General features: G+C 38.8%; 10 protein-coding genes and 1 long non-coding RNA gene across 17 annotated transcripts; 6 read left to right on the top strand and 5 right to left on the bottom strand.

Moving 5' to 3' along the window:
* Positions 1-3,607: 3,607 nt before the first annotated feature.
* LOC116196697 (thionin-like protein 2) lies at positions 3,608-4,577 on the bottom strand. The gene is made up of 2 exons (XM_031526557.1): positions 4,016-4,577; positions 3,608-3,852 (listed from the first exon to the last, which is right to left on the bottom strand). Exons 1-2 carry the CDS (start codon positions 4,320-4,322, stop codon positions 3,794-3,796), a joined length of 366 nt encoding a protein of 121 aa, XP_031382417.1. The 5' UTR covers positions 4,323-4,577; the 3' UTR covers positions 3,608-3,793.
* A 14,179-nt stretch (positions 4,578-18,756) lies between these two features.
* LOC116192075 (thionin-like protein 2) lies at positions 18,757-19,513 on the bottom strand. The gene is made up of 2 exons (XM_031520497.1): positions 19,122-19,513; positions 18,757-18,958 (listed from the first exon to the last, which is right to left on the bottom strand). The coding sequence occupies exons 1-2, from the start codon at positions 19,426-19,428 to the stop codon at positions 18,900-18,902; spliced, it is 366 nt and encodes a 121-aa protein (XP_031376357.1). The 5' UTR covers positions 19,429-19,513; the 3' UTR covers positions 18,757-18,899.
* A 7,315-nt stretch (positions 19,514-26,828) lies between these two features.
* Positions 26,829-29,707, top strand: LOC116193276 (EKC/KEOPS complex subunit bud32). 2 transcript variants are annotated; one of them, XM_031522094.1, is made up of 8 exons: positions 26,848-26,983; positions 27,102-27,206; positions 27,441-27,542; positions 27,695-27,808; positions 28,266-28,544; positions 28,949-29,062; positions 29,221-29,293; positions 29,403-29,707. In XM_031522094.1, exons 3-8 carry the CDS (start codon positions 27,474-27,476, stop codon positions 29,438-29,440), a joined length of 687 nt encoding a protein of 228 aa, XP_031377954.1. In that variant the 5' UTR covers positions 26,848-26,983; positions 27,102-27,206; positions 27,441-27,473; the 3' UTR covers positions 29,441-29,707. The 2 variants fall into 2 exon arrangements, with proteins under 2 accessions (XP_031377953.1, XP_031377954.1); XM_031522093.1 differs by lacking the exon at positions 27,102-27,206 and having other exon boundaries at positions 26,829-26,983.
* Positions 29,708-30,991: 1,284 nt separating this feature from the next.
* LOC116194354 (serine/threonine-protein kinase Aurora-2-like) lies at positions 30,992-34,711 on the top strand. Of its 2 annotated transcripts, none has more exons than XM_031523162.1 (9): positions 30,992-31,128; positions 31,839-31,955; positions 32,776-32,922; positions 33,023-33,118; positions 33,309-33,404; positions 33,515-33,611; positions 33,806-33,923; positions 34,107-34,179; positions 34,305-34,711. In XM_031523162.1, exons 1-9 carry the CDS (start codon positions 31,087-31,089, stop codon positions 34,404-34,406), a joined length of 888 nt encoding a protein of 295 aa, XP_031379022.1. In that variant the 5' UTR covers positions 30,992-31,086; the 3' UTR covers positions 34,407-34,711. The 2 variants fall into 2 exon arrangements, with proteins under 2 accessions (XP_031379022.1, XP_031379014.1); XM_031523154.1 differs by having other exon boundaries at positions 31,065-31,188.
* A 436-nt stretch (positions 34,712-35,147) lies between these two features.
* On the top strand, positions 35,148-37,082 carry LOC116194363. The gene is made up of 2 exons (XM_031523175.1): positions 35,148-35,399; positions 35,904-37,082. The coding sequence occupies exon 2, from the start codon at positions 36,355-36,357 to the stop codon at positions 36,961-36,963; it is 609 nt and encodes a 202-aa protein (XP_031379035.1). The 5' UTR covers positions 35,148-35,399; positions 35,904-36,354; the 3' UTR covers positions 36,964-37,082.
* Positions 37,083-43,596: 6,514 nt separating this feature from the next.
* LOC116195876 lies at positions 43,597-48,030 on the top strand. Of its 4 annotated transcripts, none has more exons than XR_004154723.1 (4): positions 43,597-43,783; positions 44,670-44,728; positions 45,042-46,899; positions 47,137-48,030. It is a non-coding gene; the product is annotated as an uncharacterized LOC116195876 (long non-coding RNA). The 4 variants fall into 4 exon arrangements; XR_004154720.1 differs by having other exon boundaries at positions 45,042-45,882; positions 45,980-48,023; XR_004154721.1 differs by having other exon boundaries at positions 43,598-43,783; positions 45,042-45,580; positions 45,657-48,023.
* Positions 48,031-48,315: 285 nt separating this feature from the next.
* LOC116195861 (ATP-dependent 6-phosphofructokinase 6-like) lies at positions 48,316-54,961 on the bottom strand. 2 transcript variants are annotated; one of them, XM_031525256.1, is made up of 14 exons: positions 54,753-54,961; positions 54,534-54,653; positions 53,055-53,101; positions 52,895-52,934; positions 52,575-52,637; positions 52,358-52,495; positions 51,570-51,728; positions 51,403-51,456; positions 50,886-50,954; positions 50,656-50,785; positions 50,283-50,548; positions 49,942-49,990; positions 49,698-49,852; positions 48,316-48,708 (listed from the first exon to the last, which is right to left on the bottom strand). In XM_031525256.1, the coding sequence occupies exons 2-14, from the start codon at positions 54,636-54,638 to the stop codon at positions 48,487-48,489; spliced, it is 1,497 nt and encodes a 498-aa protein (XP_031381116.1). In that variant the 5' UTR covers positions 54,639-54,653; positions 54,753-54,961; the 3' UTR covers positions 48,316-48,486. The 2 variants fall into 2 exon arrangements, with proteins under 2 accessions (XP_031381116.1, XP_031381107.1); XM_031525247.1 differs by having other exon boundaries at positions 54,534-54,673.
* Positions 54,962-59,432: 4,471 nt separating this feature from the next.
* On the top strand, positions 59,433-62,908 carry LOC116192789 (derlin-1). Its single transcript, XM_031521433.1, has 7 exons — positions 59,433-59,601; positions 60,293-60,428; positions 60,928-61,001; positions 61,241-61,334; positions 61,481-61,609; positions 61,716-61,876; positions 62,541-62,908. The coding sequence occupies exons 1-7, from the start codon at positions 59,585-59,587 to the stop codon at positions 62,656-62,658; spliced, it is 729 nt and encodes a 242-aa protein (XP_031377293.1). The 5' UTR covers positions 59,433-59,584; the 3' UTR covers positions 62,659-62,908.
* Positions 62,909-72,898: 9,990 nt separating this feature from the next.
* Positions 72,899-75,269, top strand: LOC116199999 (profilin-1). Its single transcript, XM_031530639.1, has 3 exons — positions 72,899-73,288; positions 73,926-74,063; positions 74,679-75,269. Exons 1-3 carry the CDS (start codon positions 73,166-73,168, stop codon positions 74,811-74,813), a joined length of 396 nt encoding a protein of 131 aa, XP_031386499.1. The 5' UTR covers positions 72,899-73,165; the 3' UTR covers positions 74,814-75,269.
* A 7,278-nt stretch (positions 75,270-82,547) lies between these two features.
* LOC116199992 (endoribonuclease YBEY, chloroplastic) lies at positions 82,548-87,369 on the bottom strand. Its single transcript, XM_031530626.1, has 12 exons — positions 86,961-87,369; positions 86,610-86,861; positions 86,354-86,449; positions 85,727-85,904; positions 85,487-85,555; positions 85,303-85,403; positions 85,003-85,095; positions 84,822-84,893; positions 84,400-84,519; positions 84,271-84,321; positions 83,618-83,806; positions 82,548-83,122 (listed from the first exon to the last, which is right to left on the bottom strand). The coding sequence occupies exons 1-12, from the start codon at positions 87,309-87,311 to the stop codon at positions 82,955-82,957; spliced, it is 1,740 nt and encodes a 579-aa protein (XP_031386486.1). The 5' UTR covers positions 87,312-87,369; the 3' UTR covers positions 82,548-82,954.
* A 7,886-nt stretch (positions 87,370-95,255) lies between these two features.
* Positions 95,256-104,077, bottom strand: LOC116189004 (multisubstrate pseudouridine synthase 7). Its single transcript, XM_031518489.1, has 21 exons — positions 103,687-104,077; positions 103,340-103,418; positions 103,052-103,258; positions 102,555-102,766; positions 101,995-102,067; positions 101,656-101,712; positions 101,162-101,241; positions 101,006-101,068; positions 100,827-100,914; positions 100,478-100,580; positions 99,388-99,491; positions 99,058-99,131; positions 98,844-98,908; positions 98,522-98,697; positions 97,399-97,466; positions 97,195-97,255; positions 96,883-96,920; positions 96,709-96,777; positions 96,281-96,566; positions 96,010-96,130; positions 95,256-95,745 (listed from the first exon to the last, which is right to left on the bottom strand). The coding sequence occupies exons 1-20, from the start codon at positions 103,758-103,760 to the stop codon at positions 96,089-96,091; spliced, it is 2,019 nt and encodes a 672-aa protein (XP_031374349.1). The 5' UTR covers positions 103,761-104,077; the 3' UTR covers positions 95,256-95,745; positions 96,010-96,088.
* Positions 104,078-143,653: the final 39,576 nt, after the last annotated feature.

The following is a 143,653-nucleotide window of genomic DNA, read 5'->3' on the forward strand; positions in this document are numbered from 1 at the left end:
TGTGATGAGAGCATTCCACATGAGTATCCGTTCTAGTTGCCACCGACCCCAATTGGAGGGTTGGTGGCTGCCAGCAGGGCCCTCACCGCAAAAATTGAAAGAACTCTAATTTGTCGTTATTTCAATTCTAGCAATAGGGGCCCTGACGACGGCCATCACACCTGGCGGAACTGCAATCTTGATTTTAATTAGTTTTTCATAAATTAAAAATTTTTAATTGGCTTAATGGGCCCCACTAATTTTGGATGGAGTTTGAAAATTGAAATTCGTTAAAAGTTTTTGGTGGCAAAGTCAAGTGAATGTTCCAATCGAGAATTTAGTACTGAAAAATGAATTTAGGATAATTCTTATGTCACACCAATCAATCATGTGTTTGAGTGGATTTTTGCTAAATATGCAAAGATAATGGCTAAAAGCAACCCTGGACAAGTTTCAAGAGGGTTTACTTTCGACCAAGACTTGCCTCTCACTTTCCAGCAGACGCGAGAGGAGTTCATTGCACGGCTCGAGCGAGTGACCCAAGCCCTCGAGAGTTCTGGTGGAATAAGAAGACACCTATGGTTGCAGAGAGATTATCGCCCAAAGGGAATCCTAATTTTCAACGGAAGCTTGAGTACCGAGGAATTCTTAGCGTGGATTTCGGATGTGGACCGATTCTTCGACTACTACGGCATTCCCGATGATGGAAGCCGAGTTGATCGTGTTGTTTATCGCTTAAAAGATAAAGCTTCTACTTGGTGGCGCGGGTTATAAAGAAATCATATTGTAGTTGGAAAGAATCCGATTGGAGGCGCATGAAACGACTTTTGAAGGATAGACTCTTGCCATTAGAGTGTGAGCAACAGTTGTTTGAGCCTTCAAGTAATCTTCCGGAAACTGGCCTTCCTCTTGAACAAGGAAAGACAAATCTTGGTGATATGAAGATTATTGATGTTGTGATAGAAGATGAAAAAGTGCAGGTTGAAGACACAACTTCCAAGAGGGATAACCAAACAAAAGAGGAAGAAGACGTGGAGTCGATGAACCAGACTATGCAGGAGCGAGATACACATGTCTCAGTTATGAACGATTTATCTTTTGAGGAGAATATTTTGGAGGTACTAATTTCAAACTCCACAGAGCAAGTTCTGATTGAACCCACTTTAAATTCACCCCAAGTGGAACTTCAAGATGAAATTGCCATTGAAGATTTGTTGATGGTGCTTCATCCAATCGAGGCAAAATTTGCCAAAGCATATACGACTCCACCAAGGAAGCAACAGTTCAGACAGGCGAATTTGATGAATATTTGAATGAAATTGCCTAGAACGTTTCTTCTATTTTCTTATCTAAACAAGTCCCTTGTTTAGTGGCGAAAACCCCGATTCTTATCGTTCTTCCTTGAGCGTGGTGAATCAACCTAACTTTTCTTACTCGTGGCGAGTCATCTTATCGAATGAGTTTTGTTGGTTCTACCCTCCACCATTCTTTCTTACCCAGTTCTGGTTCGTGAGCTTATCATTTGGTATCAGAGCGAAGGTTAAGTTCTTGTTGGCCGATTGAAACACATGAGGGAGTGTACACACAAGTGTTTAGTAAGGAATCATTTTGGAAAACGCAATGGATGAGGAAAACGTCCATGAGGTTTTGAGGGGACTCACACTCAACCAAGCCCAGTTCCTTGGATTCCAGCAGGGGCAAGAAGAACTTTCTGTACGGCTGGATAAATTGACCCAAGTTGGTGAGTGACTGGCCTTGGCACGTGCTGCTCCACCATGTGCACATCGAGTTCCCAAACGGAATGTTCAAGTGGAAGATGAAGTTGACCGGGAGGATGAACTTCCTGAAGAAGAAGAGCAGCTGGTTCCACGACGGGAGCAAAGGAGTGTCGGTAACAACCTCAATCTGAAGATTCAGCAATTCAAAGGCACGAGTTCCCCTGAAGAGTACCTCGAGTGGGTCCTGCGCATTGATAAAGTGTTTGAATACTATGAGTACTCCGAAGCCCAGAAGTGTCAGCTTGCGGCCCTCGAGTTCACCGATTATGCGAATCTTTGGTGGGAAAACATAAAAGCATAACGAAGGAGAGATGGCGAGAATGAGATTCGTAGTTGGTGGGAGATGAAGAGACTTTGATGACTATTTGAATGAAATTGCCTAGAACGTTTCCTCTATTTTTCTTATTTAAACAAGTCTTGTTTAGTGGCGAAAATCCCGATTTTTATTGTTCATCCTTGAGCGTGGCGAATCAACCCGACTTTTCTTACTCGTGGCGAGTCATCTTATTGAGTGAGTTTTGTTGGTTCTACCCTCCACCTTTCTTTCTTATCAAGTTCTGGTTCTTGAGCTTATCATTTGATTGAGGTTGCCGTAACATTTCATTTTCTCCAAAAGTAATATGACATTTCTATTACTGAAAAGAAAAAGAGACTACTTAAATTGGTGAAATAAAAGGACATACTAATGTCGCAAATAAAAAGAGACTATTTTTAAATTGGTGACCAATTGCAATAGGTTTTTATACTTCAATTGTTGAAATAATAGGACATACTTATATCTCAAATAAAAAGAGACTACTTAAATTGGTAAAATAATAAGACATACTAATGTTGCAAATAAAAGGAGACTATCTAAATTAGTGACCAATCGCAACAAGTTTTTATAAATAAACAAATAAATTGTTATAAAAAAGGGTACGGCACTTGCATGTGGGAAAACCCATTCTACTAAAGGGAAATATTTCAATTTAAAAAAAAATCATGATTGCAATATAATTATCTTAAATAGCCCAGGTAATTTTAAGTGGGATAAGAAATTTATTAAAAGTATGAGAAGGTTATGGCCAAGTTAGCCCAATCGAGAATTAACCTCAGTTAATAGGTTAATATAATGATGTGTTTCACCGAAGAAAAAAATTAGGACATTTCTAACGTCACAATAATTTGTTAATAGATTGACGTAACTTTGTGTTTCACCAAAAAAAATTAAAATGTTTTCAATGTTACAAATAAAAAGAAACTATTTAAATAAAGAAATTATAAAAATATACCGAATTTAAAATTATATAAAAAAAAGAGGTCCTGCTTGCTGGCGGACAAATCCATACTCGATTCCCATCATGCAAGATGGAACGAGTTTTAATTATATCTCCCGCCTGCAGGTGGGCAAACCCACCGTACTCGCTTCCATCATGCATTATGAGCACTCTCGAGAGAGGCTAGGTATCCAATAAGGTTCACGGGTCAGCTATACATGATTGACGATGAACATGTCTCAGGCCACACCATCTCTTCCGTTAATTATTTGGCCGCCCGACAAATATATTTTGCGGTCCCCACATCGATTAAATCAAAATCATATTTAAGGTTATCAATTGCAGAAATATTCAGCTGGCCTGATTTGGATCTTTATCGCTACCCCCCACTTAGAAGGGAAACCCGTGACACTCAAATATGTTCCATTCTGTTCTATTCTGCTTAATGTAATTATCTATGGCCGCACGGCCCTTCGGGTTTGCCCTCCTGTTACGATATTATCGACAAGCGCTGGACAATCACACCTCGTACTGTATAGATCATTGATTTCTGCATGCGCACTATTATGTGAACTTGCAGATACAAAATTAAGATACCGAGAACATTCATGTAGAAGATTAAGAAAGTACATTAATATTCAAACTCGAACAACTTTGGTTTTTCTTTCTTTTTCCATTGTCCGAATAGAAATTGAATTTATTTAGTGCAAACATATAGAGATATATGGAGCATTTCTTCCAGAGCAGCTATATATATAGCTTGGTGAAGAAGATGATCAATCAGTGGTTGGAGCACATCCCTGAGCAAGACTCCACACAGCCACCCACTTCCTTTTCACCTATAACACAAAAATACACATCCATTAGGAAAATAAATAAACTCGTACGAGCCGCATGTAATATGTCTATGGATCGGGAATTACCGCTCTCCGGTTGAATAAGCTCTATCAAAGTGTACGAGACGAGGAAATTAAGCATATTGAAATGGGAGAGAGTTATTACCGGGATTGGTTTTGGTGCTGAGGTTAGTGCACAGGGATGTGGAGCACCCGAGCTTGCAGAAGTAATCGGTGTCAACGCTGAGGGCACTGGCCGGCGAGGGGGAAGCCGAATGGACAAGACAATCCTTCAGGCACTGGAAAGCGCACTTGAAGGCGGTCTCCCCAGGCTTGATGACACAGAGGACGAAGCAGGACTTGTAGCAACTCGGGAAACTGGCCATGGACTGGTGAGCCCCCATTAACAGGCCCAACACCACACACACCATAGCAAGTGATGATGGCTTCACTGATGATCCTCTCCTCTCCATTGCTAATTCTCTAGACGATTGGAAATTGACTCTGTGAAATTGACTTTGTTCTTCTGAGTGTGAGAGTGATGGGCGGAGCAAGTGAACAAGCCCTAGATATATGTGTGGGTCGGTGTGTATGTATTACATGTGTATATATGGGATAAAAGCTCATACTTTACTTACTGTGAATGTGTTTATCATAATTTGACAATGAAATTAATGCTTTGTGTTAAAATGGTAAAGATTTGCTAAATAAAGTTGTAATTTCAGTAATTAGAGCAATGCAATTGGTAGAAATTTAAGAGAGAGAATGATATTACAATCTATTTAATTAAGATAATACAGATAACCATTTTCCCAGAAAAAAACTAAGGAAATATTTCACTCGTGAAATATATATATATATATATATTTATATATATGTAAATGAATATAACAAAATACTATTCTTAAATATAATCACATTAGAAACTTATAATTATTTAACTTAAAAATAGAATTTCTAAGAGTTATATGAACAAACTTTAATAAAACACGTCCAAAAGTACCAAAGAATAATGATAAAATTGAGTAATTTGATCTGATATAATTTGATAACATATTTTTTAATAAAATTAAACAATTGACTCAAACGATATAATGCTAGGCATTGTGAGTCCATGCATATTTTTTTTTGTTCTTTTGTAATTAAGTTAATCACATTGCACTCATAGTAGCACTATCATGTATATGTTTTTAAAATAAAATTTTGTACATAAATTACTAGTTCTCCTTGCAATATTATTTGTATTGACAGCAAAAGAGGGGATTCAATTTCACTTCAACCTGATTAAATTTTATAGAATATCCCAGTGTTATTAAAATCGGACCGGACGCTGAACCGGTCGAGGTATAGGTTCACGAGGTTTATGGGTCCAATCGGGGGTTCGATGGGTCGGACTGTACGTCTAATTAAATAATAAATAATGCATATAAAATTAAGAAAGGTTATGATATATTAAATATATACACAATAATTCAAATAATTGAAATAATGAATGAAAGAATTTTTTTATGGAAGTTATTTTTTCCTTTGTTATGCTTAAAGAGATAAAGAATGATCAAAAGGAGCAAAATGTGGCTGTTGCCTAATGGCTAATAGGTTAGTTAGGGAGGTTTGAGGTCTTTGGTTCAAGTCTCCATGCATACAATTTAATTTTTTAATAAAAAGAAATCCATAGAACCGGTCGGTTGGTATGGGTTCAGTAAAAAATCGTTCGGTTTAATGGGATCCCCGATCTAAAGGTGCAATTTCAGTTTTCCAGAGAACCTGACCGGACAGGGTGCCGGTTTCCGATCGGACTGGCTGGTTCGGTCCGGTTCTAATAACAAAGGAATATCCAACTACATCTATAACTATATTATTATAATATAAATCGAGTAACTTTTTCTGATTTTAATATAAATTCAAATGGTTATCTGATTGGCACTAATTAATACATATATTAAACACGGTCCTAAATAAAACATAAATATGCTCTAAACGATAGAAGTCTAAAGTAAAATATGAAATATTAATTTAAAGAAATGGATTCAAGTACATTTCTTTTCTAGGAAGCATATTCGAACGAATAAAATTAGGAAAAGTAGGGCCAACAGAGATCTCGTCTGGGGCGGTGGTGATAGAATAGAGTTAGGAAGAAGAGCAGTGTTGGCACACATTCAACTGCCACCACTGCAAGTGAGATTGCTGGCCAACTTAGAGTCCAACAACTGTTCAATACTACCCCTTCTCTTCTTTTCTCTCTCTTCGAAGAGAGAAAGAAACAATCACCATCGCCCTAGGCAACTTCGTTGGAGGCCTTGCTCTTCTATCTTCGGCCATTTTTTTTTCTTTGATTTTTAAATTTGTATTTCTAAAATAAAAAATATTTTTAAAATAAGCAAAGCCTTATAAGAACATTTTATGCACGTAATTTGATGGGTTATTCAATAATGTTAAATGTATGGCCTTAAGTAAAATAAACTCAAAAGTTATGGTCCAAATTAGTAATTGTGTCATAAGTCAAAGGTCTGGTAAAAGCAATCAATTGGGGCAACGTGCATTGTTTTAGCAAATGGGTTAAGTGTCTTTTCCTCAAATCTCAAGTGAGATAATTGCATTTTACCTATTTAATTTCTTGCAGTGTTTTGCTTTTAAAAACTTTCAAAAAAAATTCGTCAAAAGTAAATATGTTTTATATGATTTTATTTCTCATATTTATAATTTTTTTTCTAAGGAAATGCCTAAACTAATCTACCATCGCTCCCATTAATCCTAGTTACGCTTGGTTTGGGAGTGCTAATGGTGATATAAATGTGTTGAAATATAATTCTAAAAAAATAAATATTGATTTCAATAAGTTAAAGAGTTGTAGGAGGTAAATATTTAAAATTGTTGAAGTTAAAATTAATACTTAAAAAGAGAATAAGCATAAACAATTTTTATAAGCACTTATTAACTCGCTGGAGAAAATCACTTTTCTAACTGCAGAAATGAACCAAACAGTTAGGGATTGATTTTTGGACCCGACTCCTTATGGGTCGCGAAGGCTCGCGAAGCCCACAATGGGGCGAAGCTTGATTTGGCCCTGGTGATATGGAAGCTACTCAGGCAACAAGCATGGTGGGATTTATTTCCTAATTGATCGAGGTATAACATTTGGCGAATATATCGAGAATTCCATGAAATAAGGTAATAGATACACTTGTGATCAATTATAAATATCGAGCTATGCCTACAGTTTACAATTTAGATGTTATTTGCTCTCATAAGAACCCTTGTTGACTTGAGCGTTAGAGAGGAAAATTGGGCCACTACCCTAATCTTTCCTTTTTGCGGGTTAATTGAGAACACGAGGATTGCACGTGGATTCAACCCAAATCACAGGTTCGTAACATTGACGTAATACAATGCTCTCATTCTTTGAGGGAGAAAAGAGAATGTCCAAGATCAACAGCATCCTTCGAAATGTATCATCGTAAATTCTGTTAAGAATGATGATTAACTTTTCCATCAAATATCATAATACAAATCTCTTCAATATATATAAACTAAAGTCATGCTTACTCGTGAATACATGCTCATAGATTTCTTATTAACCTTAGGTTGAGCTCTAACCCTTTTCAACTGTTTGGTAACACTTGTCCCATATTTCCTCTTAGCTAGTATCGATACCCCCATTTATGGACTCTTCAAAGCTGGCTCGGGTTTATGAGACGTCTTCAAAACGGATCCATCTACATAATTCAAATAATAAGATTAACAAAAACCATATCAAAAACTTAAGTATATGTCGTGCATACTTCCTTACAGTTCTCTTCGGCCACAGTTGCTACAGCCTAATTTTGTCATATACTTTTAACGATATTTTCCTCATGAAAACCTTCATCTTCTTGGTGAATATGGTTCTCCCCAACAACATTAGGAAGTTCGTTCCCTATATCATCCAACCTATCCTCTTGACCATGAGTGTCAACCTTTTCTCCGTGACTCGCAACCTCAACTTCCTCCATGTCCGGTGCTTCTTCCATTTTATCATTCATTATCATCTCTCTAATACCAACCAATCTAGATGTATTCATTTCTTTAATCTCATGAATACTGCTCTCTCTCATCTGCTTCATCCAATTTGAAAATGCTGCTCTCAACTGCTTAATTTCATCCATAACTTATCCTTTCATTTCATAAATTGAAGCTGTTGTATTTGACATTTTCGACTTCATCTATTGTATATCTCCCTCAATACTCTCAAGCCTCTCATTGATGGACTAAAACAAAGAACATTGTCTGCATATGAATGCTATAATAAATAAACTACAGTTAAAAATCAACTTAATATATTTAGAATAGTTAATTACCCCATTATATTGCTCCTCATCACCGCTTGGTGCCTTCGATTGGCCATAAAGAGTAACCTACCAAATCAACGTCATACTGATCACACAATACAAATTTCTTTCTATGCTACAATAAGAACAATTTATATGAGACTTACACTTTTCTCATCGACACCATCCATCTTCTTAATTATGTTGAGGAGTTAGATAATATCACTCTTCCCCTAGTATTGAAGAAGTAGTAGGGTTTGTTTATTAAGCGAGACCACCAGCAATCCCAACCTAATATTGTCCACATACAATAACTAAAAAGCAATTCAGATGTTCATCTTCAATTAAAATACTTCTAAATTGCACAAATATATATACAATATTCAATTTCATAAAAGTTTTACATACCAACAAGAGAAATACACAACCGGTGATCCATTTCTAATTGACTTTCTTCAAATTTGTCACACCCTCATCAAGCTTCTCCAATACTAGTTTTGCACAATTACATGATCTTATCTTATCCACATCTACTATGCTATACAAATATTCCTTTGAAATTTTTGCGTTTGTAGTAGGATAACGAAGGGTCTTCGTAATCAAAAGTGCAATCATACATTTAAAATTATCATCTACCTAGACATTAAGATCTACCAATTGTTTCTCTAAATCATTAAACTTAATTATTCCTAATCCCTGTGTGTCCCTTACTATCGGTAACATTTCATGCTCACTCCTCTTACGTGGAACATTTGGTCCTCTCCTATCAAGACCCAACAATTTCTCAACATCTTATATGTAACAACTTTGTGTAACTCGTGAATAATTAGCTTCCTATTATCAAAGTCATAGATAGCATTTCAACAGGAAGATGCATAATTGTTGTTGCAGCTGCATGCAAGGAATATGCAATAAACTCCCAAATCCTACATCAACAACAACCATCTTTTTTTTCTTATCAAATTTGCTAAACATGGTCGCCACTTGTTCGAGGGTGCATTGCGTTTTCAATGAAACCAACGCATAATAAGATAAGATAACACCTTATACAACAAAAATAAAATTTACTCATAAATCATGAATTTATATGTCGTTGCATCATTATACATACATTTTCTCCGCTATCGGGACGGTCAATTACTTTCAGAGCATCTTCAACCGCTATACACTTCATTTACAACACATTTCGTTTGCTTTCCCATTAATGTTCCCTATGTACTACAATTACACTATCATTATCAACGCTAAAAAGGAGAAACAAGAAGTAAGAAAAAAAAGTCAATCCTTAAATAAAAATATAACTACACTAAATCGATGCCACTTTTTCAAACATTACAGAAAATTTAAAATTTAATTGCACTTCACCTAAATTTAATTCATTACCACCATTTCTAGCATTTCAAAATAATCCAATTATAACCAAAACAAAAACTTCAAAAATGAGATCTAACAATAAAATTAATTAATTTACCATTAATACTACCAAGTCAAGAACATCAATCTGTCCAAAATTTTCCATAAAAAATAATAATAAAATCATTTCAAATCAACCTCCCCTACAAGACTATCTCCAAAGCAACCAGAAACAACCTACCACGTTCAAATTATTTTTCATTTTTATTCTAACATCAGTTTTCATTAAAGGAATCATAATATTCTTTGAAATGAGATATTTTAATTAAGATAACAACTAAACTTCTATATTTGACATTCTAACTCCAAGTCAACAAAATAGAATATTAAATCCTTATCGACTCATTCATAAAATTTCACATCAATATTTAATTAGACATTTGCAGCATAATCCCCTAACTCATAGCAACTTATTCAACAAAAAGAATAACCTTCCATTCTCGGAATCCAATTATCATTGTTTTTTCAAAACTAACATAATAATATGAAAATGATAAGGTCTTCATTCATAATAATTTTATAGATATATATTCCTATTCAACTTGGACTTTTCGTCACAGTCGAAACAATTAAATTCATTTAATATATTAATAAAATTCACACTACTATAAACTCTAAATAGTCATGTGCATGTCATCATTCACTTTAACATAAATCCTCCTCATTATATCCCTTCATTACACTTTAATTTCTAAAATATTGATATTGTACTAACAATTGACTCTTCACATCAATATATGATGTGTTAATTCAATCAAAATAAACTTAAAGATAAAAATAAATCAACCATTCATAGTCATATTCCTCCCCAACATTAGCTCACAGACTAAATAAATAATTAAAATTTATTTCCTAACATTACCAAATTAGCACTAGAGTAACTTCCACAATGAGTACAATTTCCTTAAGATAAGTCCTCTCATTATATCCCAACTTTCTATAAAATGACTACACAAATGACTATTCAACTCTTCACCACGATAGTAGTTATCTATTCTATTTATAAAAATGTTACATTCACAACCAAAACAATAATATCTCCAACTACATAACTTTAAGTCAAATTGTGCTCATTTGGAATATTTTCTCATTATACTTAATTTATACAATGACAATATCCACACATCCATAAATCCCACGTTGCTCTAAATTAACTTTCTATTTAACAAATAAATTTCAACTTCTACAAACCAATATTTATGTACAACAAAACATAATCTTTAACCTAAAATAAAATTCTCTTTAACAAATTAGATTACCAATTTTAGTAGAACATTTTGCGGCATTTTCAGCAAGGACTAATTAATCTATTCCTTAAACCTTAAAATCTCCCACAAATTTAAATCCCTAAAATCCCTAAACACCACAACCAAATCCATATTCATTCAAAACGTCATATTCAACAATCCAACTTTATGAAATGATGTTTTCCTCCAAAGAAACTTTAAGTAATGTTCATTTCATCATTTGAATTAATTTTTATCCAACCATAATTATTTTCTTCGAGGTATAATATATGAATATAAGTGGAGAGTGAAATCTCGATAAAATAAGTTCATCGTTTTTAATTATATTCCTCCATATTTTTGTTGACACTAAAAACTTGCACTGTACGCTTTAGTTGTTTTGGGAAGCATGCCAAGTATTTGGCTCTTTCCTTAGAATAAGTAGGACTATATAATCCTGTACAATAGTAAGTTTTAGGGGACGACTCGATCAATCAACAACTCTATTTAATCACTTGTTCAGTTACTTTACTTTTATATGTACTTTTATTTTTCAAGGAAGAGCTTCGTGCCTACCGACTGCACCTTTATCTTTCTCACGGAAGAGTTTCTAACCTACCGTTCCTCTACACCTGAAAATCTAAAGTCCTTAACCTTCTGGACAAGGCAAAAAATAGTGGAAAGAATCCAAGAGGCTATTTCCTCGAGCCTCGTCGAGCATCAATATCGACAAGTTTGATCCAAACCCGACAGCCAGTCCTGCAGAGCTACGAGCCTGTGGTACTACGCACTGACTAGAGGAGGACTGTCGGTGTTGTTCGACAGATCTTACACTTGGGAGACAACATCCCTAGCACGCCTAGGTGATTCCGTGGCATCTTCACGTCACGAACTAATCCACCAACCAGGAAGGGAAGCGTGGCTGTAAGATTTTGCAGCAAATAACGTTTTCTGGTACGCCCGGTGAGACCCACAGTGTAGAGGAAGAATGGAGCAACAATAGGAGAACGTACAGGAGAAGCAAGTTTTGCCATAGGCCACTAAAAATCCACCGTGGCTGCACCAGCATGTCCGTAACGTTAATGAACTCATGGACGATGAGGAAGTGGAAGGAGATCCACTCCAACGCTTGGTAAGATACTTTGCTGATACTCTAGCTACAATGCAAGAATCGGCTAGCCGTTTCCAAAACATGTGCGGTGAAATTGACAATTTTAGTAAAAGGATAAATGTTGAAGTTCAAACTGTAGAGCACAGTTCTCGACAATTAGAGGCCTTAATTGAGGCTAATCCTCAACATAATAGGCATTGGAATCAAGCAATCAGACAAGCCCAAGTCATGGATCAAAGGCCTGTAGAACCTCGGCCTGTGCCAAGAGAGGAGGTAGCGCAAAACTTTCAGGCCGATAACTTGGGGGCTAATCCTCAGCCGGACAGGTTCCCCTTCATAGGCCACTTGGCCAGCCAATCCAACCTAATCCACCTATCCCGCCAATTCCAACTGCAGCGCCAGAGTCACCATAGCCGATCTAACCTAATCCACCTATCTGGCAGCAATGCAAGAATCGGCTCGCCGTTTCCAAAACATGCGCGGTGAAATTGACAATTTTAGTGAAAGGATAAATGTTGAAGTTTAAACTGTAGAGCATAGTTCTCGACAATTAGGGGCCTTAATTGAGGCTAATCCTCAACATAATAGGTATTGGAATCAAGCAATCAGACAAGCCCAAGTCGTGGATCAAAAGCCTGTAGAACCTCGGCCTGTGCCAAGAGAGAAGGTAGCGCAAAACTTTCAGCTTGGGGGCTCAGCTGGACAGGTTCCCCTTCATAGGCCACCTGGCCAGCCGATCCAACCTAATCCACCTATCCCGCCAATTCCAACTGCAGCGCCAGAGTCACCACAGGCTTTTAGGCTAGTGGCACCACCAAATCCACTGCTACTGGCCAGAGATATGAATAGGCTAGCACAAGCATACCAGCCGGTCGATAGGAGAGTTCTACAAGATGTCATTCAGGACATGTATGGGTCGATATTACGGCAGTTGATTGGCCAGTCTATAGTATCCCGTTTGATTTTGTAATCAAGTTTTTTAAATTTTAATTATAACTTTTAACTCTACTCACTACATAATAAAAATCAACAACACAATTATTATTTTTCCCTTTTTCTTCAATTTTTAAACCATTTAATTCAATTTTTAATACTAAATTTTGTTAACTATCCGTTATTTTTTTCACAATTCAACAATACAATCATTACTTTCTTTTAATTATTCATTACTTTTTTACACTTTTTCTCATAATTCAACAACACAATCATTACAACCCAATTAAAATAAAAACTCAACTCTACTTAACTCTAAAATCAAACACACCTGGAAACCTTACCCGGAGTGGACATACCAGACCTATGAGTTTCTTAGGGGGTTTAAAGTGCCAGGATTTACTTTATTTTCTAGAGATGGAACTCAGACATCACTAGAACATATAGCCCTTTTACATATCAATGTAGCAAAGTGGCGGGAATGACTACTTGAAGCTGAGATTGTTCAGAAATTGTTTGATAGGTACGACTTTCAAATGGTACATTGAATTATCACCTAATTCTGTTTTTGATTTGGAGGCCCAATTCCATACACAATTTTATCGTACCACGCCAGAAGTCATGTTAGCCGATTTATCTCGAATCCTTCAAAAGCCTTGAGAGCCAATGGAGGACTATATCGCAAGAATCAAGACTCAACTATAGGCCTGCTGGGTTGCATTGTCTGAATATGAATTTGTCAGGTTGTGCGAGAAGGGTATGGAATGAGAGCTTAGAAAGAAGTTTGATGGTATGGACTTTCGGGATTTTATTGAATTGGCACTAACGCTGCAGGTTATGAAAGTTTGTTGAAGGAAGAGGCTGAATGAAAGCGCGGCCGACATCCAGTTCACTCCATTTATGAAGAATTCGATAGTCTTGACCTCGAGGTTGATGCCGCCGAAATTATTATCGATCAACCTGTGACCTACCCACCTCTGGCCAAGGCAAAAGGTGGCCTGAGAGGAGAGGCCGAATTCCTACAACCAGTCTAAATACTACACCTTTGATGTATCTAAAACAGAGGAGGTCTTTAACTTCTTGGTACAGGCCGGCTTGATGAAATTTGGGCCTGGCCACAAGCCTCCATCACAGGAAGAGACCAAGAACTAGGTATTCTATTGATTTTCATCCTGGAGGCACTCGACAAATGAGTGCATTGCCTTGCGGAATGTGATTGAGGATAACTAGATCGGGGAATCTTGAAGGTTCCTGAGAGGCCGATGAAGGTTGATACTATACCTTTTCCATTGGCCAGTGAGAATGAAATGCGAGCTGACCTCGGGCCTCTTCTGACAAGGAGGAGAAATGAGGAAGAGGATGGACTCCAGAGGGTCGAAGGCCTAAAGAACATCCTGCAGAAGCTGTTCATTGAAGAAAGGCTTTGCATGGCCTGCACAAGGATGATCCTCGAAGAAAGAACAAAGGAGTTGAGCACTCCTTGGCAGCACCAGTTCAGGCAAACATATTGGCCTGTTGCAGCCGAAAGGTGGGTGCCTAGAAATATACCTCAGTCAAGTGGGCAGTAACATTTGAAGCCGTCAATATCACATAAGGATCGTACACCTGTGGCAACAATAGGACGAGCCAGGGGCTCATTAAATTCCTAGGGGGAGAAAGCACCTCTGAGGCCGAAAATGGTAAAACAACCGGCTAACACATCCTCCGGAGTTTAGGAATGATCGACTCATCCAAAATTGTATTAAAAGCCATCAACTTTGCATGAACTTTCAAATGGACCAAGAACTTCAATTTTTAACACAAAAAATCATCAACTATTACTTACCCCTTTTCTATTTGAAATTTCATGCAAAGTTCATGATTTTTGATAAACTTACCCCTTTTCTAATTGGTTGGTTACTTTTTCAAATGGGTATCAGATCATTTCATAAACATTTATTTTTTTTTTATATTTTCAAGAATTCAAAAAATAGGAAATGCTTCTCTATTTATTATAGTAATAGATAAATACTAGAAGTAAATGTTTTTTTTATTAATTCATCGAATCAATATTATATGAAAAATTATTGCATGATCCTATATCGTCATGTAACATGTGAAAATACCAAGTAGTGCTAATCACTCAAGTAAATGTCATAATTACTTTTCATTGAAGAAATCTTGTTGGTTTTTTTTTTTACCACATCAATGTGAGGTATGATTATTTTAGATTTTCTCATATTATTATATATATTAATTTGGATTACTTTCACATAATTATTCTTTTCTTGTGATGAGAGCATTCCACATGAGTATCCGTTCTAGTTGCCACCGACCCCAATTGGAGGGTTGGTGGCTGCCAGCAGGGCCCTCACCGCAAAAATTGAAAGAACTCTAATTTGTCGTTATTTCAATTCTAGCAATAGGGGCCCTGACGACGGCCATCACACCTGGCGGAACTGCAATCTTGATTTTAATTAGTTTTTCATAAATTAAAAATTTTTAATTGGCTTAATGGGCCCCACTAATTTTGGATGGAGTTTGAAAATTGAAATTCGTTAAAAGTTTTTGGTGGCAAAGTCAAGTGAATGTTCCAATCGAGAATTAGTACTGAAAAATGAATTTAGGATAATTCTTATGTCACACCAATCAATCATGTGTTTGAGTGGATTTTTGCTAAATATGCAAAGATAATGGCTAAAAGCAACCCTGGACAAGTTTCAAGAGGGTTTACTTTCGACCAAGACTTGCCTCTCACTTTCCAGCAGACGCGAGAGGAGTTCATTGCACGGCTCGAGCGAGTGACCCAAGCCCTCGAGAGTTCTGGTGGAATAAGAAGACACCTATGGTTGCAGAGAGATTATCGCCCAAAGGGAATCCTAATTTTCAACGGAAGCTTGAGTACCGAGGAATTCTTAGCGTGGATTTCGGATGTGGACCGATTCTTCGACTACTACGGCATTCCCGATGATGGAAGCCGATTTGATCGTGTTGTTTATCGCTTAAAAGATAAAGCTTCTACTTGGTGGCGCGGGTTATAAAGAAATCATATTGTAGTTGGAAAGAATCCGATTGGAGGCGCATGAAACGACTTTTGAAGGATAGACTCTTGCCATTAGAGTGTGAGCAACAGTTGTTTGAGCCTTCAAGTAATCTTCCGGAAACTGGCCTTCCTCTTGAACAAGGAAAGACAAATCTTGGTGATATGAAGATTATTGATGTTGTGATAGAAGATGAAAAAGTGCAGGTTGAAGACACAACTTCCAAGAGGGATAACCAAACAAAAGAGGAAGAAGACGTGGAGTCGATGAACCAGACTATGCAGGAGCGAGATACACATGTCTCAGTTATGAACGATTTATCTTTTGAGGAGAATATTTTGGAGGTACTAATTTCAAACTCCACAGAGCAAGTTCTGATTGAACCCACTTTAAATTCACCCCAAGTGGAACTTCAAGATGAAATTGCCATTGAAGATTTGTTGATGGTGCTTCATCCAATCGAGGCAAAATTTGCCAAAGCATATACGACTCCACCGAGGAAGCAACAGTTCAGACAGGCGAATTTGATGAATGTTTGAATGAAATTGCCTAGAACGTTTCTTCTATTTTCTTATCTAAACAAGTCCCTTGTTTAGTGGCGAAAACCCCAATTCTTATCGTTCTTCCTTGAGCGTGGTGAATCAACTTAACTTTTCTTACTCGTGGCGAGTAATCTTATCGAATGAGTTTTGTTGGTTCTACCCTCCACCATTCTTTCTTACCCAGTTCTGGTTCGTGAGCTTATCATTTGGTATCAGAGCGAAGGTTAAGTTCTTGTTGGCCGATTGAAACACATGAGGGAGTGTACATACAAGTGTTTAGTAAGGAATCATTTTGGAAAACGCAATGGATGAGGAAAACGTCCATGAGGTTTTGAGGGGACTCACACTCAACCAAGCCCAGTTCCTTGGATTCCAGCAGGGGCAAGAAGAACTTTCTGTACGGCTGGATAAATTGACCCAAGTTGTTGAGTGACTGGCCTTGGCACGTGCTGCTCCACCATGTGCACATCGAGTTCCCAAACGGAATGTTCAAGTGGAAGATGAAGTTGACCGGGAGGATGAACTTCCTGAAGAAGAAGAGCAGCTGGTTCCACGACGGGAGCAAAGGAGTGTCGGTAACAACCTCAATCTGAAGATTCAGCAATTCAAAGGCACGAGTTCCCCTGAAGAGTACCTCGAGTGGGTCCTGCGCATTGATAAAGTGTTCGAATACTATGAGTACTCCGAAGCCCAGAAGTGTCAGCTTGCGGCCCTCGAGTTCACCGATTATGCGAATCTTTGGTGGGAAAACATAAAAGCATAACGAAGGAGAGATGGCGAGAATGAGATTCGTAGTTGGTGGGAAATGAAGAGACTTTGATGACTATTTGAATGAAATTGCCTAGAACGTTTCCTCTATTTTTCTTATTTAAACAAGTCCTTTATTTAGTGGCGAAAACCCCGATTTTTATTGTTCATCCTTGAGCGTGGCGAATCAACCCGACTTTTCTTACTCGTGGCGAGTCATCTTATTGAGTGAGTTTTGTTGGTTCTACCCTCCACCTTTCTTTCTTATCAAGTTCTGGTTCTTGAGCTTATCATTTGATTGAGGTTGCCGTAACATTTCATTTTCTCCAAAAGTAATATGACATTTCTATTACTGAAAAGAAAAAGAGACTACTTAAATTGGTGAAATAAAAGGACATACTAATGTCGCAAATAAAAAGAGACTATTTTTAAATTGGTGACCAATTGCAATAGGTTTTTATACTTCAATTGTTGAAATAATAGGACATACTTATATCTCAAATAAAAAGAGACTACTTAAATTGGTAAAATAATAAGACATACTAATGTTGCAAATAAAAGGAGACTATCTAAATTAGTGACCAATCGCAACAGGTTTTTATAAATAAACAAATAAATTGTTATAAAAAAAGGGTACGGCACTTGCATGTGGGAAAACCCATTCCACTAAAGGGAAATATTTCAATTTAAAAAAAATCATAATTGCAATATAATTATCTTAAATAGCCCAGGTAATTTTAAGTGGGATAAGAAATTTATTAAAAGTATGAGAAGGTTATGGCCAAGTTAGCCCAATCGAAAATTAACCTCAGTTAATAGGTTAATATAATGATGTGTTTCACCGAAGAAAAAAATTAGGACATTTCTAACGTCACAATAATTTGTTAATAGATTGACGTAACTTTGTGTTTCACCAAAAAAAATTAAAATGTTTTCAATGTTACAAATAAAAAGAAACTATTTAAATAAAGAAATTATAAAAATATACCGAATTAAAATTATATAAAAAAAAAAGAGGTCCTGCTTGCTGGCGGACAAATCCATACTCGGTTCTCATCATGCAAGATGAAACGAGTTTTAATTATATCTCCCGCCTGCAGGTGGGCAAACCCACCGTACTCGCTTCCATCATGCATTATGAGCACTCTCGAGAGAGGCTAGGTATCCAATAAGGTTCACGGGTCAGCTATACATGATCGACGATGAACATGTCTCAGGCCACACCATCTCTTCCGTTAATTATTTGGCCGCCCGACAAATATATTTTGCGGTCCCCACATCGATTAAATCAAAATCATATTTAAGGTTATCAATTGCAGAAATATTCAGCTGGCCTGATTTGGATCTTTATCGCTACCCCCCACTTAGAAGGGAAACCCGTGACACTCAAATATGTTCCATTCTGTTCTATTCTGCTTAATGTAATTATCTATGGCCGCACGGCCCTTCGGGTTTGCCCTCCTGTTACGATATTATCGACAAGCGCTGGACAATCACACCTCGTACTGTATAGATCATTGATTTCTGCATGCGCACTATTATGTGAACTTGCAGACACAAAATTAAGATACCGAGAACATTCATGTAGAAGATTAAGAAAATACATTAATATTCAAACTCGAACAACTTTGGTTTTTCTTTCTTTTTCCATTGTCCGAATAGAAATTGAATTTATTTAGTGCAAACATATAGAGATATATGGAGCATTTCTTCCAGAGCAGCTATATATATAGCTTGGTGAAGAAGATGATCAATCAGTGGTTGGAGCACATCCCTGAGCAAGACTCCACACAGCCACCCACTTCCTTTTCACCTATAACACAAAAATACACATCCATTAGGAAAATAAATAAACTCGTATGAGCCGCATGTAATATGTCTATGGATCGGGAATTACCGCTCTCCGGTTGAATAAGCTCTATCAAAGTGTACGAGACGAGGAAATTAAGCATATTGAAATGGGAGAGAGTTATTACCGGGATTGGTTTTGGTGCTGAGGTTAGTGCACAGGGATGTGGAGCACCCGAGCTTGCAGAAGTAATCGGTGTCAACGCTGAGGGCACTGGCCGGCGAGGGGGAAGCCGAATGGACAAGACAATCCTTCAGGCACTGGAAAGCGCACTTGAAGGCGGTCTCCCCAGGCTTGATGACACAGAGGACGAAGCAGGACTTGTAGCAACTCGGGAAACTGGCCATGGACTGGTGAGCCCCCATTAACAGGCCCAACACCACACACACCATAGCAAGTGATGATGGCTTCACTGATGATCCTCTCCTCTCCATTGCTAATTCTCTAGACGATTGGAAATTGACTCTGTGAAATTGACTTTGTTCTTCTGAGTGTGAGAGTGATGGGCGGAGCAAGTGAACAAGCTCATACTTTACTTACTGTGAATGTGTTTATCATAATTTGACAATGAAATTAAGTTAAAATGGTATTTGCTATAAAGTTGTGTAATTAGAGCAATGCAATTGGTAGAAATTTAAGAGAGCGAATGATATTACAATCTATTTAATTAAGATAATACAGATAACCATTTTCCCTGAAAAAACTAAGGAAATATTTCACTTGTGAAATATATATCTATATTTATATATATGTAAATGAATATAACAAAATACTATTCTTAAATATAATCACATTAGAAACTTATAATTATTTAACCTAAAAATAGAATTTCTAAGAGTTATATGAACAAACTTTAATAAAACACGTCCAAAAGTACCAAAGAATAATGATAAAATTGAGTAATTTGATCGGATATAATTTGATAACATATTTTTTAATAAAATTAAACAATTGACTCAAACGATATAATGCTAGGCATTGTGAGTCCATCCATATTTTTTTTTTGTTCTTTTGTAATTAAGTTAATCACATTGCACTCATAGTAGCACTATCATGTATATGTTTTTAAAATAAAATTTTGTACATAAATTTCTAGTTCTCCTTGCAATATTATTTGTATTGACAGCAAAAGAGGGGATTCAATTTCACTTCAACCTGATTAAATTTTATAGAATATCCCAGTGTTATTAAAATCGGACCGGACGCTGAACCGGTCGAGGTATAGGTTCACGAGGTTTATGGGTCCAATCGGAGGTTCGATGGGTCGGACTGCACGTCTAATTAAATAATAAATAATGCATATAAAATTAAGAAAGACTATGATATATTAAATATATACACAATAATTCAAATAATTGAAATAATGAATGAAAGAATTTTTTTATGGAAGTTATTTTTTCCTTTGTTATGCTTAAAGAGATAAAGAATGATCAAAAGGAGCAAAATGTGGCTGTTGCCTAATGGCTAATAGGTTAGTTAGGGAGGGTTGAGGTCTTTGGTTCAAGTTTCCATGCATACAATTTAATTTTTTAATAAAAAGAAATCCATAGAACCGGCCAGTTGGTATGGGTTCAGTAAAAAATCGTTCGGTTTAATGGGATCCCGATCTAAAGGTGCAATTTCAGTTTTCCAGAGAACCTGACCGGACAGGGTGCCGGTTTTCGATCGGACTGGTCGGTCCGGTCCGGTTCTAATAACAAAGTAATATCCAACTACATCTATAACTATAATATTATAATATAAATTGAGTAACTTTTTCTGATTTTAATATAAATTCAAATGGTTATCTGATTGGCACTAATTAATACATATATTAAACACTGTCCTAAATAAAATATAAATATGCTCTAAATGATAGAAGTCTAAAGTAAAATATGAAATATTAATTTAAAGAAATGGATTCAAGTACATTTCTTTTCTAGGAAGCATATTCGAACGAATAAAATTAGGAAAAGTAGGGCCAACAGAGATCTCGTCTGGGGCGATGGTGACAGAATAGAGTTAGGAAGAAGAGCAGTGTTGGCACACATTCAACTGCCACCACCGCAAGTGAGATTGCTGGCCAACTTAGAGTCCAACAACTGTTCAATACTACCCCTTCTCTTCTTTTCTCTCTCTTCGAAGAGAGAAAGAAACAAAGGGTAGGGGCGGTAATGGCTCGAGGGATGGTAGTGGCCAATCACCACCGCCCTAGGCAACTTCGTTGGAGGCCTTGCTCCTCTATCTTCGACCATTTTTTTTATTTTTCATTGATTTTTAAATTTGTATTTCTAAAATAAAAAATATTTTTAAAATAAGGAAAGCCTTATAAGAACATTTTATGCACGTAATTTGATGGGTTATTCAATAATATTAAATGTATGGCCTTAAGTAAAATAAACTCAAAAGTTATGGTCCAAATTAGTAATTGTGTCATAAGTCAAAGGTCTGGTAAAAGCAATCAATTGGGGCAACATGCATAGTTTTAGCAAATGGGTTAAGTGTAGAAATGAACCAAACGGTTAGGGATTGATTTTTGGACCCGACTCCTTATGGGCCGCGAAGGCTCGCGAAGCCCACAATAGGGCGAAGCTTGATTTGGCCCAAGCGATATGGAAGCTACTCAAGCAACAAGCATAGTGGGATTTATTTCCTAATTGATCGAGGTATAACATGTGGCGAATATATCGAGAATTCCATGAAATAAGGTAATAGATACACTTGTGATCAATTATAAATATCGAGCTATGCCCACAGTTTACAATTTAGATGTTATTTGCTCTCATGAGAACCCTTGTTGACTTGAGCGTTGGAGAGGAAAATTGGGCCACTACCCTGATCTTTCCTTTTTACGGGTTAATCGAGAACACGAGGATTGCACGTGGATTCAACCCAAATCACAGGTTCGTAACATTGACGTAATACAATGCTCTCATTCTTTGAGGGAGAAAAGAGAATGTCCAAGATCAACAGCATCCTTCGAAATGTATCATCGTAAATTCTGTTAAGAATGATGATTAACTTTTCCATCAAATATCATAATACAAATCTCTTCAATATATATAAACTTAAGTCATGCTTACTCGTGAATACATGCTCATAGACTTCTTATTAACCTTAGGTCGAGCTCTAACTCTTTTCGACTGTTTGGTAACACTTTTCCCATACTTCCTCTTAGCTAGTATCGATACCCCCATTTATGGACTCTTCAAAGCTGGCTCGGGTTTATGAGGCCTTTTCAAAACGGATCCATCTACATAATTCAAATAATAAGATTAACAAAAACCATATCAAAAACTTAAGTATATGTCGTACATACTCCCTTACAGTTCTCTTCGGCCACAGTTGCTACAACCTACTTTGTCATATACTTTTAACGATATTTTCCTCATGAAAACCTTCATCTTCTTGGTGAATCTGGTTTTCCCCAACAACATTAGGAAGTTCGTTCCCTATATCATCCAACCTATCCTCTTGACCATGAGTGTCAACCTTTTCTCCGTGACTCACAACCTCAACTTCCTCCATGTCCGGTGCTTCAACCATTTTATCATTCATTATCATCTCTCTAATACCAACCAATCTAGATGTATTCATTTCTTTAATCTCATGAATACTACTCTCTCTCATCTCCTTCATCCAATCTGAAAATGCTGCTCTCAACTGCTTAATTTCATCCATAACTTATCATTTCATTTCATAAACTGAAGCTGTTGTATTTGAAATTTTCGACTTCAACTATTGCATATCTCCCTCAATACTCTCAAGCCTCTCATTGATGGACTAAAACAAAGAACATTGTCTGCATATGAATGCTATAATAAATAAACTACAGTTAAAAATCAACTTAATACATTTAGAATAGTTAATTACCCCATTATATTGCTCCTCATCGCTGCTTGGTGCCTTCGACTGGCCATAAAGAGTAACCTACCAAATCAACGTCATACTAATCACACAATACAAATTTCTTTCTATGCTACAATAAGAACAATTTATATGAGACTTACACTTTTCTCATCGACACCATCCATCTTCTTAATTATGTTGAGGAGTTAGATAATATCACTCTTCCCCTAGCATTGAAGAAGTAGTAGGGTTTGTTTATTAAGCGAGACCACCAGCAATCCCAACCTAATATTGTCCACATACAATAACTAAAAAGCAATTCAGATGTTCATCTTCAATTAAAATACTTGTAAATTGCACAAATATATATACAACATTCAATTTCATAAAAGTTTTACATACCAACAAGAGAAATAAACAACCGGTGATCCACTTCTAATTGACTTCCTTCAAATTTGTCACACCCTCATCCAGCTTATCCAATACTAGTTTTGCACAATTACATGATCTTATCTTATCCACATCTACTATGCTATAAAAATATTCCTTTGAAATTTTTGCGTTTGCAGTAGGATAACGATGGGTCTTCGTAATCAAAAGTGCAATCATGCATTTAAAATTATCATCTACCTAGACATTAAGATCTACCAATTGTTTCTCTAAATCATTAAACTTAATTATTCATAATCCCCGTGTGTCCCTTACTATCGGTAACATTTCATGCTCACTCCTCTTACATGGAACATTTGGTCCTCTCCTATCAAGACCCAACAATTTCTCAACATCTTATCTGTAACAACTTTGTATAACTCGTGAATAATTAGCTTCCTATTATCAAAGTCATAGATAGCATTTCAACAGGAAGATGCATAATTGTTGTTGCAGCTGCATGCAAGGAATATGCAATAAACTCCCAAATCCTACATCAACAACAACCATCTTTTTTTTCTTATCAAATTTGCTAAACATGGTCGCCACTTGTTCGAGGGTGCATTGCGTTTTCAATGAAACCAACGCATAATAAGATAAGATAACACCTTATACAACAAAAATAAAATTTACTCATAAATAATGAATTTATATGTTACTGCATCATTATACATACATTTTCTCCGCTATCGAGCCAGTCAATTACTTTCAGAGCATCTTCAACCGCTATACACACTTCATTTACAACACATTACACTATCATTATTAACCCTAAAAAAGAGAAACAAGAAGTAAGAAAAAAAAAGTCATATCCTTAAATAAAAATATAACTACACTAAATCGATGCCACTTTTTCAAACATTACAGAAAATTCAAAATTTAATTGCACTTCACCTAAATTTAATTAATTACCACCATTTCTAGCATTTCAAAATAATCCAATTACAATCAAAACAAAAATTTCAAAAATGAGATCTAACAATAAAATTAATTAATTTACCATTAACGCTACCAAGTCAAGAACTTCAATCTGTCCAAAATTTTCCATAAAAAATAATAATAAAATCATTTCAAATCAACCTCCCCTACAAGACTATCTCCAAAGCAACCAGAAACAACCTACCACCTTCAAATTATTTTTCATTTTTATTCTAACATTATTTTTCATTAGGAATCATTCATATTCTTTGAAATAATATTCTTTGAAATGAGATATTTTAATTGAGATAACAACTAAACTTCTATATTTGACATTCTAACTCCAAGTCAACAAAATAGAATATTAAATCCTTATCGACTCATTCATAAAATTTCACATCAATATTTAATTAGACATTTGCAGCATAATCCCCTAACTCATAGCAACTTATTCAACAAAAAGAATAACCTTCCATTCTCGGAATCCAATTATCATTTTTTTTCAAAACTAACATAATAATATGAAAAGGATAAGGTCTTCATTCATAATAATTTTATGGATATATATTCCTATTCAACTTGGACTTTTCGTCACAGTCGAAACAATTAAATTCATTTAATATATTAATAAAATTCACACTACTATAAACTCTAAATAGTCGTGTGCATGTCATCATTCACTTTAACATAAATCCTTCTCATTATATCCCTTCATTACACTTTAATTTCTAAAATATTGATATTGCACTAACAATTGACTCTTCACATCAATATCTGAAGTATGTGTTAATTCAATCAAAATAAACTTAAAAGATAAAAATAAATCAACCATTCATAGTCATATTCCTCCCCAACATTAGCTCACAAACTAAATAAATAATTAAATTTTATTTCCTAACATTACCAAATTAGCACTAGAGTAACTTCCACAATGAGTACAATTTCCTTAAGATAAGTCCTCTCATTATATCCCAACTTTGTTTCACAAAGCAAATCAATGACTTTTATTTCTATAAAATGACTACACAAATGACTATTCAACTCTTCACCACGATAGTAGTTATCTATTCTATTTATAAAAATGTTACATTCACAACCAAAACAATAATATCTCCAACTACATAACTTTAAGTCAAATTGTGATCATTTGGAATATTTTCTCATTATACTTAATTTATACAATGACAATATCCACACATCCATAAATCCCACGTTGCTCTAAATTAACTTTCTATTTAACAAATAAATTTCAACTTCTACAAACCAATATCTATGCCCAACAAAACATAATCTTTTACCTAAAATAAAATTCTCTTTAACAAATTAGATTACCAATTTTAGTAGAACATTTTGCGGCATTTTCAGCAAGGACTAATTAATCTATTCCTTAAACCTTAAAATCTCCCACAAATTTAAATCCCTAAAACCCCTAAACACCACAACCAAATCCATACTCATTCCAAACGTCATATTCAACAATCCAATATAAATAACAAACAAAATTTCAGTGGCCAACTTTAATACATTTACTGCTCCTTAAGATTGCGATTTCAGCGAAACAACTGCAGCAAAAATCCTAAAACAACACCTCCACTTCACCGGGATTTTGTTATCACACTTCCAAGAAACTTCTCATCCACTTTACAGTCTAAAACAAGAGATCAACAGGAGAAACTTAGAGCGTGTGAGCGCCGGCAGAGAGTGTCAAAGAGGGACAGAGAGGGTGACCCAAAATACAACAATATGCTGCAAATTGAAATCAGTGGCCAACATACATATCGTTAGTGGTCATCGAAGTTGTGATTTTGCTAAAATACTGAAACAACAACTCCAAAACACCGCATTGATTACGTTAGAAACTTCTCGTGACATTGTTGTCGAAACTTCTCATCCATCGAACAGTCTTAGATAAAATAGAAACGAGAGATATTCAAAGTTGGAGATAGCGCAGCACAGAGAGAACGCGAGAGAGAGAGAGAGAGAGAGAGAGAGAGAGAGAGAGAACAGAGAGCACACGAGACAGAGAGCGGGACACAAAATTGATTTTCAGCAAGCTTTCTGTAGAAGCTTTACAATATAATTTGGAAAAATATAAAATTTAAAAACCTGAGATCTGTTGAGTTAGTAAATTCGATCGAGGGTTGAGATTGAAAGCCCAAATCTAACGGTCTATAAAGGTGGCAAAACCATCATGCTAGCAGAATGGTAGAACTCCCTCAAGGTTAATGGACATAGTACGTTAAGGAGCTAATTGATATTAGCATTAAGGAGTTAGGGATTGAAGTGATGTTAAAACCGAATAGGAGACTTAATTGATGTACAAAAAAGGATCCAGTTAATAGAAATCCTCTACAACCGTCGATAACTCACTCTTTCGTAACTCACAATCTATACAATCACGAACAATGAACTGAATTGATGTAAAATATACTTTAAAGGTGAAATTGTTAATTTACGTTTTTTTTTTTTTATGCTGCCTACCGTTCGCCCCCTCACTGTCTTCTGTTAGTCGATTCTCTTTTTCGGTTATAAAGAAAATCTGCCGGCCAGTGCTATTTAATTGTTGATTAGGAATGTAGGATGGATGTTGATTACTGGTCCGGTTCGACAGCTGGTCCGGTTTGAAAAACACTAATACGGCCGGAACCTGAAAAAGAAAAACCCTATTTTATCCAAGTCTTCTTTCCCCAGTGCCTTCCCTTTCCTTTACGCAGTGTACGGACGCCATAACAGGAGCAGCCCTCTGCACTTCTGTTCTTGTCTTGTCTCTGGCCTATGTACCGCCGCTTTGTGTCTCTTCCTCATTGCTACTAGGTAGGACTTCTTCCCTCCTTATCCCCCCACCCTCTGTTCATTTGATTCATTGCCGTCCCGTTTCATCAATATCTGATTGTTTCGTTTCCCTCGCTGACCCAAGTGACCCTGCTTGTAGCTTATCTCGGGAAAGCAAGTGCTCTGTGGAGACCTGTTCGAGATTGAAACCTTCAATTCTGTGTTTCTCAGCTTTTTCATATGTTGGTTGATGATTGATTAGAGGGTAACTGTCACTGGAAGTGGAAAGAAAAAGTCTGAAACTTTGTGTTGATCAAAGGCCTTTACTTACTAGATGTGATGTGATGCTTCCCCCGTTTACTTAAACTTCCGATTTGACCATCTGTTTGAGTTTTTCGGAGATTGACATGATCGACATAATTAGGAGTTTTGAGTTCTTTTTTTTTTGCTGGGCAATTTCTTCTTTTCTTTTAAATCATAGAGTTCTCGCTTGCTACAGGCTCTTGCAACTGCTGTAAATCTGCAACTATTGATGGCCATGGGGATTGATGCTGATGGTAACAATGGCTCTCTCATTCTCCTCAAGCAAGGAGCTGAAGCAGTGAGCCAAAAACACCTTCAAATTCTCTTTTTTCCAGCATCTCTTATCTTCATGTCGGTGCTTGTGTACTGCCGCACAGCTCCATGAAGTGGAGAAGCTGCCTTGTGAATTTCAATATTGAGTTATAATCATACTTATTTGGTTTTCTTCAGCGGGTTTTCGAGTCGAATTTCGTGGGAAGAAGGTGCATAATCAAGGAGCGCTTCTCGAAGAAGTACCGCCATCCTTCCTTGGATTCCAAACTCACTCTCAAGCGTCTGAATGCGGTAGGTTTACTAGGAACTCACCCTGTATTCATTAACAGCTAGTCAGTTGTTGCCCACATATTTCCAGGACCTGCAAGTTAAAATTTATGCTAGGAATATCCTTATAATTCATGTGTGTCTCTAAATTATAAATAGGTAGTATATATCCTCTCCTAATACAAATATTAGTGACTCTTGGGATTATTTTTACATTATAAATCTAGTCCTTAATTGCGGGAAAGAAAGCTCCCATGGCAACTCCTCTTTGAAAGGATTGAGCATAATATATAGTATAGATATTCTTGGTAAAATATAAAGTGTTCCTTTATATCCTTCTGAAGCCATAGGCATGAACTTCAAAAAACAGTGGTAAGATGATGAGAGTTGCGGTGTGGGTCCAATAACAGTTGAGTTTCATTCCCCATTCCGCTCTCTGAAGGAGAAGTTGGATTCTCATTTGAATGCTGATGATGTACAGGAGGCACGATGCATGACGAAAGCTAGAAAACTCGGGGTCCTGACACCAGCTCTTTATGCTGTCGACCCAGTCATACATACCTTAACATTTCAATTCGTGGAAGGCCCTTCCGTAAAGGATATATTTCTTGAGTTTGGGCTTAACGGTGTTGTAGAAGAACGCCTCAATGATATCGCTGCACAGATCGGGGATGCGATTGGAAAACTTCATGATGGGGGTCTCATCCATGGTGATTTGACCACTTCTAACATGTTAATCCAGAGTGGTACAAATCAGCTGGTGAGTCTTCTCTCTTTTGGATTGCAGAGTTGAGAGTTGTCATTTCATTTCCAATTTGCTTAAGCATTTGGGGGGTAAGTAACTAGATTGATGCTTGGTTTTTATCCTCTTTCCTAGTTTAACTAACATAAAACTGACAAGTCAATGCATGAATTAAAAGTCTAGAGTTGGGTTACTGCCACATTCTTTCTGGCTACAATTTGTCCTTTTCTTCTGTATTTCAGCACAAATTAAAATGGTTGACTGATACCAGGTTATTTAGAAACAGGTTTTCAGGACTTCCTCAGGAAATTTGATGTTCTAATATGTGGACATGGTTCATGATGCAGGACAGAGTGTTTTTGTTGAATTCTATCTTAAATTTCGTTTTAGCAGTTTTTAAGATACTTCTGATGTTCTTTCAGGTCCTTATTGATTTCGGCCTGAGCTTTACTTCAACTCTTCCAGAAGATAAAGCTGTTGATCTTTATGTACTTGAACGAGCTCTATTGTCGATGCATTCCTCTTGCGGAAATGTGGTATGGCAAAGGAATCTTCCCTTTATGGTCACTGGCATCAGTTTGCTTATAATTCAGTCCCTCCTCTGTATTACAAACTTAAATAGACCACATATGGCTGTTTGATAGATGTTTTGGAGGTAAACTTGACGGCGCTTGGTTTCATGTGATTTGTACAGATGGACCGGATACTTGCAGCATACAGGAAGTCCTCGAAACAGTGGTCGTCTACGATGAATAAGCTAGCTCAAGGTGAAATCTGCCTCTCCATCTCTTTTTCTGTTTACTTTTCAGGGTCATGGTCCAAGACATTCTGAATATTATTCCATTTATTATGCATTTTCCAACTTTTTATTGGCAGTGAGGCAAAGGGGTCGGAAGCGAACCATGGTTGGATGATCTTCCGTCTTGCCTGTAAGCGGCTTAGGGAATGTTTGTAAAAATGACTCCTATTTGTTTGCGAGAACTATGTGTGAAAAGCTGTTGTACCTGTATGTTTCTGTTTGACTAGTATGACCAGGTAGGTGGTTTGATTGTCGCATGAGAAATCATTGACAGAACTTTCCTGGTTCAGCAATCAGGAATAGAAATAGTATAGCTTTTCGATGATTACGTGCTTAATATACATGCGGACATTATTAATTTATTTCCCCTCATTTTTATTGATGAGAAACTTGCAAGGATGCAAGGCCACGGAGAAGATACTATATATGAATGCACTGAATAGGATTAGCCTTGGCCATTAACATGACTCATTCTTTACGGATACATTTCATTCCTTTCCTTTTCTTTTTTTTCTTTTCTTTTTCGGTGAATCAAAGGGAGCGGCAGCTCGAGCAGGACAAACATACAGAAAGGAAAAACAAGAAACTAAGCTAAACAAAAACGGGATAAGATGGTTCGAAAGATTTTTGCAGACGTAAAAGCAAAGTTATATGTGCTCCCTCGATTCTCTCACAAAATTGTAAATTCTGTCCTAGTTCATCGCATGTTTTACCCTTATGAGAGTGCTAATAGTTAATCAATTTTCTTTTGGGGTGTAGACTGGGAGTTCTTTGATGTTGTTGATGTTGTACAGGGTAAATGGTCTCTTGATATAAATCCTTTTGATTAATAAAAGTCTCTATCATTTATCCAAAAAAATAAAAAAGGGATAAGAAGACCCTAATAGGATCGCTGAAGAGCAACGAATTGATAACGAATACTTGTTTTTCTTTTTTCATTTCTTTTCTTTGTGTAATACAGGGAAAGAAAGAAATGGAAGACGCATACAGGATTATCGGATGTCCTATTTTCATCTACCTAATATCACGAAGAGAGATGAAATCGGGGTTGATGGATGCGATTCGGACTTGAAATTGCAAAGAGAAGTTAAAGTCGGTGGTCGTCAGCTGTATGGATACGTGTGAGGGAAAACTAAGTAATATAGCCAATTCAAGAACATATATATAACTTGATATCTATCAGGACAAAAAGGTAGTTTTCGTGTCGATCCATGTAATGTAATATTGAGGGAATTTTGGTGTGCTTGTTAGCATATGGGAAGCGAGGTAAATAAATGAGCAAGTCCCTTAATTAATTAAGTACATACCTTGATAATTAATTATACGGAATAAGTAAGCTACGGGGCAATACGTATAAAATCGCAACTTGATTTTTGGGTGGTAGGTAACTCGATTACCCAAATTGTTCTTTATTCATTACGGAATGTTAGAAAAGCGAATACCGAAAAAATAAGAAATCGATGATCGTGGTTCATCATTACGTGATCTGATAAATTACTATGTAGGATTGTACCAAACTGATGGTGGATCATCGATGTGTATGAGATGAGATTATATTTGCTGTGTATTAATTTAGTCTCCATGCCATAGCACGAAACAGTATAGTGAGAAACATGATTAGCCACGTCCCTCCGCGATAATGAAATTCGACCGTTACACAATGTACAATTCAAATACAAAACGACGCCGTCAGCCCTCTTCCTTCCACTACTCTCTCTCTCTCTCTCTCTCTCTCTCTATCTCCGTCTCTCTCTCTCTCTCATGGCGATAGCAGCAGAGACCCAACCTCAAGAGCAGCAGCAGGTACCCATGGCGTCTCCACTCTCCAATTTCTGCTTTCTGCTTGATGCTGTTGAAGCTATAGTTAGTTGTCCGCTTCCTACTCCGTTCGTTACCTTGGATTTCGTGTGTTTCATGTCCTGATGCATATTTATACCTTCATTTTGTGAAGATGTCCTTTTAAACATGAAACGTGCAGAAATTTGCTGCTGTTTTAGTTAAAATTGGAGTAACTGAATTCGGAATTTCGAGTAAAACTGTGTCAATTTTCGCCCTTTCTCGGAACTATTTCGAAGAGAAAAGAAATTGGTAACTTGCAGTCCTAGGTTTTGCGAGTTCAGGATCCCGACAATCAATCCTGGGAGAAATTGAAGTGCCCTAACTAGTCAACTGTTTGCGCGTCCGTAATTTTTAGGGTCGATTATAAGAGTTGTTGTAGTGATCCCAGCCGCAGGCTTTCGTTAGATGAAGGCCATTATGGGATTTAATGAAATGGGAAGAAATGAATGCATAGGGCATAGAAATTCAGGCCCGTATTTCTGATAACAATCGAAACTTTTCAACTGTTCAGGAATCCAAAACTCTGTTGGAAGAAGGCAGGGTCTATTATTTGTTACTTTACATTAATAGCAATGAGACTGGTTGCTTGATTTCCCATCGAATCAATTAGGCTGTATGGACACTTGCACATTCTGATTTCTAATGGCCTCTGTCCAATTTGTAATTTGCTCCAGCATTTTTCGGGGGCTTCAGATCCCACAAGGAAGAGATGGACATTGAATGACTTTGATTTCGGTAAACCTCTGGGACGAGGAAAGTTCGGACATGTTTACATGACGAGAGAGAAGAAGGTAATGCCTTCCCTCGAGCTTCCAGCTGTGTCTTTTACCAACAATTGTGTCCAATTATTTTAACATAGTAAACATGTTCAGCTGCTAGTTTAAACAGCGATACGCTTTAACTGGTTTGTTGAAGCAATTGTTGTTGGACTTAGGACTAATTGAGGTTGCTTTCATTTGCTTGGTCTTAAGATGCCCCCGGGCCCTTATAGAGGAATGTTACCAAGGGGTATAGGCGAGCCTAAATACTAGCAAGTTCTTTGGGATGTTTGTTTAAGGTTTCAGTTGAGCTCAACAATAACTCTTACAGGCCACGAGCCTGAATTGGCTTGCTAACAATCTCGACTATATCCCTCATATTAAGCAAGCCATACCGACATGGTCCATAGAGCCTTATGCTGACACACTAAAATCACATGCTTTCCATATGGCTCTTCTCATGCAGTTTGTTCAATATAATGTTCTAAATTCCAATCCTCCTCGACTTCTCACTTTTCAAATCCCGATTGCACTAAACCTTACAACTGAGATGTCAAGGTGAGCCGGCTTGAGTTTTCCCCACTTGGTTCAGCTCAATGGCTCGGTTGCAACCCTGTTTAAATAATTGGTCATGGCTGATAAGCACGTACATTGTCTCTTTGGACTTTCACCTTCTAAGGAGGAGGCTGAGTATCTTGACTTCTAGAGCTTGTAATAATTGGTCAGTGTGAAATTTTCTACTGGAAAAATTTTGTCCAGCTTCCCTTCCAAGTTTGGTCATGCAGTGTAACTAAGGGGAGGATTTTTTATTTCCAAAAACTCGTTAACACTGATGTTTTGACATTCTCCACAGAGCAATCATATTGTAGCATTGAAAGTTCTGTTTAAGATCCAGCTGAAGCAGTCTCAGCTTGAAAACCAGCTTTGCCGGGAAGTCGAAATACAAAGCCATCTCCGGCACCCCAACATTCTGCGACTCTATGGGTACTTTTACGATCAGGTAAAATGCAAGGGAAAGGGTGCTTTTGGATGCTAACATTGGTAAAAATTGTGGTACTTGTCGACAACCAGGACCGATCATTTGTTATTCCTTCATGCAGAAACGAGTCTATCTGGCACTAGAATATGCAGAGAAAGGAGAACTATATAAGGAGCTGCAGAAATGTAAATACTTCAGCGAAAGAAGGGCGGCTACTGTGAGTTCTCCTTCTTGATTCTCTTGTCACTGTCAATTTCTTTGGTTTCTTGGATGATCTTGTAACTATTGTTGTTATTCAGATATTTTACTTGAACTTTACATGTTCTTTGCTTTAAATGATAGGAACTTCATAGAACGTCTATCAATTGATGAAATTGTGGTATACCTGTGTATCTTGAATTTGCCAGTACATAGCATCGTTAGCTCGGGCCCTCATCTATTGCCACGGAAAGCATGTTATTCATAGAGACATCAAGCCAGAGAACCTGTTAATTGGCGCAAAGGTGACAATAATAGCCCCTTGGACATCTTTTGTATTTTTTTTTCTCTTTTATATCTTTTCTTGCTTTCCTTCCCCGAAAATAAAACGTTACTGATTAATTTCTTTTGGTAGGGTGAAGTGAAAATTGCAGATTTTGGGTGGTCTGTCCACACATTCAATCGGAGAAGAACCATGTGTGGGACGCTTGATTACCTTCCACCTGAGATGGGTATGTTTCCATTCACTGATTTAATCCTACTCTTTTTACTATCAAATAAGCCAATCGTTCAATGATAGAACAGGACATAATGCATTTGGAGGTTTATGATTTCTCGGAGGCTTTGTTAGAGTCTACTTATGATGGATCAACTGGAACCAAAACCTAATTCCTTCGAAGTATATATTATATACCTTTTCTAACAGTGCAGAACATAGAGCACGACTCGAGTGTTGACATATGGAGCTTAGGTGTATTGTGTTATGAATTTCTCTATGGTGTGCCTCCTTTCGAAGCACAGGAGCATTCAGACACCTGCAGAAGGTAAGCAGTCTAACTTCAGAATGAGTACATAGGTCAGTAGTTATGTATGTATATTGGAATTGTTCAAGTTGGAGCCAAAAGAAAGGAAGAAAGGCAACGAAAAAGATAAAGCCAAACAGAGGAAGAAAAGCAATGAAAAAGATAAAGCCAAACAACTAGTGATATTTGTTGCTGCTTCTCCAGAATCGTGCAAGTCGATCTGAAGTTCCCCTCAAGCCCGACAGTTTCGTCAGTCGCGAAGGACCTTATTAGTCAGGTGTTGTTTCTTAGTACGAACACGGGAATTATTTGGCTGAAACATTTTGCTCCTGATATGCGGTCCTATTGCAATCTAAATATATCCCCAACTTCTGAAATATTCGTTGTGTTATTGTGAAACAGATGTTGGTGAAGGATTCTTCACGCAGGCTGCCATTACACAAGCTTCTCAAGCATCCATGGATTGTCGAAAATGCTGATCCCTCGGGGAACTTCAACTGTTGAATTTGATTTTAATTCTCGAGATTGGTTGTACCAAATACCACAGTCCGCAGGTAGAGGTTTCTTTGCCAAGAACAGTGTCTGTACCTGGTGTACAAAGTAGTGCACCTCAATGACTAAATCTCAGATTAGTCTCTTGTAAAGGTGTCTTGCCCAAATTTGGATTATCAGAAGTCGAAACGTAATTAGGAGGTAGCCCAAAACTGCTTTGTACTAGGTCCAAAGTGGCCCGGACTCCAATTCAAGCCAACTTTTGTTGTATAGATTTAAAAAATTGCAGGTATGATCATAAGGTCAACTTTACATGATATCGCACGTTAAATTTTGACCCATTGAGAGGCCCAATATGGTCTTCCTTTCTTTCCATTTGTGGCTGTAAAAGATCAGCTCTGTTTGGCGTAAAAGGGTAAATTCAGTCAGGAATTTAACTTCCAATATTTAGAGGTCATCACATCACATGTTGGAAGATTGTTCGGTCATCTATCTTATGAGATTCTTGTCCGGTCATCTATCTCATAAGATTCTTACAAGCTGTTTGGTTTCAAAGTTAGTTTTTGAATTTGTAACTAAGATTTTAATTCAGGAAAGGGACAAAAAAGATATGACCGTTGTGGACCCCACCTCTCCCCCTCTCCCCCTCTCCCAACCCGTGACTTTCATTTTTCATTTGACTGGTAGCCAAACTGAAGCCGACCCCCACCCTCCCAATTTTCTTTTTCACTTGCGACAAATCTCCCTTAAGCTGAAGCGTCCCCACCCCCCCCCCCCCCCCCTCTTTTCTCTGCTCGACATCGTTCAAACTTTTCTTCGCAAATCTGTCGATTCTTCCCCACATTCCCAGTCTTCTGTGAACGCGTGTAGCCGGCCCCTACTCCTGCAACATTCGGTAACCAGTTCCAGCAGTGGGCAAATGATGAATTTTGCCAGGCCCCTACCAGTGGGTACTCTTCTTAAGAGGCGTCTTCTTTGCTTGCCACTTCCATATCGAAGTGAAAGGTAATTTATTGGACCAATTTCTTGTTATTTTGTCAAATTGCATCGTTATGGCGGGTTGGGGAAAGAACTTCTGCTTGCCCTTACTGTTGGTTGAAGAACGTCTATGTTTTGCTTGATTTTGTTTGATTACTGTCTGTATAGCAATTGTTTGGTGGATTTTTTTTGCTGTTGGTGAATTTCTTGCTTCCAGCTGCTTCGGTCCCTAAAATACTGATATGTTCATCGTAGTTCTGTGTTGTTTACCTCCGTTGTTTGCACTAGTCACGTTCCCCTGTTCACAGACAGCAGCTGTTTGATGAAATGTCTATGAAGCTTATTGATGAAATGGCTGGATAATTTGTATATTGTGTTCTGGATAATTTGTATGTTGTCGCAACAGATAGATTGTTTGAACTGAAGATGTTGCCTTGCCTGCATATTCACATCCTGGCTTTTTGTTCCATTTTTCACTAGTGCACACCCGCATTGTTGTTTCTCAAATATTGTTGTACATGGCTTTGTAAGTTGTTGCTGTAGCTATTGCAAAGAGATGACCCCCAAGGGTGAAGGCATACTTGAGTGGATTGACGCACTGGAGAGTGCTTCATTAACATCTTGCTTGACAAGTTCACAAGGACGCATACAACATCTTGGAAAGCCAAGGAGTGGGAACAAATGAATAAGGAGCTCGAAGAGCAATTTCCAAGCACCATTGTCGGCGATTCGAAGTTGCAACAGAAACTTCGAAGGATGAAGACCCTATATACGTAGTTCAGCGAGCTGATTACGCACACTGGGGTCGGCTGGGATGCGGGAACCAACACCGTAAAGGCGAGTGCTGATGTGTGGGACAAGTTTATCAGGGTATAGTAATGATAACCTTTAGTTGTTACTCGTTTCTATTTGTATATTTTCACACAAAGTACTTATTTTCACACAAAGTACTTCTTACTGCGCAAATATTGTGTTTTTTAACATGCAAAAGCACAATCACTTCAAGACCTTCCGAGCCAAAGGCTTCAAGCATTACAATTCATTAAAAGAGTTATTCAGATCTAAGACAGCAATAGATGCGTTACGTATTTCATCCACCGACCCACCGAAGAGCCCAGGAACTTATGCACGCATTGAAAAGGAGTTCATAGCAGCAACGACGAGCTCGGGGAAAGAATCAATCAATATGGAGGAGGGCTCTGGCAATAGTGATGACCCGGTTCGTGAGGTTGCGGAGCTAGTCGTTACAACGTCCAGTCGTCGTGTGCTAAAAAGGAGTTCCAACACCGGCTCGCGGTTGCATGAGTGCCTCGACATGTTGAAGTGCAGTTTGAAGAGGAGGGAGAAGGAGAAAAACTTTACTCCTCCGAATTCAAAGAGAAGCAAAACCGTTACGAGCCCCAAGAAACCAGCGAAGAACAGCATCGATGAGGCGATGGATGTGCTCAATAACATGCGTGGATCCCTTTCCATAGAAGAGTATCTCGCCATCAGTCATCGACTTTCAAACAAGGAGCACACGCGCTGTATGTTCATGTGCTTTGTCGATGATGCAAGGCTGCCATGGGCGCGTAGCCTTATTGGCCCTTAAACGGGCATGGTGCATTGTCTACTGTGTTTGTATTATCTTTATATTGTTTATCTGTTATGATGTTTACCAAACGCTTGTTTTATATTTGTTGAGCGTGCAATTGCTTTGTTTGGATTGTTTGGATTTGTTTTATGTAATTGTTGTGATTTTCGTCTATTTTTATTGAATTGCTCTTGCATTTGTTTTACATTTGAAACCTTCTTCCTTTCACCATATCATTTCAATTTTTGATAATATGCCATGTTGTTTGTCGATATAGTCTGCTAAGCTAAAGGGTGATGCAAATCGTAGCACGACTTCAAGGGATCCAGTTCAAGTTCCAATTGGATCGATTATGCGAGCACGAGCAAAGAATTTTAAAGATGAACTCAACGGCCTGATTCAAGAGGTCCGAGCTCAAGCAAATTTGTGGAGGTCCATTGGACATGAATCACGTGATCAACAAAAATCCATCAATTTGATTCAAGTTATAGAAGATTCCGGACAAGGCTAAATTTAGCAAGTGTTTGAGGATGTTTCTAGAATATTTAAAGATCAAGAGAAGATACCATCAGATTTGTTTAAAGTTTAAATCAAATGAAGATATTCTAGGAATATTTAGATTTCATATCTTTATAGATTAAGTCATATCTCTATCGATATTTTAGGTTTTTATTTTTCCTTATCTTTAGGAAGAGATATGGCCAGATTAGAATTAGTTTATGTCTATATATATTCATTTAGTGAATTTTTAATAAAAAGGAAACATTCAGAAAATTGTGAGAGTATTCTCTTTGGTTTTTGAATAACTAATTCGAACTTATCAGAAGTTTCCGTGGCGTTCATCATCGACTTATCAAACGGCTTTCCACCACCGTTTGTGGCGTCTTCCTATATACCGAGGTTCTTGTTTCGCATTAAATAACGGGTTGAGGTCAGTTATACCAAGGTTCTTGTTTTTGTCGTAAACAACGGGTCGAAGGTTTGTCACTCAAATCTGATCGTGGAACGATATTGGGTTCCTTTAGTTGTTGGGTCTCGTCATTCTTAGCGAGAATCGCATCATTTGGTATCAGAGCATCATGCTCCAAATCAGGTTTTCGTTTAAATTTGCTGAGCTTCGTTTAGTCGAGTTTGTTCTTTCTGGATTGTTATTAGTAAAAAAAAAAAAGGTAAATTACAAAAAAAAAACCCAAGTTTTGTAAAATGTCTCAGTTTTGTCCTAAATTTTCTTTTGTAACAGAAAAAACCATAAGTTTTCTAAAATAACTCAAAAATGACCTCCGTTATAACTTCCGTCAATTTTCACCTACGTGTGACCTACGTGGATTGTTAAAAGGACCCACTATCAACAGCAAAAATTGACGGAAGTTATAACGGATGTCATTTTTGAGACATTTTAGAAAACTTATGGTTTTTTTTGTTACAAAACAAAATTTAAGACAAAACTGAGACTTTTTACAAAACTTGGGTTTTTTTTGTAATTTGCCCCTAAAAAAAATCGGCCAAAAAAAATCGGCAAAAAAAATAGCTGAAAAAAAAAACGAAAGAACGAAAGAAAAGAAAGAAGTTGTTGTAGTCAATTTGATCCAAATTTTTTGCATCATCCATGGCCTAGCTGCATTCTATAGACAGTTTATACGTGACTTCAGCACGATCATGGCCCCAATCACTGAATGCTTGAAGAATGGGAGGTTTAATTGGGGAGAAGAAGCAGAAGCTAGTTTCGCATTGATCAAGGAGAAGTTGTGCTCAGCTCCAGTTCTAGCATTGCCATGTTTTGAGAAACTATTTGAGGTGGAATGCGATGCAAGTGGTGTTGGCATTGGAGCTGTTCTATCACAAGAGAAAGAGCCAGTCGCATATTTTAGTGAAAAGCTTAGTGATGCCCGTCGGAGTTGGTCAACCTATGACGAGGAATTCTATGCTGTTTTCCGCGCGTTGAAGCATTGGGAGCATTATCTTATAGGCAAGGAGTTCATTTTGTACTATGATCACCAAGCACTGAAGTATTTGAATAGTCAGAAGCGGATCAGCAGTAACATGCATGCTCGGTGGACTACGTTTCTTCAAAAGTTCCCTTTTAAACTAGTACACAAATCGGGTGTGCAAAACAAGGTTGCCGATGCATTAAGCAGGCGTGCAACACTGCTGACAATGTTGAGAAGCGAGCTTATCGGGTTCAAAGAATTGAATGAGCAGTACGCGGATGATGAGGATTTTGCCGAAGCTTGGTCCAAGGTGCAAAATCGCCAAGCGGCTAGAGACTTTCACAACCATGAGGGATTTCTGATGAGAGGTAACCAGCTTTGCATTCCTCGTTCATCCCTCCGAGAGAAACTGATTCGGGATTTACATGGTGGAGGACTAGCTGCACATCTTGGACGTGACAAGACCGTAGCTGCTATTTCGGAAAGGTTTTATTTACCTAAATTGCGTCGTGATGTGGAGACGTTTGTGCGGAGGTGCCATACGTGTCAGACTTCTAAAGGACAGAAGCAAAACACTGGTCTCTATCTACCGTTGCTGGTACCTGAGGATATACATGAGGATTTGTCAATGGATTTCATATTGGGGTTGCCTCGTACTCAACAGGGTATGGATTCCATCTTTGTTATTGTTGATAGATTCTCGAAGATGGCACACTTCATACAGTGCCGAAAAACTACATATGCTTCAGGTGTGGCTCGATTATTTTTCAAAGAGGTGGTTCGTTTGCACGGTGTTCCTAAGTCCGTCGTTTCAGATCGAGACACCAGGTTCCTTAGCTATTTTTGGCTTACCTTATGGAGAATGTTCGATGCTTCATTAAAGTTCAATAGCACAACTCATCCACAAACTGATGGACAAACCAAAGTAGTAAATAGGACTTTGTCTACTTTGTTGAGGGCAATCATAAAAAAGAACATCAAAACATGGGAAGAGTGTTTACCACATGTTGAGTTTACTTATAACAGATCTGTTCATTCTGCTACTAAATTTTCACCATTTGAAGTTGTTTATGGATTTAATCCTTTAACTCCATTGGATTTATCTCCTTTACCTTTGACTGAGCATGTTAATTTAGATGACAAAAAGAAAGCTGAATTTGTCAAGCAGATTCATGAGAAAACAAGACTCAACATTGAGCGAAAAATGGAGCAGTATGCAAAACACGCCAACAAGGGGCGTCATAAGCTGATTTTTGAACTCGAAGATTGGGTTTGGTTGCATATGAGGAAAGAGAGATTTCCAGCGCAAAGACGTTCCAAATTGCTTCCAAGAGGAGATGGTCATTTTCAAGTCTTGGAGCGCATTAATGACAACGCTTACAAACTAGACTTACCTGGTGAGTACAATGTCAGTGCTACTTTTAATGTTGCTGATTTGCTTCCTTTCGATGTAGGTGATGATTTGAGGGCAAATCCTTTTCAAGAGGAGGAGAATGATGCAAATCGTAGAACGACTTCAAGGGATCCAGTTCAAGTTCCAATTGGACCGATTACGCGAGCACGAGCAAAGAAGTTTAAAGATGAACTCAACGACTTGATTCAAGAGGTTCGGGCTCAAGCAAATTCGTGGAGGCCCATTGGACATGAATCACGTGATCAATAAAAATCCATCAATTTGATTCAAGTTATAGAAGATTCCGGACAATGCTAAATTCAGTAAGTGTTTGAGGATGTTTCTAGAATATTTAAAGATCAAGAGAAGATACCATCATATTTGTTTAAAGTTTAAATCAAATGGAGATAGTTTAGGAATATTTAGATTTTATATCTTTATAGATTAAGTCATATCTCTATCGATATTTTAGATTTTTATTTTTCCTTATCTTTAGGAAGAGATATGGCCAGATTAGAATTAGTTTATGTCTATATATATTCATTTAGTGAATTTTTAATAAAAAGGGAACATTCAGAAAATTGTGAGAGTATTCTCTTTGGTTTTTGAAGAACTAATTCGAACTTATCAAAAGTTTCCGTGGCATTCATCATCGACTTATCAAACGGCTTTCCACCACCGTTTGTGGCGTCTTCCTATATACCGAGGTTCTTGTTTTGCATTAAACAACGGGTTGAGGTCAGTTATACCAAGGTTCTTGTTTTTGTCGTAAACAATGGGTCGAAGGTTTGTTACTCAAATATGATCGTGGAACGATCTTGGGTTCATTTAGTTGGCGGGTCTCGTCATTCTTGGCAAGAATCGCATCAAAGGGAACATGCGATGCCCAAGCACGGAAATTCACGAGGAAATGATAATCAACCAAGCGACGAAGAAGATTACAACACAGAACTTTGTTTGATTTATCTGGCATTGGAGATTGCAGCGGCCGAAGAAGAAGCCTCGCGCAACATTCCTTGTAGAACCTCACGTCTACAAGGCAAACATTACATAGCAGAAGTTCTTGGCAATGACACAAGATGTTACGAGAATTTTATGATGAACCCTCACGTATTTCATAATCTATACGATACGCTAAGAGCAAATTGTGGAATCAAAGATAGTAGGAATGGTATGACCATTGAGGAGATGGTCGGCATGTTCTTATTGGTAATTGCACATAGTACTCACTTTTCCGTGGTTGTCGAACGGTTTCAGCAATCTAAGTAAACGGTGTCACATGTCATCAATTTAATAGTTCAAGGAATTCATTCGTTGGAACCAACGTACATAAGACAGAGGAACGTTGGTGTTCAGTCCGAAATTCAGAGATACCGACAATGGTACCATTTCTTTTAAGTATTTGTCCCACATGTGAGGACTTAGTTGCACTAATTTTTTGATTATACTATAATTGGTATTTCTTTTCATTATTACTGTAGAATTGCATTGGAGCAATCGATGGAACCAATGTGGTTGCTTGTGTTCCATCAGTAGTGAGAGGCGCGTATCGCGATCGAAATAACGAGATTACGCAAAATGTACTTGTCGCTTGTTCGCATGACATGATGTTCACATATATTGTGACTGGATGGAAGGGTTCGGCACACGACTCGAGACTTTTGTCCGATGCCACAACATTGCAATTATTCCCCGCACCACATGGTGGTAAGTTCTTCTTGATACTTACGCATGTTTTCTTCTGTGTTGCATATGTATTTCGATAAATACATTCCACTACTGTTATATATTTGATCTACATTTGTGCTTGCAGAACAATATTATGTAATTAATGCGAGATTCCCAAATATTCCCGGTTATCTAGCTCCTTACAAAGGGCAATAGTATTACCGCAGTGACTTTAATGACGACACTCCACCAACGATGAAGAAAGAGCTGTTCAATCAGCGCCACGCATCCGTTCGTAATGTTATCGAACGCTGTTTTGGGGTACTGAAGAACAGATTTGCAATACTGTAATTAATGCCCAACTACGGACCAGTTAGCCAAGGACAAATTGCTCTTGCAGGCTTCGTGTTGCACAATTTCATTCGGATTAATAACTATCACGATAGATTATTCCAGGAGTATAGAGATGCAGACAATATTACGATGAATTCCGAAATCATTCTAGTCCAACTGGAGATCGAATTGATATAGACATGAGAAGCAGGGAAATGAATGCATTACGTAACCGTATTGCAAATGAAATATGGAATGCGGAAACAAGAGGAAACTGGTAACATTGAAATGAATGTGTAGGATAGATAATTGATTATGATGAAATTGTATGTTGAATAATATATAGAGCCCACATGTTTGACTTTGAATAAGTATTTTTTATTTTGTAGTGTATTGAATTAAAATTAAAGTTAAAATTTTAAAACTTGATCCTAAAACCAAAAGGAGTGTTATTATTTAACAAGAAATTTATTATTTTTATCTATACTAAGATACTCTCATAAAATAAAAAAAAAACCTTGTCATTCAATATAATTATGTAATTGTTATATGCAAAATAAGATAGCTTACCAAATAACAAAATTATCACTAAATAACAAGGATGGTGTTGTCCAGAGCATCCTTAAAATGTTCATAATAAAATAACAACGCTCATATATTCTTTTACCAACTTGACAACCTAAAATGTTCTTTTAGCTTAATAAGCAGATCTTAACTTCCCTCCGCCTTGGATCCAGGAAAACGGAAAAGGAGAGTGGGAAAACAAAAAAAAAACAAAAAAGGAAATCTCAATCATCAATAACCATAGAGATGATGAAGAGAAGAGGAAAACAATCTCCACAAGCTTCCATGAGAACGAAGACCGGAAGTTCGAATAAGCAGACATCTGAAAGCATTTATAATACACCCCGAAGCAATTGTCCGATCAAAAATTTCAGGGGATTAAGAAAGATGTTTCTAGAGTTACAGATAAATACCGAGTATAATTTTCCAACTATATGAGGTTATGTGCTTTACCAAATTATATGTGGGGTTAACTGCTCAGGACTTTGGACAAAGATTCAGGGCATGTTTGGTTCAGCGGATTTGATCAGACATGGATTAGCATTCCGTATGTAATAGCTAATTTGGTGTTTGGTTCGCATGATTGCGGAATAGGTATTCTGACCGGGCTGACTTACCTGGTTTACATGAGGATTAGCTAAGCCCCCCAGCATGGTCCGGATTAGCAGAGCCGGATCCGGAAATGGACGCGAAAAGACAAAAATACCCTCATCTTCTTCAAGTAATTACAATCTCATGCCATCCCATAAAAGAGCTTCAGAGGTCGACATTTCTCCCTTTCGTCTGAACATTCGAAACCCTATCGGAGCAGAGGCCGTCAATTTCTCATCCAAAAAACGCTCGAACGCATTGCGCCACTCGCCATCGTTGACCTCCGCAGCTTCGTTGTCGCCGTAGCAGACTCGCGCCGCTCCCCGTCTGTCACTCTCTCCGAGTCTGAACTCGCTCTCAGGTGCCTTAGCCTTCCTTCCTCCTTCCTCGTACTTCCCCGTCTGTCACTCTCTTCGTTGTATCCTGATTCGATTCCTTTGATGTCGGAGTCCGTGTTGAAATTGTTGGGGTTTCTACTGACATTGTGCCGATATGTGATGTGTTTGACTCTCGGGGTCTGATCATGTCACTGGAGACTGATTTGAACTATTTTAGCTGTAATTTGATCCCAATGTCTGTTGTTTGTGAGTTGACTGTTGAACTGTCGGTTGACTGTTACTCAGAAATGGGCATTTGTTGCTTTGGCAATGCCTTCCTATTCGAGGCTTCGGAACGTTTAAAATTTTGTTGTTGCCAGTCGAGGTTACTATAGAGAGACTGTTATTGCAATTTACCAAGTTAAAAGCTTTGATGTACCCCTAAACAATAGTATAAACGAGGTGAATACGGTTCTTCAATGATGGCGCCGAAACACTTTGAGATTCCTGTAGTTCACATTTGGATTTTTCAGTGAGTTGAGGGCTGTTGGTTTGATTCTCGAGTTTCTTTTATAGATTCGGATGAAGGAACTGAACTCCTATTCCGCTGGGGGGTTGTTTCTAGTTACTTTCCTCTTGACGGGGCCGCTTAGATTACAATCTAATTTGTTTTTATTTGTGGCACAACACCATTTTGCTCTTGAAGAGATTGATGTATTTCAGCTTGTGCTACTATGTTTCAAATGTTCTGTGATAATTCAGCGAGGCAGTAAATGAGCTGTTCGGAGCATTAACCATTATAACTTCATATTTGTTGACATTCATCCTTTGATGTGTACTACTTGTTTCAGAACTGATCCAATGTCAGCTTTAATGTCTATAGCTTTCTGTCGGTTGAGCTAAGTTGATTTCTCATCTAAACGTCTACAGAGAGGACCTCCAATCGATCCCTCTCCAAGTCGACAGCCTCGTCCTCAGCTTTATCCTAGGTATTTTGTCGACAATGTCAGCTAGTTCCTTCCATTTTGATTTATGTTCCTTCTGCACATTTTTAGAATTATCAAATTCTGCCAAGGATATGTATTTGTTGATTCAGTTTATATGTGTTTGCTGATTGAACTGGGATATGTATTTGTTGATTCAACTTGTACTGTGTTGCTGATTGTGCTTGTTGATAGAAGTTGTGATATGACTTTGCTGATTCAATAATGGATATGTGAGTTGTTTGCTAGTTATACTGTAGTGTTATCTTACATAGTTGATTTGAAAATACATGGGTTTTGACTGAGGCTCTTCTTGTAGGACTACACTTTGCAGTTATGGATCAGTTGAGTTTGCAGAGTAAGAGAAAGAAGAGGAAAGTCGTCGCTCTAACTTTCTGTATTCAAATGTGTACTATAGTAAGGGGTTTGATGGGAATAATGTTAGAATTAGATGCTCTATATGGTCCTAAACCAAGCAGTAGGTCGTACGAGTTAAAATATTATAGGAGGAGGGATCATATTAGGAGGCTTGTGTATGCGGATGACGTTACTTGTACTGAACAACTAAGAATGGATAGGAATGCATTTTTCAAATTGTGTCATATGCTTCAAGAAATTGGGGGTCTGAAAAATACAAGAAATATGCATGTTGATGAACAAGTGGCAATGTTTTTATATGTATTGGCTCATCATTTTAAGAATCGAGTCATTAAACACTAGTTTAGTAGATCGGGTGAAACTGTAAGCCGATATTTCCACAATGTTCTCAAAGCCACTTTATGTCTACAAGCTCATTTGTATAAGAAGCCACAACCAATAGCTGGTAATTCAGAGGACCAACGATGGAAGTGGTTTAAGGTACCTAAACAAAAGTCAAATTTTGTAAATTTAGGGAGCTAATATGGTGCTAACATTACATTTTGGTTCAATGTAGAATTGTCTAGGTGCTCTAGACGGGACGTATATCAAAATCAAAGTGCCCGAGGTTGATAAGCCTAGATACAGAACTCGTAAAGGTGACATAGCAACCAATGTGTTAGGAGTTTGTACTCCAGATATGCAATTCGCATATGTCCTTCATGGATGGGAGGGTTTTGCAGCTGATGAGAGGGTATTACGGGATGCTATTTCTAGGGAACATGGACTTAGGGTGCCAACTGGTGAGTATAATAATTTTTTGACATTCTTAATATTAAAAATGAAAAGCTTAATAACATACAAAGTAATCTAGGTTTTTTTCCCTCTTTTTGACTATAGGTTGTTATTATTTCGTTGATGCTGGTTATACGAACTGTGAGGGCTTTTTGGCACCCTTTAGAGGTCAAAGGTATCACCTCAATGAGTAGCGTCAAGGACATCGACCGAGAAATGATGAGGAGCTTTTCAATTTGAGACATGCCTCTGCTCGTAATGTTATTGAAAGGTGTTCCGACTTGCTTAAGATTCGATGGGCGATTCTTAGAAGTCCGTCATTTTATCATGTTAGGGTTCACAATAGAATTATAATTGCTTGTTGCCTATTGCATAATTTCATTAGGAGAGAGATGGCTTTTGATCTTATGGAATACCAACTGAATGAAACGGATGTTGACAACCCTAATGAGGATGGTGATCATATTTTTGATATTCAAACATCAAATGTTTGGAGTAATTGGAGGAAAGAGTTGGCAACTGAGATGTTTAATGAGTGGAACTCATCCACTACTTAGATAGATGTTGTGATTGGGAATTGTAATGTAAACTTTGAGTTGTTTTTTCATCCACTACTTAGATAGATTTGCTTGGTATTGTAAGTTGTATTGTCATTGCTTTCTGAAGACAATGTTATGAATCTATTTCAATGCACTTTCGGTTTGATTTTCTGAAAGTCTTATGTGCCATATTATATGTAGATATGTATCCTTTTTGCATATATTCGGTTAAATACAGGTTCTTATTGCCATTTCATGTATGTGTTATTGGTATAGAAAATGGAAGGTAGTTTTGCTTCTGTTACTTCCCAGGTGAGCAAGAGTGGCAAAAGGAAATGGACATTAGCTGAGGATGCAATCCTCGTCTCTTGCATGATTGACCTACGGAATATGGGTACCCACAATGCTAACACAGGGTTTAAGTCTGGCTACTTGCCAGAACTTGAGAAAATGCTATTGGAAAAGCTCCCTAATTGTGGTATCAAGGTGAGACCTCACATTGAATCTCGATTGAAGACACTGAAGAGGGAATGAGCTATCGTGTATGATATGATGCTTAATACAAATGGCTTTGGATGGGACTCAACACGGAAGATGGTCACGGCGGAAGACGATGTCTGGGAGACTTAAGAAGCGGCAATAAAGACATCATCTATTTATTTCGATACTCTATCGTTATGCTTATATATAATATCACTAACACTCTATTCTTTCTGTTTTTAGACTTACAAAGAAGCTGCTCCATTTAGAATGAGAAGTTTTCCCCATTTCGAAGAATTATCTATGATATATGCGAAGGATTGAGCCACTGGAAAAGATGCTTAAGCTGTTGAAGATATTCTGCAAGAGCTCAAGATTGAAGATTTAACTGGAGTAGCAATACCAATACCCCTACATCGGGAGATGTTTCGCGTGCTCATCAACCACCTACATATGCAAAGGCAAGTGCTTCTTCAGGAAAAAAAAAAGGAAAAAGGGTGAATCTGACTTCTCCACAATTTCTCAGAGCTTGAATACAATGGCAACCGAAATGAAAAAAGCTTGCATGATGATCTCAAAGAGTATTCACTCAGACATTTATCAAGATAAGTTCCTTGAACTTCCGAGAGCTCTTCGTAATGTTGATGGTCTGACTTCAGCACAAGTTCGGTAACCATCCGAATTATATGCTACTTTTCTTTGGTACCGAGCCAGAATATCGCTTGGAATTGGTGTAGGATTTCCTTGCGAATCGAGCACCGCCTTCTACGTCTATGTAGACGACGAGCTTGTCGGGAGTGGCGAGTATCGGCCCAAGAAGGAGATTGCGATCAACAGGGCCGCTAAGAATGCCTTGGAAAAATTGGAGATCCTCGGTGATCAGTTGAAGAACAGTTCTGTCGCGGATGGGTCATGATCATCATCAACGATTATCAACTAATTCTACTTAGATTGGATTAAGGTCGCTTTTTTTTTATTTGTTTAAATTATGTTTAATTATTTTGTAGCTTATGGTTGGTCCACTTGTGATTTATTAGTTTGCTAAGGCGTCTTTGTAATCAAAACTATTGGACTTAACTACGACCGATGCAATTTCTTTTGGTTAAGACAATAGAAAAATTCATTTTAAACCGGGTATTACGTGGATAATAAATTAATCGTCTATATAGTGTGGCCTGCAAGTTGGAGGACGATATGTAAACTGGTCTTTCGACATTCTAATATTAGCATATGTAAACTATGTTTACATTTTTTTATTATAAAAATAGATAATACATTATTAAAATAATTAATTTTATTAATAAACACAATTTTTAGTAATTTAATTAAATTTTAAAAATTTTAGAATTACCTTTCTTTACATTTTTTAAAATTTTTTTTTTTATTAATTATAAAAATTTTCATTAAAGTTATCTATTTATCTTATAAAACCCATTATATTTATATGAATGGCATTTTTGTCTTTTTATCATATTCCTGTTCTTTCTATTCCTTATTCAACCCAACCAAACATCATAATTATAATTCTATTCTCTGTCTATTCCCTCCAACCAAACACAAAAATTTCATCAGAATTTCCATTCTATTCCCTCTCTATTTTAATCCTGCGGGACCATACGTGCCCTCAGAGATGTCTCCAGTGCCAGTCTTCTCGTCTTGGACATTTTCTCCATCCAATAACTGGGCTGAGGGCTCTTCATCCTTGTCATCGGAGACACCTTTGGTGCCCAGGAAGCTCGGCTGGTTGGTCGAAGAAAGAAGCCTTGCCCACATCCTGTCAGTTATCACAACCTTGTTCTGCTTCTCAGTAATCCGCTGTTCATGAGAAGGCCAAACAATGCATATCATGAACATAAACTTGACATAGATCATACACTTGGAATCAAGTTTAGGGCTAGAAATGGAAGTGAAACCAAAGGGGCCCTTCGGAATTGATTTCAGAAAAAGAAAATTGTTTACTTTTCAAAGGGGGCTGTACTTTGGTGAGCCTCCCCGTCATTCGATCCGCCTTGAAATCAATGAGGCTGATGTTTTGTTTTTGTTAAGTAAAGCATTGGGCAGCCCCGCAATGTTCTGCAGGCGCCGCCACCAAATTGTTTTTGAACATTATTTTCAAGTTTCTTAACAATTAGCATGTATGCCAAGTTGCTCTTTAAATAGTTATCCAAAAACCAGCAATGCTGACTGGAAAATGCAGTTGGTGTCGGCATTCAGCAGATGGCAGCTGGGAACTGGTGCCTTAGGTGGCAGTGTCGCAGAAGAGAGTTGTTTTTTCCAGGATATCGGGATATGAGTATACAGAAATTCAGAAACAATTCCAGGGAACAGTGTAAGAAACACTTAAAGAGAACACATTAAAAATTTTCTATCCCCTAGAATTGAAATCATAAACAATTTGTACAATCATTTCCAGAAAGACCTATAGTTTCCTGGCTGAACCAAGCCACCTTCTTTCGAAAGGACAATGCATGGACAGCCTCATGATCACCATTTATTATCAAAGTGATGTGCTAAAAACTTAAATTAAGAAAGAGGAGAGAGGGAGGGAATGAGGCCAGAGATATCTCTAAAGGCCTAATAAATGGACTTGATGCATCTTCACATAGAGTCTGTAAGTATTGACATTGAATTTTTGTTTCACCTACGATAAATGGATATGCCACGCTTGCAGATTGCACACAAACAATAATATAACCCAAGTCACCATGTGTTCATTTAGGTACGTATTTAGCAAGTGAATTCAACTCGCTGATAAGGGGTTGCTGCTGCTTATGAATAAGCCATAGGGTGCAGAGGGAACTTACATTAAAAGGAATGTAAGTATGTCTTCCATTGACAAGTCCAACAGTGAAGCCTGTATAGCCCGCCATCGCTCCATGAACTGCACTCTGGGCCAAAAGTGTGCAGTAGACGTTGTCTGATGCATTGCTCGGAATGGCCCGGATCATGTAGGTAGGATCTGTCGGGGCAACATCATAGGTCAGGATCTAACAGTACATGTGCAGATCAGGGCAAGAGTATGAAGTAAATACAGGACTGACGCCTTACCAATATATTTAAGGTTAATGGGCATCTTATTCTGTTTTGCAAAATGGTCCTACCAAGAAAGAAACCAAATGGGTTAGACAGGAGTTCATAATATCTTGATGGAGACACGTCAGAGTTTTCAAGTTTCTACACTAGCTCTAGGGTTTTTCATAGCATATGGTACATTAGCAGTATATATAAGCTGTTCTCTCGGACTCCAGATTTGGTCAACTAGCTTAGTGAATAATAAATCTTAGTCAATATATGAATATCATCATCTCAACAATATCTATTGGATTATAGCAAAGTGAAGAAATTCAAAGAGAAGATATCGCAAATATAACATGGATAAAAAGCAGTACCTTTATCTTTTGAGATATCCAAAGACCAACATCACTAAGGAGCTTGTTTCCTGAAGCATCTTGCTGGTTCATAGATTGTAGGCTCTCTGAGAGAAGTTCCTGTCCAGCTCCTTCAGCTATCACAATGACCATATGTCCATTTTCCTTTAGAACCTTCTCAATGTATTCAAAAAGCCCACCCTTTCCTTCAAGGTAGAAGGGGGACTCTGGAATCAAGCAACAATCCACGTCTCTGCTGGCAAGGGTAGCAAACATAGCAATAAAACCTGTAGAGGGAATTCCATGTAAATTATAGGAGAAAAGATGGAAAGGCAATATTGGAGCGACTGCTATTCTCTAAGACCATATTTCCAAGTGAAAGAAATAAACTTACCGCTGTACCGACCCATCAGCTTCACTACACCTATACCATTCTCAACACTTTCGGCCTCTACATGTGCAGCATTGATAGCACGTTGAGCCTCCTCCACAGCAGTATCAAAACCAAAAGACTTGTCTATGACCTGCTCAACATAATAAAATGATATAAGCCAAAAACCTCAGAAAAGGAAGACACAAAAGAAATGTCTTGCCATTAAACATGTAATTATTCATAACAAGTACCGGGATGTCATTGTCTATGGTTTTGGGGATACCGGCAACTGCTACTTTTAGACCACGTCGTCTAATTTCCTGCACAGTGAAGATTATCTTAAACGCAATTCACTGTGTAGTGATGACGAGGTAAAGAGGCACGCCCACAGGGAACTGATTACTGCCCACTATACAGTATTCAAAAGGCTGTTCACACTGGTTAACAATCTGAGATGATAACGCCAACATAAAAAAGTGAAAAAGCAACCGATGAAATCTTATCTTCAATAAGTAATCTTTAATGTAGAAAGCCACTACTACAATGAGAAAATACAAAGCTGCATAGTAGAAAGTCTCATAAAAGAGAAATGCAGATCCCATATTCCAACATCAGAAAGAGCCATAGCAAATAGCAATTATCCATTTAAGCGCACTTCATTTTCCCACACAATGTCAACGAGAGGTTATTTAAAGACAGTACATACTTTACAGTCAAGGACGAAATTGTTGCTAGTTCTGAATTGTTCAGTTTAAAACATGTGAATACCTGATAAATTACGGAAGCTCCTCTCAGAGTTCCATCTCCTCCAATTATATAGACCTGGACCAAGAGATGATGATCACATCCCAATTATCAGCTGATGTAAGCCAAGGGGCACGAGATGCTGTGTAAAATATGAATTTTGTTATGAAGAAGCCCTATGCTCCACAAACCTGATTTATACCACGATCCTGAATGCTATCCACTATCTTTGAAGTATCATGGCCACCCCGTGATGTCCCAAGGATCGTACCTCCACGTTTGTGTATGTCATTGACAACTTTAGGTGTCAAAGTAATGGTATTTTTAGAATAGAAGCCCCTGTACCCTCCCTACAAATGTATGTCAGAAAGGGAAATTCTCATAAACAAATGATGATAGTTGGAAACATGAGAAATGAGCAGATGACTTCGATAAGTAATTGACAAACATAACTAGCAAAATGACATGTTGAGAACGACATCTATAAGCCAATATAAACGACTGCTCAATTTTCTTGTTAGCCCATAATTAATGATCCTAAAATCCAACAAGGCCTACTTCGAAAATCTAGCTTGGCAATGCATGTCAAATAATGTTATGAACCAAAATGATTCCTAATCTTTATGCGTATAGAATAATCGCCAGGAGGTTCCTTTGAATTCTCAAAAGCACAACTCCTTTAAATGCCCAGTATCACCAAAAAATTGGGCTAGTAATACAAATGACACAGCAGCAGAAAAGATCTGCATTTGATCTAAAGAAACATGCCAACCATCAAAAGTCTAGATGAAGCATTATTATTTCTGATTTCTTATTGATGTGGGATTGCTAAATATATCTGACCACAGTAGCTAACCCACTAAAGACAGAAAAAGTAAAACACATCTCTGAAAAGTTCCAAGCTATTGCTTTCAGCTGGCAGGTTTTGAGAGAAACATCGACACATAAATCAGAGACATGTATGAGAAGAATTACATACATCTATCCCGAGGATTCTGGTGACACCATACATGTAATTTAGCCCGCATACAATTTCCCTGATCACCGTGTTTAAGCCAGGGCAAAGTCCCCCGCATGTTACAATACATGCAAGCACATCATCAGGCTCGAAATACACCTGATCAGCACAAAATGTGAAACATCAGAAGAAACATTGGATTTTTTTCAAAAGCTTGCACATGGATTACAAAATGTACCTTTTGGCGTGGTCCTGCACGTCGAAAATGTATCCCCCGTGGAGAATCCTTGTGGACCACAATCTGCAGATAAATAAAGGAAGAAAGATTCTTGAAAATTGATCTAATGCTCACTAAAGGTAAAAAATCTCTCCCATAATAAGCATAAACAAATGCAGGTCCAACTGCAGCAAATAAAACTAATAAATGCTAGCTCTAATAAACCTGAGTTAGCATTGCAAAAGTCAAAGCATTTTCAATGTGCCATTCTACTGGATCATTCAATGATTTGTTTGTGTAAATACATACATGGCATGCTTTACACACATCCCAGATCTCACCTTTTGAGGAACTGTATCATCCGTGTGAACAAAATATTGCCTGCAAGTAATTAAGAAATATTCGTTCAACATTAGATGATATGAATAACGGAAAAGAAACTTTAGATAGATTTAACTCAATGTTGAGCGAAAGATCAACAAAAAAGGATTTCTTACTCACTTGACCACTGAATATGCAGGGTTTGATCTCAATGGGTTGGGATAGATCTGTCATGCAAAACAATACACAGAAAACAAGATTAATTAATTCCTTGTGCTAAATGTGAAAAATTCATAAACTACCATAGATGCACAAACACGAACAAACCCATACTTGCCATAATCCGCACACATTTGGATTTGCATACCACCTAGCAAGTTATCTCCTTGCAAATTTTTTATTTTGAAAGTTTGTTTTCAACTTCCAAATCTGAGTACTCTCAAGACTCAACAGCCTGAGGAAAAGGGGTCTGTCACATCATTCTTCTTAATTTCCACAAATTTAGCAAAGCTCATTTCTACGATGAAGCATCGAGTTGCATGATTCATGTTCCTAACGGCAAAATAAGAATTCGAATAGAAAAGTACGATAAATCATAATAGCTGTCTAGTGCAAGGAGGAAAAAGAAAAAGAAAAAGGAAAGGAAAGAAAAAAGAAAATAGTGCCAACATTAGTGGTGATGAAATACTTCAGAAAGAGCTATAAATTTATACAAGACAAGAAACTTTAACTGCTGGATACTGCCTAGAATCTAAAGTAAAGAAGAAACCCATAAATTAACCAAAATAGGGTAGTTTAGTATCATTGCTGCATGTTCAAAAAAGTAATAGCTAGCACCTCCATACCAGACAAAAGCAAATGCTTGTGTTGCATTATACACATGGTAGACAAAAGCAAAGCAAGATAGAGAGTGTAGAGACAATATCCAACTATGCAAGCACTCAACTCTGCTGCATAACTCATATCATTCGTATAGCAAACAACTGATCCAAGTAGTAAATCTTTGAGATTGACCCGGAGATCAACTCAACCAATCAATCAAATATAGCAAAGGAAAAATATTAGAAATTAAAGCACAGAGCATGACTTCCGAGTCACTGATCAAGAACAACTGGACTTTAATCAGACAATAACTCAAGTAGAATAGCTATTTTAGACGAGTTCAATCTTTCTTCACCACTCATATAAATCAGATCTACCGCCACGACACCACAGGCAATCATATATAAATGCATAGACACTTCAGTGCGTCATCCGCAATACATTCAGGAGCGTGTACCCAATCTAATACACAAAAGCAGAAGGGCTGGGAAAGAGAGAAAGAGAGAGAGAAGCGTACGAGAAGATCGTTCCACAGTCTAAAAATCAAATGCAATCAGCTCGTTTTGCCTACTTCAGTTCAGGAAGAATAGCCAAAATGCACTGAAACAGCTGATGATGATATCATTGAGAACCAATTGCAAACGCGACCAACCGAAGAGGTCGATCCACTCAACCAGGTGGGACAGAGGCGTCAAGACTCGGCAACTGAACCAAGCTCAGTCGTAAGACGAACGAAGTACCTCCACAACACATAATACGCGCAGACACAGAGAGAGAGAGAGAGAGAGAGTATATGCATACGAAGCAATCAAGCAGAGAGATGGAGAGAGGACGTACGGGGAGATCATCGATGTAATCGTTGAGATGAGGGACGTCTTCGAGGACGTAGCCACCGTCGCCGGTGACCAGCTTGCCCTGAGAATCGCTCGACAAACCGCCCATCGCTTCTTACTCTCTCTATCAGAATAATTGAGCCGCTGAAAAACCGAAAGCGAATCTAGCAGGAAATAGAAAGATCTGCTTTATAAAACACACGCAGAAGAGAGAGAAAGAGACCGTCAGTCCCAACTTTTTGAACGTTTGCCTGTTTGCTTTTTGGGGTTTTGGAAAAACTGAGCAGAGCGCATGAAGAAAGCAAGGAAGGAGGCTGGGCTGATGAGGAGATTCCTTCCGGGAGGGGGAGGGGGAAAGAAATGAAGAAAAGGAAGGAAACGGAGTTGACGCGACGGTTTGTGTTGTGGGCGTCGCCGTTTTGGGGTCGATTAAAAACCTGTGGCCATTGTAGTGGGAAGGCGCATCCTCTGCCCGTGCCAATCGTTATAGTGACGGGACCCACATCGACCCTCCCTCCCTTCCTGCCTGTGCAACATTCGCTGGAATTTGGCGTTCTAACGCGCATTCATAGGATGCTTTCACGCTGTTGAAAGTTTGCTTTTGGATTGAAATTGGAACCACCACCTGCAGGTTTCATGAAAATTTTCGAGCAAGATGGACCCGGCTAATCCAGTTCGCGTTCTAGGGTCGGCCTTGAGGGAGGAAACTATCTAGATCGTGAATTTCTCGTTCTCATTGCTCGAACTTGAAATCTTGTTCAAGGAGAATAAGTATCAAGTTGCTTGAACTATCGTTAGGTCCAATGAAAACTTAACGCGTTTATTATCACAAATTGACCCTTATATATTATGACCTCTTGTTTGATGGTACACATGCAAAATGATATTCTAGTATTCTTTTTTTTTTCGATTATAAGGAAGGTCGATGGACTTAACGAATAGTCGTACAACGAGCATCAAAATTGAAAAATCATAGGGTCTGTTTGGTTTCGAGTAATATTCAACACTCTACTCCACTTTAACTCCATTTATCTCCAATTTAATAATACAATTATTATTTTTTATTTTTTCTTTATTTTTTTTATTTTAATTACCATTCAATTTAATTTTTAATATTAAATTATTTCAATTATTTATTACTTTTTTCACAATTCAATAATATCATCATTACTTTCTCTCAACTATCCATTACTTTTATCACTTTTTTCCATAATTTAACAATACAATTATTATAATCCCAAATAAATATAATTATTTATAATTGGAACTCTACTCCACTCCACTCCATTCCCAAACAAAACCTTAGTCATAGAAGAAAGCCTACAAAACTGCGCGATACATTTTTTTTCCTAGCATATTTTGAACATACCAGGATCTTGACTCAGAGCGACTTTGGGGTGATTACCCGCTCTGTGCGCCGCCAGGGGTTCACAGAACCCCGGAATTAGTTGGACGAAGCATGGATGGGTTAGAAAAAAAAAAAAAAAAGATCCTGACTTGTATATATAGAATTGGAATAGAGCGGTACTCTCGAATACAGGCACCCACTCTCTCCTCACAACAATTGGAAACCTCTCAACTTACTCTAATTAATTATTCTCAACTCTCTCTTCTTCTTCTTCTTCTTTTTTTTATAACTTTTTTCAATTATTCTTTTCCATTGTTGCCGAGGATCCAATGGTTCCAGAAGTTGGGTTGGCGTACCATAAAATTTTCCACTGAAACATGTGAATGTATCATTTTGGTCTTGGCGGTGGATGGATTTGATTTTTACCGTTAAGCAGTTTCTTTGGGCGGTTTTCGTGTACGCTTTTGGGTTTTGTTTGACTACTTGTAAAAGTTAGAGAAGGGAAGGGAAGGGAAAGGAAGGGAATGGCGGTTTTAGAGTGACGTCACTGACATGTGGGTTTGCCCGTGGTCTTTAAGCCCATTAATTTTTGGCTTTACGGGACCATTTTCCCTAATTTCTCTAATTAATATTTTCTCGATAAATTAATATATTTGTTCTTTAATCCCACGAACATTTATTATTTTATATAATTGATTTTCTTGATAAAATAACTCATAATTGGAATAAATGTCTAAAATAAAGTTGAAATAAAATAACTTAATAAAGTTGAAACTAAAACTAATTTTGAATTATAAACAATTAAATTAAATATATAAAATAAATATTGTAAAACTAAATATTAATTTTAAATATTTTCAAATAAATTTTGTTTATTGTAGTAAATATTACATAAATATTTATTGTAAATAAATATTGATAATCGTATAAATAATTATAAAGTTGAAAATAAAAAAAATTATTTAACTGTAAGTTAGAGTTGACAATTTAATAATTGATAAATAAAGTAGAAAAATAGTTTTTAATTGCAGGGGGCGGAATGGCCCCTAGGAATATAAATGAGATGAGACGATTCACAAACAGTTAGGACTCCACTCAATAAAAGCTCAAATTAGGCTTGATCTTATAAAGCTCGCCAATCAAATGAGTTTAGCTGAACTCAATAGTGTTTGACTCTGAAATCTCACGAGCCTAAACGAGATTTTTTATTATATATATTATTTATATAGGTCCACCGCCCACATAATAATAATAATAAGATGATGATAATAATAATAATAATAATAAGATGATGATAATAATAATAACAATAAATAAAATTTAATTTCTAGGAAAATAAAAAATTATACTTGATATTTTGTGTAATAGGTGTCATTGGAATATACTTTGTATGATATTGTTGTTGTGTAACAATAGTATTCAGCTCGAAAAGTTTAAAAGTATTCCGCTCGAAAACCTCAATAGTATTTGGCTCAAAAAACTTACAAGCCTAAATGAGCCTTCAATTTATTTGACGAGCCGAGTTCGAGCTTGCTCATGCTCAAGCCTGAGCTCAGGATCACATTGATGAGCCGAGCTTGAGCCTAATAGATTTAGGCTCGGGTCGGCTCATTTACATCGTTAATAGCTCCTGACGTCTTTCACCATCCCCTTAGAGTAAGTTGCCAGAGACCCCTAGGAAATAGAGTTGGGGACATTCAAGCCGGTGCCGGCTCCAGCGCATGCCACGATTGCCCATAATAGGTCATTGGCGGTCTCTGACATCACCAACGACCTAGCCTGAGGAGGTGGCGGTCAGTGTTGGGAGGCACCACTCCTAGCTCTCGCCTTTCCCAACTTGTTTCTTCGAGATTTTTTTTTTTTACAACTGTGTTGTCCGATTTAACTAGACAAACTAGTCCCTTAAACTTTTCAATAATGATCTATGGTAAAAATAAATTTATATTTAAGGGACAAAAAAAATCACATAGTACGATTATACACAAATTTGCTTGTATTAAAAAGAATTTTGGTACCAACATGGGTTGATTCAAGCGGTTCGGCGTTTGTTTCTCTTAAGAAAAGTCTTGAGTTCAAGTATTGTTAAGGAAAAAAATCATGCTGTGAGAGCTTTAACTCGTTAGGAGGTTGATCCGGTTCGAACTGGATAAGCCGAATCTCGTTGGGTTTCGCGGATATCAGGGTAAAAAAAAAGGGGGAAATGACATCGTGCATCACAACTTGAAAACAAGTATCACAGTGCATTATATTTCAAAAAATTAACATGGTGCATCACGGAAATTTTGAAAATTTTCATCATGCATCATGTCCATAAATTGATGGACGGAAAGCTGACGTGGCACGTTATTTGGACAAATGGTGCCAATGTGGTCGTGCTTACTCAGCATTTGAGTCCTACCTGGCCAAGAAAATATGATGCACTGTGAAAATTATTTTCAGATTGTGATGTACGGTGTCATTTTTTCATTTTAATATTTGTTTGTTAACTTATTTCCTAAAACGGAAAGACACTAACAACCATATACAACCTGTCATGTCTTAAACAATATTGTTCCTATTTTTCTTTCATTTTTTGTGATATTTGGCACAAATTTGCTTATCGATCAAGAGACAATGCTTCCATCGTCGGTTGAGTCACAAAACCTCATGCGATGTGTTTCCCTTGCTTGGGTCAGGACCACATTAACGCAACCCTCAAACTCGCAAAGCTCTTGTAAGGGCTTCCACATCGCTTTCGTCAACACAGAGTTCAACCACAGATAAATGGTTAACTCTAGAAAAGGGCATGGTTTCCTCGACGGCGAGTTTGAGAGTTGCGTTAATGTGGCCCTGACCCAGGTAAGGGAAACACACCGCATAAGGTTTTGTAGCTCGACTGACGATGGAGGCCATGTCTCCTGATCGATCAACAAACTTGTGCCAAATATTACAAAAAATGGAAGAGAGATAGGAACAAGATTGTTCAGGACATAGAAGTTTGTATATGGTTGTTAGTGCCTTTCAGTTTTAGGAAATAAATTAACAAGCAAATATTAAAATGGGAAAATGACAGTCTGAAATTTTTTTTCGCAGTGCATCATATTTTCATGGCCAGATGTGACCCAGATGTTGAGTAAGCACGGCCACATTGGCACCGTTTATCCAAATAACGTGCCGCTTCAGCTTTCCGTCCATCAGTTGACGGAAATGATGCACTATGAAAATTTTTAAAATTTTTGTGATGCACCATGTTAATTTTTTGAAATATGATGCACTGTAATACTTATTTTCAAATTGTGATAAATTCAGGAATTTTCCCTAAAAAAAGTATTTTGGTGCAGATAAAAAAAATAACACTCTAATGTTAAACAAGATTACTTTGAGATATCAACAGTTACCCAAATAAAAATTACTTGGCAATAAGAACAACTTTTCACAAAATTGTCCACCGTGTGCGTTTAATGCCTTTGAACTCGAATTCTGATTGGTCCGTCGCACATCATCACCGGTGCCACGTCATACGGAGTTCCGGAAGAACTTCCTAGATAATAATAAAGTAACAACATTCATTCTCAAATCTCGTCGTACTTACCCTCTATTTCTTCTTCTTCTTCATCATCAAGAAACGTCCAGGGAGAAGAGGAGAGGAGAGGAGAGAAGAGAAGAGAAGAGAGCAGCTGAGGAAGAAGAAGCTCGTTTCCATCTGAATTTCAGTTTGCTTCGCTCCAATGTCGTCTCCCGCAGAGTAATTCCCTCCTCCATAACCACTCCTCCTTCATTTCCCCTTACCGACGGAGACCATGGCGGTTTTCGCCGCTTTCAGCTTTCCGTTCGCTCCGCCAACACCTTTACATAGGAAGCACCCCGGATCCTGTGATGGTGATTGATGTCCTATTATTAGGTTTTTAATTCATTGCTCATAGCAGTATACAACTCTTTGAATTCGGGGCCGTTTGCAGGGTAGGTCGTGGGCGGCATGGGAATAGGACCATCCTTCAATACTTTGAAGGCTTTATCGATATCATAAGAACACGATTTGCGAAGTGTGCGGGGAGTGTTACGATAATCGACTTGCAGTTCCGACGAGCAGGCTAATTGTCTCTCTATGGAACTCTAGAAAATTTTCTAGAAACTGGGAATTGGTTGGAGTGAGTTTATTCCTGCTAGAGTTCATTTTGCTTAAGCACCGGCATGCTGCTCCACAATTAGAGGCTAACTAAGCGGGCAATTGTTAGTCGGTCCTAGACCAAGAAGCTGAAATTGATATCACTGAGGGACTTGAAAATTGAAATGTGCAGCTCGGATGTTCTTTTTCACTGTTGATCGAAGCTGTAGATGTTCATTTGTGTTTCACTTGGTTTGACCATTTTTTTCTTTATTGTCGATTCTGCTGGTGCTGAATATCATCACATTACTTGCTTCAATACTTCTTTCAGATGGTACCAGTCTCTTCCACCAATAAGCAAAGGTTTCGGGACCCTATGCGTAGCAGCGACGGCATTATTTCATCTGGGACTATTCAATCCTGTTTATGCCGCATTACTTTTTAAGCCTGTATTCTATCAATTTCAGGTATAGACTGGATTTCACCTATGGGGATTCTCATGTTTAATTGTGTGGCACCGTCGATGTTACGATTTTTCCTATTATCTCTACCTTAATCAGTATTGATCATCACTCATGATTATAATTGTCAGCCTGACTACGTATTTCATTGAATTTTGTCTTTTATCTGCTTAGTAATTACTCTCTGTCTTCCATTCTGTACTTCAATACTGCTGAACATTTAAGAGGATAGTGCTGCCTTTCGAGTTACTTTTCCTCTTTTTTAAAGGTCCGTCCACTTTCACCTAAATTATAAGATTTTGCGGTCAATAGCTAGGGGAAGTATGAGTTTTCCTGAGAATGAGATATTTTTTTGTGGTCATTTCGTCATACTTTGAGAAGTTTATATGATTGATTCTTGTCTATGTCTTTTGCCTTTTAGGTCTACGTTTTTCTTAATTATCCTGCAAAAATTTCCATCTGTATAGCTTTTATGGGTATCTAACATTTGTTTTCATTGTCATAGGTCTGGAGACTTGTTACAAATTTCTTTTTCCTAGGGAAGTTTTCTGTTAACTTTGGCATCCGTCTCCTAATGATGTGAGTACAGTATCTCAAGGATAAATACCCATCTAGTTTAGAGAAAATGTCAGGTGTATCCAGTTTGATTGGCTAAGATTTTCATAGAAACCTAAGTTGTAGTGAAATATGGCCAAAAAGGAGTTGATGCTGGTAATGCTTCGGTAATCTATTATATTAAAAAAGAAAAAAAAGAAGAAGAAGAAGAAGATAAGGTGGAGGCTAACTTTATGTGACTGCCGTTTTCTCTCGGGTTGCAGAGCTAGATATGGGGTTCAGCTAGAGCAGGGTCCATTTGAAAGGCGCACTGCTGATTTCCTTTGGATGATGATTTTTGGGGCACTATCATTACTGGTATGTGTGAAACGTAATTCCAGTAATGTCAACTAGTGTACTGATTGGTTTGTAAGATAATTCACCATGCACTATGCTTTTGCTCCAAATTTCTTCATGTAGATGTATATTGATTTTTCTTTCCAATAATTGATAATGATTTTCAGGCATTGGCAGCTATCCCTATTCTCTGGACCCCCTTCTTGGGTGTTTCATTGGTTTTCATGCTTTTATATGTCTGGAGTAGAGAGTTCCCCAATGCGCAAGTAAACATATATGGCCTTGTCGCCCTCAAGGTAAGCATACGGGCAAATGAACGTAACCTCTAATGCTCCTCCAATTACTTTAAAGCTATCACAGTTTGGGCAAAAGGATTATTTAAGTCCCGCTACTGTTCTGCAGGCCTTTTATCTCCCTTGGGCGATGCTCGCTTTGGATGTTATCTTTGGTTCGCCCATACTGCCAGATCTTCTAGGAATCATTGCAGGGCATTTGTATTACTTTCTGACCGTGCTCCATCCACTTGCCACTGGAAAGCAAATATTGAGAACCCCAAGATGGGTGTATCCTTTTGACTTATTATTCTTAATCACATGCTGTCACTTCTCTCCACAGTGATTGAACTTTACTTAATAATGCCTGGTATTGCTCTACGCCAAATCACGATACTCATGCCTATTCGAAAAATGACCATCTTTTTCTTATAATTGATTGATCAGGTATTGGTCAGGTCCCATTATTATAAATTGTATGATTCTGCCTTAGAATTTGCATGTTTAGGTGATCAGCAGAAAATTTTAAAGATTGCTACCCGTGATTGAAACTCATCGGATTTTATGGATCTCTGGAATTGCCATGTTTTCTCAAACTGTATGTTCTTGGAGACTCAATCGGTTGCTTCTATGGATATGTGCCGAGCACTAATTTACCTGGGGAGGGAGTTGAACTGATGTCTGCTCGTTCTTTTTTCTGCTATTGATTTCTTATTGCTGCTATTTTCTGCTTAAGCATATATGCCTAGATTGGTATTACATTATCTTTAAAGGGTGATATCTTTTGCCTTTCAATTCCTCTTGTATATTTCATGGCAATAATAGTATTGTTTGACAATATTGGTCGTGAGAAGATAGTTTTGTGGTGAAAATATAGGATGGTTCTTGCATTTCATAATTTTTATACAAAGCCCAGGCTCCTATTCAGGGAGGTACCTTAACTAAGAATTTGCAGACATAAGCTCGTGGCGAGATATAGGCTAGGACAACGTCCTCTAGTGAATGCTCGGACAGAGCCTGAAAGGACAACTGGCGCGACTTTTAGAGGACGCAGTTACCGGCTTAGTGATTGAGCTGTGGCTTCTGTTTGTGAATTGCTCAATGCTTTCGTTTTCCAGAGGAAGTACAAAACCTGGCCTTTGAGGGTAGGTCTAACTTGGTTACCAAATAGTTGATTCTTTTGAACCTCTTCTTGTAGCAGTATTATCTTCAGATTACGACTTTAGATTCATTTCCATATTTCTCCCCGTTCTTCTTCTGCTTTGAGGATCTCTTTTACTTTTCCTGTCTTTTTATTGAATTGAATGGATTTGTCTTAGATGAGGTGAGACTTGCACAGGGCTATAACTTCTTTGGTCTCTTATTACAAGAAAGCCAAGCTTTCCTGTCGTTGAGCATGATGAACAGCGTAGTCCGAGGGAGACATATTTTGATCATTGTTGGAAATAATTTGACATTCAAAGGACATTATGAAGTATGTGTATGAGCAGTTGGCCTTAAATCCTGATCTCGACTGTCATAGTGCGTGCGTGCGTGCACGCGCGCGCGCGCGCGCGTGTGTAGACAGATGTTTATTTATAGTACATAAATAAAATTTTACTGATACTAAATAAGGCCTTAAGTATAATACTGTCTCTTGAATCATATTTTTAAGATAGGATAAATTTTACTGTTTTTAATTCTATAGAATAAATTTGTGTAAATTATAGAATAGCGGCCGTGCTGCATTTTGCGTGTGAAATTCATCGTTTTCTTATATGTGAAGTTTATTAATTTAATAAAAAAAGGAGGTCATGGTTTTGACCTTGGATAAAGGAAGAGAGAAAATGATGAGAATTCATAGGAGAAAAAAAGTGAGATGTGAGATGTAAAGATAAAATTATAAAAATTAGTTTTATATATAATGGTCAAGATTTTTCAAGATATTGGAGAGTAATTTTGAAAATGAAAAATTAGGCCGATTGACGGTTTTCTCTAAATTTATAATGATGGATAATGGACATCATATATGTAAATTTTATTTCTCTAATTATAAATTGAACTAGATTAATTTACCCGTGCAAATGCAAGCGTCTAAAGTATTAGAACACTAATTTTTAATTTGCATTTGTTTTTATTAGTTATATTGTCAAAAATTACATTGATTTATAATTATAAAATATTTATATAAATTTGAGCATATTAGTTATTTCTAAAAATACTTTTGAGTAATCAACTAGGATAAAAACACATATTAACACATTAAATTTAATACACATATATATATATATATATGATAAAGCAAAAGATAATAGTTGTAAAAGTCGTGAAATTTAGAAAATTAAATATAAAAAATAATTTAAATAAAATTAAAAAAATTAATACATATTCTTTTTATTAGTAATAAATGATTGTTGGCCACCTTTCCTTCATCTGAGGTCCCTTGCCACCTCAGAGGTTGCAAGCAAACTTGGATCAAGGGGTGGTGCCCGCCGGTAAAGCCCCATACCCTTAGTATCAATCAGCAATAGATGCCAATTGATTTTGGGGGTTTGCGGCGTCGTCGACAGGCACTACCCCCTGTTCGAGGTGGCCAATGGCCTTTGAGGCCATTGGCGACCTTGGATGAAGGGGTGGTGGCTGCAGACGATAGCCCCCTTCCCCTTTTTCCATAGAGGATTTTCTCGTTTTGTTTTTTAAAATATTTAAATAAAAATTTATATTTGAACTTTTGTATTTTGAAAACAAAATAAAAATTAAAAGAATCACAATTAAAATTCGTAAAAATCAAGTAATTGTTCCTGCATACTAAAATGTTGAAAGTATAGTATTTTAGTTTATAGGTCTTTACTACTAGTATTTTGGAAGTACATAGAAGTACTAAACATAATAATTAATAGTATTCAAATCGATTTAATTTTGGTACTTTATTATTATTTGAAATGCTAAGACTTGTTTGGATTTAGAATAACAATTTTACTTTACTCAGCTCAACTGTATTCTTTCACAAATTTAATACTATAATCATTACTGTTTTTTTTTTCTTTCTTTTAATAATAATATCTCACTCATATGTTTTCGAACCATTTTTATAATTAATTTTTTAATAATAAATTTCCTATCTACTTTACATCTATATATACATACATATATATATATATATTCTCACAAATCCATATATTTTTCAACATTTGTAATAATTATTTTTTGTCTTTTCTTATTCCCCGAAATTAAGTTGAGGTAAGTTAAAATCTCAACTCAAAAACCAAATACACCATAAATTTTTTAGTTATTTAGTGTATAGTTCAAATGATTAGTATATTGTAGTTACATGTAAATACTAGTTTTAATAACTAAAAGAACTAAAATAGGTCAACTTTCAGTACATTGATAGTACTTGAAGTGTTAAAATTTTCAAAAATTAGTATTTCAGTTTAGACCTTTAGTATTTTAGAAGTATATGGAAGTAATAAATTTAGTAATTAAAAGTACTAAAATCAAGTAAAATTCAGTGTTTCATTATTTTTTTGAAGTACTAAAATCATCGTATGTCTAAGTAATATGTTTAGTATTCTTGTGAATACACAGAAATACAAATTTTGATAACTAAAAATAATAAAATTTATCTAATTTCAGTACATTATTAGTACTTGAAGTGGTAAGAATTTCAAATACTTAGTATTTATTTATACCTTTAGTAATAATTTATGAAAATACTAGCCTTATTAACTGAAAGTACTTAAATTTGGCTAATTTCAATACTGTATTAGTACTTTCAACACTGAAATTTTAAATATTTAGTATTTTTAGTTCAAACACTTCAAGTACATATATATATACACAATATCTTTTAGAACGAAAAGTACTAAATTAGTTTAATCATGGTACTTTTTTAGTACTTGAAGTACTAAATTTTAAAACGTTTTTATTTCAAACATTTAATACTTTAATTAAAAAGTTTAGTACAACTGTAAAACGTACTTATAATATTGATAGTATTTTTATCAATTTGTTTAGGATTTTTTTTTTTGGTAAGAACCGGGCAAATAGAGAAGAAAACTATAAGAAAATTACAATGCGTACATAATTGTAAACGAGGTAAATGGGTTCCCACAAAATCAATAAGGAGCAAAAAGTGAAGCTCAGGATGCAGGAGGACAATAAACAAGTTAATGAACGACAAGAGTTCGCCTGAGTGGAGATTAGTGGTTTTAGAAGGGGAACTCTTCCTGTTAAGTACGTGGGGGTCCCTGTAGTTCCTTGTAGACTTTCAGATAAGGACTGTAAGCCCCTTGTGGAGAGGATCACTTTGGGAATTAACTCGTGGACGGCTAAGAAGTCGACGTATGCAAGGAGATTGTAGCTGATCCATTCCGTGCGACACTCACTGATTAATTTCTGGTGCAGAGCATTCATTTTACCTACGAAAGTCTTGAGAGTTGGCTAAGGAAAATGCAAGTCTTTTTCTTAGGAAAGGCAAGGATGTTCTTGCATTAGGTTCGAAAGTTGCTCGGGATACAGTTTGCTTGACTGGGAAAGGGGGGGACTTGGCATAAAGCAACTTTATACATGGAATAGGACTTGTGATGAGGTTTATATGGCTTCTCATTAGTGGAGTGGGATCTTTATGGATTGCAGGGACAAAAGCTTACATAGTAAGAGATAGGAATTTTTGGTCCATTGGGATACCAAAGTTTAATGTTCTTACGCTCTCAAGAAGATTCTGAAGCTTAGGATCAATGGTTTCCAACTGACCAAATACCGGATTGGAGACGGAACTGGTTTTGGTTTGATAATTGGCATCCTCAAAGTCCATTATTTGAAGCTTTTCAGCAAGGGGTGTTTGGAGTATTGGCATTGTTAAAGATTCTAGAATTTCTACAATTTATTGAAGGGGAGGGATGGATGGATGGAGTTGGAGAAGAAGCAGATCCCCTAAGATGGCTGCAATTCGAGAGGGCTTACAGCATATCAATCCTTGCAGAAATAGGGAGGATAGGATTACATAGTTAGCTCATCCCAAAGGGATCTTCACAGTGGCTTCTACATGGGAGCAAATTTGAGATGAGGGAGATTTGATGGATTGGCATAAGTTTCTTTGGGCTGCTGCACCAATCATTCCAAGGAATAAATTCATATCATGGCATGCTATAAGAAACAGGCTAAGTACTATGGACATGATTGTAAGATGGAAGAGAGGTGTGAATCCTGTTTGTGTACTTTGTGGTTCTGCAGAGGAGACCATGGATCATATCATTTTTGTCTATCCTTTCTCTGTTGATATCTGGAAGTCTATCTTGCAAATGGATGGGCAGGAAAGATGTTGTAGGAGCCGGAACGAGGAGTTTAGAAGAGCAGCAAAAGAGAGTAAGGGAAAAGCCCTTGCAATCTTCCTTCGTCTCCACATTCATCCATACTCTTCTCAACTCCAAAATTTACAGTTAAGTTATCAGAATGCAGAACCTAGGGAACAAAGCATCGGTTTATCGCCACACACGGGAAAATTCAAGGGGAAAAAAGACAGGGAAAACATTATAATCCCCTATGAAAAAAATGAAAGCATGAGTTTATATAAGACTTAGTTACCATTATTTAGTAGCTTGAGTTCTTAAATGGAAATAGGTTCAGATCCATTTAAACCCAATGAAAATTCAATAACTACAAAATTTACGCCTTTAATTTTAATAATAGTAATCAGTCGGGGGGTTGCAAGCTTCAGCCAAGCTAACACGTTGTTAATCTCCTCTCCGTTCTCTGTATCATTTCCAAATTGGCCTATTCTCTGTAGTTGCCCGCTCTCGAGTTGCCTCAGTTCTTTCGATTATCTCAGCAGCAGTTTCACTCTTGAGAAGCAACTAAGGTTTCGTGACAGTTAAGATGATACGCGTCTTCAAATTCAATCTTGCCACACGCTCATTTGTTTCCCTTCAGGTAATTCTTTGGTGCCGACATCTCTTCCTCTTTTTGTTTCTCGAAATGTAATAGTCTTTGCTTGTAGGACACATGGGTTTCAATTGTGTTTATTTTGTTCAAATTTATTGTTAAATTACTTTTCAGAAAAAAGAGAGAGTCTATTTTGATATAAACTCATATTAATCAAGTTCTTTTCATTCTCAATTTTACACTCTGTAATGATCATGATACAAAAATAATAAATCATCAAATTGCGAATTTATATATTTCACTAAAAGAATGAAATAGCTGTTAAAATTGGGGATGATATCCTTTTGATATATTAGCGGTTGTAATAATCTATTTAAATAAAATTTTAAAACTAGAATTGTCAAATGATTTCATATAATATTTTGCTGAAGAAATTATCATAATTTATTATTATTATTATTATTATTATCCAACACTAAAATGAATGGTTCCAAAATATGATATATGTAATAATATATTTAAATCAATTTTAAAACTAGGATTGTCAAATGATTTTTGTTGAAGAAATTATCATAATGTTATTATCCAACACTAAAATATGAATATCTTCAGATTTTCATTCGTTTATATCAAATCTCTTTTGATGATTTTTTTTTAAATATCAAATCTCATCCTTTTCGATTTATAATCGAAAATATTTTAGCTAATTTAGTTTTATTTTATTTTAGAATGATACATAATATAGTGTAATCTAATATTTTATAATTTAAGTCGGAAAAATTTCTGTGAGATTTAAGTAAGAAATAAAAGGTTACAAAAATTAAGAAAATTCTGATAATCTAAACTTAATGTGGCCCCAAAAAAAAATTTGAATTATGTATATATATATATATATATATAATATTTAATGAATTCAAACCGAATGCCCAATTAAAAGAAATAAACTTATCAGACCAGACCGATACATAAATAAATAAATGAACGGAACCCTATAAATTAAGAACATCATAGTCGGGTTCGATCACTGAATTTCATCAGAGAATAGAATCACCTCACCTCACCTGAGATTTCAAAATTCAATCAGACCATTGTCCAAAATGCTGCAGTGCATATCGCGAATTTAGGGTTTGAAGCTTTGCCTCTTCCTTTGAGTCCCAGTCTCAGTCTCTGTACGTATTTATGTATCTCAATAGCAGTTTCACTCTTGAGAAGCAACTAGAGTTTCGTAACAGTTAAGGCGATATACGTTTTCACATTCAATCTTGCCGCACATCATCTGTTTCCCTTATGGTAATTCTTTGGTGCCGACATCTCTTCCTCTTTGTGTTCCTCGAAATGTAATAGTCTTTGACTGTGGGATAGACGGGTTTCAATTGTGTTTATTTTGTTCAAATTTATTGTTAACTTACTTTTCAAAAAAAAAAAAGAGAGAGTCTATTTTGATATAAACTCATATTGATCAAGTTCTTTTCATTCCCAATTTTACACTCTTTAATGATCATGATACAAAAAATAATGAATCATCAAATTGCGAATTTATATATTTCACTAAAAGAATGAAATAGCTGTTAAAATTGGGGATGATATCCTTTTGATATATTAGCATTTGTAAAATTTTAAAATTAGAATTGTCAAATGATTTCATATAATATTTTGCTGAAGAAATTATCATAATATAATAATATTATTACTATTATTATCCAACACTAAAATGAATGTTCGAAAATATGATATCTGTAATAATCTATTTAAATCATTTTAAAATTAGGATTGTCAAATGATTTTTTCTGAAGAAATTATCATAATGTTATTATCCAACACTAAAATAAATATTCTAAAATATGAATATCTTCATATTCTCATTCGGCTTTCTATCAAATCTCTTTTAATTTTTTTTTAATATCAAATCTCATTCTTTCTCTATTTATCAGCGAAAATATTTTTAGCTAATTTAGTTTCATTTTTTTTTAGAATAATATATAATATAATGTAATCTAAATATTTGATAATTTATGTCGGAGAAATTTTCATGAGATTTATGTAAAAAATAATAGGTTGCAAAAATTAAGAAAATTATGATATTTTTCCTCCTATAATCATAAATTCATAAATATTACTTAAATTGATATCTCACAAGTTAAAAAGATCATGATCTAAAGAAACGAAAAATTGAAAAGCATAACTATATGAGTATAACTATATAAATCTATTATTTAGAAAAGCACAAACTCATTACATATATACATTTTCCTGAAAAATAAACATCAATGAAAATAAAAGAATCTCAATCAATATAAAACCAATAAGTTTAATATATATTCTTATTAATTGATGTTGTATTTTTATATTTGTTATGAAAATCATTTTATTTGAATATAAAGAGTTGGTTCTTTTTTACTTTGTATTTTTAATTCAAATTAAATGGACAAAGGAATAGCAAATAAATGGGATTTCGGGTTATATGGGTAATATTATATTTTTTGCTTATTTAGTGTACAAAAGCTAAAAATATCTCTAATATTATTATTTTTTCCTTATATAGTGTACAAAAGTAAAAATTATCTATGAAATAATTTTGAAGTAGTGGATATTTAGAGTAAATAGAGGAAAATTGTTCAAATGAAAAGTAAGTTGTATGCATTTAATTAAAAATTGAAGAGATGAAAATTTAGGGGGTGATTTAAGGGGCCTTTATCCATATTACCTATTGTAATTAATAAGTATTGGGGGCATTTTAGTAAAATGAACAAAAAAGGGGTGGATTAACCATAAAAGGGGTGGAAATAGTCCTAGCCATTAGTTATTTTATATAAAATTATTTCTATTTTCCTCCATTTCCTTTTCGGTGGGTATCCTGGTATCCAGAAATCTTCGAGTCGCGACTAATCCAGTTCTGGTCAGATTGACCTTATAAGGGGTAAAGTTCCATTTCCTTTACTAACATATATTCAGACAATATTAAAATTTCTCCTTCATTCTCTTCCCTTTGCCAAGAATATTTAAATGAGATTAAAATTTCCATTCATAAAATTGAAAATACAATAAAATGGGATTCACCTCTCGAGCTTCAACTCAGTTCTGATTTTTCTTTTTATAGGTTGGAAATTTTGGAACGGAGTAGGCACCGCATGGGAATACTCGTGTGTCCTTCAAATTGGTGTATTTATGGCCTACGTGCTTTCTTCTTATGGGCTCGGGAGCATAGTGTAATGCCTTTTCTGGCGGGCTTTGTTAGCTTTGGGGTATCGGGCCTATGGGAATGTGGGCTTCCTTGTGTTGGGGTTTCTAAAGAGTGTGTGTTTGTGTGTATATATATATATATATAATGTGTTGGGGTTTCAATAAGAAACATCTATTTTGCATGAAAATAAGATTTTATTTATATTCTTATTAAGTATCAGTCGAACATATGAACTCTTACAATTTGAGAGTCGAGAATTGAAATGGACTCTTAGACGGTCATATGCTTCATCAAACATTACCTATATAAGGGCCAAGTACATCAAGGTAGGAAAGGAAAATCTACCCTAATCAGGAGATGTATAAGTGCTAGTCTAAAATATGAAAACTATACAAAAATACAAGATATAGAAGATATTCGAGAAGATACGTAACAACTATAATACTCACCCTTAAGTTGAAGCGTGAGAATTCCGAGCGCCCAACTTGCTGAGAAAGAATCGAAATTGATCCCGACCCAATGCACGTACAGCATGGATGCACGTACCAAGATCTAGTTTTAATATAAAAATGAAATGATTTAAAAAAAAAAGAAGAAGTCTAAATTAACTATACCGATTTGGGTTCTAGATACTCAATCGAGATCAAGTTGGATTTGGATACTTTTGCAAATTACAGTGTTTGTCACCTCGACTCGAGTTGGGTCTTACATCTTCCAGGCCACGGCACGATATAGAAAAGGCCTTTGTAAGAATAGAGAGTACATGCGGTGGCCACTCTGTGGATAAGGAGGAGCATCTTCCCCTAGTAGTCTCTTTTCATTATAAGTTTTCCGGGTTAATTGGTAGGACTTTTCGAGAATGAGAGATCGAGTGTGACGATGTGCTATTTTTCAATGAGATTACGAGGTGTGTTCATTCTATAAGTTCACACTAATTCCTTGTCAAGTGCTAGCTCACTTGTGGAGCGCCACAATTGGCTTTCTATAATTTTGAACTCTGCCTAGATTGGCCATTATTAACCACAATGGTTGCTAGTTGTATCATATTTCTGTGATTGGTGAGATGCAATTCTAGCGAGTATTCTATTTTACGGGAAAACACTAATTTTAATCCACAATCTTATCTTTTATTATTTTATTTTATTTTTTTAGTCAATCCTAAACCTAGTTTTGGACAACTCCCCCATTTGGGAATTTCACTGGTGGTCGTTGCCCCTGTCCCTCCGTGGTTGTCTGCGAGTAGTAAGTTCACCAGTTACCGAGCCACCTCCCCTTCTCCCTAGTGATTTCAATTTTTTTTTAATTACAAAGGAGGTCCATGTATTTAACGCAAAAAAATAAAAATATTAATAAACTAACAATGATGCAAAGATAATTACACAACAAGAATGAAATATACTATAACGCGTGTTACTGTACTACACTATTTTTCTCAATTTCAAGCTTCTTTTTCTTTTTAAATTTTAGTTATCTTAATATTATGAAAATTAATTTTTGTTTAAGTAACAATACCACATGAGCATTTTTAATTATAAAACAATTGTAGGACAAAAGAAACACTTATAGGAAAGACCTCTCTCACTCTAAGCCTCCTCCCCGAACCCTAATAAAACCCAACCACCTAGCTCCCACTGTTGCAACCAGTGCGCTGGGCTCCGGCTAGACGTGTCCAGCGATGATCCTATTGTTCCGACACTGCTCGAATATTTTTGCTTCTCCCTCCGTGTTCCTCTGCCCTCTCCACCCCTGATTTTGTTCTTCCTCTGCTCCATCTGCTCGGTTCTACCCCTTCCTCCTGCTGTTTCTTCCTTACTTGGAATCATGTGGTTTGCTTTGTGGGTTTGTTTAATAAGAGATTGTGTGGTTGGTCCCGTGTTCGGCGGTCGTCCCTTAGTCGATAGTATCTTGGCTAGCCTTGTGCTTGGCCGTCCTGAGATTGTCATGGCTATTGGTCTAGTTGGCATCTTAATGTAAATTATGGTGCTTTTCAATAAAAATTTCATCATTCAACAAAGGAAAAAGAATAAGGTTGAGAATTAGACTAAGATCAAAAGCCTGGGACCAAAAATAAAAAATAATAATGGCTGATAACCAAAATCATCCCTTCTTTTTCCCCTTTTTTTTCACAGGAAATGAAAAACAAAATTCTGTAGTGAAACGAAATATATATATGTATATGAATATTTAGTTATATTTACATATATATATATATATATGTATATGTTTTGAAGGAAAAGGGGAGAGAAAAAGAAAGGAAAATCTTTGAAAATGTCGGGAGGAGAAAGAGAACTGAAGTGGACCGAAGCGCTGAGAGAGAGAGAGACGAAGCTTCTGTCACTTTCGCTGCTTAATCCTCACGCAGACTCGTCCATCCTCATCAACTCATTCATTCGTCTTCTTCTTCCCTAATTTTTTCTTCATAATATCATCAAATCTCCTCCTCCTTCGCTTCTTCCTTCCATTGCTTCGCCAAATCTACCCTCTCTCTCTCTCTCTCTCTCTAACAGAGCAGAAGGCTGTCATCGAAGAAGAAAAATATGTCGTGGCAGACGTACGTCGACGAGCACCTCATGTGCGACATCGAAGGCAACCACCTCACCTCCGCCGCCATCATCGGCCAGGATGGCTCCGTCTGGGCCCAGAGCTCCTCCTTCCCTCAGGTCAGCTGCCCCCACCCCCTTCCCACTCCATCCGATTATTTCCCTCTCTCTCTCTCTCTCTCTCTCTCTCTCTCTCTCTCTCTCTCTATGACCTGCTGTTTCTGGCTGCTTCTTCTTGTCGGTGGAGCTGATCGATCGCCATGTAATACGTCGTTGATTCCTTGCGAGGTGAGCTCGGATCGGTTTTCATGTTCAAGTGAGGTGATCGGTCCTCGAGTGGAGGACTGACTTACGAACCTGATGAATGGATAGTTCTTATTTGCCAGAAGTGGGGAGAATTGAGTTTGCATATGATGAAACTTTAGCTGTCTGTTTCACATCGTCCTCGCTTTGGTTCGTTCATATCCGTTGACTCTTGGTGTTATATCTGATTGTTGGGTTAGCTTGTCCACCACAAAATAATTTGAGCATGACGATGATGGAATTTTCGAGATTCCACACTGAAAAGTTAAAATAGAAGGGTCATCATCTTCTCCACTGGCGTCTGGACCATCTAGCGATACGGTGGATTGCCGCGAATTACCGTACTATGTGGAGATGGTTGTGTCTATATTATGCTTATGTTATTTGTATCCCCTAGCTGTTATTGACGTTGTCGATCCATTTCTTGTTGCTATATATGTGTTCTGTTTTGCAGTTCAAGCCTGAAGAAATAACTGCCATTATGAATGATTTTACTGAACCGGGGACCCTTGCACCAACCGGACTGTTCCTCGGGGGGACAAAGTATATGGTCATACAAGGTGAACCAGGTGCTGTTATTCGAGGAAAGAAGGTAAATATGTTGTTGTAATCGGATTATATCATTATGGGTCTCATTATATATGCTGTTGGGAACTGTCGCATGATGAATTATACTTTCGTTGGCCAGCTTAAGATTGTAAATGGCTTGGTGGTGCTAACGTCGTCCCGTCCTTGTCGGTTCTCATATTTAAATATTTATTCAATTTCCATGGATTGAAACATGATCATTCTTCTATCCTAATGTGAGCAGAATTATTTGATAACAGAGATGATGCAGCCCGTTATCTGTCACTTTAAGCATTTAGTTGTTTGGAGGGTTTCTACTATAGACTCGTAGTGAGAGTTAAGGATTATCCTTTGGGGGGATTCTAGGCCTTCGATTACTTTATTGTCCAAGAGAGAGGGCGAAGAAGGGGAAGCCTGCAGAGTTGAGGATGTTAATTGCATGACTCTCTATATGTGCTCGTGCATTAGATATTGGTTGAACAGAAGTTGTTTGAGAGGTTTGCGGACCTGTATTTAGTGCATAAATTGCATCATTAGTCATTTTAGGTGCCAGTGATGGACTACCTTATGCCCTTATTATTGGGTCATTTTCATTTGCCTTATAAACTAGCCTGGTTGATCGGTCATAACAAAATTGCAGGGACCTGGTGGTGTTACTGTCAAGAAGACGAACCAAGCCTTGATAATTGGCATCTATGACGAGCCAATGACCCCAGGCCAGTGCAATATGATAGTCGAGAGGCTGGGTGACTATCTCATCGACCAGGGTCTCTAATCACGAATTTTGTCTGTGCACTTAATTTCCTCCTTTTCATTTTACGGTTGGGCTTTTTGTTGGTGAGGGTATACATCTGCCTGCATGAAGTTGGAATTCTTGCAGTCTGGTGACGTTGCTTTTACAATTTGAGGTCATGGAGGCTTCAAAAGATAAAAAACAGAAGAAAATGTTGTTTGCACTCCGAGAGTAGATTTTATATGTGGGGGCCTATATTACTTCTTCTTAATTAGTGTTCACCTTTGTTTTAATTGTCTGTCTTCCCCTGGTTGGACCTCTATTTGCTATAGTCTTGGTGTCTCTCTTGTCGACATGGAAATCTGGTTTTTCCATGGTAGAGTCTGAACATAGATCTTTTAGCAGCAACTCAAGGTGTAACATATTCCTTATGCTCGCCACCGTAATGAGTACATTATTTTTATATTTATGTGGCTTTAAGAATTTTTGGAACCTGAAGCACTTAGTTTGGTTACCAAACACCGTCTTATGTTTTATGAACTTATTAGATTTGAGGACAGTGGCCCACATAGCTGCTGCTTTACTTCTATAAGAGTGAGTGACCTGACCTGATCATATTTTGTGGACATCGCCTCTTTTCGTATTGGGTTTTTCAATGCTATAATGATATTTATCAGTCCAGAATGTTGTATACTGACTAAATTAGCGCCTAGGAGTTATATTGATGCTTTTCGCATCTCTTAGGCCTTGTTTGGAAATGGAATATATATATATATATATATATATATATGTGTGTATATATATTTAATTAGGTTGTAATATTATGGTGGGGGAGAACATAAAAAAGTAATAGTTATGTTGGATTATGAAAAAAAGTAATGAATAGTTGAGGGAAAGTAATGATTGTGTTGAATTGTGGAAAAAGTAATAAATAGTCAAGAGAATTTAATACTAAAATTTGAATTGAATGGAAATTAAGATAAAAAAAATTGAAGAGAAATGAAAAAGTAATAATTGTGTTGTTGAATTGTTGATAAGTGAAGTTAAAGTGGAGTTGATTAATTAAAATTACTTCAAAATCAAACAAGACTGATTCTCACAGCATGATGTCATGAAACCTTAGAAAACAGAGAGAGGGCTGCAAGTTTGCCGCGATGAGTTTGTAACTCATCGATGAAATGACAACCATTAGCTGCATCGAGTATGAGAACTGTCTTGATTCATTTGTGGACCATTCCATTAGCAAATGAATGTCCACAAAGAAGTATGATGGAGATTATCAATGGCGAGAGCATAAGCTGAACCAAAAAGAATACACTCTGGATGAGGAGAGTTGCTAGGAAAATTGAATCTGCATTATTTAGAGATGGAGCGCAATTCTTCGCGAGACGCACTAGGGAGCTACAGTTAGGAAGAGATAAGTAAATTTCTGCACATCGCAAGCTCCAGTGCTGAAACAAATAGCTCGAACAGGCTGCCAATGAAGTTCCATAGGCACATTATTCTCCGCAAACATTATAATGCATGGCAACCGAACGCCCATTGATCCTCGTAACCGAACACCCATTGATCCTCCCAGAAACGAGCACTATTAGTAATAGTCTATTACCTTCAACCTGTCAACGGACCTAATCGATTAGACAGCTCATCCCGAGAGTGAGATTGTTTTCGAAAGCCAACAATAATCTGAGGAGCAAGTTAAAACGGAAGAGGTTTGTAGAAAAGAACTTTCACCCCAATGATTAACAGGTCTGGTGAGAAAGAATGTCTCAGGCATCTTTGCCTAAAAGAGCCACATTGAAATCAGTCTCTCTCCCTGCTAGCATAGTCTTTCAATTTCATGGCAGAAACTCTGGGGAGCCTCACGATTTGCATTGCGTATGTTGAAATAGTCGAGGAGAACCGATTGGATGAGAGTTAACTACGAACCGTTCGTGTGAAGCAGAAGCTGACCATCCAATTGAACTCACTGTCGAACTCGCAGGAGGCTCGAGAACCAGATTGTCAGTGTTTGAGCCTGCGGCCCCTCCACGTGGCTCATTGTGGGCTCCATGCCTCTATGATGTCTCATGTACGGCACAGGACAAGCCATGGTAGCCAATGATCCCTCTAGCTCGCGAGCCTAGGGGCTTGCCCGAGCTCGGTCAATCCTCATATCTCACCTTACTTTGGAACACCGAGCTTAAGGTACACATACTTAAATCTTCTCCTTATTATATACATGCCATTGTTGATCATCATGTCTTACCTATCCCTTGAATATTTACTGCAATTTAAGGACCTCCCCACATGCATGAAAATCCTATATTCTGGATTAAGCTAATAGATCTTGCAAATTCTATTGATTCCCCCAGCTAATTGTGGGAGACTTTAACTCGTTTGATTAGTAAGTCAAATTTTAACTGGATTTTGATTTTGAAAAAGACCAAGCCAATTGACCGTTTGAATTAGCCGGTGGACCCCACACCCCCCTCCCCGGTCACTTTGATTGTTTGACTGTTAGCTGGATGCGAAAAATCAACCCCCCTCCCCTACTTCCTTTAGAGCAGTATTCCTCTGCAATTGAAGCCGCCCCCCTCCCCCTCCCCCTCCCCTCTTCCTTCTCTGCTCCACCAGTCGTGAGTTGTGCGTGAACCCCTGCATCTCCTCCTCTGTCAGTTCGAGCACAGCAAAACATACGTCCCAGTCCGAGCCCCTACCACTTCCTTCTCTTCTTAAGAGGTGAAGTTAGCGCTTTCACACTTCCATATCCAAGTCGAAGGTAATTTCTCTGACTCATTTGACGTTACTCTTTCAAATTGTGGCTGCTTGTCGGTGAAAGGGTTAGGATTGTATGTATGTTCTGTGCATACAAGAGCAGCCCCTATGTTGCTCGATTTGTTTATGACTGCTTTCTGTGTAGCATCCTCTTCCTTTTGCCTATGAAATTGTTGGTTGTAGAATTTGTTGTTGCTGCTTTTCGGTTACAGGGAGCGTGTAGCTGGCCTTCGGTTGTACTTGTAGTAGGAAGATGGATGCAGTACGGAAACCGTATTGCAAATTAAATATGGTACACTGAAAGAGAAGGAACCTCTTAACATGGAAATGAAGGAATGGTGTTGAGAATTCATTAATTATGGAGTTGTATTATAATGGAGTGATACAAATGTTTATGTATGGGGCCCACTATTTTGAGTTTGAATGAGTTATTTTGTTTTGTTGTGGGTAGAGAAGTTAAGATTTTAAAATCTGACTTACAAACCAAACGCATTGTAATGAAATATGCGCTGCATCTGATAAGATAGAAGGCTGTAATTATGCTTCATCTTCCCGCTCATTCCTTGATACTTTCCTTAGTCATTCAGGTTGTGTTGATCTTAGCTTAACTGGTAATCCCTTCACTTGGCGAAACAAAAGACTGGGTTTAACATCCATAAAACAAAGACTAGATAGAGCCATTACAAATGATGAATGAAGGACCACATTCCAAGAGCGGGAGTCTTCCATCTTCCACAAATTCGCTTTGACCATAATCCAATTATTCTAAAACTGTGGATGGACTCCTCATACAAACCTAGACCTTTTCGTTTTGAGGAAGCCAGGACCCCAGACAAATCGAGCAAAACTGTAGTAAAGAATGCTTGGAACAACATAATAAATGGTTCAAAGGCTTTCCAACTCTCTTCAAAAGTTAAAATGGTAAAAAGAGATCTTAGAAAATGGAATAAAGAAGTGTTCGGCTATTGCGGCACTAACATTGCAGGAATTATAAAGAAACTTCAGGAGATCTAAAGGAAGAGCCCAACAACCGAGACTAAAGAGCAAGAAGGAAAGCTCGTTGCAGAAATCGAAGAAAACCTTATCAGAAAGGATCTAATATGGCGTCAAAAATCGAGAGAACTTTGGTTAAAAGACAGAGACATGAACTCTAAATTCTTTTACCTCTCGACTGTCATCCGATCAAGCTCAAACCACATTGTAGCCATTAAAGACAGCAATATGGAATGGAGCCAAGACTATGAAGGAATAGAAAATTATTTCCTCCGAAACTTTCAAGAGCTATTTAACACCTCCCACCCAACAATACCCGAAGACATGGAAGGGCTGTTCAGCCAAATCATCACCGAATCTGACAATGAAAACTTAATCTGAATCCCTGATGATAAAGAAATCCTTACGGCCTTACAATCAATTCTAAACCTCAAATCGCTGGGACAGGACAGGATTCCATCTATGTTCTACAAGCACTATGGAGAAACAGTAAAACCACTTCTCTCTGCAGTGAAGAGATTCTTCAACTCAAATCATATTCTTAAGGAGTGGAACAATACTTTTATCTGCCTCATACCAAAATGTCAAAGAGCTGCTACCTTCAAGGACTTCCGATCAATCAGTCTATGCAATGTAAGCTACTAAGTTGTCTAAAAAATCATTGCAAACAGACTTAAGCCACTCCTTCACAAAATCAAACCGCCTTCATAGAAGGGAAATGGATCAACGATAACAGTCTACTTGCCCAAGACATCCTTCCCACAATGAAGAAAATAAAGGCACGCGGAGGTTGGATTGGGATGAACTCGACTTTATGAAAGCTTTTTGATAAGCTTGAATGGAGCTTCATCATCAAGATCCTTGAACAACTAGGCTTTCACTCAACGTTCATATCATGGATATACCAGCGCATTTCAACTTCAACTTTTTCCATCCTACTCAATGGCTCACCTCATGGACACTTCTCTCCATCCATAGGCCTAAGGCAAGGGGACCCTATTTCACCATATACCTATTCGTGATATCAATGGAAATCCTGTCTTGACTTCTCTACAAAGCAAAAGCAAATGGTGCCATAAAGGTATTAAGCTAAGTAGAGGAGGGTCACAGATCTCATACTTAATGTTTGCAGATGACCTCCTAATTCTATCCAAAGCAACGGAAGCAAACATCAGAGCCGCAAAAAGCATCCTAGAAAAATTATGTTCATGATCGGGCCAAAAAATCAATTACGCTAAATCAGGTATCTTCTTTTCTAATAACACCATGGTAGACACAAGAAGAACAACAAAATCGATCCTAGGTATGAGGAAATTAAAGGATGACGCAAAATACCTGGACAACCCACTATTCATCAAAAGAAAGAAGAAGGAATCCTTCCAAATCCTCATCAACAAAATCAAAAGCAAACTTGCTTCATGGAAGACCAAAGCACTATTTTGGGCGGGCAAAGCAACTCTGATAAACTCTGTAGTCAATAGTACCCCGATCTACATAATATCCCTATTTCGGCTGCCAAAATCCACTTTAAACAATATTGACAAGGTAACAAAACGCTTTTGGTGGGGTACTAGCAAAGAGGAGGTCAACTATTATACTCCAAAGAATTTTGACACCATTTGTTAACCAAGAGCAAAAGGCGGACTAGGCTTCTGAAGAGCAGAAGACTCAAACAAGGTAATGCTCTCAAAAATAGCCTAGGCACTGACAAAAACAAACAACAGCCTTGCGAGGAAAGCCATTAAAGCAAAGTACGGTAATTTTATCCAATCGCTCTTCCCCCTCATTAGTTTGGAAAGGTCTCCAATGGTGCAAAGAGACTATCCAGGTAAGCACTTGCTTTACTGTAGGTAGTGGCACAACCATCTCAGCTTGGCTTGATCAATGGATTCCAAGTATGAATGATCACAAACCCTCTCCTAGATTAAATGTAATTCATGACCCGGGCCTCAAGGTAAGTGGCTTGATACTGTACCAACCAAAGAGATGAAACATTTCACTGCTCATAAGCATCTTCGAGCAAGAAATAGTGCGGAAGATACTCAAGATCCACCTCACCTAAGACAACCTTGAAGACTCAGCACAATGGACGCAAATACATCAGGGAAGCATTCTATCAAATCCTTCTACCTTATGGACCATTATTACAGATTCCAAAATCATAGTGGAATAGTATAGAAAGCCATTTGGAATCTAAAAGTTCATGAACGTCTTAAACTCCATCTATGAAGAATAGCTAGTGAAAGCCTCCCCTAGTTTAGTGAAGAGAACACCCTCCGTCCTCTCAGCCAAACCAGCTCTGATAAGCTAGATCACCTCTTTGGAGAATGTATCTTCTATCGAGTTGTTTGGTAGGAATCACCCTGGAATCTCCATTCCAACATTATCCCGAACATTAGTGTTAGGGGTTTGATTAATTTTGTTACTTGCCCTCCCTCTACACTTACATCGAACTCTCCTGACAAGACCAAATTTTCTCTTTATGTTGCAATCATCCTTTATCAATTATGGATCTCACGAAACGATGTTTTACATATAGATAAACCATCTGACCTTCATGAAACTGTCAAAAGCATCAAAAGGTCTTTTATGGATCACAATAAGAGTAGACGCAACACGGAACGGGGAGAAGGAAACTCACACGCACTACCCCTGCTATACACATCATCACAAATACCCATAAGGCTGGAATGGAACATCATCAACACAGATGTAGCCTGAAACAGTAACAGATTGTTCATTTCGGGAATCATACAGCACCCGAATAGCCCCCCAATACTATCATGGTTTCAGATCTCCAACGATAATAACCCACTTCAAGGAGAGGCCCAAGCAGTTCTCCTTGCCCAAACAATAACTGCAGAGAGAGGAATGACAAAGATTTGGCTACGCAGCGACGCCTTACTACTTGTAGATGTCATTTTGCACCCACATAACACACCGTAAGAGATTAGGAACATAATTGCGGATATAAACTCTACTCTCAATCTTTTTTCAGAATAGTAATGCTCATGGATCCCTAGGACAGATAATACTCTTGCTCATGACTTAGGCCACTTCGGCTCAATGTCAAATTTTCAATCAATATGTATTTTTGAAGGGCACCTGAACCTAGATCCATTGTACAATGTAGATGCTACTTCTCATTAATGAAATATCATATTTAGCCACAAAAAAAAAAAAGAGCATGACATCTTACCACAATAAGATTGGATCTAGCCTCACCCCGTCGAGATTGATTTGGAAGCTCATCCGGAAGTCTAGAGTGGAGCCGTGGAGGCTTGATAAAGGTAGTGTCCGCGTCGCGAGTCGGGGAATATATTTACAAATAAATGACAAATATCTTTAATTTTTACTTTGACTACTAAGTGGTGCACAGGTCTTTTGTGTAAAATCTTGTCCCACTCCTAAACTATTCCGCAGTCCAAAGTCCAAACAAAACCAACAATTAAACCACAATTTCAGCTCTTATTCCCATTCCCATCAATTCTTCCATTCTTAGTCTCCTTCGTTCAATTCTTATCCCTCTTATCCTCAATTCCATGCATGCCATTAAATTCTAATCAGCCTCAATTCCTATCCGATTCCCTTCAACCAAACGATTTCCCATCAGACAAACGAACCGGAAGGATTTTGGATATTTCGGCATGTGTGCATGCCAAAAACTGCGACAAATAATTAATTTTTGTCCACATACTATGTACCAGATTATATTCTGCAGCACTACGACCAAATTTATATGATCTATAATTAACTGAAACCCCAACTGCATAACGACATGAAACCGATCGTCGTTAAAACCAAATCATCGTGTTACTGCTGTGGAGGAGAAAAAGGTTTGTAATTATTGGCTCACGAGTTGTACGTTAAGACACCGAATTCACCCAAAAACGAAGCACGGTTGGCAGTTTTTTTCCATACAAGGGACGGGATATGCTTTCCACAGATCTAAAAAAATACTCAAACCGCAAGTGAGCTAAGGAGCAGTCAATTGCAGAAACATATAATACCACCCGTATGCCCACATGGCAAAAATGATAAATGAATCAATTGCTTTTAAGTTTCATTATTCCATTGAATTGACGTTGCACTTGCTCTCCCGACCCACTAGGTTTGGTCGGGTCCCATTCTTTTTCTCCAATTGAAAAAATCTCTGTCGACATAATTATATTATAGTTCCCAACAACACAACCTTCAATTCCCCTCGTTTTAAAAGAATCAAAATCCCAGCTTGGATCTGATCATAAAGCATCTGAATCCTTAGCGAGACCCTACGCTGTCCAATGTGAACAGCAGAGGCTCCAGAGTCCAGACCCCAATCAAAGCTCAACTTTTATGCGTTCACAGAAAACAACAATTGCGTCTTCTCCTCTGTGATTCGCAACCTAAAGCATTCTCTGTTTTTTCTATTCTAACTCAATGATTTAGGAGACTTAGAATGCATACCGGTAAATGGCATCAGCAGCCCCATCTTCATCATTGCTAATACCTATCACATTAGCCACCGCTTTTGCTTTTTCTGAGCCGTTGCTTAGGGCGACCCCCAGAGAAGCCAACTCAAGCATCTCCACATCGTTTTCCCCATCGCCAATGGCCATTATCTGTTAAGAGGGGACAAACAGAGAGATCAATAAAAAGAAATATTCACTAGTGAAAGCTTGAAGAAGATCCTCTCCCATACTTCCGCTCAAAAATTTAGACGACTTGCAGTAACTTGTACTATCGTAAAAGCCACTTAATTCAACCATGAATCTTACCCATTAGGAACATTTACCTTGGAAAGATATGATCAGTGGAAAAAGATAAAGAAAAGCTTAAGTTTTGACCACAGCTCAAAGAAGAATCATTCGTTATCTGTTGCTTTGGAAAGAGGTTGAGATAGAAAAGTTTTGAAAGGCACAACTCAGATAGACAATGTAACTTAGTGAAAGAATTTAGGCCAAATTCAGTATAGCGAAACGAAATAAGAATGCAATGGATTCACTGTGCTCACTTTCCATTCTGTCATATCAGATGAGACATCTATTCTATACAACAAAGCATTGTCACGACAATCTCAGAATTAAGTAAATAAGTACTATGTAATGCAGGACAACCTCCTCGGCACTAGCACCCAAGTGATCAAGAAGCATTCTCACACCACTCCCTTTGGATGTCCCTGGAGGAACAATTTCCAGCATATCAGGCACAGCTTGGACAACATTAGCTCTTTCTCCAATAGCTTCTGACCAATATGGTCTCAAATTTGTGGCCACTCCCTCAGAAGTATCTAGAAAGATCATCTTCTGCAAATAGCAGTAAGTGTCAGTTGAATTACACTTTCAAGATCATTCAGAAATGCAGACCAAGGATGCTCAGAATTCAGACAATTCTTATTCAAAATAGATAATTCTCATTTCTTAGCACGTTGGATGTGAACTTTGTGGAAGAAACATCATATACATAACCACACAATTTTTATGTGACCTCCGAATCCTGACATGCAGGAATATTAGCATGATTTCCTCTCTATCAAGCTCGATGAACTTTTCAAGGATACCCTTTGATTCCCTCCCCCCACCAACCCAATATTGCATTTGATTTCCATTCAAGTCATAATTTTATATTCCCAAGCCAAAATGCAAAAATGTACAGCAATCATTAAAGCAAGGCATGTTTTGAACAGAAGCATCATTTTTTTGCTAGAGTTTTATCTTCAAATTTGCCAACAGCTACACCAGAGAAGGTAATCATTCCTCTGTTGCCATACCTGGATGTCTGCAGTAGCCAAGAGACGCTCAACTGAAGGCATGATTTCTGCCTAAAGATATAAATATATGCAATTAGTATCTCCACATGCAAGATCAAGCAACTAAAATTCATTTATAGTAGTATCCACCTTTGGCTCATGATATACAGTGTGTAACGAGTTGACAAGGGGATGTTCAAAAAGCGTCAAGCATCGATCCTCACAAAATGCAATAAGAGGAACTTTTTGCTCTTGAGAGTACAAAAAAGCCTGCAATTTCCCATTTAAGAGGGAGGGAGAAAGACCAAATGTCTCAATAAGCAGTCAAGATATAAAATGTGGAAAAAATATGTCTGTATATACACAAACTTATTATCTAGTAACCTTCTTGGAACAATTAAGACCTTGGGTTTTTAAATTCTCCACCACAGAGTTGTGGGGCAATGACGAAGATCACATGCAATCTTCCCATAGATTATGCAATAAAGATGATAAATATGTGCAAACGGCACTTCTAATCATTTTGATCAGTTCTGAGCACCGACAGACTAAGCAAAGATTTAAGTACCTACCTCTCTACAGACACTTTGATCCAAGTTTCTCCTAAAAATCTCTCGGCCCTGCCTACCATAAACAAGCAATCCCTGCAAACAAGAATAGGCAATAAGAAAATGAGACCTAGCATTAAGACGTGTTCGAAAGTAGAAAGCATCTGCCGTTTTACGGGACTGACTTAACAACAAAGATTAGAACCTGTACAAAGACGCCAGGTGAAAGCTCTGAAATGACTCCGTCTCTTCCAGCTAAATCCACAGGCTTCATGATGTTTATTACAGCTGGACGAGTCTGCTCCATAAAATGATATTTAGATGCAACAACTAACGGAAATATAAGTTTCCAGCTACATAAAGAGCAGAGGATCAACAGTATGGTAGATTTACAAAGTTAGAAGAAGATAAGGATCAAGATGTGGCTATACATGAAGACTGAAAACCGTGAAAGGACATGCAGATAGCAGAAGACAGAAGCATTAAAATTTTTATTTTCCCTTACCTTTCCAGTGGCTATGACCACTTTTACACCCCTCGACAAAGCCTCCTTCAGGGCTTTTGCGGTGATTGAAGAAATTTGACTTTTGCTGTTCAATAATGTACCTGTCAACTTGCAAAAAGATATACACTTACAGACCATCAACAAAATTGAAGAAATGGAGAAGAAAACAGCAAAGGAATCTGACCATCCATGTCGCAGAAGATGTAGCTGAATTTCGGTTTATAGAAACGAAGACTGCCTTCTTTCTTCCTGTCTTTTAATGAAATGATATGTCAGACTTTCTTTAACAAATATTCAAGTAGTAGGCAAGGAGTTTTAGCTAAAAAAAGAAAAAGAGAAATAAAGGGCAAGATGGGAGAACTGACATTGCCAATTATTCCTTACAAATAAAAGATCGGGAAGAAGCTGATAGAGAAAGAATTACCAGTTGCATTCTCCTTATATGGACTTCTATCATTCTGGGAATCATATGCACTTTGAATTAGTCCTTTTCCTTTCCACCCCAGACTTTTCAAAAGAATTTCCTCCTCTTTCTCCATTTCTGTTTCTGCCTCTTCACTGAGCTCATGGTCAAAACCCAAAAGATGTAACAATCCATGAACCTGCATCAGATGAGGTTTTTAGAACTTCTGACCATCTTTCCTTCTTTTCTCTTATTCACAACAAACTACACATGCGCTACATTGTGATATATATATATATATATATACAGAAAAAAGAAGAAGAAAAAGAAAAAAAAATTGAAACATATCCTCAAAAGCTTAAATCCAAACGTTAACTTAAAATCGGGGAAATTTTCTTTTGCTCTCTCTCCACGAGCCTTTGAGGAAAATCATAGGAGGAAATAATTCAACTAAGGTTGTTAACAATATCAATATAGACCATACACATGTAACCTGAGGCATCTAGATTGAGTTGTTGGTGCCAATTGACTCTTCTAACCATTACCTATCCCATACTAATATATATGTTCATCCTTTTATTCTTTTTATCAGAACAGCAACTGATAATTGTAGCCAGAGAAAGAAATTGTGTTCGAGTTCACACCTACCAGAAGGATCCGTATTTCATCGAGGAGAGTGTGCCCTCTTTCTTCCGCTTGTCTTGCTGCAGTCTCGACAGATATGACTATATCACCCAGCATAAGCTACAAGAGATAAAAGAAATACCAAAAGGAGCAACCTAAGGCTTACAATTTTCAGCGTTGCTTGACCAGGAAAGCTCTTTGCTATATATTTCCCCTGTTTTTTTTCATCCAATTAACGAAGGCGATAAACAATCATCTGGCGAAGTGCACAAATGCTTACAATTGGGAGCTTCAGCTCAGGAACATGCTGTGACATGGACAGGACGTCGGTGGCATGGTCTTCATCCCTCCACTCTTTATTCAGTTTACGGATGAACTCGTCGTTGCAGAGAAGTACGGACAGCTCAACGCTTTGATAACCACCGACATCCTGTATAGCAGTGTCCCTCGTCTTGTAGTTCGAATCTTTCAATCCATCAAAAGCCAACTTCATCGCCATTGGAACATTAACACGAAGCAAATCCGCAATGCTCTGAACGAGAGAGTCGTATCAGCAAATTAACCATGAAGAATGACTCATGTGTTTCGCGATGTCAATAGCTAGAATTCAATAGCTCCCATGTCGAATTACCAGAATCTCGGGATCATCAGGTAGGTCGTCTTCGATGCAAATGCTGACGCTGAGCTCCAACTCCCTCTCCTTGCTCTTCTTCGGCAGCTGCCTCCTCGCCTTCCTGTACCCTCTCTGGGACGCCGACGCCCTAGCGAAGGCCCTGGCATCCCCACCTCTCCAGAGACCTCCGGTTCCCCGCCCCAACAGCGCGGATTTCTTCAGGGGCGACGCGGCATAGTGGAAGGCCCGCGGGCGGAGCGGGGCGGGGGGACGGGGAGGGGACTGGAGGGAGGAGAGGGAGGAGGCGGCGCGTACCAGGGCACGCGCCATGGTGGTGGCGGAGGAGGAGAAGTAAGAGCGGACGAGCATAAGAGCTTTTTCACTCACTTTTCCTTCCCCGTTAGTTGGGGGAAATGTTCAATGGAGAACAGGAGGCGACCGTGAGTGACCTCATCATTGTAAGGATAACCGTTCTTTGTTAATTTGTAATCCTCCTATTTTGTAAACTTCCTAATTTGGTCCTCTCTATTCACAGAAAGTTTTCAGTCCGCTCCTCTGCGCTGCTCTCCCGTCCCGCTTGGGAGTAGGGCTGACAATTCGTGTCGTGTTGTCTTTATACGTGTCATATTTAAACGGGTTCATGTCATCAAAGTCATAACCCGTACATGACACGATTATTAAACGAGTTAGGTTTTGGAAACACGAACACGACCTGTTTATATCAGTGTCAACCCGGACACAACATGTTTAAACCTGTTTATAGAAATGTGTCATAATAGGTACACGTGTCCATACACGACACGATTATAACCGGTTACCCGACACATTAACAAGACCCGTTTATTCGATTAGTCCGGTTACACGGACACGTTAACACGACTCGTTTATCCGATTAACCCGATTACACGGACATGTTAACACGACCCGTTTATTCGACACGTTAACACGACCCGTTTGTTTGACACATTAACACGATTACGACCCGTTTATTCTGAACAGAATTTTCTAAAAAGTTAACCATGCTCATTTCATTCATAGAAATGGATCATAATCTAGGAAGTACAAAGATCATGAGATATAAGTCTAGTCTTAAAATAGATTACAATAACTTGTAATAGCATCATATCATTGATGCTTCCAAAGTAGGCATTCATCATTAGAAGGAACATAAACACATATAAATATATATGTTCACAATCACCTTCAAAACTTTTATCTAATTGTCCAGTCATCTTGAAGAGTTGATCGAAATAGGGCTTGCAGTATAACACTCTGTCGTAGAAGGAGTAACTACTCAGCTGCAGATCATACATGAAGTCAGACACTGAACGACATAGGAACCGGAGAACTCAAACTCGTCTCAAACTTATCGATCTTCAAAAGAGAAGGCCATAACAAGACAATCATTCCAAGATGCAGCTATCGACGAATATCGAACCATTGACCAGACAAATCAATTTTAGGGTACTAATCAATGAGTTACCGTCACAAATCATGATCATCGAACTGGTCCTTGATGTCAAATGGAAAGAACTAAAACACAGATAATACAAAGTACCAGAAAACAGAAACTTCAGCTTCAACCAATTCTCCCTAGTGTTTCTGAACAGATTCATAACCTTCCCAACATTAACTCGGGCACTATAAGAAGCTCGAAAAATGTTACCGGAACCCGGAAGAGCACTGCTTCTATTACCTTGAGAGTGCCCTCGCAGTGATGGCATCTGAATTGATGACTCCTTTAATTAACCACAGTATTAGACCCTTGAGTTGATGGCTCCTCGCTAATATTTAAGTTCATCACATCCTGTGTAAGTTAATCCACAGAAATCCCACAACCATCTACATTCACAAAAGAGAGAGATCAACAAATGAACTTTAGAAATCAGAACTGAAAAGTAAACTTACCGGCTAATCCATAAACCCAATCTCGAGAGCACATGAGTGCTTCCACAAGGTCGGGTTTCAAAGAACTCTGATACTGATCGAGAACACGACTTCCACAGCTGAATGCTGCCTCGGAGGCAACCATGGATACGGGAATACTGAAAATATCACGAGCCATCCTTGCAACTGTTGGATATCGTTGGGAGTTAAGCTTTCAATACTCAAGAATGTCCAAGTCCGTCTTTCTATCGCTCCTTATCTCATCTAAGTACTTTTCCAACTCAGGCTTTTTCGATGACACTGAATACACATTATTAGCATAATCATCTAACTCCTAATAAAAAATTAAAAATAACAAGGAGAATGAAATGACAACAAGAAAAAGAAAATACATGGAAGACAAATACAAATATTGATAAAGTAATACACAACATTATTAAAAATTTTACCTCTAGCATATCTACAGATTCTGACTCTTGATCAGGATCTGGCACGACCTTCTCTTGTAATGCAGATGTTCGATTCACCTTTTGATGTGTTGTATATTGTTCATACAATGAGAATAATTTGTCTCGAACAGTCTAAAATTCTGAAGATTAACTACCATATAACTTTATGGAACTCCAATCCATAAACTAAGGTTTATACCTAGAGTCCAATATCACTACAATCGATAAAATCACAGAAAATTCAGACCAGTACTTTTCAAATTTCATAAGCATCCTCAACGATATTGGTCTCAGATCTTCATCTGTCCCATCACTATACTCATTGAGCATTACATATGCTTTGAAAGTGGAAGGAAAGTATAGATTTGCAGTCGGATACTTACTTCCAGAAAACAAGTTCGTAATCTCAAAGAAAACCCTCAAAAACTTCTTTATCTTCTCAATCTTCTGCCACTCTAATGAGATAGGACAATTTGTATAATTGGAATCACATAACTCTAGGTGGCAAAATGCACGACGATAATAAAATGCACTTTTAAGCATATGAAATGTTGAATTCCAACGAGTAGGGACATCTTACCTCAAGCCTTTCTTCGGATTCAAAGACATAAGCTTCACACATTCAAGAAACTTTTCTTTTCTAACTTGAGACCCCTTAACATATTTGACACTCTCCCGCACTTTGTCTACCGCAACATCAATATCTTTTAGTCCATCTTACACAATCAAATTAATGATATGGGCACAACATCGTTGATGAAAGAATTCACCTTTTGCTAGGAGTGCATCATTCAAATTTAAATGCGATCTCAACAAGCTCACGAAAGTGTCATTGGCAGAGGCATTATCCAAAGTAATAGAAAACAATCTTCCCTCAATACCCCACTCAACTAACAAAGAGGTAATCTTATTGTTCAATGTCACGCCAATATGTGGAGGTGGCATCGGGGAGAAATTCATAATATTCTTTTGCAAAATCCAATTTTTATCAATAAAATGTGCAGTCAAAGAGAGATACCCATTAGTAGCAATCGAGGTCCACAAATCAGATGTTAAACAAATCCTACCACTAGCTTCCTCAAGCAAGCTCTTAACCTGTGACTTCTCTTTTTTATAAACTTTCAACACATCAACCATTGCAGTATTTCGAGATATAATAGGAGCACACTCATGAAAATATGAGAATACATATCTAATTCTAGCATACTCCACGAAGGCAAGAGGCAGATCATGCATAATCATGGCAGCAATCAATAACTCACGAAAGCGTTTAGGATCAAATGTAGCATTTCTCAAAGAAATATCATGGTTTATGAACAACTAACCAACATCTCGTGTATCCTTACAAATGCATCTTTCACTATGCCTTTTCAGATTTCCAGTCCCATATTGACTATTGCAAATAAAAATAGCGCCACACTTCTTGTACTTACAACGACTCTTACCATCAATCATCTTTTCTGCCAACCTCTCATAAAAGTGCCACACAGGTGAGGTAAGCCTTCTTTTTCGCTTGCCCGTCGATGTCCTTGCCTGAGTTCCTGTTGCAGTGTCTTTGATCTCATCTCCAATGACCTCCACTACATCATCATCTTCGTTTATTGTGAATAAAGAATTTTCCTTCCCAAAGGATTCCAAGTTCACCTCCAAATTATTTTCTGAACTCATCACTAAATAAAACAGACAATGAGAAACCGGTTAATGCAAATGGAAAAAGAACATGCAGATTAAAGTGTTCGCAATGCATATCGAAAGGAATTAGAGGCTCTTCAATAAAACGGATAGACAAACCAACTGGGATTAGACAAGCAGCAAAGTTTCTTAGCTAATCAATTGCAAGTATTCAACTCGGTATCCTTCCTATTTTGTAAACTTCCTAATTTGGTCCTCTCTATTCACTGAAAGTTTTCAATCCGCTCCTCTACGCTGCTCTCCTGTCCCGCTTGGGGAGTGATGTTTGATAAATTAAATATAAAAATTAAGCACTCAATTAAGGGATGAGATATATATGTATAGGATGGGAAGAGAAATTATAAAGATGAAAAAAAATTTGTAAGGAGTAAAGAGTACGGCGAAAATAACTTATTTTGTTAAGTCAAAATTTTATGATTTTGTACTTAATGGTTAAGAAATTTAGACTTTCATCCCTCATATTTCTTTATTTCTCCCATTCAGTATGCCTTACAACTAACTTGTAACTAAATTTGAAGTCCTTATACTATTGTCTTGTACCAATTTAATCCTTCTATTGCCACTGGGCAGTGGGGCATTCCTATGCTCTTTTTCTTTTTCTTTTTTTAAATATAAGTGGGGCATTACTATCCTCCATTTGAGGAAATTGGGAGTTTTGGAATTTGAAGGCGAAATCTCTCTAAAAACCTTATTTACCAAATTTTATAAGGGTTTTGGTGAGTTTATATTATAATTCAATCTGAAATATACATGCTTTGGCTCATATACATGTAAAAGTTCAAACTGATAAGCGATTGTACCCAAGTCATATATTAACTTTTAAATATTCATTTTCTTTTTCGATGTGAGATTTATCTCATTTTATTTCTCAACACATTAGAACACTTGCAAAGGTGATCATTCTAAAATCTCCAAACCCCTCCAAAGGTTTGGAGTGGATTTAGGGTTTTCGTGCATCTTTTTGTCGGAAAATTAGTGACATTTTTAGTTTGACTTTTACGGATACTAGTTTACTACCTATGCAATGCACAGGTTTTCATATTGTACTTAAATATGTTTAAAAGACAATTATTATAATTGAAAGATTTGCTTTTTGATAAATTCATATGCTAGTACCATAGATAAAAAGGAACATCTCCTCTTCGCTAGAGAATCGATTTTATTCACCGATTATTTGATCGGTCTATCATGCTTTTGACAGGTGAGTGGCCCGGCACTGGTATAGGTGCATTATATATGCGCCATGCCCATCTACATCGATGGAGAGGTGTTTCCCCATCCAAACTATACAAGTTTGTGATTAGTTTCAGCTTCAATGATAAACTGCTAAATTTCTACGATGCGAGGATTCAGAAGGGTCACATTTACAACGTGTCAGGTTTCTTGGATGAACTCCGCAGTTTACTATTTACTACTTAATTACAACACGGTCTCTTTTTCTGGGAAGAGTTTTTCTTTGATTTGCATGATATTCTGGCAAACATGGAAAAAGTCACCGAGCTTCGACTGGTTTCCTGATGCTGATGTCCCAGTCATGAAATTCAAGTTCCGGGGTACATCTATCGATCTTCTTTGTGCAAGCATCTCGCTATGTGTCATACTTCAAGTAAGTCCATAGCTTGAGATCTCGATCATCTCATTTTTTGCATTTGTACTAAGAATTCTGATTTCCATTGTGGAGTCGGCATTGCTTTTTAGAAGTTAGCAAAAAGAGTCATGCAATATTGCGTATGCTTTACAGTTTTTAGCGAGGGGCTTCGAGTACTTTGCCAGGACCTAGACATTCTGCTGGGAGTGTTCGATGACGTGACTATTCCGAATCTACGGGGTGCAGAGCGCCAGATCAGATTCTGCAGCGCCTCCCAGATGTTGAGGTATACATACATTGAAAAGTCGGCAATGTCTATAAATTTCTCATTCGAGTTGATCCAATCATACCTTGGTCGTTCCTCATTTGCAGAATTTCCGGACAACGCTCAACTCTATGACGTTTTGGGCGAAGCAGCGGGGCATCTATTCTCATGTAAAAAAAAAAGCTTCCCATCTATACTTTGCCGGGCGTCCTGCTCCTGCTAAGTAACAACACTTTTACAAGAGTAGATAGCCGTCCTTCATAATTTATTCTCGCTCTAGGTTATCAATTCCCTGGGTGGTATCGATTTGGCTATCCATGTTGCCTGGATATGCTAGCTCTATCCCAACGCTGCTCCCGGCACGCTAATTTGCCGGTTTTTCAGCGTGTTCACGTGGTGGCGATGGCCGAATCCGGTAATGCTGTGTTCCATAGAACAGAATATCGAGCTTGACCAGCCAGTCCTGCCCTATTGGGATCCTTGTCAGAATCTAAGGGATCGGCATGATCCTACGCCGATAATCACCCCTTCTTATCCTTCCCAAAATTCCACCCACAAAATCTCAGCAACTAATCTAAGGGTCATCCTTGAGCAGTACCAACATGGTGACTACATATGCAAGGTGAGGAAAAGGTCCCTCTTGTTCTTTCTTTCGATCGGCTTGATGGCTAAATTGTTATAATCCGTTAGGGTGACACGATAAAATAACACGACTTCACCATGAGATTTTAGTTTCTGCAAGTATCTCAAGATCGATAGGGTGTGATGCGACTCAGTTTACATATAGGATGTGACTCTGTATATAGATAATGCAGTTGTTTTACGTGTCTCTCTCCATAGAGAAATCATTGCACTTAATGCGCCCACTCATCGTATCTACAGTTAAGAGTTCGACGAAACTTCTGAAGCTGATCTACTCGAAGATACAAAATCCCTTGGACACGCAACGAAAATTGCATTTATCCGTAGGACTTCAGAATCCTCACTGAGAAGTGCTTAATATGTGCACGAGAATTTCATAAGAAACATAGAAAAATTTGTTATATTGTTATAGTTTTACATATCTTATTTTATACTATTATTGAAAAAAAAATTCAATTTTGTAATTATCGTCTTATTTAGGACCTGATTTTTTAAAATTGAAAATATCATTTATTCTTAATTTAAATATGATACATATAGTAAAGTAGAATTTATACATTTATTACGTATTAAATGATTAAATACAATAGATTTTTTAAACAATTATTTCTAGAATTATATATATGGACACATATTTAAAAGTGTATAAACATATATGTAATGTATATCATATTTATATACATATTTTATTATCATTATGATATTATACACACTATTAACAGTGTTTAATTTATTAACAACAATATGCATATAAATTATTCCCGATAAAAAAAAACTTCAAAATCAAAAGGATTTAAGAATATCTCACAACTATAAATTTAGGTAAAATAGATAAAAACTTAGGGCATTGCATGAGCGAAAAGCTAGTTTTACAAGGAAGCGGAGTTGATGAATTGAGTACTCCGCTCCATCGGCATCTACTCGAGCCTCTCCCTCTACATAGAAAAAATGAAAGGGCCGGGCCTTCGCGCCGCCTGTTGCTAAAACTGCTTCCTGTTCTTGCACAGACGTGAGGTCATCAACAGCATGTCACGATCAAAGTAGTATTTAGATAAGTTGATCGTAGTTAATGGTGTTCGAATGTTCCGCCAATTCCGCTACATTTGGTTTGTAAGTAATATTTTTAAAGAAGATTTTGATTTTGAAAAAAATGATATAAATGATTATGTATGGAGCCCACCCTTTGACTTTTATGAGTTATGTGATTTTGATTTTGAAAAAGAGTAGTATAAATGAGACCCATCATTTGACTTTGTATGAGTTATTTTGTTTTCTTGTGAGTAGAATTAAATTAAAAGTCATATTTTAAAATCTCACGGAATCCAAAGTGTGGACAAGTTTCAACCAAATAATTTTTTTACAAAAAAGCGGAGCTGATGATTTTTAAATTAGTGCACTCTCCATCGGCATCAACTCAAAGCTCCCCCTAGCTATAGAGAGAGAGAAATGTCCCAGGTCTCTAGGCCGGCTATCGCTAAAGCTGTTTCGTATTCCCATGACACGGGAGATCATCGACATTATAAAAGGAAGGAGTGTAAACCGAAAAAAAGATAGAAGGAAGGAAGGAGAGACGTCCCTCATCCAGATTAATCCGTCCATGACTACCCTTAATTTTTTTTTTTTAATCTTACCAGTTAATCAATATATAAGTTAGCTTTCCCTCTTTCTCTATCGATATATGCACATTTTCCACCAGCAACAGTTTCGACTTCACTGTGCAGATACAGCAAGCCACGAATGGGATGTTATGCCAACCTTGTCCTAACGAGTACAAGGATACCACGAAAACATGCTTGCAATGTGCCCATTTCATTGGCCTCAAGAGAAAACACGTAGGTGGGAATTACTGTCAACAATTCAACATACGAGAGGTCGATGAATTTAAACTCGAAGTAAACATGTTCATATTTTGGAAACTTGGGATGGGGATCTTTGTATCTGACGTGCCTAAAAGGCAGATTCCCACCTATTCCCCCCAGGAGTCATCCTCCATGACTTTCTGGATATCCCCAATTTCGCTTCCGCGAGCTGAAGTTTCGTGTTGTCTACTCAATAAATTTGCCAAATTATCGTTGGAAGTTATACATCTCTGCGACACAAGCATTGATTAAAAAGTACTACTAGGATGACTTCTGAGTAGTCAGTACCCGAGACAAGTCAGAGGCAAAGATTTCCCTGAAATTTAAGCTGCACCAGCTCAGGGATGCAGTAGATGGCCATCCGCATTACTAGATATGGTCACAGAGAGCCGGAAATTCGATCACAGCAAGCCTCCAGAACCTTCAGGAGATAAAACCCAAAATACATATTAGGACATTAATACCAATCCACGTCATCGACGGTTGATGGCACAGAGAATTAGAGATGCTAGGAGATGTCATCAAAGCATATGCATGCAATAAATTCCGTAATCTGCACAACTGGTAATTCTCGATAACCAGAAATTGGAAAGCGAAGAAAGACCCTCCCTAAATTTCCGAGTAAATTATCACATTTCTAGGTAAATAATCTACTGTGGTGGAGCTTAATTAGAAGACAGCTTACCTCTTTCTTCATGGTTCCTTGCTGCATTGGGGGTAGATCTTTGGAATAGGACTCACGAAGAGGGCATAAAACACTTAACCTACAGGCCTATCTTCTCATTCAGTGTTTTGTGATATGCTACCTGTGAATCACGTCGAACAAAAATTCAGTTCATGCAAGCCTATTGGGCAGAAGCCAACTTATGCCTCTCATCTCAGTTCATTTTCCCTCTCCTACCAAGTGCATGCCATCATAGTAAAAAGAGAAAGAGGTTCAAAAGAATTGTTCTTACAGATGTTGATGTCTTAAGCAGCTCTCTTATGGCCATTGTCGCATAACTAGAAGCTGGAAGGGTAAAGCTCAGCTTGAGAGCCACATGACTATCCAATGACTCAGTGCCCTCAGCTTCAGTACTACTTGGCGATACATTCACCCCTTTTTCATCATCCACTTGTACTGAATTATTGTTGGCAGCAGAATCATTTTCGTCGGCCATGTTCAGAGGTTCAGCTTTGGTGATTCTGTCCAAATCTGTCTCCGCAAGTGGTACATGAGCGTCTGTGTATTTTAGCAATTCCCTGCAGTGTCGGAGAGAACCCATCAACTTCATGTCCGAAAATAGGAAATTAAACAAACAAGAATATGCGCTCCCCTCCTCCTCCCCCCCCCCCCCCCTACCCCCAACAAAATAAAAAAAAAAAGAGGCAAGAATATACATACCACTGGAAGTCTGTTGGCTTCTGGAAAACTCGTCGATAACCGCCAGTCAAACTCGTTATAGAGAACTCCCTACATACTCCCAAAGAGAACAACAGGAAACAACAATTAGCACGGTATTAACTAAAGTTACGAGAATTTGTTAAACTATCTAAGTGAAGTTCTCAGCTACAGTACTTGATGTTATGCGGGCTCCCTGCCAAGCTGATGCCGTCCTAGAGAACACAGATGGACATTGATTTCAGTGAACTTGGGGAGTTCTCTTAATATTTATCATGTGTTTGAGAGCAGAGGACAAATGGGAGTAGAGAGGTTGAAACCGTTGAAGTTAAAACATGTACGTAATAAGGCCTGTATATTATGTACAATTCCTTCTAACCATGCCATGATCATCCACTTGTGATTCAGACCTCTTGCATGCAATACTATTGTGGAGAAAAAACAAGAGGTAGATGCTTGATATTAATATCTCAATCATCAAGTGTCTACCTTCTTTGCCAAATCATTGTAAACTTCTGCAATATCATTATTCGGGTATATGACTCTTGAGCTGCAAGAAGAAAAGCTTGTCAAATTAATATTCGAGTATCCTGGAAACAAAAGGAGATGAATGATTCCATTGACTGACTGGTCGTCACAATAAACAAAGATGTTCCAGTTCCATAAGACAGGCACAGCCTCTCTCCACTTTACCCAGGCATAGGTAGGATGATGTCATCAACTGTGTAGCTGTGAGATGCAATATCTTCCAGAGCCAAAGCCTGCCAAAATGTTAAGGATGAAATTCTGAAATCATTTGAACTCCTATGCTGCAGTCTAGTGAGAATCCTTGGGCAGCCCTAGGCTTCAAGAGGCAAAATGTCCCAAACTGGAGAAAGTTTGGGTAACAGGGGCAAAATGTCCGAGAGTGTTCCTTAAAGAAGCACCAAATCACTGAGAAGTTTGAAAGTTCATTCCACTAATTCCTACTGATTTTTGTGGATCTAAACAAGGAGTCCATTTCAATGTCCCCCTTTCAAATGCAACCTAAACCTTCACATCCAGCATACATGCCTAACTGATGCACAATTTGTGTTGCGTTTGGTAACGGAGTAGAGTTTGATTTAAATTAATTGAGTTTGATTTCACGGCATAAAGACAAAAGTAGTTGGAAAAATTTATTATTAAAATTGAAGAAGAAGATAAAAAAAAGTAATGATTGTGTTGTTAAATTGAGGGGAAAATAATGAATAGTTGGAAGAATTTAATATTAAAAAATCAATTGTAGTAATAGATAAGAAAAAGTATGTGAGATGAATTTATTATTAAATTGAAGAAAAAGAAAAAAAATAATGATTATGTTGTTGAATTGAGGGAAAAGTTAAATGGAGTTAAAGTGAAGTTAAATCATACTCCATTGCCAAATAAGCCAAATGCTAAAAATGAGAGACACAAATTATCATTTAGAGAGATCTAAATCAAACTGAATTTCTTTCTGTAACTTCCTGACAATGTATATTCAAAGTGTCTTTGAAATTTTACAAGAAAGAAAGACAAACTTTCACTTTAGCAACACAAAGAACAAACTCAGACATGCTTAAGTGGGAACATGATGTAACATTGTCCATGTATGCTTAAAAAGAAGTTCAAGTAGTTAAACACATCGGTTTCTATATCAACTAATGCTACATGAAGCGTAGAAGAGCAAAGATGGCTGATTTGGAGAAATGCTTCCCATGGTAGACAAATGGACACTGGTCCTTTTCACAGGCCCATACAAGTTTCTAGAAAGTGGTGACATAAATATAAGAAGAGTAACTAAAACAAGTTATCTTACCTTAACAAGAACATTTTGTTCCGTGGAAACATCTGTTTCAGATGCCTCATCTAAATCTTCGGAGTCATTTACAAAATTGTTGTCAGCTCCACATTCCAAATCAATGGCTGTTCCTGCGTTTTCAGCAGCTTCCCTCCGACAAAATACCAAGTCCCCAACCATGACCTGATCCGAACCTGCCACAAGGTGAAGGAATTAAAAAAATTTCCTCATTGTTGGTTTCTAATATTTATAACTATTGTGTACTACGCGGGCAAGAATATATATACACAAGCAACCAATTCATCTGGAAGACAACTTTTTGGAACAGAAAATACCATACCATACTTTTGCACCCTCAAGCTTGCTGCATGGTTCCACAGATAGCTTTGGTAACTATGCACATACCTGCGAAGAAAGCACATACCGAGATTTGAAAAAACGAAAAGAAATAGCAGCAATGAAAGGGGAATAAATTTATACAGGATAAACCTTCTTTTTTTTTCCAAAAATAGATCCAGATCAAGTAGAAAGCATATATCTGACTAATAACTTACATCATTCTCAGCGTCCTTGGTATAGCTCTCAGAGCTTGCAAATAGTTCCCTGGAGACTTCTTCAAAGACTGCAGCTGTAAGGGAAAAAAAGATGAAAAACATCAATACTATCATCAAACAACTAAAAGGATTATATTCCTGCTAGTATTATCCTGAAGAATAGAAGGATGATACTGTCCGCTACTAGTGATGATTGCTATATAAATAATAAGTACTCTTAGAAAAGGGTCTCTGAAAAGGAAAGAGACCTTTGTTTAGCAGAAAACTAAATAGGAATCAAAAGATTAGCAAAGCACTAAAAAAAAATGAGATGCCGCACTCAGCATTTACCAAAGCCCTTTCGGCAACAAGATGACGAGGTAACTGCCTCAAGGTCCCTTCAATATCACCACTTTTCTTATAATATTCACGTGCCATGGCAATCACATCTCGTTGTATCTAAAAGACTATGTTAAGAAACTGATGCTTCTAGTCAAAAGAAATGACAATAAAAATGAAATGATCCAAAGCCTACAAAATATATATATATATATATATATATCTACATATAATATATATATATATATATATATATCTACATATAATATATAATGCAACACCACCTCTTAAGAATGAATGAGATATTGGTGCTAGCCATTCTTTCAGTGACATTCATTTCCACATTTTTCCAATATTTTTATTTTGTTTCTTGCTTAACGTGTATAAATCTAGGAGAGATCATTCCATACATCTTTATAGATGCAAACAGATTTTTAGGAAATCAAAAGGACTTTAAAAATTGCAATGTTAGATTTAAAATGCCCTCCCAAACTTTTTACGGAAAAGTCTCAATGATTACCTTAGTTCTGTACTAAAAATAGTTCAGGCATTTGATTTACATGCTCTATATACAAATGCGTAGCTTGTTTAATCACCTATTTATAAAAAAGAGTATTTTGGAAAGCTGAACTTAGCTTTTTCTATATACATAGTTTAGATAATCTTTTTTTTTTTACAGGTATAGATTAGATTATCTTAAGTATGAAATGTGCATGCACACTTTGTGACCCAAAGCTAGAAACCTCATTAATAAAACTATTATGGATACTGTGCCACATGGAGTAAGCTTTGCACAGAATTAAGCAATGACTATAATTACAGAAAACCAGAAATCTCAAAAAAAAAAAGAAAGGAAAATGAAAATTATATCCAGTTTGCGCTGCTCCAGTGAGAAATAAGCCAAACTAGTCTGACTATTGACAGTTTGAGGTGAATTTGACTTGACAACATTATCTTAGAGAGAAATTCACAAACTTTTTTGCCAAGAAAATTGATATAACAAAGCATACACGGCACACACTTTTTAACCAGTTCATACAGACATAGAAAAATAATGAAGTGGCTATGTTTCTTAAAAATAGGAAAGCTGAAAAAAGGATATCCCCTTCCCTTGGATCGAGAATCATACTCACGGCAGCTTTCCACTCTCCTCTTAGTAAAGCAGCTCCAATCAGATGAGTTGGAATAGAACCGCTTCCAAAACGCTGCAATTCATTGAGCGCACTTGCACTTTAATGAGCAACATGATAACAAACCCATATAATAAAATGTATAAATCGTGCACCATTTTTATATTCATTCAGGCCAATGAATAGTCCATACAATATTGAAATGCACAGACCTCACCCAGACCATGAATTCCCTAATTTCTAGCCCCCTAATAGATGCCTAGTAATCAGCAATTAAGATTCTTTTTAATTGAAGTGGGGAGACAGAGAAGTTAGAAGTACTTGCAGGCCGAAGTAGTTAATAAAACCATGCTTTCCTAGCGAATCTGCTGAAGCTTTGATATTATCTTCCAACTCTGCAAGAACTCCTCTGAGAAGATGTACAAGTGTGAGTATAGATTAAGAGATATTATATGTAAACTAGTACAATTACAGTGACATAAGTTAGGACATAACCGTACCGCAGAGTAACAGTAAATCGATTTCCCTGGAGCTGCCCCAAAAGAAGTCCATCTTTGACATAGCTGAATAATGATGCAGCTTAAAAACTCATGAATGTATCATGTAAAAGATAAAAGAAAAACACTAAGCAAGAAAATATAACTAAATGATCTTACCAGAAGTCACCCACTTTAATGCCAATTAACCTTTCATTAAGAGAGGCTAATTTGCTGGCAGATTGTTTGAAAACTGTCACCTAGAGCCACAGAATAAATCTACTTCTCTTAGAAAAGGGATCATTCAAGTAGATAATCTACTTCAAAAGTTAAAAGTTTGCATAAAATGATGCTTCTTTCCTTGAATAGTATATTTGTCACATCAAATCAGATAACAATTTGGAGAAATTTCAAATCTATGTAGACATTTGAGGCACCATTTGATATTCTTTGACAATTTTCCAAGGAGATCTCATCATTTTAACTGAACTTGCTTGACAAGATAATTATATTGCAAGCAACATTTAAGTATGAGTTGAAACAGAGTAAGAGATGTTTGTAAGGAAATCAATAGAAAAAAAAAATCATTTGGTGGTAAGTAGTCTAACTCATATAAAAACTGATAGACAAGGCAGGAATAAAATATAAAGATGTCGAAGAGCAGCAATAATCACCCTCTGCGTTGTGACTGCACGCTTGTCCTTGGTACCAGCAAACCCGAATGATTTAGACTGTCGAATAAAAAGAGAAATAAAATTATCAAAATAAATTCAACTAGGTAAGTCAGAATGGAAACTGGAGAATATCAAAAGTATGGAGCATAACTGCTGTCTATTTTAGATATAAAGAAGACGCTTTTCCGTATAAAACCCACTTGTTTACTCCCAGAGGTAACAATTTCAAAAATCCATAACAGCTAGAACCTTGTTAGTTATTCTTCACATGAAGCCATTGAGAATCTAAGATGAATAAGAACCAATTAGCACATCATGGCATCCAAGTGAGCATTATACCTGAACACCCAACATCTTTCCTACTATTCCTAAGGCCTCCTGTGTGTCCTTATTTTCCTTGTAAAGATTAAACCTGAAGAGCAAATAGGAGACCACATAAATGCCATAATGGAAAGAAAAGTAAACAGTTTCAAGAGTTAAAATTTCTTAATGTATACTGTCCAACTAAGTCAAGAGTTAAAATTTCTTAATGTATACTGTCCAACTAAGTAAGCTAAATTTAGAAGGGTCAAAATACCCACATTAGAAACTAGATAGAAAAATGAACGCATAAGCAACAAATGTGATCCATAGAAAAGAGAGAGTTATTATTCCAGTGATTACTCTGGCTTTAGGACCTACTGGATTTGTTCAACAATATCTATTACTTATACATGTCCAGTGTTTAACTCCAATGGTATCTCCCTGCAGAAAAGGAGGATCTTGTATATTGAGAAACATATTTTCAAGAATCATTGAATTCTTCAAAGAGTTGAATGTAGAAAGGCACATGAAATAAATTACTTTTTCATCATTTACCAATCATAGAAACATAAAAAGCACTCAGACTACTAAAATACCTGAGGAACTTGCCAACATTTTCCGGCCAACTACTGGAACCTCTGCTGTCAAATGGCTTATCACCTCGTTCTTTCCTTTTCCTTGAGTTTCTGCCATTGCCCTCACCTCCAGAATACAGCCTCACCCGAATGGACTTCGATGAGGCATCCGGTCCATCAATGGTGTCAGTAACAAGAAACTTGAAGTTCTCTTTAAAATAATTATGAATCGCCTGGAAAATAATATCATAAATTATTACAGAAAATAAAGTAATTGGGAAATGCCACATTTTGAGTGGACTATCTAGTAGGTATGTTTTCTTTACATCACATAATACACTGAATTGTTAATACTTCCAGCTGAACTTCACTTGAGCTTGCTCAAATCCAACTAAAGAGCACAAAATTTTTAAATGTTCTGCTTTAGGTGGCAGCAACACGGCTCAGCTGTAAACACTACGTAAACTGCATATAAAGTGGTGCAAACCCGAAAAACATGGTCAGAGGATGAAACTAACCGTTCGCTGGGTTTTATCAGAGTTTGGAGAAAGAACTATAGCCGAGATATTCTCTTTGGGGCCAGAAGTGACTTGATCAATCAAAGTTTTGAGAAGATCAGCATCTGCTTCACCAGCAAGAGCTCGAAATGATTCGACTTCTGAATCATAACTTTTATTGAGATAATCATTTTTCTTCGTCTCATTTCCATCTCTGACTTCAACTGACTGCAACAAGCATCCAGAGCAAAAGGTCAAGACCGCATGGGGGAGATATCCCAGGCTTAGAAGCAAACTCGAATTAATTACCTCAGGAGGAGCAGTTAAGGAAGTCAAATGAACGACGTTTCCATCTAAATCCACTTCATTGACGATAAAATCGGAATACCTGATTAGCCCACAAAGAAAAACAACAGCATTGGGTTGAAGAATTTAGTCTTTCAGCAGCTAATGGCTGACGATTTCAACTCGACTCCAATCGCTATCTGATCAAGAAATATACACTGCTGCACACTTCCTGCTAATAGCTCATCGGTCAACCTATCCGTTGCTAGATATCATGTGAACATCCTCAGCAAATGTTACTACTAAAAAAAAAATGGCATTTCCGCATAATCACAAGTGACAACGAACACGGCTACGATCAAGTTTAAGACCTTTGCTTGAGGATGCCACGGAAACCCGGGAGCTGAGAGATATAGCATAAGATGCCGACTTCCGACTCGTCCATCGATTTCGCCGTCACTAACGGGTTCTCAAATGAGCCAACCGCGCTACTGCTGATTCCTCTCGGGCTCAAGCAGCTGCAGAAGTAGGGTTTTAGAGCTCGTCTTCCCAGCACAAAGCACAACCGTGCCGCCACCACGGAAGACTCAAGTCTCGATCAATCGGCGACAGGACAACCTCTGGCTCCGGTAACTGCTTCAGCGTAAAAACGCCGAGTCTTTGATTACGATCAAACTGCGATTAAAGAGGAGAGCGACAGTGGGGAGAAGAAGCGGGAGCGGCAAACGTTGCCCTGGCACAGTTATTTTGGTCATATAGCACGAGCAGTCCCTGAACTTTGAGATTGATATATATATAGGTCACTGTACTTTAACTTGATGTAATCAACTCTCTTAACTTCTGAGAAAACCTAAATTTGACCTCAGTCTTAGATCGGGGCGGTGATCCGTGACGTTCGTGGGTTACCAGGCCAGGCCTGGCCTGGCACGGCGCGTAATCATTAGCAGGTCGGAACGGCACAAAATGTTTATTGGGAGAGCGGTGGAAGTGAAGGCACCGAACATAGTCGAGGGAGCTTGGAAAATCAAGCTCTACTTGTAGAAGGGTAGGAGGAGGAGGAACAAAGAGTGGTGACTATGAAGGTGCAGCTACATAGGGGTGTGCGTAGGTACAACATAGATTAGGAACCTAGTGCCCGTTAGGTTAGAGTCTGGATAGATCCAATTAAAAATAGGCTAGAGAGTCTGAGTAGCAAAATATGGAATCAGTGAAAATATGTTTTGATTCTGATTTCATTGTACAGGGTACCCAGAACTTGAATTAAAACTTGTATTTAGATCCTGTTTCTTTTTTATTATACTAGTGAAGAATGCACGTGCTATCTCATTTTAAAAGTATTTATTACTCATCTCAACAGTATTAAAATAACTTATAATGAAATGTAACTCCTCTTATTTAAGAGTGTAAAAGATAATACATATATTTGTGATTTGATTTTATAATTCCTAAGGAGCATACATGATATTTTCTCCATTAACTTTGTATAGGGTAAATTGTTAATGTCCTTTAAAATAAATAATAAGTAGAGAGTGATGTTAGCTTTTAGAGTCATGCTTTATATCTAGGAATCGTCCACAATCCATCCCGGAATGATATGCTCGCATCTTCTGATAAATATGCTTTATATCTAGGATTTCAAGGGGAAAAATCCATTTTTCCGACATGCAATGGTCATAATCTATCTATATCTATATATTAAGTTAAAGGATAGTGCCAATGACACTCTGCTAAGCCTCCAACATGTCAACTATAGAATTAAGGGAGATATATTTTTTAATTTATTTAAAGAAAATGGAAGTCTTCTATATATATATATATATTAAAATAAACATTAGGCGGTGGGAATTTAATAATTTAATATATCAAAAAGTTATGTAATTTAATGCCTACTCATTTAATTTTTTAAATTAGTTTTATTTTTAAATAAATTACTTTTTTAATAATGTCACTTTTAAAATTTTTATATAGAGAATTTTATATTGAACAATAAAATAAGAACATTTAATTTTTCAGAAATTCAACCACGTTAATGAATGTATAACCTTCAAAATCCAAACTTTCTAGAGTATATCTAAATAAAAATTCATGCTAATTTACACTAAAAATTATGAACTTTTTCAATCGTCTTATACTTATGGGATAACTATTATTTTTTGTGTAAAATCACGAATGTGCGCACCCGAATTTCGTCTCGTCGGGGCACGCATGCGCGCGCCTATGCAACGCGGCTTGGGAGTGTCCACCTTCCTGGGGACGCGCGACAAACGCACGTGAGAAGGAGTCGCCACTTGCCATTTTACGACCCGAAGGTCGAGGGCCGACAAGTTACCCGGGTCTAGGGGTACGGGGTACACCTAAGATGCTACAGCAATGGTCTGTACGGAACCGAAAATTCCGAATTCGGGAGTTCTATTACGTGTGGGCCTATATCCCACACGCCCTTTCGGTACTCTACCTTGTCTAGGCTTGCCATTTTAATTTAATTACCGCTTTATTAAGTTTCGCTCATCTTATGCGTTTTGACACCGTAAATTCGAAGAAACACTCTGACCGTCCACTCTCCGACCGGGATTTTACATGAATATATGCATAATATAAAACCTGACATTGTTCTCTCAAATAAATAAAAGACAAGCTACAATAACTAAATCCCGGTCGGTTTGCATTCGGCCATAATTTCACTCATGCTCACCGTATAGTTTTTGGAAAAGATCGAAAATTAAATTAAATACGCACTCGGTGTATGGGGGTATTAGACCCCGTGATCGACGATTATGGGCGTTGGACCCAGTGTGAATCGAGTCCTAAGGGATCAGGCTCGATCCGCATAATAATCAAGTGCCAAAAGATGTAACAAGCAAGCTCAAATAAACAATCAATGGGGTTTTGTTATCACCGAATTTACATGAATTAACTGATTACTAACCGAGGTATCTTGACATACAAATCCTACCTTAAACAAACAAAAGGGATGATGGATAGGATATGTAGCATTCGGCATCATTTAACGGACTCGACAGACATGATGTCCATAGTCAAGTCTCGAATGAGTGGGTTATTTTTAGATTATTTTGTATTGTGACAATATGGCTTTTACAGATTAAGAGTGTTTTCCCCTAAAACCCAAAACCTAATCCTCAACTTGACTATTTGCCCATGTTGATTATGCCGAGTTTGAAATTAATCCGTTTTTCCATGTTTTAACCCGTTCTAAACACAAACCTGCACTAGAGTGACGGCTGAACAAGAACCGGTAATTATGCCCTTAAATCGGTAAATATGTGTGTGCATGAAAATTAAGATTACGTTGTACGTATCTCGGTGCTTTTGAAATTGTGAATTTTGAAAAGGGTATGACTAACAGTTCTTGAACTGTCGGTGCGATTACAGATTATTAATCAGTTCGTGCAATTTATTTAAAAGAGTCAAGTGATTTAATTTAGCCAAATCTAACGTCCCGATTACCCCGTATGTAGAATTTTAGGTTAATTAGAAATTTGCCGAATGCTTTGGTCTACGAATTTCGAGTCGTCGAGATAGCCATTAGTGGACTATCCGATAAACTCTAATTTTCGACATGGTCACATAATTACAAAAATGAAATATTAAAATGGGGCACATACATTGTCGGTGGGTGATCCAAGTAGAAAAAGGCCGGATATTTTTAGAAAATGTCCAGGGGACTGAATTGAACGATTTTAAAAGGGTAGGGACTGATATGAAAATTTTGAAAAAAAATTGGGGATTGATTTGAAAATTATAAAAAATTGGGGACTGATCTGAAAATTCTAAAAAATGGGGACTCTGTAAAAAATTTACTGAAAATGTCCTAGGACTTATTTGAAATGAAATTGAAAATCGAGACTGATCTGAAAACAAAAAAATGGCCCCAGGACTAAACTGAAACAACTTGAAAAGTTCCTACGGACTCTTGAAAAATTCTGGGAATTCCAGGACTGATTGGAAAATAGTAAAAAGACTGGGACTTGATTGAAGTGAATTTTTGAAATTCGGGGCAGATCTGAAAAGGGTGAAAAATGGTCCCGGGACTAAACTGAAACAATCTAAAAAGTTCTTTGGGATTCTTGGAAAAATTCTGGAAAATCCGAGGACTGATTGAAAATGATTTTGAAATTCGGAGCAGATATTAAAAAAAATAAAATACGTCCTCTGGGCTGAAATGTGACAAAATAGAAAGTTCGTAAAATCAAGTTCGGGACAAATCCGATCACCCACGCGACCCAAGAACGCTCATTTCACATTATAATCATCAAGCAAGTAATAATATTCAGGAAAGGAGCCCTAATCATGCCACTAAGTCAAGAATTTACCTAGTTCGGGAAGTTGAGATATGATTATGTAAATAATAATAAAAATGCTGGACGAGTTGGGCCGGCTGAGTTGGATTGGGCCGAATTGAACCGCTGGAATTCGGACTGGGCCGAATGGGCTGCTGGAATTTGAATTGGGCCGGATTGGGCTCTCCGTTTGGGCCACTGATGGACACGGGCTGGGCTGCTCGTGACAGGCCCGACTGACAACGATGACGTCTGGGAAGGAAATGAGGGCTCACCGTGGATTCCTGAACGTTGCGGCCAGGGCTACGAACAACGAGGATGTCTGAAGGGTCGGGTAGCTTCGAAGATTGTTCCGACTATGGCTGATACGGGCCGAAGAGCTCGGAGAGGGTCATCGGCAGCAGCTTCCAGGCGCAACCGCAACGGCACCCGCGACTGCTTGAGGAGGTACGGGAATGGTGGCGCCACCGCCACCGTGGCTCGAGACTGCGGGAGAGGGGTGAGTCTAGATTGGGTGAGCTGAAGGCGAATGGGATGGGGTGTGGACTGGTCAGTGAGGTCCGGGAGTGAGGGAGCTATGAGGAGGATCCGGTCGGCTGAGCTTAGGGAGCGCGCGGTCCCCCCGAGAGTACCCCAGCTGTCCGAGTTGAGGGCCTTCGGGATCGGGGAGCTGTGGGCCATTGAGAGAATCGGCGAGCTGAGAGTTCGATGAGGTGAAGACGTCGTGAGCTCCGGGCATTCGGGATCCGGGAGCTGTGTGTCGTTGAGAGAATCGGCGAGCTCCCAGTTCGATGAGGTGAAGATTTCTTTTTGTTTTAGAGAGTCGGCGAGCCCCCGAGATTTTTCGTTCGTCCGTTTTCCAAATCCCGAGCCGCGGTTTTTTTGTTCCGAAAAAATCGAGAGAGAGAGAGAGTCGGCATGCACAAAATCCGTTGGCGTGTGCAGAGGTTAGCGTGTGGCGGGCTCGGGTCAGGAGGCGCGGCCACGGTCACGGGCTCGGTCGTCCCTGCAAGGAGGGAAAAAAAAAAGTTGAGAGGAAAGGAGGAAGAAGAAGAACAGGAACCTGGGGGGCTTCCAGTCAATGGTCAGAAGTCAACTGACTTCTGACCGGTTCTGACCTTTTATTTTATTTTATTTTTATTTTTTTCTACTTCAAATTCTACGCGCGTATAAAATTGAAAATTCCGTCATCTTGATCGGACGTCGGAAAAATGATTCGAGACCGCCATCTTGCTCAGAAAAATTCGTTGATCGATATTATGCAATAAAATTATTTTCAATCTCAAATTTTGTTCCGAATTTTGAAAATTGACGTCAATGTACGCGAAATTCGAAAACGTCTCAAATAGCATTATCTTTGAATTATCATAAAATTGGTATTAAATTAGGGAAATTTGCTGTTTCCAAAAAGTCGCGAATACTCAAGTAATTAATCAGAAATACTTCCCTTACGGGTGGCAAAAATGACGATTTTGCCCCTCTGGAGTTGGTGGACCAAAATTGGGTGCTGACAGCTTGCCCCTCTTTGGTTGCGTGCTTGGATAGAGGATGCAGCCAAAGACTATGAGAAGCACCTCGTTTGGTCCTGGCGATCGTCTGGCCTGTTGCAAAATAGTACAAACCATAAATTAGTAAATGTAGACGCATACTTAAAAGACATTAAATGCGGATACGAAGTTTGGGAAGAAGCAAATGAGGACACGAAGTCCGGGAAGAAGCAAATGAGGACACGAATTCCGAAAAGCAGTATATGCGGACACGAAGTCCGGAAAGCCGTAAACGTGGACACGAAGTCCAAAAAGTTGTAAATGCGGGCACGAAATCCGGAAAGAAGTAAATGAGGACACGAAGTCCGAAATGCAGTAGATGCGGACACGAAGTCCGGAAAAGAAGTAAATGAATGCGGACACGAAGTTCGAAAAGCGGTAAATGCAGACACGAAGTCCGGAATGCAGTGAATGCGGACACGAAGTCCGGAAAGCAGTAAATGAGGACACGAAGTCCGAAAAGCAGTCAATGAGGACACGAGGTCCGGAATGCAGTGAATGCAGACATGAAGTCCGGAATGCAGTGAATGCGGACACGAAATCCGGAATGCAGTGAATGGGGACACGAAGTCCGGAATGCAGTGAATGCGGACAAGAAGTCCGGAAAGTAGTGAATGAGGACACGAAGTCCGAAAAGCAGTAAATGATGACACGAATTTCGAAAAGCAGTAAATGAGGACACGAAGTCCGAAGAACAGTGAATGCGGACACGAAATCCGAAATGCAGTAGATGGGGACACAAAGTCCGAAAAGTAGTGAATGCCGACACGAAGTCCGAAATGCGGTACATGCGGACACGAAGTTCGGAATGCAGTGAATGCGGACACGAAGTCCGAAATGCAGTGAATGCGGACACGAAGTCCGAAAAGCAGTAAATGAGGACTCGAAGTCAGAAATGCAGTAGACACGGACACAAAGTCCGGAATGCAATGAAGTGGACACGAAGTCCAAAATGCAGTAAATGCGGACGCGAAGTCCAAAATGCAGTGAATGCGGACACGAAGTCTGGAAAGCAATAGACTCGGACACGAAGACCGGAATGCAATGAATGTGGACACGAAGTCCAAAATGCAATAGATGCGGACGCGAAGTCCAAAATGCAGTGAATGCGGACACGAAGTCCGGAAAGCAGTAAATGAGGACTCGAAGTCCGGAATGCAGTAGACACGGACACGAAGTCCGGAATGCAATGAATGTGGACACGAAGTCCAAAATGCAATAGATGCGGATGCGAAGTCCAAAATGCAGTGAATGCAGACAAGAAATCTGGAAAGCAGTAGACTCGGACACGAAGTCCGGAATGCAATGAATATGGACACGAAGTCCAAAATGCAGTAAAGATGCGGACGCGAAGTCCTGGACGCGAAGTCCCAAAAAGCAGTAAAGATGGACGCAAAGTCCTGGATGCGAAGTCCGAAAAGTGGTAAAGATGGACACGAAGTCCTGGACGCGAAGTCCGAAAAGCGATAAAGATGGACACGAAGTCCTGGACGCGAAGTCCGAAAAGCGGTAAAGATGGACACGAAGTCCTGGACGCGAAGTCCGAAAAGCGGTAAAGATGGACACGAAGTCCTGGACGCGAAGTCCGAAAAGCGGTAAAGATGGACACGAAGTCCTGGACGCGAAGTCCGAAAAGCGGTAAAGAGAGACACGAAGTCCTGGACGCGAAGTCCGAAAAGCGGTAAAGATGGACAGGAAGTCCTGGACGCGATATCCGAAAAGCGGTAAAGATGGACACGAAGTCCTGGACGCAAAGTCCGAAAAGCGGTAAGGATGGACACGAAGTCCTGGACGCGAAGTCCGAAAAGCGGTAAAGATAGACAGGAAGTCCTGGACGCGATGTCCGAAAAGCGGTAAAAATGGATACGAAGTCCTGGACGCGAAGTCCAAAAAGCGGTAAGGATGGACACGAAGTCCTGGACGCGAAGTCCGAAAAGCGGTAAGGATGGACACGAAGTCCTGGACGCGAAGTTCGAAAAGCGGTAAAGATGGACACGAAGTCCGAAAAGTAGTAAAGATGGACACGGAGTCCTGGACGCGAAGTCCGAATAGCAGTAAAGATGGACGCGAAGTCCAGAAAGCAGTAACGGTGGGCATGATGCGAAAATGCAGGGAATGTAGAAGCAACGACTAGTGTTAGGGAATGGCGCGGGGTGCCGAAGAGGGGCTCTTGGCATTGGGTCGTGGCTTTGTTGGGATGGTGTAGTGGTAGGCGTGGCTTACATTGCCGCCAGGGTGGTTGTGCTTTGCTGGAGGCCCGCTTTGCCCCTCGGGTGGTTGTGCGTCTGATCTGCCAGAAGCCTACCTTGCTGTTGGATCGATTATTTGTTACTTTTGTTGGCAGCTGGTCTTGCCGCTGAAGCGATTGCTTGCTGGGAATGCCCTGGTCTCGCCAATGGGATTTTTGCTTGCGAGGCGGTTGCTCGTTGCCGGTTGGGCGGTTGTTCATTTGCTAGGGACCGACGTCTAGCGATGCGGGACTCGAGCTCTGAGAGCGTCTACGTACCCTCTTGGACCGGGGATCAGAGTCCGCCGTAATTCTTGTGTTTGTTGTACCTGTGATCCTGACATCATTAGTAAATCATGGGATTACTAGCAATTTATAAGCACAGGTAAAAAGGGTGTGTTTACGACGTATGTTCTTCAGTTTCGGGTCACCTGGGCGACCCGTAGAGAGTTTTTGCTTTGGCGATGCGAATGAGATCCCATTTTCGATTGCCTCAATGTGAGGCCTCCAAGGCTCCTGTTGGCCATGCACGAGCATATCGAGACATTCTTAATGATGCCCTAGCGGCTCTGTCGATTATTCGACGCTCCCGTCGGCTTAGGACCCTGCTCGTTAAGGTACCGTAGGGCGGCTGCGCTTGTGACCCGCGTGGGGATTTTTTTGCCTAGATTTGATCAGACTCGGTCTGACCATTTCCAGAATGCTATGACTAGATCCCAGAAAGGAATGTCTGGGATTTCGGCTTTGTGGTAGCCTGTTGAATGGTGGCTGTGACCCATTCTGGAGTTATGCAAAGACGAACAGAAAAGAGAAAGCTTGGGGGAACGCGTTGCCCCAGGCTAAAAGGATACACGGATTCACGCCTTCAGTGAGATGTACCCCCTTTCTCTTCCATCCTCCGGTTGGTGTTGGCTGACTTGAACTGCTTGGATGGCGTGCTTGGTCGCTCGTTGTGCTTAAGGAAGAATCCACCTTGGACAGTTGAGTCGTGCAAGAGAGCCGATCGGGGATTGTGTTGAAGTAGATTACCTGGCCATTTCCCTTGGGAATCCTTGGTTTGCGCAGTGTGCGAGAGCCTAGGGCGACTGTTTTGTTTATCTCTCATTTTACTCTCCTTTTGCTACGGTTACCCACCTCGGGGCCGTACCTCTCAACTTAAAGGGGATTAACTCTCCTTTTGCCACGATCGCCCGCCCCGGGGTTTTCAGTCGCGCCTCTCCTTGCCCTAGCTTTTGCCTAGGTCGCCCCGAGGGGTTTTCGACCTAGTGGGCTTAATTATTTTGTCTCTCGAGTTTGCAATGACGAAAGGTTCGAAGGATTCAATCTCTGAGTGCATTGTTTTCTATCTCCGTCGAGGAGTTGTGTCTGCTGCTCCCCTTTTGTCATGGTTTGTTGGTTTTTCAAGATTGGAGAAGTCGGAGTTTTAAATCTCAGTGGTGCCTTGTTTTGTTCATTGGCGAGTTTTCCCGCATCTTTTCTCTCTCTCTTCATTGGCGTGTTTTTCCCGCTTCTTTTTGCTCTTTTTTTTTTCTTGCAGCTGGGGTTTGTTTTGTGCCTCATGTCTTTGTTTGAAACTTCAAGATTTTGTATCGCTGAGGCCGCTTTGGTGTGCTTCGCCTCATGGAGACTTGTTGTGTGTTACTAGCCCTATTTTGTGAGGACCAGCTTTCTTGGAAGTTTGAATCTTGCGCACTCAAAAGTCGAACTCCGTGTCATTTGCCATTGCAAGCATTACATGTGAATTTCCCCTGTTGTCTAGGAAAAGAAAATATCAAATTGCCCCATGTAGAATAGGGAACCGAGGTTGCCTGGCGCGAATGTTGAACGGGAATGCCCCTGTCCTCATTTGTTGAAGTGGCTCGTGGTAGGCGCCTGGTGTGATGTCTCCGATCACCTCTTGTTGTTCTTTACAGCGCGTGCCTCTTGGAGGGTGCACGCTGTTGAAGCCACTGGATGTTCGAGGAAGATGGTTGCATCAATGCTGAGCGATTCGCTCGATTGTCCTTGTTTTCGACTTCATAGGGGGGTACCTCATCATTGGACACCTCCCTCGTCAAAGTATAAGGAAAGGGTCCGAGACAAGTTCTCAAGGAAGTGTGAACTCATGCATCGCTCTTCGCCTGTGGTCAATGTGCCCCTGTGAAGGATGACAAAGAAGGCAATGTATTAGGCGATTATGCAGGGAATATGTGGTAAGAAATATGAGGTGGTCCCATCGGAAAATCTTTTTTTTGTCCCGCGCGTGACCCATGGGGTGCCATGTGTAGGTGGCATTTGTTTCTGGGAATTTAGTCGTCACTACTCTGGAGTGGTTAGACCGTGACAAAAGTCACATAAGCATATTTTCCCTAGTTGCGAGTGAGCATGCGCAGTCGTCCTAGGGAAAGCTCGAGGAGTCGGGTCCTATGAGGACAGGCGAGTCGAACAGGTTCAACAGAACTAATAGGGCATCGCAAAGACTGTCTTAGTGCTCCATTGAAGGATTTGTTCATGTCGAGAGCCCATTTGTGGGAATGCATTTAAATTAAAGCAAAAGAGAGTTTAAAGAGGACTGCGCATATTGCCCCCGTATTCAATCGGCGACCACAACAGAGGTGGATGAGATCCATTCTTTGATCAGAGGCATGATCGTGCTGGTATCTCCTGCGATCAAGAGTTGGGTCATGCTCTGCTTCTGGAGCTGTCACTTCCGGTCTTTGCAGCGAAAGGATTAGACTTGTTCCTCGGAGTATCGCTTGGATGAATTTGAATCCAAGTCGATTTTGGATTTCAGATGAGCCTGAAAGCAATAAATACAAGGTGTCAAAACCTGAATGTAGTAAATGCTGGGCTAGAGCCCAAAAGCAGTAAATGCAGGACCGATGCCTGATATGGGGCCGAAGCTCAAAAGTGGGGCCGAAACCCGATAAGAGGCCGAAGCTCGATGCAGGGCCAAAACCTAAAAGCGGGCCCGATGTAGTAAATGCGGAGCAAAAGCCCGATGCGGGCCAGAGCCCGATGCAGTAAATGCGTGCTCGATAATAAAGTGCAAAAGATGCAAAAGTAAAGGTCAATGCTGAGGAACAGTGCATGGCACTGCAAAGCGGTGACTTTGATTTTTTCTTGCTGTCTTACTTTGTGGAGCAAGGATGGGGACTTAGTGTTGAAATCCCAAGGAGCTGGATGAGAGACGTTTGTTGTCTCAATTGTGGTCGCTCAATATTCAGGCTGTCTTCTTGTTGAGAATTTCCTGCAATGGGAAAAGAAAACAATGAAAGAGCATAAACTGTTCAGGATTTCAATGCAAGAGTGTAGGGAAGCGAACTAGCCTGGTAGGCGTCATGCGAGCGGGCCGGGGGTGTGTGCATGGGTAAGGTGGAGGCATGCTCGCACGACGCGGAAAGATGCACTCGGTTGTGTTGATAGATGTGCTCAATTGCGCGAAGAGATGTGTGCGATCACGCGATGATGCTTGGTTGCGTGGAGTTAGAGAGAAGCTAGCTTTGCCAAGGAAGGTGCATCGGTCCTCGAGCCACGGCTCGCCTTGCCGTGGAGGGAGAGTGAAGGTCGCGGTTAGTCTACCTGCGAAGGAGGTCTTCACTAACTTGTATGGTGAACTGTTAGTTAGTATGCAAAACGGTAAATGAGTAGGATGTATGCGATGCGTGAGTTTTCCAAAACTAATGCCGTCATTCGTATTAACTCCGAATGGTTCAAAGTGCAATACAAATTTTGAAAAGATAGTCCTAAGTCGGTCTTCCAACGTGCCTAAAGTGCAAGCGACTGTCGCCATGGAAAGCACCGGTTCCAAGTGAGGGCCTGGTAGAGGTATCTATCCTAGGATGTGCGTGGACCTCCACGGGCCCTCTTCCTGGACCTTTCCAAGGCAACGTTCGCTTGTGCCAACTCCTGATCACGCCTATGTAGTTGGGCGCGGGCCTGGGCAAGCTCCTTCTGTAGTGGGTGCTGATCGCCCAGCTGCTCATTCTTCTCGGCAATCTCTCGGCGGAGGCGATCCCTTTCAGCCCTGAGATTAGCGAGCTCGGTTTGAATGGTCATGTCCAGTACTGGTGCCCCGGATGATGCGCTACTCTCGACCGGAGGGGAGTCTGTGAAATCATCATTCTCTGATGGACCCCATCGATAAAAGCGGAGGATATATTCCTCTGTGGCTTGAAAGTCCCGTTTATCTTGGGTCGGATGCTCGGGGAAGTAAGGACGCTCGGTAATCACAGTTCGCCACGCATCCAGGACCTGTTCGATGTTACTTAGGCGATCTACGAGTGTCTGATCCTCCCGCCAAGTATGTTCAAATCTAGTTCGCGCCGTATCTTTGGGAACTGTCTGTAGGCCACCTAACTGCTTCACTACTCGCGCCGGAAAATAGGTGGTGGACCCCGCATGGCTCACGAGTGGTACTCCGTTAAAATCAGGACATATAAGTGTCATGGGTCCGGGTGGCATCACGCGGCACGCCATTTAAAGCCCTTTGGTGCTATTTCGCAAAAAATTTTGATCCACTCGGAGACCTTGCGTTCCTCCACACGCAACAGAGGTAGTAACCGCGAAATGATAGACTCTGGATGTGTGAAAAACATAACCGGACGAACAAGGCCGAAGGGGTTTGCATGGCTTTAGAGCCAAATTTGCAAAAGGATTGGGGACCCTCACAACCTTCGATCGGTCTTTCTTGTAACGCGATCAAGGGACCGTATGGTCTCGGCCAACAAGGCCACCTCGTATTCGCGGCCTTCAACCACTTGGAGGACAACGCTAGCTAAAGCTGTGTCAATGTGACCGGCCTAGCGAGGGAATAATAGAGTCCCGAAAATTAAGAATAAGATTGCATGACAAAAATTCTTGTGTAAAAGATCCCCTTGAACCTCGCGCGTTCGTATTTCAATAAAACGGAGTAGTTTCGCGGTGACTATTTCTGTGCCACCGGAATATGCAAGTTCGGCTTGTAGCTGAGACCTATGCATCCCAAGTAGACGCGATACCGAAACAAGTCGGGTGGTGTGGAAGTTAGGTTCCACAATGCCGCGGGTGGCTGCAATTCTTCCGACAAGAGTGCGATATTCCTCGATGGTAGGTGTGAGCTCGGTACCTTGGATGTTGAAAACGGCGTGGACTGGGTCCCAAAATGTCACCGCTGCTCCCAAGAAGTTCCAATCCACTCGGCACATGGCTAGAATTGGTATATCCCCAACAAAGGTACTGATGTAATCGCAGTTGACTTGATGTAGATGAGCCCAGATGTGACTGATTTCCTCGAGTGGTGGCGTGATCCTGTCGAGGTGTGGAAAGGAGACCAAGCGCGCCATCTCTTACCAAGATGAAAGGAAAACCGATTTAGGACTAGTTAATACAAATGACGCCTAATTTTGAAATTAGATGATGCATGGGTACAGAAAATAAATGCCCACGGCTTAATGTATACAACGTACATCTCTCTCAAAAACAGAAAATGACTCAAATGGCGCGCAGGCCGACTCGATGGACTGTTACTGAAGTCGGGTTGGAATATGGCGTGGAGCTCCTGCAGTATGTATGGTTTTGGCACTACAAGGACCGTGCTACCTAGGGATAGGGGCCCCCGACTCAAGGGTGTCAATTCCTTGAAATCGAGCGGGATTCTTTTCAAGGCCTAAGCGACAGTCGAACTGCGCGCCGTACCCCTACTTCGAACCCCTATCTAACATATGCTCCTATTACTGGTCGTGGGACGCGACCCATAGGTACCTAGAAGCTAGTATGATATGCAATGCGTGTGCGGGAAATAAAAATGCATAAAGTAGATAAGCGAAAAATTGCGGAAAGCGATAAATAAACAAGCAAACAAAGCAAGCGGAAACGAGCCCGAACCCTCTAAGTGTCCCCAGTGGAGTGGCCAAGCTGTGCGCACCCGAATTTCGTCTCGTCGGGGCACGCATGCACGCGCCTATGCAACGCGGCTTGGGAGTGTCCACCTTCCCGGGGACGCGTGACAGACGCACGTGAGAAGGAGTCACCACTTTCCATTTTACGACCCGAAGGTCAAGGGCCGGCAAGTTACCCGGGTCTAGGGGTACGGGGTACACCTAAGATGCTAAGGCAATGGTCTGTACGGAACCGAAAATTCCGAATTCGGAGTTCTATTACGTGTGGGCCTATATCCCACACGCCCTTTCGGTACTCTACCTTGTCTAGGCTTGCCATTTTAATTTAATTACCGCTTTATTAAGTTTCGCTCATCTTATGCGTTTTGACACCGTAAATTCGAAGAAACACTCTGACCGTCCACTCTCCGACCGGGATTTTACATGAATATATGCATAATATAAAACCTGACGTTGTTCTCTCAAATAAATAAAAGACAAGCTACAATAACTAAATCCCGGTTGGTTTGCATTCGGCCATAATTTCACTCATGCTCACCGTATAGTTTTTGGAAAAGACCGAAAATTAAATTAAATGCGCACTCGGTGTATGGGGGTATTAGACCCCGTGATCGACGGTTATGGGCGTTAGACCCAGTGTGAATCGAGTTCTAAGGGATCAGGCTCGATCCGCATAACAATCAAGTGCCAAAAGATGTAACAAGCAAGCTCAAATAAACAATCAATGGGGTTTTGTTATCACCGTGAATTAACTGATTACTAACCGAGGTATCTTGACATACAAATCCTATCTTAAACAAACAAAAGGGATGATGGATAGGGTATGTAGCATTCGACATCATTTAACGGACTCGACAGACATGATGTCCATAGTCAAGTCTCGAATGAGTGGGTTATTTTTAGATTATTTTGTATTGTGACAATATGGCTTTTACAGATTAAGAGTGTTTTCGCCTAAAACCCAAAACCTAATGCTCTACTTGACTATTTGCCCATGTTGATTATGCCGAGTTTGAAATTAATTCGTTTTTCCATGTTTTAACCCGTTCTAAACACAAACCTGTACTAGAGTGACGGCAGAACAAGAACCGGTAATTATGCCCTTGAATCGGTAAATATGTGTGTGCATGAAAATTAAGATTACGTTGTACGTATCTCGGTGCTTTTGAAATTGTGAATTTTGAAAAGGGCATGTCTAACAGTTCTTGAACTGTCGGTGCGATTACAGATTATTAATCAGTTCGTGCAATTTATTTAAAAGAGTCAAATGATTTAATTTAGCCAAATTTAACGTCCCGATTACCCCGTATGTAGAATTTTAGGTTAATTGGAAATTTGCCGAATGCTTTGGTCTACGAATTTCGAGTCATCGAGATAGCCATTAGTTAACCATCCGATAAACTCTAATTTCCGACAAGGTCACATAATTACAAAAATGAAATATTAAAATGGGGCACATACATTGTCGGTGGGTGATCCAAGTAGAAAAGGGTCGGATATTTTTAGAAAATGTCCAGGGGACTGAATTGAACGATTTTAAAAGGGAAGGGACTGATATGAAAATTCAGAAAAAAATTGGGGACTTATTTGAAAATTATAAAAAATTGGGGACTGATCTGAAAATTCTAAAAAATGGGGACTCTGTAAAAAATTTACTGAAAATGTCCTAGGACTTATTTGAAATGAAATTGAAAATCGGGACTGATCTGAAAACAAAAAAATGGCCCCAGGACTAAACTGAAACAACTTGAAAAGTTTCTAGGGACTCTTGAAAAATTCTGGGAATTCCAGGACTGATTGGAAAATAGTAAAATGACTGGGACTTGATTGAAGTGAATTTTTGAAATTCGGGGCAGATCTGAAAAGGGTGAAAAATTGTCCCGGGACTAAACTGAAACAATCTAAAAAGTTCTTTGGGATTCTTGGAAAAATTCTGGAAAATCCAAGGACTGATTGAAAAATAATAAAATAACCGAGGCTTGATTGAAAATGATTTTGAAATTCGGAGCAGATATTAAAAAAAATAAAATACGTCCTTTGGGCTGAAATGTGACAAAATAGAAAGTTCGTAAAATCAAGTTCGGGATAAATACGATCACCCACGCGACCCAAGAACGCTCATTTCACATTATATTCATCAAGCAAGTAATAATATTTAGGAAACGAGCCCTAATCATGCTACTAAGTCAAGAATTTACCTAGTTCGGGAAGTTGAGATCTGATTCTGTAAATAATAATAAAAATGCTGGACGAGTTGGGCCGGCTGAGTTGGATTGAGCCGAATTGAACCGCTGGAATTCGGACTGGGCCGAATGGGCCGCTGGAATTCGGACTGGGCCGAATGGGCCGCTGGAATTTGAACTGGGCCGGATTGGGCTCTCCGTTTGGGCCACTGATGGACACGGGCTGGGCTGCTCGTGACAGGCCCGACTGACAACGATGACGTCTGGGAAGGAATGGCGGGCTCACCGTGGATTCCTGAACGTTGCGGCCAAGGCTACGAACGACGAGGATGTCTGAAGGGTCGGGTAGCTCCGAAGATTGTTCCGACTATGGCTGATACGGGCCGGAGAGCTCGGAGAGGGTCATCGGCAGCAGCTTCCTGGCGCAACCACAACGGCACCCGCGACTGCTTGAGGAGGTACGGGAATGGTGGCGCCCCCGCCACCGTGGCTCGAGACTGCGGGAGAGGGGTGAGTCTAGATGGGGTGAGCTGAAGGCGAATGGGATGAGGTGTGGATTGGTCAGTGAGGTCCGGGAGTGAGGGAGCTATGAGGAGGATCCGGTCGGCTGAGCTTAGGGAGCGCGCGGTCCCCCCGAGAGTACCCCAGCTGTCCGAGCTGAGGGCCCTCGGGATCGGGGAGCTGTGGGCCGTTGAGAGAATCGGCGAGCTGAGAGTTCGATGAGGTGAAGACGTCGTGAGCTCCGGGCATTCGGGATCCGGGAGCTGTGTGTCGTTGAGAGAATCGGCGAGCTCCCAGTTCGATGAGGTGAAGATTTCTTTTTGTTTTAGAGAATCGGCGAGCCCCCGAGATTTTTCGTTCGTCCGTTTTCCAAATTCCGAGCCGCGGTTTTTTTGTTCCGAAAAAATCAAGAGAGAGAGAGAGTCGGCGTGCACGAAATCCGTTGGCGTGTGCAGAGGTTAGCGTGTGGCGGGCTCGGGTCAGGGGGCGCGGCCGCGGTCACGGGCTCGGTCGTCCTTGCAAGGAGGAAAAAAAAAAAAGTTGAGAGGAAAGGAGGAAGAAGAAGAACAGGAACCTGGGGGGCTTCCAGTCAACGGTCAGAAGTCAACTGACTTCTGACCGTTTTTTTTTTTTCGAATTCGAATTCGAATTCGAGGCGCGTACAAAATTGAAAATTCCGTCTTCTTGATTGGACGTCGAAAAAATGATTCGAGACCGCCATCGTGCTCAGAAAAATTCGTAGATCGATATTATGCAATAAAATTATTTTCAATCTCGAATTTTGTTCCGAATTTTGAAAATTGACGTCAATGTACGCGAAATTCGAAAACGTCTCAAATAGCATTATCTTTGAATTATCATAAAATTGGTGTTAAATTAGGGAAATTTGCTGTTTCCAAAAAGTCGCGAATACTCAAGTAATTAATCGGAAATACTTCCCTTACGGGTGGCAAAAATGACGATTTTGGCCCTCTGGAGCTGGTGGACCAAAATTGGGTGCTGACAACGAACTTTCATTTAGATTTTAAATTTATCACATTGTCAATTTTTTATTTAATAGCCGACATGTACGTAAAATTTAACTCATATCTATCACATCGTTAATTTTCTTTTAACAACCGACATGTTCGTGAAATTTCTTCCTCAATGCTAATGTTACAATTACACATCATCAAAATTACAAGAAAAAAATCAAAGAAGTTATAAAATAATATATCAAAAATTTAAAATCAATTTTAAAAAGAAAAAAAAAATTGTCGAGGAGGGAGCTTGCCAGGGGTAGGAGGCTCACCACCTGCCCTAACCCCTAGGATGAGGTCGTCTGTGCCACCAGAGTTTGCCAACGACCTCATCCAAGGGGTAGGGGACCACTTATTGACGTCGATCCTTGGGTGAAATTTTCGTGGATGAGATAATCGGCAATCGTTGATAGCTTGGGTGTGTTGGGGGGGCATTGTTTAGGCCACCATTCTCGGCAAGCACCTAGCCCATTAACATGCTGCTTTTTTTTGTCTTGTTGTAAATTTTATGTCCTAAAAACTTTTTCCCTAAATCTCATTTTGTAAATTATGCTGACATGTCATTATTGTGTCCAGAATGAGATTGAAAATTTATTGTCCCAGTTATTAGAACAAGAAATTAGAGATATGAAATCTAAATGAAAGTTCGTGATTTTATAAGAAAAACAAAACGTTCATGAAAGAATCTGTTACGAATGTAAAAGCTTGTAATTTTTTACGTAGAGCTAAAAACATTTAATTGAGAATGCTATTCAGAACATGAGCTTATCAAGAACATCTCATAAACTTCAGACAATTACAAAGATCCAACCCTCCAAATAGTAGAAAAATACTTATAGATCCACAATTTCTTCAAAACTTGTACATGACATAAATGATGTATCGATACTTTGACAGTAATAAAATAGTAATCATCATAATGGAAAAATATAATGACTAAAAAGAAAGTGGTCCACCATCATAATCATTTACATGTCTTGTGACCGTGATGGGCTCCATTGCTCTAGCTCGCTACTGCAATACTTGTAAGCACCTATTGATTTTTGTGAATGATGGCTACATGGCTGGGTTATGGGCATAGAAATGTTCTATCATATTTCTCCATTCAACATCTTAGATGTCTAGGATGGTTGGCCTCATGGCTCCTACTTGAGAGAAACAAGCATCTTAGGGTGTATATGTAGTCTGTAACTGAGAATCGAAGAAAATGAAGACACCAAAGAAGAGTATCAATAAATCGTACGCATGTGAGTATATGGTACCTCACCTGTGAAGATCTCCCACGTTGTACCAAAGGAAAACACATAAACCCAAATACACAGATCAATAATCATATCTTAAAGAATCCGTACAATTTCATATCTAGAGAAACAAATGCAAATGCAATGTGATGGGTGCCAAGTAGGTAAAGTCTGAAAAAAAAAAAAGATTGTCAATGCAAAATGGTATGAGAAATCTTTACAAGTGAATATGGCAACACATCCAATTAGGAAATGAGGGGTTAGAGTGTCACCTTTGTAAGACTTATCATTGATCCTATCTAGCAATATATTAACCATTCAAGGGAGAGTTGCCCTCACACCATCTGAAATCGGGGTGTTTCTTTTTATTTTGGAAAGGCCAAAATTCTCAACCTATACAGAGGAATAGAGTGGGCTAATCTAGCACCAGTGTCAACATTAAGCATAACAGTGGTAAATCTTGATAACCGCATTTGTTCTTTCAGATCTTCTTCCTTAATGATATATTAGCACCTTTAAGTGGACAATCAAATATAAAAAAAAAGTCATAAATTTTATATTAAGCTAAAAAATAACATGAAGTTCAAGTGCCCAGAATTACTAAGGGATTAATTTAGTTAACTCCACTCCATTCCAACTATCTATATATATATATATATATATATATATATATTATTGATATTATAATAATAAGGTGGAGGGAAAAAATAAAATAAATAATGATTGTGTTGTTGAATTATGGAAAAAGTAATGAACAGTTGAGAGAATTTAGTATTAAATATTGAATTGAATGATAATTAAGTTAAAAAAATTAAAGAAAAAAGGGAAAAGTAATAATTGTATTATTAAATTGAAGATAAGTGGAGTAGAGTAAAAGAAAAAAGAATTCAATTGAATTATCTTGTTAGGAATGCATTTGAAAAGGAGCAATTTGTTTGCATAAGATTTTAAAATTTTAAAATTAAGGTTGTTATTTCCAAATAAAATTTAATTCTTGCTAAATCTTATTGATTTGGCCTGATTTGAATTCCAACGTAAATCTTGCATTTTTGAAACAAATTTTGTGTCATTTTGATACCAAGCAAAATTCAATTGAATTCTTGTATTTTTTAGTATTTTAAACAGACTGTGCAACCATCAAATTTGGAAAAAAGAGTCTCCACCTATTGTACCATTCATTTACGAATCAACAAAATTATTAAAGAACCATATGCATATAATTAATCAAACAATCAAAAGGTACAAAATTCCGCATTCTCAATTACAATCTCTTTCGTTCCCCAAAAAACTAATTGCAGCATAGAAAAAAAAAATATCAGGGAACTATAACGCGGGTAATTGAATAAGAAATCTCCCATTGTAAAAAAAAATTCCCCGCGAAATTGCGTGTAAACTTATTATTTTTAAAAACCCCATGCATATGAAAATAGTTACATGAACATATTTATTTAAAATGGGTTCACATATTCAATATTTCCATACATGAATACTACACTAAAATAAAGGTCTACACAATAAAGAGAACAAACGATTTCCAAGTAACGAACCAGCCAAAATCACCGATACTAAAATTGCCTTCTGAAATGTTTTTTTCTTTTTTAATTTTCTTATTGCTTGCCCAACAAGACTTTCGAGCATTCCCTCAACTTATGTTTGGTGGGTGTAATGCATAGTCAATTACAGATCTATTACGTACATAATTCTCATTCCGGTGTTTGTTTTGATTTGTAGTCATAACTGCTATTACGGATGGGGCCTATAATCTGTAATAAGGGATGAATAAGCATTTTTCACTACTCCTATGTATTACTGATGTGTAATGGACTCCCAAATTACTAATATGCCCCCACTCACTCATCGAATTTTCAAAATATGCCACTTTCTTGGTTGGCCCCTCTTTTACCCTTAGGCCACTCCTCTAACATTGCCGCCGCCAGACTTCAACCTGCAATAGAACCTAAGCACCGTCCCAATTGCTCTCGAGACGCCGAGACCCAGCCATGGGGCTCTCCTGGTCGTGGTTTGAGGCCCCTAGCTCCGTCGATCCAGAGAAGCCTAGTCGCCTTCTTCCTTTAAAAAAATAACTTTTTAAAAAATATTATTTTAATATTTATTTTTTTAATAAATGAATTTTAAATTCTTTTAGCCATCTATTTTTAATATTTGTTGGACATTTCCTTCTTTTTATAAGAGGGATATTTTTGTATTTTTTTCCTAAGCCTCTATATCAATTTTCTCAAATCAACTTTTGGAATTGTACTTCTTATATCCACTATTACATCCAACCAAACAAATAAAGCTTATATGTAATCTATATCTATTAAGATTCATATATATAGTATTGGTATGTCCACGGGTGTCAATATCATCCAAAACTTGATGTGAGAACAACAAATCAATGCATCTATACCTATACATTTATTATAACATTCATATGTATAATTTTGAATTATTACTTTAAATTTTCACATGTATATGAAGATGACGAATGGATAAGAATAGAACCTCAGAATGAGAGATTAGTAACTGAAGATCTCGTGGTAATCCTTCTATTAGAGAAGTTTGAGGCCTCCTAGAGAATTTAAAAAAAGAATACTAGAGAATTATTAGGACTAAAAACCTAAACAATGACTTGTACGAAAGCTGGGGCCAAGGCAAAGAACAAAAGCCCGAACTACCTCTACTATTACTTCAAAGGAAAGAAAAGCCAAACAAAAATTGACAAAGACAATTGTTTTAACTCATTATATATTACAATGTTTGATTTTTTTGATGTTATACAAAGATTTCTTTCATAGAGTAGATAATTTTGCGATAGATTTTTTTAATTAGGATGAGAAAGCCAAAAAAAAAATTGAGCCATGGTAATGATTTCAAAAGTCTTAAGCTCAATGACCAATAATTTATTAGTCAAATATACTGCTTCAACCTCTACGAAATAAACAAATGACGATTGGAGGAATCGCATATTGATCAGTAAAATTAAGCTTGCTCTTACTTCGAGCTAGCTTGCTAGCAATCCACATGTATATGAAGATGATGAATGGATAAAGAATAGGATATCAGAGCGAGAGATTAGTGACTGAAGATCTCGTGGTAATCTTTCGATTAGAGAAGTTTGAGGTCTCCTAGAGTTTGGATCGGAGAAGAATATTGAAACCCTAGACAATGTTTTGAGTTTGCACTAGTTATTCTTATTTAGGCAGAAAGTATATTCCTATGAAAAGAATTGGATGTTGCCTGATTTTGTTCCTATTTATGTCAAATAGACTGAGACAGACTTTGAGACGGAAATTTTCATCTCAAAGTTGCAACGCATATTGAAATGGAAGGACTCGTCTCAAAGAATAACGAGACGAACAAATCCGTCTGTCCGTCCATCTCAAACTAGAGATGGGAATGCGGACAAACTTTTTCATCCTCAAATAACGTGACACGCACATTAAGACAGACACTCCCGTTTCTCCTTAAGTCGAGACAAAAGCAATCATCCCATTGTTTCTCTATCGATTTTAGACGAACTATGAGACCGAAATTTCCCTTTATATCGTGGGGACAAAATTTTCCGTCTCAAATTATGTCATAGTTTGAGATGGATCCATGGTCGTCTCAATTTCCATCTCTATTTGACCGCTTTCTTGTAGTGTGTTATTTTATATCTTATTGAGAAGCTTTGTTTGGTTTTGGAGATTCACTTTGTTTGGTTTTTGAGTTGAAATTCAAAATTTTAACTCAATTCCACTCCAAACCACAACCGACAAGATATTCAACCTATTTTTTATCGTTTGTCTGACATTGTGGGCCTGTCTACTCTTCCTCCCCACTCCATTCATTGTTCAACTTTGACAATAAGCTGATAACTCATATGTATTGGCCCCTCTTCGATCGTCTTCTTCATGAGAAAGAAATTGGGGAAAGCTTCAACTTGCTTTTGGCTATACCTAGAAGCTTCAGATTCCTTTGCCCCGTGACAAGATTCGCGCAAATAGTGTATCGTCCAAGGCCACTGAAACACGGACCCACTCGTCGACTGATGCAGCTTTTCTGTCCTTGTTCTTATAGCTTTATATTATGTTCATCGTGGAATTATATGTTATTGCTGAATCTCACATGTCTTTGCTTGATATTGTAATGCTGGAACTTTATTTGTGTTTCTTTGTGGATGTGCTATGTCAATCTACCATCTATGTGGATGTGCTCTCTCACATGCACTGCTTATTTGTCTGCTACTTTTCCATGGATATTGATATAAGCTTCCATTTGTGTTAATATATATGTGAATATGCTGCTTTTTTTATGGATGTTGATATAAGCTTCTATTTGTATTAATATATATGAATACAACCACCAAATTGTTGTAATATGCTGTGTAAGTTATTGGCAGAGCTCTGCCTTAGAGATGGCTCCCAATGGTGAAGGCCTAGTCGATTAAAATGAGAGTTTGGAGACTGCTTTCATTAACCTTAAGTTTGAGAAGTTGAAAAGGACCCATACAATATCTTGGAAAGGGAGGGACTGAGAACAGATGGATACAGAGTTGGAGGAGTAATTTCCAAGCGTCATTCTCAGCGCCACAAAGTTATTCCAGAAAGCACATAGATTGAACCAACTTTACAAGCACTTCACTAAGTTGATTCAGCACACCGGGGTCAGTTGGGATGCCACAACCAACACCGTGAAGGCGAGTCCTGATGTTTGAGACAAGTTTATCAAGGTACAAATGCGATTTCTGTTGGTTGTGACTCTTTCCTATGTGCCTCCGTTGAACCTAACTAGTTCTTGCTGAGTTAATTTCACATGTTTGGAACCTGCATAAGCACAACAACATCAAGACTCTCCAGTCCAGAGGCTGCAAGCATTATCCATTGTTGAGAGAACTGTTCAAATCATCGACAACAACAAGTGACCCACGGATTTCATCTACCGACCCACCGAAGAGCCCCAAAACACATCAACTAATGGAAGAAGAGTTCCTAGCACCACAGAAAAGTCGTGGGAAAGAACCAATCAATTTGGAGGAGGGCTCCGATGAGAGCGATGACCTGATTCATGAGGCTCAGGAGCTCGTCTTTTCATAATGCCGTCATCGTGTGCGGAAAAGAGTTTCCTCAATGAGCTCACAGTTGCAAGAGTGCATGGAGTTGTTCAAGGCTAGTCTTAACAGGAAGAATAGGTCATCTACCCCTCCAGATTCCAGAGAAGCAAATCCATATCGAGCCCGGAGAAACCATCGAAGAACAGCAGTAAGGAGACCATGGTTGTGTTGAATGAGATGAAGCCCACCATCTCTCTAGACGATTATCTCACCGGCAGTGCCCGTATCGCCGATGAGACAATGCGGCGGCTTTCATGTGCTATTCAGTTGATGCCAGGCGAGAATAGCTACGTCGTCTTGTTCGCCCTTGAATGGGCACGGTGCATCTACTCCTGTTTTTGTTATGTTCTTTATTTTTTATTCCGTTATGGCATCGAGCGAACCTTTTTTTTATGGTTGTGGTGCGTAAATCTACTTTGCTTGGCTTTATTTCATTTTACCTATGTGATTTTCTCTTTCATGCCATTTTATGGCTGCTTTTGTCGTTGCATTTGTTTCTTGTTTGAAACCATCTTTCCTTTGATATATCGTGTCAGTTTTTGATATTCTCCCATTTTTTTTATCGTTATAGTTCGTAATGCTATAGGAAACACACAATGCTAAGGCATGGGAGTTCTTTATGATATGATAATGAATCATGCGACGAAGAAGACTACGATAGAGAACATTGGTTCCTCCTTATAGCAATGCATATTTGCAGTGGCCGAAGAACGTGTCTAACGGAATATTCCTTGTGGAAACTCACGTCTACAAGGAAGAGAGTACATGATCGAAGTCCTTGGAAATGACACGAGGTGTTTCGAGAGTTTCAGGATGGATCCTCACGTATTTCATAATATCTGCGATATGCTTAGAACACAATGCGATATTAGAAATAGCAAGAACGGTATCACTGTCGAGGAGATGATCGAAATGTTCTTACTGGTACTTGCTTACAGCACTCGATTTGCCGTAGTGGAGGAATGCTTCCAACATTCTAAGGAGACGGTCTCCCCGGCATTCAAAACAATACTTTAAGGAGTTGGCACCAACATATTTAAGACAGAGGAATATTGTTATGCAACTTAAAATTCAAGGTTGCCGAAAGTAGTACCCATTCTTTAAGGTAAGTGTCTTACCAGAACAAAGATAAAGTTCAATAATTTTTTATTTATATTATAATACAAATTTATAGAATTACTATTGTAGGACTGCATCGGCGCTATGGTTGCTTGTGTGCTGAAAGAGAAGAGAGTCGCTTATTACAATCGAAATAGCGATATTACGCAAAATGTACTCGCTACTTGTTCGCATCATATGATCTTCACATATGTCATGACCGGCTTGGAATGTTCGACACATGATTCAAGAATTATTTCCAATACCGCAATGTTGGAATTATTCCCTGCTCCACATGGTGGTAAGTTTTTCTTGCTCATATCACATGTTTCATGTCAATCTCCTATGTATTTCGATAAATACATGTAAATATTATTTCAATATTTGTGCTTGCAAAACAATATTATGTAGTTGATGCAGGGTTTCACAAATTCCCAGTTATTTGGCTCCCTACAAAGGGGGACGGTATAACCGAAATGACTATAATGAGGACAATCCTCCAACGATGAAGATGGAGTTTTTCAATCAGCGGCATACATCCATTCGTAATGTTATTGAACAATGTTTTGATATTTTAAAAAACAAATTTGGAATATTGAGATTAATGGCAAATTTCAAACCACATCGACAAGGACAAATTACTCCGGTGTGCTTTATATTACACAATTTTATTCGGATTAATAATTACCCCGATAGGTTATTCGAAGAGTATGGCAATGCTTGGCAAGATTACAATGAATTCTGAAATCATCATCATCAACCTGGAATATGAATTGAGGTAGACACGACAAGCATGGAAATGGATGAAGTACGAGACCGTATTGTAAATCAATTATGGCAAGTCGAAACAAGAAGACGCCTGTGAATTGGACTTTTTATTTGTATTTCGAATGTATGTGCGTGTGTTTGTATTTCCATATTTTAGTGCTAATAAATGAAGGCAAATGCAATGAATGAAATTCTCCTAATTCCGCAATGATTGTGGGTCCCGATATATTCTTCTAAGGATTGCGGCAATAGATGAACATTTTTCCTTCTTAACACGCAAAGGAGGGGATGGAGTAGATGTTAGATTTAAATGAGGTTGATTATACATAGACAAACATATGAGATATTATATGGGGCCCACTATATTGACTTGGACAAGAACTTGTTTCATGTCGTGATAGTCTTTTTTGTCTTATAGTGATTAGAATTAAAATTAAGTTGAAATTTTCTGATTTAACTCAAATGCCAAATGGAGTCTTACAATGTGTTTGGTTTGTAAGTCAGATTTTAAAATCTTAACTTTAACTTTAACTCTACCCAAACAAAACAAAATAACTCATTCAAAGTAAAAAAGGCGGGCCCTATACATATACATTTATACTACTTCATTATAATAAAACTCCATAATTAATGAATTCTCAACATTATCCCTTCAATTGCAATACAATTGTAGTTCCAACCGACTGCCAATACTACAAATTCAACCTATTGACATGCTACAAATGACTCAACAACTTTAGTAAAGCAAAGATTAACCATGTATAGATGCTAACACAGGTACAATGGAAGGCCAGCTACACGCTTCCTGCAACCGAAAAGCAGCAACAACAGACTCTACAACCAATAATTTTACAAGCAAAAAGAAGATGACGCTACGTAGAAAGTAGGCATAAACAAATCGAGCAACACGGGGGCCTGCTCTAAATGCACATAGCAGACATGCAACCCTAACCCTTTCACCGACAAGCAGCCACAATTCAAAGGAGTAACGTCAAATGAGTCGGACAAATTACCTTCGACTTGGATATGGAAGTGTGAAAGTGCAAACTTCGCCTCTTAAGAAGAGAAGGAAGTGGTGGGGGCCCGAATTGGGACGTATGTTTTGCTGTGCTCGAACTGACAGAGGAGGAGATACAGGGGTTGGGGGCAGCTACACACGCATCTCACGACTGGGCAAATCGGGCAAGCAACAAATTGATTCGCAAGGAAATCATACAACACTGTCGAGCAAAGAAGGAAGAGGGGCGGGGGAGGGATGGGGATTGGCTTCAGTTGTAGAGGAATACTGCTCTGAAGGAAGTAGGGGAGGCGGCGAGTTGATTTTTCACATCCAGCTAACAGTTAAACAATCAAAGTGACCGGGGATGGGGGTGTGGGGTCCACCAGCAAATTCAAACGGTCAATTGGCTTTGTATTTTTCAAAATCAAAATCCAATTAAAATTTGACTCACTAATCAAACGAGTTATAATTTTCGAAAACAATAACTGTATATACAAATAATATGGACGAATAATCAAAATACACCGAATATGGACACAAATAAAATATAGTAAAATTCATTGAACTGGAATTGAATGGTCAATTAACCTTGAAGCTTAGAGTTATTGAATGAATTGGTTCAAGAAAACGATGACTTTTTATTAAGACATGAGGTTCTCAAATGAAATGCTCGCATCCCGCTCTTTGACTTTTATACATTACTAGTCAATATAACCTATGCGATGCATGGGAATCATACATTACAATATATGATATATTATTTTATACAAAGTAATTTAATGCAATTATAGAAGTCGATTCTCAATATACAATTAGTCAGTTCTCAATATTGCATATCGAGGATTAAAAATAGATTAATTATTAATATGTATTTATGAAAAACTTTCAAAAAAAAAAAGTCAAGCTTATGTGTAGTGGCTTCCATTTATCATGTGAAAGGATATTAGTTTTTATTGTAAATAAAAAATGTGCATTTCGCCTAGTATCTTACCCCAATAAATAAGTAAAAAAATAATCCACGGTAAATCTGAATAACATTTTAGGAAAATGGCAGTGTACTCATAATCATTGTTATTAGAACCGGACCAGACCGATCGGAACGAAAACCAGCACCATATCCGGTTCAGTCTACCTAAAACCCCAAGTGGTAGAATTGAACCGTCAAACCCATTGAACTGGCTGATTTTCGAGCAAAATTTCATTAAACTGGCCGGTTCTATAGGTTTCCTATTTAGTTCTTCTAGTGTAAAAATTACTAGGTTGTGTCAGAATTTGAACACATGATCTCTTACTTCCCATACTAGCATGATACCAACCAAGTCACAATTACCTTCTTGTTCTTTTAGCTCTACTTTTCAATACTTATTAAAATTCAATATTTATTTTGGAGTAAGAAATGTTAAATATAAACATTTTCTTACACTATTCTTATATTTCTTTGAAATCATCATACTTCTATTTTAATTGTCATAATTTTTCTAATAATATGAATAATTATTTTATTTTAATTAAACGCGGGGTGCGACCCGTCGAGATCCCCAATTGAACCCATAAACCCATACCCTTTCGATTCACCATTTGGTCTGGTTCTGATAACACTGCTCATAATATAAGACTTGTTTGATAAAATAGAAATCATGGGAGAAATAGAATGTGAAGAAAGAGGCATTCAACCCCGAAATTGTAAATACATTTTGGTAATATTTATTAATTGATTGATATGAAACTTATATAAATACAATCATATGAGAATAAGAAAGAAGGATGGGCTAATATGATATATAATAGTTGTATAATAATAATAATAATAATCGAATTAAAAATATATTTTAATGGAGTTGATGTACTATATATAATTTTTTCAATGCACAAAAAGTACACCATGCCATGTCGATGGCTTGGGAGAGCTTCATTGTATCTCTCTTTTAGCCTAATTGTAAGAATAAATGTACAAATATATAGATATATTGATTCGATTAAGGTAATTTTCCCGATGTTGCTAGAAGCTAAAATAGGACAAAAACAAAGTTTTATGATATTTATGGCTGGGCCTCCCAAATTTGATTCAAGCCTGAGGGGACCAAAATCAGATTTTTATTCTATGGAACACATAATTTTACTTCAAGCATAAAATGAAATATCTATAATTAGACTTTTTTGGTAGCCATTTTTCAGTTAAGAAAATTTTAATATTACTTTCACTCGTCGAAAACTAGAAAACAATCTTTTCAGTTATCTCTCTCTGTGTTTTTTTTTTTTGCTTGGCCAATTTTTTTAGTTATTGAATTATCTCTAGGATAACTTGTGCATGTCCCAACTAATTCACCTTTTCAAGGAGTCGAAGGCAGATCATGCACACTGATCATCCAATATCACTACTGATAAATCTAATAAGAGCATATAATTGGGATCATCCAAGACTTTCAGGCTTGCACTTGTTGCAGAACAATCCGACTGCGTAGTTCTGATTGTCGCAATTGCTGTACTCCCAATCTCCTTAGAGTATATTTGGTACATGGGAATCTATATGTGTTCCTAGGAATATGAATTATTTTCCCATAGCGCACCAAATTTCATATTTGGTTGGGTCGTGATAATCCACATTACCACCTTCACATTCACACATAAGTGATAATGTAGATTATAACTAGGGTGTGTGCGGACCCAAATATGTTCTAGTCGGGGCCCGCATGCGCACGCTACGACGCGGCTTAGGTGTGTCCACTTTCCCGGTGAGAAGGAGTCGTCACTTACCATTTTATGACCCAAGAGTCGATGGCCGATAAGTTACCCAGGTCTAGGGGTATGTGATACACCTAGTGTACTAAGGCATTGGTCTTGCGGAATTGGAAATTCCGAGCTCGGGGGTTCTATTATGTGCGGGCATATATCCCGCACGCCCTTTTAGTACTTTGTTCGCCTAGGGTTTGCCATTTTGTTGATTTATCGCATGAATTAGGTTGCGCTCTCCTTGCCCATTTTGATACTGTAAATTGGATGAAACGATTTATTCGGGTCAAGAACTTGAGAGAAGAGTAAGCTCGCACGTTGAGGAATCGGTTTGCTATCCTCACGCTACAGTTCATCGAACCATGATGGTCGACTCCTCGCGCGAATCGAGACCACGAAGCATCGAATTTACTCGTCGTTGGGTAATTAGATCGACTCGATCAATTCGACTCTTGGACCTCTTGCTCACCAACCAGGGATCCTTACAATGAATGAATTAAAGTACAAATAGACTATCCTTACAAATGTACTCTCAAAATATTATAGAATGCACAAAGAAATACAGAACATGGATCCCAATCGATTCGCGTTGGGACAATATTCCACTCCGGCTTACCGTGAGGTTTTGAAGGACCGATAAGTAAATTAAGGCAACGCGGACTCAAAGTGCCGAAGGTCGGGTCCAACCGGATCGACGGATAACAAAAGAGTCGATTGACTCTCAAGACGGCCGTGGGACCGGTCAAGCTCCCGAGCTATCGTCAAGCTACGATTCACACACCCAATCCGAGTCATCTTCCGCTTAGACACTACTCAGAGTGAAGTGGTGAATCGAGGCTAAACTCCATTCCACACTTGGGTGCTCGATGTGGGGGGGGGGGGGGGGGGGGGAGGTGTTGGACCTCATGCAAAGCGTGACCTATGGGCTCGGGCTTGAACCGCAACAAATCAGCGATTAAAAGCATAAAACAGACAAAAACTAATATAAAACACATAAAAACTGATAAATACAGACAAGTTGTACATTATGCCGTGTTTACGTGATTAATCCAATTATGGCCCGGGATTAATTGACAAGCAATTTTTTAGCCTAGATAAACAAGAAAATATGCTGAAACGCGACGCTAATCCGACTATGCGTGTGTGGGTTTATTTTAATCTTGCTCTGTACAACGATAATGCGGCTTTACTGCTTATGCCAAACACGTGTTTTGACCCTAGATTTGGAACCTAGAGTTCCACCTAACCATTCTTTAATGCTTAATTAGGTCGTATGAATGGTTAGTCAGGTTTTGCACATTTTATTACAGAGGTACAGATCTAAATACCTAAATCTGATGTAGGATGACAGAAACACCTTAAATCGGGAGAGAGAGCTACGCAAATGACACTTGCACCCGAACGGGCTATCCTTTTCCACCCGTGACATAGGGTGTTTCGATCACCTTAACATCTAGGATGTCGGCGATTCACGAAAAGACGATTATGCCATTGGATTGTAAAATGTGTAAAGTATTCGTGCAAAAATCGAGGTCATGTGATACGAACTATCGAAAGTCGGTAACCGGTGCCAATCGATCCCTTAGGTCCATTGGGATGATGCCGACCTCGAAAGAGCCGAGAAAACGATCGTTCCAATCGGGAGTGCTCTAAGGAAGGTTCGTTCACCTCGACCCGAGCCACCTCAAATCGGGCCTAGACTCGAGTCAAAGTGCACGAGCATTTCCTAGATGCCCATGCTACGCGCGTTACATCTCTCGGTGCTTTAAAATTATGAGTTTTAAAAGGGCATTTTTCGACGGTTCGTGACTCGTCGACGCGGTTACAAGTTAATGGCCGGTTCGTGCAATTTATTTTAAACTGAATGGTTTACTTAGCCAAGTGATACACCTTGTTTCCCCGTATGTGGAATTGTTAATGGTTATAGCCTTGAGCCTTGAATGTTGCGGGTTAACGGAATCAATTCGCGACACAAGAACCAAAACGGGTCCTTGAGGGCCTAAAGTAGTTTCCAATACCCAAATCCACGCATAATACTTAAACTAACGTGCTTAACATGCAATTGATCGCGCAACCAACGATTAAATGAAAGATGCTATTACAAACAATCCGAAAATCGGTGTTAAACTGGGAGAAGAGGCCTCCTCTCAGGTCATGAGTGGTCTCCTCACCCGACTTTTATCGTTTTTCGCGTGCACAAGATATCAAATACAACAAGGACATGCATATTACAAAATTGATGCCGCCATACTCTTCGAAAAACACTAGTAAACATATGAACAAACACAAACACATTGTTCAAAGGAATCGATAAAACGACACCAACTCATACATTAACAAAAATGTAAAAACTCGGTAAACGACTTAGATTGGGGAAAGGAGGTCATCCATGGCCAGAGGCAACCCAAAGAAACTCTCGACCACCTATTTTAGGGTGAGGCCGAGGGCTCTCTTTGGTTCTTCCGGGCCACGACAGTCTCCTCAACTCCGAGATAAACCGTTTTCCGACATGCTAGCATGCTATGACGACAAGAGGATGTAGAACACGGGAAACGACCAAAGTCGGGGGAGAGGAGACCATAGTTGGCCTCGGGTCAGACAAGAGGGCTCACGGTCCCCTCCTTTAGGGTGAGGTCGTGAGCTTCCCTTGGTTCCCTCGAGCCATGGTGATCTCCACAACCCTGAATCTAAACGTTTCTCATCATGCTAGCATAATAACGATAAAGACATGCATAATACGGTATAAAGATGCATGAAAACATACAAAGACATAAACTTGCATACAAGTTGGTCCAAGACCGCTTTATTTTCTCCACAAGTCTAGATAATTAAGAGACCTACTTCTTTAAGTCGAAAAGGGGTTATGCCTAGTCTCGGGATTCTAGGAAAGAGTCGGTGAAGTGGCTTGAGGGTCGCTAGACCTGGCTGGACAAACAGACCCGAGAAGAGATGAGGTGAGCCCACGAGAGAAGCTGATCGACTCGGGTGGCTCCAGGTAGTTACACCAAGTCGACACGGGCGTTTCCTACTCCCAAGAGGTTGCTAGAACTGGCTACTTAAGGTTTATAGCGTGCAGAGACATGGATTGACCCAAAAATAAAAAAAACCCGTGAGAGAGCTAAAGGAAACCCCGAGAGGGGAGAAAGGGAGGAAAAGGCAGTTGTGCACAGTTGCGCGGCTCTTAGGCCGTGACCACCTTGTCACAGAGGAAAGTAAGGGTCGTGAGGAACCCCTAAGAAGTGAAGGTACAACTCGCCATAGTGTTGAGGTGGAGAAAATGTCGAGGAAACCCAAGAAGCCGTGGAAACGCCTATGGAACCTGGCTCTGGACAGGGGCAAAACGACCAGCTAGAAGCTTCAAATGGAAAATTTAAGGTTGCAAATGGACTTAGGAGGTTGAAAATAGGTGGGGTATGAGGTTTGGTTTGAAGTTGGCTTAGGTCGGGTGGCGATCGCTAGAAAACGGTTGAGTTTTCGGGCAAATCGGCCTTGGTTTAAGGCTGAGGGATGGTTGTGCGATTTCTGGAAATTTGCTAGATCTAGGAGGGCTAGAGAGAATCCTTATAGAGAGAAATGCTTGAAAGAGTATGGATGGTGAGAAGTGATTAACTTACTGATGCATGAGGCTTATATAGGCTAGCTTAATGACAAGATTAATGCAAGCAAAGTGGGATTAGGGGGGATGTTAAGGGCTGCCGCTGGTTTTGAGAGGGATTAGGATGGGGAAATGGTCTTGAAAAATTGATGGGAGGTGATGGATAGAGAGTGGAGTTGATGGTGTATAAAAGATATATTGGATTTGGGTGGTTGAGGACCATTTGAGCCGCCCATAGAGAGGAGGGTTGCGGCTAGCTTGGCTTGAGCCATGGCTGGCCATGGGTCCTACTTGGCTAGGGAGGAAGTTGGAGGAAACTCAGGTCTCGATTGGTCGCGTGTTTGAACTCGGTGGTTCGCGTGATCGACGAATTGTCCATGTGCGCGCGAATATGATTCCAATGAGCCCAATGTTGTCATGTTTTTCTTAAACGAATGCTGATGTGGCCCGGAAGCTCGGAAGCCGGTTTAGCTCGGTTTGGGTGATTAGAACGAAGTTAACTATTTATGTCGCCTATTCATGTTTATGCATGCCGTACTACTCGCATTGACGTGCTTTGTGCTATAGGCGGAATAGTTGGCCCGTCGACCTTCGCCGGAGATCGAGAACCGGAGGCGTCCTAGAAATCCGCGATCGAAGCTTTCTCAGTGTTTTCCGAATGTTCTGTTGTGTTCGGAGATCACTGCGATCTCCGTTTGTCGAAAACGAGCCTCAAAGGTTTGCTGGGAGACGTTTGAGACCACTTTAACGCTACTCGGGAGACACTGATGAGTTGTGTGGTCCGAGCCGAAATGATTTATGGGCCCTGAGGGTTGTTGGGAATGGGTGGTGCAGAGTTCGGACATCAACATTTTGCAGAATAAGCTTTGAATGAGAGACTCCGCCTGAAAGAGGCCCTTTTTTCTACCTGAACGGTACTTGAAAAACCTAATAAATGACTCGTGCAGTGTGATTAGGGTTTCTTTCTCTGGCCCTTGAGGTCCCTGGTGTGCGCACCCGAATTTCGTCTCGTCGGGGCATGCAATGCGCGCGCCTAAATGCAACGCGGCTTGGGAGTGTCCACCTTCCCGGGGACGCGCGACGGACGCACGTGAGAAGGAGTCGCCACTACCTGTTTACGACCCGAAAGTCGAGGGCCGGTGAGTCGCCCGGGTCTAGGGGTATGGATACACCTAGTATGCTAAGGCAATGTCTTGTACGGAACCGAAAATTCCGAGTTCGGGGGTTCTATTACGTGTGGGCCTATATCCCACACGCCCTTTCGGTACTCTAGTTTGCTAGCTTGCCATTTTATTTATTTACCGCATGATTTAAGGTTGCACTCGACTCGCCTGTTTTGACACCGTAAATTCGAATAGACACTTGAACCGTCCACTCTCCGACCGGGATTATTACATGAATAAATATGCATCGTAAAACCCTTACATTGTTCTCTCAAATAAAAGATAAATTACAATGACTGAATCCCGGTTGGTTCGTGTTCGGCTGTTATTTCACTCATGCTCACCGTATGGTTTTTGGAAAAGACCGAAAATTAAATTAAATGCGCACTCGGTGTATGGGGGGATTGGACCCCGTGATCGACGGTTAGGGCGTTGGACCCAGTGTGAATCGAGTCCTAAAGGATCGGGCTTGATCTGCATAACAAATAAGTGCAAAAATGTAACAAGTAAGCGCAAATAAACGAACAATGAGATTTTGTTATTGCCGAATTTACGTGAGTTAATCAATTATTATCCGGGGTATATTGGCATACAAGTCCAATCCTAAAACAAACAAAAGGGGTGATGGATAGGGTATGTAGCATTCGGCATCATTTAACGGACCCGACAGATATGATGTCCATAGTCAAGTCTCGAATGAGTGGGTTATTTTTAAATTATTCTATATCGTGACAATATGGTTTTTACAGATTAAGAGTATTTTCACCTAAAACCCAAAACCTAACCCTATTTGACTATTACCCATGTTGATTATGCCGAGTTTGTGATTAATCCGTTTTCCCATGTTTTAACCCGTTCTAAACACAAACCTACACTAGAGTGACGGCATGACAAGAACCGGTAATCATACCCTTGAATCGGTAAATATGTGTGTGCATGAAAATCAAGATTACGTTGTACGTATCTCGGTGCTTTTGAAATTGTGAATTTTGAAAAGGGCATGACTAACAGTTCTTGAACTGTCGACGCGATTACAGATTATTAATCGATTCATACAATTTATTTAAAAGAGTCCAGTGATTTAATTTAGCCAAATTTAACGTCCCGATTACCCCGTATGTAGAATTTTAGGTTAATTAGAAATTTGCCGAATGCTTTGGTCAACGAATTTTGAGTCGTCGAGATAGCCATTAGTTGACCATCCGATAAACTCTAATTTTCGACATGGTCACGTATTATACATATAATTACAAAAATAAAATATTTAAATGGGGGCACATATATTGTCGGTGGGTGATCCAAGTAGGAAGGGGTCGGATATTTTTAGAAAATGTCCAGGGGACTGAATTGAATGATTTTAAAAGAGCAGGGATTGATTTGAAAATTCGGATGAAGTTTCGAGGACCGATTTGAAAATTCTGAAAAAATTGGGAACTATTTAAAAATTACTGAAAATATCCCAGGACTTGTTTGAAACGAATTTGAAAATCTGGACTGATCTGGAAACGAAGAAATGGCCACAGGACTAAACTAAAACAACTTGGAAAGTTCCTTGGGATGCTTGAAAAATTCTGAAAATTCCAGGACTGATTGGAAAATAGTAAAATGACTGGGACTTGATTGAAAAGAAATTTTGAAATTCGGGGGAGATCTGAAAAGGGTGAAAAAATGGCCCCGGGACTAAACTGAAACAATTTGGAAAGTTCTTTGGGATGCTTGAAAAATTATGAGAATTCCAGGACTGATTGGAAAATAGTAAAATGACTGGGACTTGATTGAAAAGAAATTTTAAAATTCGGGGCAGATCTGAAAAAGGTGAAAAAAGGCCCCGGGACTAAACTGAAACAACTTGGAAAGTTATTTGGGAGGCTTGAAAAATTCTGAAAAATCCTAGGACTGATCGGAAAATAGTAAAATGACCGGGAGTTGATTGAAAATAATTTTTAGAGTTCGGGGCAGATCTGAAAAAAATAAAATGCGTCCTCTGGACTGAAATGTGACAAAACGGAAAGTTTTTTAAAGTCGAGTTCGGGACAAATCCGATCACCCACGCGACCCAAGAACACTCAGTTCACATTATATCCATCAAGCAAGCAATAATATTCAGGAAATGAGCCCTAATCATGCCACTAAGTCGAGAATTTACCTAGTTCGGAAAGAACGGGGGGCAGTTATGTAAATAGACGAAATTTCAGACGAATTGGGCTGCTGAGAGATTGGTCGAATTGGGCCGGACTGGGCCGCTGGGCTGGACTGGGCCGATGTGGGCGGACTAGGCCGAAATGGGCTGTTGACTGGACTGGGCCAATGTGGGCGGACTGGGCCGAAATGGGCTGTTGACTGGACTGGGCCGAACTAGGCCGATGGGCTGGACTGGGCCGATGTGGGCGGACTGGGCCGAAATGGGCTGTTGACTGGACTGGGCCGAGATCCGGGCTGGATTGGGGCCGAATTGGGCTGTTGACTGGGCTGCTGTTCTACGCGGGCTAGACCACTGCCAAACGCGGGCTGAGCTACCGGGCGGCGGTGTCGCTGACGAGTCACGGCGATCTCCGATTCGGGGGGCTCCGGTGGTCTGCTGGAGAGGCTCTTGTGACAGGGGCTCGGGTCCGCCCATGTGGAAGAGAAGCCGAGGCGAGGAATGGGGTCCGGGATTCGGTCTAGATTCGAATGGAGGAAGACAAGAATTGCGGCGTCCGAGCTGAGGAACCGCGGGAGATAGGGGCCGAGAAACCCGAGTTGAGGGACGAGCCAACTGAGCGAGAGTGTCGTGAGGGAAAGCGTGAGCTGAGCTACCGTTTTTCCTTTTTTGGATCCGAGACCACCCGAGAGAGAGAGAGAGAGCCCGAGAGAGAGAGCCCCCAAAGCGAGAGCTCGGTCTCGCAAGGAAGAAGAAGAAGGAAACGGAAAGGAGATCGGGCGAGATTTTCGCCGAAAATTTGCGAAAGATCGAAAGAAGATCCCAGTTTGGTTGCAGGGACCAGAATGAAAGGAAAGAAAAATGAAGGAGGAAAGTAGAAGAAAAGGAAAAGAGGTGGGTGGGAAGGAAAGAAAAGGAAGTCAAATTGGTCGTTTGACCTTTGACTTTTCTTTTTTTTTTGGTGGGCAACGGTCGGTCAGACCAGCTCTGACCGACCCTGCCCATCTGTCATGTCGGTCAGACCGGCTCTGACCAGTTCTGACCGACTTGACCTTTTTTTTTAAAGAAAAGGTAATAAATTGGAAAAATAACGATTTTGCCCCCTAGAGCCGATGGACCGAAATGGGGTGCTGACAGCTTGCGCCTCTTTGGTTGTGTGCTCGGATAGAGGATGCAGCCAAAGACTTATGAGAAGCACTAGGTTTGGTCCCGGCGATCGTCTGGCCATTCTCTTCGTTTGTGCTAAATGTGGGCCTGTTGCAAAATGGTAAAAACCACAAATTAGTAAATGTGAACGCATACTTGAAAGACATTAACTGAGGACACGAAGTCCAAAAAGTAGTAAATGCCGACACGAAGTCCGGAATGCAATGAGTGCGGACACAAAGTCCGAAAAATAGTAAGTGCGAACACGAAATCCGAAAAACAATGAATGCGGACACGAAGTCCAAAATGCAGTAGATGCGGACACGAAGTCCGGAATGCAGTGAATGTGGACACGAAGTCCGGAAAGCAGTAAATGCGGACACGAAGTCCGAAAAACAATGAATGCGGACACGAAGTCCGAAATGCAGTAAGTGCGGACACGAAGTCCAAAATGCAGTGAATGTGGACACGAAGAAATTAAGCATATGTACCTAAATCTATTAAACAGATGTCGGAATCAGTGAATAAGAGAAGGGGAATCGGACTCAAAGCAATAAGTCGCGGATTTATGGAAAGTAAAGGCACAAATTTATGGGCCTGTGCGGTGCAGGAAAAGTAAAGACACGGGTTTATGGGCCCGTGCAGCACGAGAAAATAAAGACACGGGTTTATGGGCCCGTGCGGTGCAAGAAAAGTAAAGACACGGGTTTATGGGCCCGTGCGGTGCGAGAAAATAAAGACACGGGTTTGTGGGCTCGTGCGATGCAAGAAATAAAGACACGGGTTTATGGGCCCATGCGGTGCAAGAAAAGTAAAAACACGGGTTTATGGGCCCGTACGGTGCGAGAAAATAAAGACACGGGTTTATGGGCCCGTGCGGTGCATGAAAAGTAAAGACACGGGTTTATGGGCCCGTGCGGTACGAGAAATAAAGACACGGGTTTATGGGCCCATGCGGTGCAGGAAAAGTAAAAACACGGGTTTATGGGCCCGTGCGGTGCGAGAAAATAAAGACACGGGTTTATGGGTCCGTGCGGTGCAGGAAAAGTAAAGACACGAGTTTATGGGCCTGTGAGGTGCAGATAAAGTAAAGACACGGGTTTATGGGCCCGTGCGGTGCAGATAAAGTAAAGACACGGGTTTATGAGCCAGTGCGGTGTGAGAAGCAATAAAGATGGACGCGGAGTCCGAAAAGCAATAAAGGTGGACGCGGAGTTCGAAAAGCAGTAAAGATGGACGCGGAGTCCGAAAAGCAGTAAAGGTGGACGCGGAGTCCGAAAAACAATAAAGAAGTAAATGCAAATTTGGTAGGAAGGGAATAGCGAATATGGAGGCAGGAGTCCATGTTAGACGATAGCGCTTGACGTTGAACTGGAGTCACGTGTGAGTGACGTGGGATGCCGACTGTTACGTGGTGGGAAAGTCGCAGGGGAATGACATCAGGTGACCTCAGAGGACCCTCAACTCGATTTGAGATTGTGACCGGCCCCGTGAGGCAATCGTGAGTCAGTTAAGGAGGAGATGCCCCTTGGGGTTCCATGCGCATCTGTACATAGGAGAGAACAGTAGCTAACGGTGGATGTCAGTCGCATGAGACCACTGAAATTTCAATTTGTCCTTGGGTGAGAATGATCCGGTTGCTATGTTCACCGAGGATGCCCTAGTAGCTTGTGAATGTTATCGTAGAGAGGCGGTGCTGTAGAGAAGAGCATAACTCTTCGTTAGTCATGTGGACAGTGGTGCGCGCTGAGTGTCTAGGGCTGATGCTATCCCAAAGGTGTTGATCTGCTGTCGATTGACGTTGCTGCCACGATGAAATTGCTTCGTCGGTGCTTTGCCCCTGGGACAGCAGTGTGTTTGATCTGCCGGAAGCCGGCTTCGCTGCTGGGGCGGTTGCTCGTTATTCTGCCGGATACCAGCTCTGTCGCATGGACGGTAGTAGTTTGCGGGGGACCTGTTGGAAATTAGTTTATGCTCTAGAGGCAATCTATAATCAGTTATGTAATATGATATCTATTTCATTATAAAACGAGGCATTTCTGTTATTGTGTAGATTGCGCTAAATATGATTTTACACAATAATGTCCTTGGAATAGTATATTCAATAAGCATCAAGTGTGACTTGATTGTGAGATCCTATAATTACCGAACATTATTCCTAAATGTCCATAGTCAAAGTATTATCGTTAATTAGGACAACGATAATACGGTTAGACTAGTGTGGGTGTTGATTGATGACCAAGTCTCACAGGTCATGGATATAGAGATATCAAATCACACCACATGTATACATTAAGAGTAATGTGTATTGGACTGACCCGCCATGAGATTGCTACATGGTTTGTTACGTGATTGTCATTAGCATATCTCAAAGTGACTATAGTGTAATGGTCCTTTGACTTGAGGTCACCATGGATTCCTACATGTAATGTCATATACTTTGATACTGTCAAACGCTACCGTAACAGGCTGGTTATAAAGACAGTTATTGGGTATATCACAGAGCATGGAGAGGAATGTGAGTAACCAAGATAGGATTTGTCCCTCCTACGAAACGGGAGCGATATCTTACGGCCACTTGGTGGTTAAGTCTAAAAGTGTATGCATACCCAAATGAGTCGATATAGCGATATCGAGCTCATTTGTTCTGATAGACTTACCCAGTAAACCAAGAAAGAGAGATATTGAGCCATACAAGGATGTCATCGACCATGCCTTGGGCTCAATAG

Source organism: Punica granatum, chromosome 1 (genome assembly GCF_007655135.1).
Source record: "Punica granatum isolate Tunisia-2019 chromosome 1, ASM765513v2, whole genome shotgun sequence".
NCBI classification, from domain to species: domain Eukaryota; kingdom Viridiplantae; phylum Streptophyta; class Magnoliopsida; order Myrtales; family Lythraceae; genus Punica; species Punica granatum.

Coding starts and splice junctions, on each gene's coding strand:
- LOC116196697 (XM_031526557.1), bottom strand. CDS start 4,322: ATGGAGAGGAGAGGATCATCAGTGAAGCCATCATCACTTGCTATGGTG. Junction 3,853..4,015: donor CAGCACCAAAACCAATCCCG/GTAATAACTCTC, acceptor TTTGTGTTATAG/GTGAAAAGGAAGTGGGTGGC.
- LOC116192075 (XM_031520497.1), bottom strand. CDS start 19,428: ATGGAGAGGAGAGGATCATCAGTGAAGCCATCATCACTTGCTATGGTG. Junction 18,959..19,121: donor CAGCACCAAAACCAATCCCG/GTAATAACTCTC, acceptor TTTGTGTTATAG/GTGAAAAGGAAGTGGGTGGC.
- LOC116193276 (XM_031522093.1), top strand. CDS start 27,474: ATGGCCATGGGGATTGATGCTGATGGTAACAATGGCTCTCTCATTCTC. Junction 29,063..29,220: donor ATTCCTCTTGCGGAAATGTG/GTATGGCAAAGG, acceptor TGATTTGTACAG/ATGGACCGGATACTTGCAGC. Junction 29,294..29,402: donor GATGAATAAGCTAGCTCAAG/GTGAAATCTGCC, acceptor TTTTATTGGCAG/TGAGGCAAAGGGGTCGGAAG.
- LOC116194354 (XM_031523154.1), top strand. CDS start 31,087: ATGGCGATAGCAGCAGAGACCCAACCTCAAGAGCAGCAGCAGGTACCC. Junction 31,189..31,838: donor TTGATGCTGTTGAAGCTATA/GTTAGTTGTCCG, acceptor AATTTGCTCCAG/CATTTTTCGGGGGCTTCAGA. Junction 33,119..33,308: donor GCGAAAGAAGGGCGGCTACT/GTGAGTTCTCCT, acceptor TGAATTTGCCAG/TACATAGCATCGTTAGCTCG.
- LOC116194363 (XM_031523175.1), top strand. CDS start 36,355: ATGCAAAAGCACAATCACTTCAAGACCTTCCGAGCCAAAGGCTTCAAG.
- LOC116195861 (XM_031525256.1), bottom strand. CDS start 54,638: ATGGGCGGTTTGTCGAGCGATTCTCAGGGCAAGCTGGTCACCGGCGAC. Junction 49,991..50,282: donor GGATATCTCAAAAGATAAAG/GTACTGCTTTTT, acceptor CTTTCTTGGTAG/GACCATTTTGCAAAACAGAA. Junction 48,709..49,697: donor ATACTTACATTCCTTTTAAT/GTAAGTTCCCTC, acceptor TCTCATGAACAG/CGGATTACTGAGAAGCAGAA.
- LOC116192789 (XM_031521433.1), top strand. Junction 61,002..61,240: donor GGCATCCGTCTCCTAATGAT/GTGAGTACAGTA, acceptor CTCGGGTTGCAG/AGCTAGATATGGGGTTCAGC. Junction 61,610..61,715: donor ATGGCCTTGTCGCCCTCAAG/GTAAGCATACGG, acceptor ACTGTTCTGCAG/GCCTTTTATCTCCCTTGGGC.
- LOC116199999 (XM_031530639.1), top strand. CDS start 73,166: ATGTCGTGGCAGACGTACGTCGACGAGCACCTCATGTGCGACATCGAA. Junction 73,289..73,925: donor AGAGCTCCTCCTTCCCTCAG/GTCAGCTGCCCC, acceptor TCTGTTTTGCAG/TTCAAGCCTGAAGAAATAAC. Junction 74,064..74,678: donor CTGTTATTCGAGGAAAGAAG/GTAAATATGTTG, acceptor ACAAAATTGCAG/GGACCTGGTGGTGTTACTGT.
- LOC116199992 (XM_031530626.1), bottom strand. CDS start 87,311: ATGCTCGTCCGCTCTTACTTCTCCTCCTCCGCCACCACCATGGCGCGT. Junction 85,404..85,486: donor CATCTTCTGCGACATGGATG/GTCAGATTCCTT, acceptor GCAAGTTGACAG/GTACATTATTGAACAGCAAA. Junction 84,894..85,002: donor CACCTGGCGTCTTTGTACAG/GTTCTAATCTTT, acceptor TCTTGTTTGCAG/GGATTGCTTGTTTATGGTAG.
- LOC116189004 (XM_031518489.1), bottom strand. CDS start 103,760: ATGGACGAGTCGGAAGTCGGCATCTTATGCTATATCTCTCAGCTCCCG. Junction 100,581..100,826: donor TTAACTACTTCGGCCTGCAA/GTACTTCTAACT, acceptor AATGAATTGCAG/CGTTTTGGAAGCGGTTCTAT. Junction 99,132..99,387: donor TTGTTGCCGAAAGGGCTTTG/GTAAATGCTGAG, acceptor TTTCCCTTACAG/CTGCAGTCTTTGAAGAAGTC.